This window comes from Cannabis sativa, chromosome 5 (genome assembly GCF_029168945.1).
Source record: "Cannabis sativa cultivar Pink pepper isolate KNU-18-1 chromosome 5, ASM2916894v1, whole genome shotgun sequence".
Taxonomy (NCBI): domain Eukaryota; kingdom Viridiplantae; phylum Streptophyta; class Magnoliopsida; order Rosales; family Cannabaceae; genus Cannabis; species Cannabis sativa.
The window spans coordinates 7056022-7200200 of NC_083605.1; the positions used below are offsets into that span (position 1 = coordinate 7056022).

General features: G+C 32.1%; 10 protein-coding genes, 2 long non-coding RNA genes and 1 pseudogene across 18 annotated transcripts; 9 read left to right on the plus strand and 4 right to left on the minus strand.

Moving 5' to 3' along the window:
• The first annotated feature begins 3161 nt into the window (after nt 1–3161).
• On the plus strand, nt 3162–4777 carry LOC115717353 (acidic endochitinase). The gene is made up of 2 exons (XM_030646322.2): nt 3162–3682; nt 4073–4777. The coding sequence occupies exons 1-2, from the start codon at nt 3358–3360 to the stop codon at nt 4633–4635; spliced, it is 888 nt and encodes a 295-aa protein (XP_030502182.2). The 5' UTR covers nt 3162–3357; the 3' UTR covers nt 4636–4777.
• Nucleotides 4778–14635: 9858 nt separating this feature from the next.
• Nucleotides 14636–16667, plus strand: LOC133037788 (uncharacterized). The gene is made up of 3 exons (XR_009687786.1): nt 14636–15008; nt 15890–15931; nt 16413–16667. It is a non-coding gene; the product is annotated as an uncharacterized LOC133037788 (long non-coding RNA).
• A 3098-nt stretch (nt 16668–19765) lies between these two features.
• On the plus strand, nt 19766–20750 carry LOC115717525 (hevamine-A-like). Its single transcript, XM_030646511.2, has one exon. The coding sequence runs from the start codon at nt 19794–19796 to the stop codon at nt 20718–20720; it is 927 nt and encodes a 308-aa protein (XP_030502371.2). The 5' UTR covers nt 19766–19793; the 3' UTR covers nt 20721–20750.
• A 9721-nt stretch (nt 20751–30471) lies between these two features.
• LOC115718152 (hevamine-A-like) lies at nt 30472–31623 on the plus strand. The gene has a single exon (XM_030647112.2). The coding sequence runs from the start codon at nt 30558–30560 to the stop codon at nt 31449–31451; it is 894 nt and encodes a 297-aa protein (XP_030502972.2). The 5' UTR covers nt 30472–30557; the 3' UTR covers nt 31452–31623.
• Nucleotides 31624–40288: 8665 nt separating this feature from the next.
• On the minus strand, nt 40289–44708 carry LOC115715934 (plastidial pyruvate kinase 2). Its single transcript, XM_030644615.2, has 12 exons — nt 44222–44708; nt 43821–44108; nt 43050–43215; nt 42667–42801; nt 42387–42497; nt 42156–42244; nt 41937–41999; nt 41636–41811; nt 41319–41421; nt 41042–41190; nt 40825–40933; nt 40289–40705 (listed from the first exon to the last, which is right to left on the minus strand). The coding sequence occupies exons 1-12, from the start codon at nt 44453–44455 to the stop codon at nt 40595–40597; spliced, it is 1734 nt and encodes a 577-aa protein (XP_030500475.1). The 5' UTR covers nt 44456–44708; the 3' UTR covers nt 40289–40594.
• Nucleotides 44709–55492: 10784 nt separating this feature from the next.
• On the plus strand, nt 55493–64335 carry LOC115717529 (uncharacterized). The gene is made up of 19 exons (XM_061115337.1): nt 55493–55866; nt 56014–56166; nt 56263–56422; nt 56519–56828; nt 57079–57219; nt 57288–57480; nt 57602–57732; nt 58014–58226; nt 58911–59077; nt 59704–59782; nt 59919–60506; nt 60675–61045; nt 61372–61473; nt 61609–61863; nt 62091–62159; nt 62268–62495; nt 62966–63082; nt 63278–63340; nt 63555–64335. The coding sequence occupies exons 1-19, from the start codon at nt 55764–55766 to the stop codon at nt 63841–63843; spliced, it is 3732 nt and encodes a 1243-aa protein (XP_060971320.1). The 5' UTR covers nt 55493–55763; the 3' UTR covers nt 63844–64335.
• An 11777-nt stretch (nt 64336–76112) lies between these two features.
• On the plus strand, nt 76113–78711 carry LOC115716275 (uncharacterized). 3 transcript variants are annotated; one of them, XR_004011561.2, is made up of 4 exons: nt 76113–76832; nt 77712–77817; nt 78007–78242; nt 78385–78711. It is a non-coding gene; the product is annotated as an uncharacterized LOC115716275 (long non-coding RNA). The 3 variants fall into 3 exon arrangements; XR_004011562.2 differs by having other exon boundaries at nt 76199–76832; nt 78007–78247; nt 78331–78711; XR_004011560.2 differs by having other exon boundaries at nt 76201–76832; nt 78331–78711.
• A 4855-nt stretch (nt 78712–83566) lies between these two features.
• LOC115716273 (argininosuccinate lyase, chloroplastic) lies at nt 83567–87358 on the plus strand. The gene is made up of 6 exons (XM_030645034.2): nt 83567–84093; nt 84214–84594; nt 84798–84946; nt 85407–85698; nt 86147–86311; nt 86848–87358. Exons 1-6 carry the CDS (start codon nt 83752–83754, stop codon nt 87103–87105), a joined length of 1587 nt encoding a protein of 528 aa, XP_030500894.2. The 5' UTR covers nt 83567–83751; the 3' UTR covers nt 87106–87358.
• Nucleotides 87359–92494: 5136 nt separating this feature from the next.
• Nucleotides 92495–97731, minus strand: LOC115717161 (uncharacterized). The gene is made up of 16 exons (XM_030646112.2): nt 97582–97731; nt 96816–97215; nt 96600–96722; nt 96110–96251; nt 95713–96005; nt 95435–95490; nt 95190–95284; nt 94515–94617; nt 94302–94396; nt 94148–94210; nt 93891–93966; nt 93684–93792; nt 93391–93503; nt 93210–93268; nt 93008–93116; nt 92495–92917 (listed from the first exon to the last, which is right to left on the minus strand). Exons 2-16 carry the CDS (start codon nt 97204–97206, stop codon nt 92783–92785), a joined length of 1962 nt encoding a protein of 653 aa, XP_030501972.2. The 5' UTR covers nt 97207–97215; nt 97582–97731; the 3' UTR covers nt 92495–92782.
• A 10094-nt stretch (nt 97732–107825) lies between these two features.
• On the plus strand, nt 107826–125002 carry LOC115716705 (branched-chain amino acid aminotransferase 1, mitochondrial). 4 transcript variants are annotated; one of them, XM_030645574.2, is made up of 10 exons: nt 107826–107993; nt 108203–108279; nt 120504–120675; nt 120759–120935; nt 121070–121201; nt 121460–121558; nt 121673–121789; nt 123644–123739; nt 123855–123967; nt 124713–125002. In XM_030645574.2, exons 1-10 carry the CDS (start codon nt 107910–107912, stop codon nt 124825–124827), a joined length of 1182 nt encoding a protein of 393 aa, XP_030501434.2. In that variant the 5' UTR covers nt 107826–107909; the 3' UTR covers nt 124828–125002. The 4 variants fall into 4 exon arrangements, with proteins under 4 accessions (XP_030501434.2, XP_060971325.1, XP_060971326.1 ...); XM_061115342.1 differs by having other exon boundaries at nt 107859–107993; nt 124730–125002; XM_061115343.1 differs by lacking the exon at nt 121673–121789 and having other exon boundaries at nt 107859–107993.
• A 7501-nt stretch (nt 125003–132503) lies between these two features.
• On the minus strand, nt 132504–136712 carry LOC115716704 (G-type lectin S-receptor-like serine/threonine-protein kinase At5g24080). Of its 2 annotated transcripts, none has more exons than XM_030645571.2 (5): nt 136241–136712; nt 134685–136033; nt 134430–134610; nt 133880–134333; nt 132504–133788 (listed from the first exon to the last, which is right to left on the minus strand). In XM_030645571.2, exons 1-5 carry the CDS (start codon nt 136504–136506, stop codon nt 133447–133449), a joined length of 2592 nt encoding a protein of 863 aa, XP_030501431.2. In that variant the 5' UTR covers nt 136507–136712; the 3' UTR covers nt 132504–133446. The 2 variants fall into 2 exon arrangements, with proteins under 2 accessions (XP_030501431.2, XP_030501432.2); XM_030645572.2 differs by having other exon boundaries at nt 134685–136102; nt 136241–136378.
• Nucleotides 132631–133406, plus strand: LOC115717522 (acidic endochitinase-like; annotated as a pseudogene).
• A 5131-nt stretch (nt 136713–141843) lies between the features above and the next one.
• Nucleotides 141844–142848, minus strand: LOC133038122 (uncharacterized). The gene has a single exon (XM_061116173.1). The coding sequence runs from the start codon at nt 142846–142848 to the stop codon at nt 141844–141846; it is 1005 nt and encodes a 334-aa protein (XP_060972156.1).
• Between the last annotated feature and the right edge of the window lie 1331 nt (nt 142849–144179).

Sequence of the window (144179 nt, forward strand, 5' to 3'; positions counted from 1 at the left end):
CTCCCTAGTTAGTGATGAAGAGGAAATTTAATATGCTTTCTTTAATGATATCAAGCCTGCAACAATCCGGACATAATATCGATGTATATTTAGAACCATTGATTGACGATTTAATAAAATTGTATGAGAATGGTGTTCAGGCCTCTGATGGTTTTAAAAAAGAATTCTTTAATCTAAAAGCAATGTTATTGTGGACTGTCAGTGATTTTCCAGCTTACAGTAATTTATCAGGCTTAAGCACAAAAGGTTATAAAGGTTGTCCGATTTGTTGCACTAACACATGGGCTCGTCGCTTGGAAAATGGACACAAGATGTGTTAGATGGGTCACAGACGGTACTTGCCTAAAAATCATCCTGATAGACGGAAGAAGAAAGCATTCGATGGTACTGAAGAGGGAGATATGGCTCATTTGCCACTGTCAAGGGAACAAATTCTCCAACAAGTTGAACTTGTAGATTTTAAGTATGGAAAGATGCAAAAAAAAATAAAAATAAAAATAAAAAAATAGTTGTTTTCAAAGAAAGTCAATCTTTTTTTGTCTTCCATATTGGAAAAGTTTACTTGTTCGACATTGTTTGGATGTCATGCATATTGAAAAAAATGTGTGTGAGAGTATTATCGGTACCTCACTTTTCATATTTCGAATTGAGATCATAGAACATGCAAAAGGTGATCAAGCTTTAACATGGAAATAACACAGATAAGGATAATTTCACAATCAAAATGAACAGGAATGGCAATTAACATTAACTAGGGCAAACTTTAACAAACATTCATCATCTTCCCTAAATGGAAGATTAGCTCATGTTCAAATCCATAACCATTCTAAAAACAGAATTTAACATAAAGAAATTAAAAAGGAATGAAGGAAGAAAGAAACTGTTGGTGGAATGAATCTGGATCTCCACTTGCTCCTCCAGCCGCTCTTGATTGCGTTTTAGGTCTCCAAATCGCTTCCCTTCAATTCATTTCGCAGTTTTCTTTTTATTTCTCATTTTCAGGATTCAAAAGACAAAATTGCCCTCATTTGTACGGGATCTCGTCGCGGCGAGTGATGACGTGGCCACGACGGTGGAACATCTCGCTGCAGCTACTGACCTAGCTCAAAACCGTCTTTCTGCCCAGAGTATTTAGTCGCGGTAAGGAATAGGGTCGCCGCGGCCAGAAGTGTATCGAACCTTAATTTTGCGTTTTTCTTGGCTCCACTTGTCTTTTGCTGCACTTTCGTAGCTCGGAGCTTCCATAGCTTCGAGAAACCTGAAAAACATAGAAAACAAGTGTAATTCTATCCTAAAACATCGAAAAACGAACATAATTGTGACCCAAAACATAGGCTAAAAACAGCCTAACAATGACTATTTGTTGACCGAGGTTTTCGACAACCAATAAAATAATAATAACTTAGAGAGCTGTAAGAAATTAGGAGAGAGATTTTTTACGTGGTTGGGGCGTTAATGAGCCTTAGTCCACGAATCTGTGTATTTATGATAGTATTTAATACAGAGAATGTTCTTGGTGAGTTTTTACTCTTGTAGTTCTTATGAAACCCAGAATTCTCGACCCCTCTTTAATGAGCTTTGGGGGGTATTTATAGTGTTTTTGTGGGGTGATCCCTAGAATTAAGGCACATGCCTTTCTGTGACTATCAGTAAAGTTATACATTCCCAATGAATATATCATGGGTAATGCATGGTCAAATCCCTAGGTGTTGTAGGGATTTTATGAAGGTAGTCCTTAATCCCTTTTGACTGATGTGATTCCTCACAAAGTAGCCGTCACTAGACTTTATTGATCATAGCCTAGTAGGTACAAATTGGGGATTGTGTCATCAGACTTTTTATTGCGTGTGGCAGTTCCAATACGCTTCCTCCCATGCGGCTTTAAATGCGAGATGACTGTTCAGATGGAATCTAACACCACCCGGAGGTGCTTTGTGGCCATCTTGCTCTCCGGGAGCACGTGAGGCTTACATGCCTTCTCTGGGAGGCATGTCCGAGATAATCCTTTGCTTTCAAGAAGACTTAGCTGTTTTATTTAGCTGCTAAACCCTTCCTATCCACGTGTCATCATCCGGTTGGTCCACGTATTTTGGGCAAAATCAGGGGCAACACTATTTATGTAACAAATTATTTAATTAACTAATGAATTGAAATGTTAATATAATTTTTCAAACAGAGCATACAAATATATAGGGACATCAAATGCGTATCTTAGGCCGTGGCCAGAAATTTCACTAACAACTTGTTTAAGACAACCTAAAAATCAAGAATGTGGTTTTTATGTTTTGAAAAACATGACTGACATCGTCGCACGTGGAAACGCCAACCGTTATATACAAGCTCAAAAAGCAATAAGTACTTTTAATTATTAATTATAGTATTTATTATAATAACAAATAATATATATATATATATATAAATTAATATAAATTTTTACTTCCTTTTCAGTTTGGAGACAAGCAGGAATACAATTCAAAAACTGATTTATTGCCAATTCAGCGACAGTGGATAGAACGGTTGATGACGATAATTCACAAAAACTTGGACGATTGATGCTGAAAGGCCTAAGAATTTTTCTTCCCTAACTTATTTTTTAGGTTAACTTGTAGTTAGATTTATTAACTTGTTACTACTTAGATTAGTTTTACAATATTTGTGTAATATTTAATTGTATTTTATTTAATTACTTCTATGAAATGAAATTAGGTATATTGGCCAATCATAAAATTAATTTAAATAACATTTAATTTACCTTTTAAAAAAATAAATATTTAAATTAAATAATATAATATATAATTTAAATAAATTAAATTAAATTAAATTAGCTGAAAAAAAAAATATAATCATTACAGATTTTGCGTCAGTTGTCAGGGGGTAAATGGCGTCGGTATTGAGTGTATATGGCGTCAATTATTTGTTATGAACCGACACCATAAGGCACATATGGCGTCGGTTACTAAAAAATAACCGACACCATAGGTACATATGACGTCAGTTATTTTAGACTCTACAGCGTCATCTGAATCAGTATCGATAGCAAATTTTACCATAAACGGCGTTGAAATGCTTTAAAAACCGCTTCTAAAAGATATTTTTGAAGTAGTGATTGGTGCTAAATAGGGATGCTAATATATATCCATTGGATTACAAACAAATTAAGCTTTGACTGAGCGGAGCAGCCAGTGGAAGTGTTAATTTTCTTATTATTATTAATGCCAAAACTTACTGCGCATGTACTCACAACTTCTTCCACACGCCTCCTACCTCAATTTTCTTTGTTGATACCCTAATTTTGCTATAAATATCATCCTTATTCTTCATCGAGTTAACCAAAAGAAAATTTGTACTAAACTCATTATGGCAAACCAAAACCAATCCTTTTCATTCCTACTAATTTTCCTTATAGCCATTTCCACATTCAAAACATCAAACGCAGCTGGAATAGCCATTTACTGGGGCCAAAATGGAGGGGAAGGAACCTTAGCCGATACATGTGCCTCAGGAAACTATCAATTTGTAAACATAGCTTTTCTCAACACTTTTGGCAATGGCCAAACTCCTACGCTCAACCTAGCCGGTCATTGTGACCCTGCCAACAACGGTTGCACCGGCCTAAGCTCCGATATCAATGCTTGCCAAGGCCAAGGAATCAAAGTCCTCATTTCCTTAGGCGGTGCCTCAGGTAGCGCCATGTCCCTCTTAATTTTTTTTTACCTTTTTTTCTTTCTACCGAGTATTTTGAAATGAGCATCAGTGGTGTCTAGTACTTTTAGACATGTTGCCTTGTGACAGACTAACGATACTCCCTAAAAGTTATATTAAATTATATGGGACCCGAACTTAATACTTAATTGAACCAATAACGATATTGACACAGAGTGCTAGACACCAATAATACTATAATTAAATATTTTATATTTTATTTTAGACACTATAAATTATTCAAAAATTCTGAAGAAAAAACCAAGTGAGATGTGTTATAACCATACATAATAGTTGTGTCCTTTTTTATAAAATTATGTACAGATATTTTGTACATAAATTAGTTTATATATATGTTAATGGTGGGCAGGTAGTTACTCACTTTCATCGGCTGATGATGCCAACCAAGTGGGGGATTATCTTTGGAACAACTTCCTTGGTGGTCAATCGGATTCTAGGCCGTTAGGGGATGCGATTTTGGACGGTGTAGACTTTGATATCGAATCGGGTTCAGGCGAATACTGGGACGTGTTGGCCAGTTCCCTGAATGGGCATAGCCAAGAGAGAACAGTTTACTTGGGTGCAGCCCCACAGTGTCCTTACCCTGATGCACATCTAGATGGGGCTATTAAAACTGGTCTGTTTGACTACGTTTGGGTTCAGTTTTATAACAACGCTGGGTGCCAATATGATGGGACTACCAATAATCTTTTAAACGCTTGGAACCAGTGGATTTCCAGTGAAGCTAAGCAAGTGTTTTTGGGGATTCCGGCATCTGAAGATGCAGCTCCTAGTGGTGGGTTTATTCCGGCTGATGTTTTGATTTCTCAAGTTCTTCCCACCATTAAGACGTCTGAAAAATATGGAGGAGTTATGCTGTGGAATAAACAATTTGATAATGGTTATAGTTCATCAATAAAGGGTAGTGTCTAAGAATATTAAGGAAGAATTATATATGTATGTATGTATGTATGTATGTATGTTTGAGTGTTATTGAATAAGTCACATATATATAATAATTGAAGTGACACCATATATCATTACTCAAATTAATTAATAAAGGTATAGATGTATCATGACTTAACTCTTTCTGGGTTGATAGATGCTTTAATAAGAGATTCATTTTACACTTATAAATCCAAGAATTTACACCAAACAGCAAAATAAATAAAAACGAATACACATGAAATTTATTTATGAACATGATTTACTCTTAATCAATCTATCATTTTCTCTTCTAAAACTGTATATTAAGAAATTGAAGTATATACTAGTTTGTGACAATGTGAGGGGCGTAATTTATTTATTTATTTAAAAATACAATGCCAAAAAACAATTAAAATTGAGACAAATATGGGTTTATTTAATAGAATATAAACTAATGCTATATAATATATATTGACTAACAAGGGTTTTTGTTTGAATGATTAAGTTTAGGGCTGCACATAAATTGTTTTACTCTCTCCTACTCAATCCAATCTAATCTAATTCCAACACAACTAAAGCATAGCATAAATAGCTTATAATGTTCATAGAACAAATTTATTGGGTTGGAGCCTAAATTAACCTACCTAACTAGAACCCACGCAAATCCCCACCTGCTCGCTTGGGCCCTGCGCGTGGGTGACACTTTGCTAGCACTCCCACATGAGCGGAGCTCCCCCTTACTCATTTGTGAGCTCTCGCACCACTAGAGGATATCCCCCTCGCTCCTTTGCAACTCACACCATGACCCCTTGCTTGTCTGCAACTCCCATCATGAATAAAGCTCCCCCTCGCTCATTCATATCCCCACGCGACGACTCACTACCCCTCGCTTGTCTATAGATCCTCATGACATGACGGGTCCTTCTTCTCGCACATTCATCCACATTAATAACTCTACATGGGAATCCTCCCTCAAAGTACTTGATCACACAAAAGGAATCTCAAACACATCTTCTCTTATGAGTGATCAACATAACCTAGACATCACTAAATTGCTAATAGCGATAGTAGTGGTTGTACAATGTGTATATGGACCTATGATAACTCTTGAATAGAGAGTTTTTTATCATGCTTTTGAGCTTGATTTGTTAGTTGTTTATTTTTATTTATTTTCTTTTTTTTTTGTGATAATATGTGTTTTTGTGTTCATTTGGATAATTTAGAGTTGTTAGTAGAAATTACAAAATTTATTTTGGTTTTGGTGAAGAAAAGATTCTAAAAGAGAAAATGCAAGTTTAATTTGTTGAAGTTTTACAGGAATATTGTTGCTGCAAACACTACTACAAAATATCATTTTTCTTTTGTTGGTTTAAAACTGATTGAACTTCTTTTTTTTTCGTCAGTTCAAACAACCGATGGCTATGTAGGGGCCATAAATTTAGGCGTCTTCATTAGCTGTCGGTTAAAAATTGCCACTCCCGTGTACAAAAAATATATAAAAAAAACAAAAATTTTAGATTCGCTACTCCGGATACCCAGATCTGAGACACAAAACTAATATAAACAAAAAACTCATCAAACAAAAATCTAGAACCATCATTGAACTTGAACTTGCGCAGCAAAAATAGAAATATCAAAAACTTCTTGCGCAGCTCTGGTTTGAGAGAGAGAGAGAGAGAGAGAGAGAGAGAGAGAGAGAGAGAGAGAGAGAGAGAGAGAGAGAGAGAGAGAGAGAGAGAGAGAGAGAGAGAGAGAGAGAGAGAAAGATACATGCAAAGTGGCACTACTAAAAAATTAGGGTTTTTTCTGACTATTATAAATAGTCCTGTAAAGTATTCCTATCAGTCTCTAAGTAAGACACCTAGAGTGCACATTTTTCACTCATTCTTAGTCATTTATTAGATGAATCACTATTGATTTATTAAGTTTTGTTCAAATTTGATGCGTTTTATGTAGTTGTGTAGTTTTGAGCTTTAAAAATGATAATACTATGAATTTAGTGCACAAAAATAATAATCAAGATAAATGTTAAAGTCAAGAAGCAAAACGTGCACGAAAGAAGTTAAGAATTGGCAATACTTTTTAGGGTGACATGTCGCCTAGGTGTTGGGCGACATGTCGTCTGACTTACAAAACGTGAATATTTAGGCACATGTTGATTTTTTGAAAAGAAAAAAAAGATGAACGTTGAGAAAATAAGGTTCAGGCGACATGTCGCACTTTCACGAAACAGACTAATCTTTGCACGTGTTGGATAAAAAAGATAAAGGATCCCAAAGATATGGTCTAAGCGACATATCGCCTAGCCATATATATCGCCTTATACAGTTTTCAAATTTAAATCCTGATTCGAAATGGCATCATTCCTATCTTTTTAAGCCTATATAAATAATGATGTAATTCGACTTTGGACGAAAGGAGAAATAAAAAAAACTTTGAAATTAGAACACACATTGAAGAGCAAGAGAAAAGAGATTCCAAGCAATCATCATCAACTATCATCATTAGAGCCTTCTTCTTCTTCTTCTTCTTCTTGTTCTTCTTTTTCTTCTCCTTCTCATTTTCCTTCTCCTTCTCCTCATTCTCCTTCTCCTTCTCCTTCTCCTTCTCCTTCTCCTTCTCCTTCTCCTTCTCCTTCTCCTTCTCCTTCTCCTTCTCCTTCTCCTTCTTCTTCTTCTTCTTCTTCTTCTTCTTCTTCTTCTTCTTCTTCTTCTTCTTCTTCTTCTTCTTCTTCTTCTTCTTCCTCCTCCTCCTCCTCCTCCTTTATTCTTTTATTAAGTTATTTAATTATAAACATGATTATTGTGGTTACCATATTTATGATTATGAACTGAACACTCATTTTACAGTGTTGATGGAACTATTTTAGACTATGAATTATCTTTTAGATTATTTTCATATTTTTTTATACAATTCTGTGTTAATTATCAGCTTGTTAATACTTGATTACCATTAATTATTATAAAGACTTTAGGTTTTACACTTGAGAGAGATAATTTAAAATCAGACTTAAAATTGCATGACATAGAAAAGTATGAGATTGAGAGATTCCATATGAGTTTCATTTAAAGAGAATCATATTACTTTATTATTAGTGATTGATTAATACTGAATAGAAATATTTTGTTAGTTAATTAAGTTAATTCTACCATCACTCAAGAAAAGTTAATATATTACATTAAGATTCTTGAAACTACAAATTATTAGAATAAATTGAGATAATTGGTAGACTAAGATTCATAGATTGAAAAAGGAAGTCAATATTATAAGTCTTTATTTTCTGATTAAAATTATTGTTTGTCAGTTTATTTTTTTTTCAAATATTTTATTAATCTGATCTGAATCATTATTTACTTCAAATTGTCTAATTAAAGCATAAACTAAAAAAGTATAATAATTGGTAAAATTTAATAGTCGATCCATGTTGATTCGATAACCTTTTTATAATTAAAAAAATGCTATAACAACATTGTACGCTTGCAGTAAAAATTTTGTATTAAGTTTTTCGCGTCGTTACTGGAGATTGAAAGTTCTTAAATTATTACTTACATTATTACTAAAAGTATTTGCTTTAAATTAAATTTTATTTTGTTTTTTATTTTATTCATTGCTTTGCGATTTAGTTCATGCGAAGAAATTGAAGTGCTACACCCACTCACACCGTTGAATCTCGAGTTTGAAAAGACTTTAAAGCAGTTGAAAGTAAAGAAGAAGCTAGATCTCACCATGACATCCATTAACAATAATAACAATAATGGCCTTAATAATAACCAACTGGCACCTATTGCAGCTGATGCACAATTACGGGTTGTTCGTGACTATTTCTTACAAGTGGTGAATGAAAATTTATTGGATATTGCTAATCCAGTCATTGATGCAAATAATTTTTAAGTGAAACCTGCTTTAATCAATATGGTACAACAATTTCAGTTTGGTGGATTGGCTACTCAAGATCTCAATATTTATCTAGTTATATTTCTAGAGGTATGTGCTACTGTGAAGATGAATAGAGTTACCGATGATGCCATAAGATTACGTCTTTCCTTTCTCTTTAAGGGATATAGCAAGAATTTGGTTACAATCTCCACTACTACAATCTTGGGCTTTAGAGGCAGTTTTTAAGCCCTTTCTGCGTCGATTTTGGCAAAATTCCCTATCAATGCTGATCCAGTCGACACTATTGTTGGGTTTTATGCCCTAAATAAAACTCATTTCAATATAATCAGATTTACTTATTAATATAGATCAGAAATAACATTTAATGTTGCATGGTTCACATGATTTATTTCATGATTATATGTACATAATGTATGAATTCATCCGAAACCCTTTTCACATACTTGATCCTGTTTATTGTGTCGTCAACACATTGGAAAGTAAACATGACTATGTGAATAAAGTTTCCTAGATTTATCAAACATAGGGTTTTACTGATATGATAATCTACAACAAAGTTTACTTGCATTTGGAGAAGTGTTATGTTCTTTCCAGAGCATTGGTTAAAGTAAAGCTCAGGTTGGACGCATGGAGTATGCATCGGAAGGGACCGATATTGAACTTTGACTTAGATTTATTAAACTTACCGTAATATCTATTCAAGTCAATATCGCCTAGTTGATCCTAGATCAAATGATCTTAATCCTGTTATGATTAGGCTCAATCTCAGGAGGCTATTCGTGTTCTTTGATTTGTTAGTTAAGCCTACTTTTAGGTCAGGGTGATACGTACATTTTGGGAACACGGTAGTGCAATTGAGTGGGAGCGCTAACATAAACATGGAATCTATAGCTTCTATCTGGCGAATAGTAAGTAAAGGATGATCTCCTTCGAGCTTGACCAAACAAAAATAAATGGTGGAGATCTCATTTCATATAAGCTGAAATATCATTTATACGGGGTTAAGTGTTTTAAGGATTAAATACATTGTAGGGTGTAACGGTAATCTAATCCCTTTTACAGTGTAGATCATTCATATAGAGGATCATTGATCAAATTAGGATTATAACAATGGATAACTAATGATGTGTCTATATGGTGGAACATATAGAGCATTCTATATACTGAGAGTGCAATTCTAAGTTCTATGTGTGGATTCAACGAAGAATTAATAAGTTAGTGAATTTTAGTAATAAATTCTTGATCTACTTATTGGAAGCTCGGTTATATAGACCCATGGTCCCCGCACTAGTTGAGATAATATTGCTTGTAAGACTCATATAATTGGTTTTGATTAATCAATTATAATTCTCAAATTAGACTATGTCTATTTGTGAATTTTTCACTAAGTAAGGGCGAAATTGTAAAGAAAGAGTTTTAGGGGCATATTTGTTAATTATGATACTTTGTATGGTTCAATTAATAAATATGATAAATGACAATGTTATTTAATAATTATTTATAGTTATTAAATAGTTAGAATTGGCATTTAAATGGTTGAATTTGAAAATTAGCGTTTTTGAGAAAATCAGATGCAGAAAAAGATAAAACTGCAAAATTTCAAAAAGCGAGGCCCAAATCAACTATGCATGGCCGGCCACTTTTGTAGGCAATTTAAACTGATATTTTCATTATTTTAATGCCAAATAATTCAAACCTAACCCTAGTGGAATGCTATAAATAGATAGTGAAGGCTTCAGGAAAATTACACTTCTGATTCAGAAAAAACTGAGCCTTCTTAATTTCTCCCTATCTGGCCGACCACTCCCTCTCTCTTTCTTCCCTCTTAAATTTCAAAATTCTTAGTGTATGAGTAGTGCCCACACACAGCAAGTGATACCTCAATCATAGTGAGGAAGATCGTGAAGAAACACTTTCAGCAAGAAGGAGTTTCAGCACTAAAGAATCAGAGAAAGAGATCCAGGTTCAGATATTGATAATGCTCTGCTACATAAAGGAATCAAGGGCTAGATATCTGAACGAAAGGAGTCATATTATTCTGCTGCACCCAATGTAAGGTTTCCTAAACTTTATATGTGTTTATTTCATCGTTTTAGAAAGTTCATATTTAGGGTGTTAATCAACATACTTGTGAGTAGATCTAAGATCCTGGTAAAATAATTTCCAACAATTATATGGTCAAACATAATTGACGCTTATTTTTAAATAATTGACGCCATAGTGTACCCTATGACGTCAGTTCCTATTAAATAACTGACGCCATAGGGTAAATAACTGACGCCATATGTAAAAAAACTGACACCGCATAGTGTGTAAAATTCAATTTATTTTTTCAGTTTTGAAACTTAATATAAATTCACAAATTTAATTTATTTAAATTAAATATTTATTAATTTAAATTAATTATTATTTAAATTAATTTCATGGCTAGCCAATATACTATAATTAATTTCATGGAAGCAATTAAAAAAAATTACAATTATATTACACAAATATTTTAAAATTAGTCCAAGTGTTAACAAGTTAATATATCTAATTAAACATATAAAAATTACAAGTTAACATAAAAAAAATAAGCTAGGGAAGAAAAATTCTTATACATTTTAACATCAATCCAAGTCTTCGTGAATCACTGTAAGCAATTGTTTTATTCTTTATCGTAACGGTAACAATTCAATTTTTACATGTACGTCTTCTTTAAATTCTAAATTGTAAAAAAGAATTAAATATTTATATTAGTATATATGTTATTAATTGTCAATATAATAAATAAGATAATTAATAATTAAAACTTACATTTTTTTATCATTTAAATAACAGTTAGGGTTTGTACGTGTGACGATGTCACTCATGTATTTCAATACATAAAAATTACATTCTTGGTTGTTAAGATATTTTGAACAATTTGCTAGTAAAATTTCTAGCCACGTCCCAATAAACGCATTTGATCCCCCTAAAAGTCTTGTATGCACTATTTTAAAAATTATATTGATATTTTAATTAATTAACATATATATCACTTAGTTAATTAAAATATTTGTTAATTATATTATTACCTTTTTAACATCTCATGAATTTGTTGGGAAACTTTGTGGCCATCTATAGTCTAAATGATTAATTTTCCCTGGCGTAACGACCTCTAGCATCCAATGGGCATTAAAAATATATACATGTATATAAGATAGTGTAAAAATAATTTCAAGTTATAATAAAGAAAATAATTTAAAATTATCTCATAAGTAGAGTTTACCCGATATTCCAAGCAATAAAGAATATTTGGGGGGATTAGACTTCAGGAACATTCAGCAATGGAACATTGCAGCACTTTGCAGGTATGTTTGGGATATTGCAAGCAAGAAAGATTGTCTATTTGTAAAATGGATACACTTTGTATACTTGAAAGAACAACAATGGTGGGAGCATGATGCTCCCAATTGTAGTTGGTATTGGAAGAAAATTGTTGGAGTTAAGAATCGATTCAGCAGGTTATTACCTTTTATTCTCCAACAATGAGAGGGTTCCTTGGTACATAGATGTATGGGATAGACTTATCATTCCAAAGTATAAGTTTATCATTTGGTTAGTTATGTGGGGCAGATTAAATACAACTGAAAGACTGGCCAAATTCGATATTAATGTTGATGAGACATGCCAATTATGTGGGAAGGAGAAAGAAACAATTAGGCATTTGTTCTTTGCCTCTGACTACAGTAGGAAATGCCTGCAAGAGGTCAAATCCTGGCTGCAATGGAGAACCAAAGCAGAGTCCCTACAAAGCCTGCATATATGTATTAAAATACAAAAGCAGTTTCAGCGACTCGAAGAAGTATGCTGAAAGTAGTGCTGTCTGGACTAGTGTATCATATTTGGGAGGCTAGAAATGATGTATTATGAAATCAAAAGGTGTGGCATGTCAAGGCAATGGTGAAACGCATACAATGGGAAAGCAAGCTCCGGATTATAGAAGTTATGCCTAGGAAAACTAAAGCTGTAGATAAAGATTGGATTGTGAACATATAATTCTTTGCTTTAATTGTAAGTGTAAATGTCTATCTAGTTGTAAAAAAAAAAAGGAGATCAGATGTAAACAAATGTAAGTTGTAAGATGTTGTTTAAGTAATACAAGAACCTTATTCATAAAAAAAAAAAATGGTGTTGGCTATTCATTAATGATAACCAATGAGCCAATCTTTCTGATGCAACCTTAAAAGACCCTTCCTTCTCTATATCGTTGTTATTGTGCACTGCGAGAATCTCTAATTGAAAATTCGTCTCAAATCATGTAACTCCTCCTAAATATTCCTGCATTAAATTGTTAAATATAAAACTTTTATAATAATTTCAGTAGAAATTGATATATAAGGTTAATTAGGTTAAGGAAGAGTATACATCATTTCAAAACCCATTCTTTGATTTCCAATGAAGTCACACAACATCACCTGTTGTAAATCTTCTCCAAATTTTGTGATCTGGGTACGAGGCGCTATGAATTCACGTGGTACCTGAATCGGGATTATTGCATTGTTTGCCTTTATTCTCAGAAATTCTTCAACCATCTATCTGATTGCCCTAGGAATTAGTGTCACGATCTCTCGAGTGAATAATAGATCAACTTGATCACGACCGCCTTTTCGACAAGGCATGGGACCTTTTCCCTTTGACATAGCACGTCTTGATGGTGGTTGAGCAAGTGGACCCTATACAAAACACTATAATAATATATCAAAATTTATCATAATTCTACTAAAATTTTGGAAGCATAACGACTGTAATTGAACGTCCTCAAAAATTTTAAACATGCCTAAAATAACAAACAAAATAAATAAAATAATACGAAATAAACAAAATATTATAACAATATAAAAATTATCCACCCATCTAACTGCAGTACATGTATTTGCAGAACTTACTTCACAATGGTTAAATATTTAAGATATCTAAACTCTACTAACATGCTTATTATTCCACCCATCCGATCGCAGTACAATATATGCTAGAACCTACTTTACTACCGATGAATATTTAAGATATTCAAACTCTACTAAGCATTGATAATTAATTAATAATAAAAGTTACATCGAATATTAAAATTAAGTATTTAGGCCAAAGAAAGAACATGTTCGCTACTTCCCTAACATATCTGCACCCCTCAATTGATATTAGAATTTCAACATCTTCTTGCAGTATTTTAGAAATTAGAATGTGGGCATAAGGCACTGTGTGAAGTATGATTGGACCCTCATGGTTGTACAGATAAGTTGCAGCCACTTTGTTGTCAATATTTTCTTAGCAGAGAAATATTGTTTGATTAGCTGCCCTCTATTCAGTGAAATTGTACATGACAGGCGGCTCATATAAGAGAACAAACTTCTCATCATAATTTTGTGGAACCTCATCCTCCTGAGCATGTTCTTATGGAACATACGCCTGATGAGCCACCTATCCTCAACATTTTTCTTTTTAAGGGATTTGATTTCTGCTTTTAATTTCTCAATCTCCCTTTGTTTCTGAGCCACAACATCAAAAACTTCTCTTTTCTTCCTGTCAAAAAGTTTAGATGGTTGACAAGGAACCTGCAAATTAATAAAAAGTTAACGAATATTTATTTTTTCTCACTAATGAAATGACATTTTTCAAGTACTAGCATACCCAGTAGCCTTGACACGTCCAGGATGCTCTGGTGTCCTGAGCGCCTGCATCAGAATATCATTTTGGCTATAGACCTGTAATATCCAGTACAAGTATATTATTTTTGGTATATTATTGTGTGTTTTGATATGTTATTGTTGCATTAAATAAAATATGAATATTATTGGTATTTGCTAAGTACAATTATATAGTTAATTAGATTAAGTATTTATTTAATATTAATTATATTAGAGAATAAGTTATTAGTAAATAGTTGTATGATTAAGTGATAAGATTTGTTATACATGTAATAGGAATATAGATAAAAATTAGTATACTATTTTATACGTATAGGTTTATTAAATAAATAAGACTAGTGGTATTTATAATAGGAATATATATATTTTGTATAAGCTTGATAATAAAATATATATATATATGTCTATATATATATATTTGTAAAGGCTATAGTAATAGATGAATAGAGAGAGGGACACGTGAGAGTGAGAGAAGAATGGGGAAGTTAGTTTAAGATATTTGACTTAGTTGAATTTAAATTTAAATTATGAGGAATTTTATATTAGTAATTAATCAATATTTTATTCCTTAAAAAAAAAAAAAAAAAAAAAAAAAAAAAAGGTATAGCTGAGTTTAAATTTTAAATTCTTAGATTTTTTCTAATCAGTTGAATATATACGATATGGTTTTACCATTCAATGAAACGATGAACACAAATTTCATTCTCTACTTCTTTCTCTCCACTTAGATAATTCCTAAATCTCTCATAGCCTCTATCACACCAAATTACAGCATAGCATAAATTGAAGCCTCTATCACAATATTCAATTTCTAAGGTAAAAACTTTTACTGTCTCTTAATGTTGGGGTTGGATGTAGGTTTTTCGTAAGTATGTTTTATTTTCGTTTTCAGAGAAATAAGTTTTCATAAAACTACCATATCTCTCTCATCGTATGTCCGTTTTTAGTGATCTAGGTACCGTTTTAAAGATAATTTAATGTTCTACATTTTTCATGAAGAAACTCTTTCCTAATTCTGATTATTTCGATGTCAAAAAATTCATGTTTTACACTGACTGTCGAATTATAGTTTTTTAAATTTCTTTTTGATATTGTCATAGTAAAAGTGTGATATCTCTCTCGATATCTATTATTTTCAAGCGATTCTTATACTGTTAGAAAGATAATTCAATAATCCATATTTTCTTTGAATAAACCTTTCCCTAATTCGGAGTTCTTACCAGTCAAAAGTTAGTATATTTACTCGGTTATGATATTTCGTTTTAAGTTTTATTTCAGAAAAAGTGTCTTCAGTAAAAATTCAATATCTCTCTCACTTTTGATCCATTTTAAAAGATCTTTATCTCATTTTAAAGCTTAGAAAAATAGCTATATTTTTTATGAAGAAAGTATTGTCTAGATCGGGGTGTAACTATTTTTAAAACTTTTATTTTTGGGGTGTATTCAGAAATCGGCATGATCCAGGATTTTAAAGAAACTGTTTTGAGAAAACATGCATAACTCCTAGGTTATAGCTCCGATTTTGATGATCTTTATACCGTTAGAAAGGTCTTTCAATTAACTAAAGACTTTGTGAACAGTAGGACTTCTAATTCAAACGTTTTATAAGTCAAATTCTAGGCTAAAGTTGCTGTACAGTAAGAGTAATAAATATATTGAGTTTATCGGTGGACTAAGGGTTTCGTTAAATGTTATAGGGCCTAGAAGGTATCGTAGGAGTTAATTACAGCGGAGTTGAGGTAAGGAAAATAATTATACTTTATACTTGCTTTTATATGGTTTGAGTACCTAGTATGACTGCTTGAATAAATTGTATTGAAACTGTGAAATGTGATAGTTTCGGTGAAATATTAGTGTTTTGTCGATGGATTGTATATGGCTGTTTAATCATGTTCCAGGTACTTGGAAGTGGTTGGAAACCACACATGTATGGTGATGTGGTAAGTGAGGCAGTGTACGTAAGGGTGCACTGGTTATTGGTACTGCGTTCTGGTTAAGAACGTAAGACACTCCAGATTTGTATGGAAGCTGGAGTGTGATTGTGAGTGTGAGTGTGTGGTATTTCAGTATTTGTGTGGCTGCCTCTATTTATACTTATGATTAGGTTGTTGTATGTTTGATGTATATGTTTGTGCTATGATGTGTGAATGCTGGTACATAGTATTTTATTTTTCCTTACTGGGCTTTGCAGCTCACCCCTTATTTACCCCCTATGTGCAGATAAGTAAGCCTGTAAGCTTTCGGTGACAAGTTGAGTCTGGGCAGCATGGGGTGTATCTCGTGTGATCATGTAACTGCGTGTGGTCTTGGCCATCTTCTGCTGAAAGTTTTTTTTTTAATTTATTAAACTTATCGAGGATGTTGTCGTTTAAATTTTCTATTACTTTTCCCTAAGTGGTAATACTTTATTTTCAACTGGGTACCCATGTTTTGAAAATTGTTTTTTTTTTAATAAAGGCAACATTAGTATCTTAACGCCAGTTTATTTATGGCATCTTATTTTATATAAGTAAGGGTGTTACAAGACCTTAATTTGTCCCTGACTAAGTTTCTCCTCTAGTTGAGCATAGTTTACATATTCAAGTAATTAGTATATAATTATATATATTAGCTCATTATTACTTTATCAGCGATTAATACTCACTATCTTATCGGTAATTTCCTTGTCATAATCATTGACAAATTTTGTTTTCTTGGTTCGAGATTTTATCCAAGCACAGTGGCTTGGGGAATCTTGAACCTCAAAGTCATTTTTCTGTATTATTTTACAAGACTTAAATAGTTTTGAAATTCAAGTTGAATCGCGTCAATTGGATAAAAATTTAGTGAGTTATGACCGTTTTATTGAAGGCAGTTCAAGTCCCAGCGCCCAAGTTGACATCCAGCGCCCAGGTTGACATATGACGTCAACCTGGACGTTGGATAAGTGAAAAAACAACCAAGGGATGTCCTTTACGATGCCTAAGTGATAGTTTGACGCCACTTAGTCCATTTATAGATTCTGGTGAAGCTGATCACTAGTTCTCAGAGATGTTGTTATTTTGCGGAAATAAGAGACTCAAAACTCTTCATTTTTTGAGTGTCCTAGAAATTAGAAATGAAAAGTTGTGAATTTAATTCTTCTGACTTCATATATCATTGTAACTGTGAAAAACTAGACAGACGGTCAAAACGGCATTAGATTTGGATAAATAGAACCAAGTGCACAATGCCATTTGTTGACCTGGGCGCTGGACCCTTTCTCCCGAGCTTTTGGGATTTCATTTTTGATACTTCCAACGCTTCTGAACTTGAGGAGAAGGTCCCTTCCCCCATTTTTAACCATGCTAAATTCAATGGTCGCATCGAATTTGGCATTTTAGTAATTGAATGCAGCGTCCCAGGTTGATTGTCAACCTGGGTGCTGGCCCAGCCCAAGGTCAACTTGGGCACTGGGCCCTGTTCCTATAGGGACTTGGGTTTTCGATTTTCTCCCTGAGTTTACTTGATTCTTTATTATTTTTAATGATGATGTAAAAAATGCCCAAAACACATTATGCTGAACTAGATCGAAAACAGCCCAGGTTGACATTCCCTGGGTGTCAACCTGGGCGCTGGGACCTAGTTTTCCCCTTTCAGAAATTCCATTTGGTCCACGAAAATATTTGAATTTCAATATTTTCTGAAGATGGAGAAGATGCTAGAAAGAATTCTTGAAAAACTCTATTTTAAGTGGCCCAGCAGGTTGACAAAATGTTAACCTAGGCGATGGGTCCAACTATTTTACCCAAGAATTGTTGTTTTTTCTCCAGAATGACCTATTTCCCAATTTTTTATGAAGACAAATTCAGTGCAAAAGTTGGATCTTTGATTGAACACTCGAAAGGTGCTCAGATTAACAGATTGTTAACCTAGGCGCTAGATGCTCGGGGGTCCGGAGCCTTGGGTGCCAAAAAATCAACATGCTCCAATTCTGATTCCGATGCCTCAAATATGTTCGTGGTATGTCTAGTTGATGGTCCCAATTGAAGTTTTGACCACTTTATACTAAGACAGTCCCAAAAACTGAAACCCTAGGTTAGGATGTCAACTTGGGCGCTGAGTGAAATCCTAGGTGCCCAAGTTGTCTTTCAGGTTGCAGATTCGTGTAATTTTAGCTCCTGGGGCTTGCATTAGGTCGCTCCATGTATACATGGTACAAAATACTAAAATATAGTGGGTTAGATTAAAGTTATTGAAGTCCGAACTTCCATTCTAGAGATCCTAGAGTCAACCTGGGCGCAGGACTAGGGTCCTCTGCCAAGTTGACTGCTATGACTCGGGTCTACTCAACTTTGTGACGTCATCCTCCATGGCACGTGTCAAACATTGATGTCCACATCACCAAGGAAAATTTTTGGATTGACAAACTTATTATAAATTATCAAATTAACATGATATTTCTTAATTGTCTCAAAATTCTACCAAAATTTCAGGAACATAGCAACTACATTTTAACCTATCAAAAAATTTTAAAACCAAACACTCCAAAAATTTTAAAATACATCTCAAATTCACACTTTCTACATACACACAAATTATATCTATCCACAAAAAATCAAACAAATTATTAACACATAGAAAAGAAATAAATCACATATATAATCTATTTTTATTTTTTCAAAACTACACAAAACTATATTAAATCTGTGTGAAACTAGACAAAAACTTTGTTTAATACATTTAAAAACTTAAGGGGTTTTTTCATTTTTACACTTCAAAACAGTTTTTTTTTTCTTTTTTCTTTTTTTTTTTTTTTTGCATTTTTACGAAATTCTACATAGAAATCCCTATTGCAACTAGAGCTGCAACCTAAATTGCAACAAAAAATTGTAAAAAACTCCTATTGCAACTTGCGCTGCAATCACTTTAGAAACCCAAACTGTAAATTTAAAAAAAAAATTAAAAAAACAGTATATAAAGTAATTCCCCAAAATTTAATCTATGTGAAACTAGACAAAAACTATATAGTTTTACTAACATTGAATATACTTAAGTCTCTTAATTATAAACATAATTAATATGGGACAATAAAGATGAGTATTATATTAGTATTAGACTACCATGCATGACTGGTGTGATCACTTGTGAAGAAGGCCAACTACCGTGAGTCACGACTTATTTATAACCTAAGCAACATGTATACATGGACCAATCACACAAATTTCTCCTTATTATATATCTCTTCCATAGATGTAGCCGCACCAGTAGCATTTTATAAGTCTTGTTTACTTTCAAGTCTTCTTCGATGAAACAATTATTATCCAAATTCCAAAACCCATATATTTCGACCATATTCTTAGCATATTATTAGAGCCATATATCATATAATATTAATAGATATATGCGTTGTCTTGAAGTTTGATCAGGTTGCCTGCCACCTCAATCTTCTTTTACTTCAGATTATAATGAAGGAATTAATTATTTTAATTAATGAACAGAAAACCCAAAACGTTGACTTCAAATTCATTATTGTATATGGTTCTAAAGATTATTGAGGGTTTTTAACCCTATAAATAGAGAAGCTTAAGCTTAATACCATCACACACAAAAAAAAAGTTTATTAGAAAGAAAAAAAAAACAATGGCTAGAGATAATTCTCAACAATTGATCATATTTCTTGTCCTTGGTATCATTTCAACCTTAGCTTTCTTAGTCCAAACCTCCAATGCAGGTGGCATAGCCATCTACTGGGGCCAAGCAAGTAATGAAGAAACCCTTATGGCTACTTGCAAGTCAGGAAGGTACAAATATGTCATGATATCCTTTCTCAACAAGTTTGGCAACGGCCAAAACCCGCAGCTTAACCTTGCTAGCCACTGCAACCCCGTGGGAGGTGGTTGCAGGGTCGCTAGCAAAGGTATAAAAGCTTGTCAAAAGAAAGGAATCAAAGTGTTCCTTTCCATTGGTGGCGGCATTGGAAAGTACACTCTAACTTCCAAAGCCGACGCCAAAAAAGTAGCTGACTACTTATGGCACAACTTCTTAGGTGGCAAGTCAAGCTCTCGTCCCTTGGGCGACGCGGTTTTGGATGGAATTGATTTTGACATCGAGCTCGGAAACCCTAATTACTACGACGATCTAGCTAGGTTTTTGAAAGGTCGTAGTACAAGTAAAAGGCCTGTTTTGTTAAGTGCTGCTCCTCAGTGCATATATCCTGATAGGTTTGTTGGTGAGGCTCTTAAGGCTGTGAGTTTTGACTATGTTTGGGTTCAGTTTTACAACAATGGTCCTTGCCAGTATGATTCCAAAACTGACTCTGTTAAGAAGCTTCTTAAGTCTTGGGAGGAATGGAACAAAAACTTAACTAAGGCCAAGAAGATCTTTATGGGGTTGCCGGCGGCCAGAAAGGCAGCCGGGAAAGTTGGAGGGTACATTCCGGCGAGTGAACTGAAGTCAAGGGTTCTTCCAAAGATTAAGAAGTCCAAAAAGTATGGAGGTGTGATGCTTTGGAACAAGTTTTGGGATGTTCAGAATAAATATAGTAATGCCATTGTCCGAAGTGTTTAATTTACTATAACTAAAGGTGTGAAATAATAATAATAATAATAAAAATAATAATAATAATAATAATAATAATAATAGTTATAATAATAATAAGAATAATTTGCGGATTAAATTTAATTTTAGATATAAATAAATAACTTAAGTTTAATTTTTGACGGCAATAATATTTACATAGTTTTAAAAATATAACTCAAGTATTATTACCGTCAAAAATTAAACTTAAATATTTATTTGTAACTAAAAATTAAACTTAAATAATAATAATAATACGGATAGCTTAATTATAATTTGTAACGTATTGTGTAATTATGTATTAAATTGTATTGTTTACCTTCAATTAATATATAAAGAATAATACTATTGTGTTTTTATATCGATCATTGTGTTGCGTAGATTGGACAACATTATTACTAAGTTGTCGATCTTAATAACTTGCAAGAATGACTTGTTACTTAATTAATTAAATAATTAAATTATAATGTTTAAAATAAATATATAAATCAATTTTTGAAATAGAAATAAACAAATAAAAACTATTTTGACTAAGAGTAATAACATCTTCACACATTTACATGATAAATATTTGAACCCATCATCTGATCTTTTCATTATTGTTTAAAGTATTAACTAAAATAGAGAAATTTATATGAAAAAATAGAAATTTTTTACTATTAATATATAAATTAATACAAAAATAACACCCTATTAAATTACCACATTTTTGCCTAAACTCCAAAATAGCCCCTCATAAACCTACTCTCTTTTCTCTTTCCCTTTTCCTAAATCCTACAAATTTCTCTCTTCACCATACTCAAAAACTTTGCTATTTGAGCAGTTTTCGGACTCATTCCTAGTGGAAGATGAATAAATTTTTATGAAACAAGTCTTATAGAGATAGGAGGCAAATGTCAAAATTTCAAGGTTTTAGGAATGAGCATGTGATTTTAATAAGTTAATACTTGTTCACAAGATTATTATTTTCATTAATGGAACTAAGTGTTCCATTATTGTTTCATTAGTTTTTTTTTTTTTGTTAATTACATTCTAATGTAGTGTACCTTATTTTGGAAGATGAAATATTTTGAAAGGTACACAAAAATATTTGGATAACTTTTTTATGCTACATATCGAGTATGTATCAAACAGTTATCAAAAGATATTACTGATATTGAATACTTATAGAATAACTATTTTGAGTAATTTGCGGCAAAACCCCCCCAACTATCAATTTATTTGCAAAAACTCATCCAACCTCATAATTTTATTTTATTTTTTTGGTAAATTAGTGTAATTCATTACTTCAAATATTTGATTACATCCTATTAGCATCTTCAAAGAGAAGATCTATATCTATGTATGAACATAACTCAATCACAATATAACATGATTCCCCCTCTATTTCCCTTTTTCCTATTGTTGTACAATCTCTAAAAACCATTGATTGTCATCTGTAGATACATTTTTAGGCCAAACATAAATGAATCTACTCTTTACTTCTTCCTTGATTCTCCTAACCACCTCAGTCACTCTCGGTTCCTCTAATTCCCAAAGCACCAGATTTCTGGTTTTCCAAATCTAGTATACTGTCGAAGCCGTGACAACAAACTAGAAGCTTTTCCTAAACCTGCCAGCCTTTGATCTCTCAATCCATCTCAAGATCGCATCCAGGTCAATTGTTTCAACTTTCCAATTCAGCCACCCTTTGATCTGCAGAAGACATTGTGAAGAGAAGGAACAAGAGAGAAAAAGATGGCATTTTGTCTCAGAATGTGTTCTGCAAAGAAGACAGCAGTCATCTGAAATCACATTAATTTTCTTCAGCCTTGCTCTAGTTTGAAGTCGGTCTTGCACTGCAGTCCACATAACATAGCTTTGTCTTGGGATATTTTGCCTATTCCAAACTCCATGACTCCAATTTACTTTCCTTTGAGGAGGACAAAATAAATTGTAGCCATTAGAGATTGTGTATCGTGAACTAAGAAACTGCTGCAAACTCACTTTCTCCTTGATTTGATCTTTGACATAAACCAGTTTTTTCCAATACCAACTCGCTTGTTGTGGGTCTTGGTAGCTCCACCAATCCTCCCCTTTTATATAGACACAGTGTATCCATTTGATCCACAAATTATCTTCCTTGTTTGCAATCGCCCAAACATATTTCGTCAGTGCGGCTAAGTTCCATTCTGCTATTTTTTTGAGGCCAATGCCTCCTGCTGCCTTCGGCTGACACACATTCTCCCAAGCAATTAAGCCAAGCCCTGTTGCCGTGTGATGCCCCTTCCAGAGATAGGCTCTACAAATCATTTCAATGTCTTTGATGATCTTCTTAGGTAGAATCATAATTTGACTCCAATAAGAATGAATAGACATCAAAACAGAATTCACAAGCACTGCTCTACCTGCTAAGGACAAGTTCCTTAAACTCCATGATCTTATTCTTGATGTCATTTTTTCAGCTAACACCATGCATTCTTTACCAGAAATATGTTTGGCACAAATAGGAATGCCTAAGTATTTAAATGGTACCTCTTTTTTGGAAAAACCTGATTTATCAATGTAAAGACCGCTTAGTTTAATTTGGAAATTAGCAGTTAATCATGTTTAATTATGAAATTATTTATAGCTATTTAAATAATTATTTATACTGTTATTATTGAATTCTGAGATGCATTTTATGTCAGTTAGTAGTTTTCATAATTTTGCATTTCCGGTGCCCGGTAACATGGAACTCGGTGTTTGGCTCAGTAAAATCACAACTTAGTATGTTAGTAGGTTGGGATGGTTTATTAGACATTAGGAATGTCGGGAATGGCCGGGAATTTAGAATTTCCCAAAAATACCCCTTTAGTGTTACTTATGTGATTTTGGTGTGAAGGGGCAAAATGGTCATTTTGCCCCATTATTAGTTTGTCCTTTAGTGGACTTAGTAAGTGGAATATTATGTGTTTTAGTGGGTTTTAGTTGGCTAAAATAAAAAGAGTTAAGTTGTATTTAGTCATTTATTCAAAATTTCCAAAGTTAGAAAACTTAGAAAATTCAAGGCTCTCTTTTCTTCTCTCTATTTTGGTTTGGAGCAGCTGGGTTTGGGGGGCATTCTCTTGGATTTCAAGCTGGATTTAGCATAGATTTTGACCTCAAGTTGTTGGTAAGATCCTTGTAGCTCTCCCTTTTAGTTTCTTGAAGAATTTTGATGAATTGATGATGTTTGCATGCCTAGTTTAAGTTGTTATTGTTGCTGTGATTTTATAGTTGTTTGCAGAGGTTTAAGCATGACTAATTGATGTTATTAAGCTGCTTGTAATGCTTGATGGTTAGGTTGTTAGAGTTGTGGAGTTTTTAGTGTAAAAGCTTAGGTTTTCAAAGAGAAAATTGGATTTTTAGTGGCTGTAGTTGTTGCATGAGTTAGGGTTTGATTTCTGCAGTTTTTAAATGCTTGAATATGAGATTTTAATCAGGGTTTGATGCTTGTTATGTTGTTTAGTCAAGTTTTGAGTTTTAGAACTCAATCTTTGACCTTTAATGGTGAAATGAGTTTCTGTGTGTGAAGCTCGGGTTTGTTGCTTTAGAAATGTTCTAGGGGATATATAGAACAGGTCTGGAAGGTTTGAGGTTAATTGGATTTGATTTGGTTGAGTAATGAATTTTTGAATTTCTGCCTGCGAGGAACCGGAATTCCGGTTGTGCATCCAGAATTCTGGATGGGTTTTGAAAATTCCCAGAACCAGAATTCCGGTTGGATAACCGGTCTGCCGGTTGGGTGATTTTCAGAAACCCTAGTTTACCTCGTTTTTATGTTATTTGGGGTATTGCCATGCTTTTTATCGATAGGGAAACTTTTAATTCCTAGTTTAAGTCCCCGGGAAGTGATTTAGCGTATCACTTATAGTGTTGTGATTGTTATGGTTTAGGAGCCTGTAATCTGCCGCGCAGTTCGCTCCAGTCAGGTTGACCGGCACACCTGAATTCGGAATCCAGGTAAGATTAGTATAATAGTATGCATATGTAGATTACATGTTTAGCGTGTATGTAGGAAGCCTGTTAGATTACATTAGATATGTATGTTGGCTTCGAACCATCCGACTGTGTCACGTCGGTACAGGCTGGAGTATGACCAGCAGCTGGAGTATGACCAGTTCGACCGATTAGGCTGACACTGTATCACGTCGGTACAGGCTGGAGTATGACCAGCAGCCGAAGTATGACCGGTTCGACCGATTAGGCTGATGCTTAGATTGGTGGTTCCGTACTATTTGACGTATCACGTCGGTACAGGCTGGAGTATGACCAACAGCTGGGGTATGACCAGTTCGACCGATTAGGCTGATACTGTAACACGTCGGTACAGCTGGAGTATGACCAGCAGCCGGAGTATGACCGGTTCGACCGATTAGGCTGTTACTTGTCAATAGTACCGTCCCTATGAACGTTCGGGGACTCGCACCGTGTTGGACACGGCAGTTAGGGGGACTCAGTATCGTGTTGGACACGGCAGTTAGGGTTATGGTCAGGGGTATGGGCGTCTGATCATGACCGGGATTTATGTATGAGTATTATTATGCTTTTCTTACTGAGTCTGTCGACTCACAGTGCTATGTTTATGTGTAGGTAAAGGCAAGGCTAGAGCTGATGGACCGTGAGCGAGCCGGTGAAGATTGTACATGTCGGGGCGGTTAGGCCTGGAGCGTACGATCATCGGGACAGCGAGGCTATTTTTGTAATTAGTCGCTAGGCGACAAGTATTTTGTATAGACAGTAAACTTTTGTAAATGGTTTTGTAATCGGGATCTCGAGTATTTTGTATAAATATTTTACAAGTTTAATTAAAAATCAAAAATTTTAATTAATCACGTTTTTCCATAAACCTCGTTGATTAGCAACGAGCTGCACAGTATGTTTAAAAATTACGTAATACGCCTATGCTAGTTAGGGTGTTACAATCAATGACACTTTGCACCTCGCTTTCTTCCATTCCACAGCAGTAAATGGCCGATTTAGCAGAATTCAGTTGCAACCTGGATGTGCAGGAGAAAAGTTTCAATCCTTGAAGCAAATAATGAATGCTTTTGAAGTCTCCATGGTAAAATAGGATAACATCATCAGCAAACATTAAGTGATTCATTTTAAGTTCCTTGCAGCGATCATGATAATGAAATTCTGGTTTGGTTCCAATCCGAATCATTATTCTTGAAAAGTACTCCATTCCAAGAACATCCAACCTCATATTTTGGTGGAAAAACCCTCCTAAGTACTGTTCCGTTTACATTTTTAAGGTGTCGTCTGTCCAGCCTCGTTAAGTCCTAATTTTGCCCACGTGGCAATGACGGGTCATTAAAAAATTATCCTACGTGGCAATATTTTAAAAAAATTAAAATAAAAAATTTAAGAGTAATTTGCGGCAAAACTCCCCCAACTGTCAATTTACTTACAAAAAACCATCCAACCTTAAAGTTTTTTGGATGGTTTTTTACAAGTAAATTGATAGTTGGGGGGTTTTGCCGCAAATTACTCTTAAAGTTTTTATTTTATTTTGTAAAATATGGCCACATAAGATAATTTTTTAGTGACCTGTCATTGCCACGTGGGTAAAATTAGGACTTAACGAGGCTGGACAGACGGCACCTTAAAAATGTAAACGGAACAGTACTTTGGAGGGTTTTCCCACCAAAATATGAGGTTGGATGGTTTTTTACAAGTAAATTGATAGTTGGGGGGGTTTTGCCGCAAATTACTCAACTATTTTTGTAACAATCGTATATATAATATCGAACAATATCAAATAACTATCAAATTCTATTGATAGTCAAAATTCATAGCGTCTAATAATAGTCTTCCCAACAAAAAAAATGATAATCAAGCAATAATAGAACACTTATCAATCGGTACCATTAATGAGAATAATAATCTTGTGAATGAATATTGGGTTACCAAAAACAACACTCGAACAATAATCAAACACTAATATCTAACTCTAACTTGAATATTTTAGTTTTTAAGCCATTAAAAATCTAATATCTTTCCTCGCGCTCTCAAACACTATTGTACATTTAAAACAAAATAAAATAAATACCACAAAAAAATATATACAAAATGTATAAGTCAAACACGCATCATTGAACATGTATTATGAAGCACTCGAACAAACCACACAACTTACCTGGTATCAAATGTACATCGTCTAACAATCGAACATGTAATATTACTAATCTATATATATCAAGCAACTATCGAACATTATCGAAATATCATCCCTAACCTCTGAAATTACTAATAATCGAGTATGCATCGAACATGTAGGGCCTAGTCGGCCGATGACCTCCTATGGCCGTCCAGGTATTGTTCTTGCAGCCTAGGGATGTGTCTGCCAGTTTTATATGTGCTTGCAAGCCTTTCTATGTGCCTATAAGCCTTGGTATGTGTCTGCTAGCCTTCTATGTGTCTGTTAGCCTTGGTATAAGCATGTCAGCCTTGGTATGTGCCTGCCAACTTTGGTATGTGCTTGAGAGCCTTGATATGTGTTTGTCAGCCTTGGTATGTGCCTGTTAGCCTTTAACTAGCTTCTTTGTATAGCTTTCCTTACAAAGGTCAGACTGTTGGGTTTTATGCCCTAAATAAAACTCATTTCAATATAATCAGATTTACTTATTAATATAGATCAGAAATAACATTTAATGTTGCATGGTTCACATGATTTATTTCATGATTATATGTACATAATGTATAAATTCATCTGAAACCCTTTTCACATACTTGATCCTGTTTATTGTGCCGTCAACACATTGGAAAGTAAACATGACTATGTGAATAAAGTTTCCTAGATTTATCAGACATAGGGTTTTACTGATATGATAATCTACAACAGAGTTTACTTGCATTAGGAGAAGTGCTATGTTCTTTCCAGAGCATTGGTTAAAGTAAAGCTCAGGTTGGATGCATGGAGTATGCATCGGAAGGGACCGATATTGAACTTTGACTTAGATTTATTAAACTTACCGTAATATCTATTCAAGTCAATATCGCCTAGTTGATCCTAGATCAAATGTTCTTAATCCTGTTATGATTAGGCTCAATCTTGAAAGGCTATTCGTGTTCTTTGATTTGTTAGTTAAGCCTACTTTTAGGTCAGGGTGATACGTACATTTTGGGAACACGGTAGTGCAATTGAGTGGGAGCGCTAACATAAACATGGAATCTATAGCTTTTATCTGGCGAATAGTAAGCAAAGGATGATCTCCTTCGAGCTTGACCAAACGAACATAAATGGTAGAGTACTCATTTCACATAAGCTGAAATATCATTTATACGGGGTCAAGTGTTTTAAGGATAAAATACATTGTAGGGTGTAACGGTAATCAAATCCCTTTACAGTGTAGATCATTCATATAGAGGATCATTGGTCAAATTAGGATTATAACAATGGATAACTAATGATGCGTCTATATGGTGGAACATATAGAGCATTCTATATATTGAGACTGCAATTCTAAGTTCTATGCGTGGATTCAACGAAGAATTAATAAGTTAGTAAATTTTAGTGCTAAATTCTTGATCTACTTATTGGAAGCTCGGTTATATAGACCCATGGTCCCCGCACTAGTTGAGATAATATTGTTTGTAAGACTCATATAATTGGTTTTGATTAATCAATTATAATTCTCAATTTAGACTATGTCTATTTGTGAAATTTTCACTAAGTAAGGGCGAAATTGTAAAGAAAGAGTTTTAGGGGCATATTTGTTAATTATGATACTTTGTATGGTTCAATTAATAAATATGATAAATGACAATATTATTTAATAATTATTTATAGTTATTAAATAGTTAGAATTGGCATTTAAATGGTTAAATTAGAAAATTGGCGTTTTTGAGAAAATCAGATGCAGAAAAGATAAAACTGCAAAATTGCAAAAAGTGAGGCCCAAATCCACTAAGCATGGCCGGCCACTTTTGTAGGTAATTTAAACTGATATTTTCATTATTTTAATGCCAAATAATTCAAACCTAACCCTAGTGGAATGCTATAAATAGATAGTGAAGGCTTCAGGAAAATTACACTTCTGATTCAGAAAAACCTGAGCCTTCTCTCTCCCTATCTGGCCGACCACTCCCTCTTTCTTTCTTCCCTCTTCAATTTCGAAATTCTTAGTGTATGAGTAGTGCCCACACACAACAAATGATACCTCAATCATAGTGAGGAAGATCGTGAAGAAAGACTTTCAGCAAGAAGGAGTTTCAGCATCAAAGATTCAGAGAAAGTGATCCAGGTTCAGATATTGATAATGCTCTGCTACAGAAAGGAATCAAGGGCTAGATATCTGAACGGAAGGAGTCGTTATGTTCCGCTGCACCCAATGTAAGGTTTCCTAAACTTTATATGTGTTTATTTCATCGTTTTAGAAAGTTCATATTTAGGGTGTTAATAAACATACTTGTGAGTAGATCTAAGATCCTGGTAAAATAAATTCCAACACAGACTTCTTTAGTCGAATCAGGCCTCTTTGGTCAGATAACCACCTTATTGGTCGACCAGCTTATTCTCAAGACATGGTCGACCTATAATCTTCCTTTGGTCGGCCAAATATATCATTTGGCCAGTCAAACATGGTTGGTTAGGGCCTTGACAGCTTGCTTAACTCCTCACTACAAGAAATGTCACTTTTACCAGCACAGTTCGCTACTGCACTGGTAAAAGTAACTTTTACCAGCGCATTTTACAAACTACGTTGGCAAAAAGGTCAAAGTTTCACTAGCGCACATTTGTAGTATCTAAAATCTAACTTTTACCAACGCATTTACGCGCTGGGAAGAGTCATTTTTGCCAGCTCTTTTCATTTTGTGCTGGCAAAAGTTCTAATACCAACGTTGATTTGCCAACTCCTTTTGCCAACACATCAGAAGTAAATTCCATATTACCAACGCAATACCAAACTTTTTCCAGCACAAAAATGTGCTGGCAAAAGTGACATTTCTTGTAGTGCCTTTTGCTTAATGCTTGACAGTTTTGCTCGATTGCTTTAGAACCCTTGGCAGTTGACATGCAGTGTAAGGTGACTTTGTCTTGTTATTGACAAGTTGTACGTATTCCACGTATCCTCAGTCTTGACTATGTGGACATGTCATGTCAGGTGGACAAAATTTAGAATAGCATATATTGTAATGATTGTTTTGTTTTTTTTCATCTAAGATGAGTACATATATATATAGACATATATGTATTTTAGTTTGATTTGTATGTAAATAGAGATGGAAAGAGATCATTATTGAAGATTAAGAAACGATAGTCTTTTTTACTTTATTTTTCTATTTTAATGAAATATTAAATAATTTATTATTAAAAAAAATAACCGATCTAAAATAGTTCAGGAGGTATTTTTAACGACCTTAAAAGTTCAAGGAGGCATGATTTGGTACATGTCAAAGTTTAGAGGACATAAATTCTAATTAGCCTTTAGTTAAAGAGTGTGTTTAAAGAACATAATTGGATCTATTTCAAAAAAAAAAAAGAAACATGATTGGATGGAGATGCTTTGGACAATATTCTAGAAATTATAAAAATAAAATGAATCCTCTAGTTGTAGTCCTCCCTCCCTACTCACCCAATAAGCATGCCAAAAGAAGTTAAACCCTAGTGGGACCATCAATCTTGTCTATTATATATAATGGAACAAATTAGCTTGACTTGGACTTTATAGTCAACTCTATTGTATTTTCCCCAACAAACTTTATTAATTGGTCAGTTTTTGTAGGCACTAACAACAGTTTAAATAGAAAGAAGAAGCAAGCAAACCCCATCATCACACATTCACACTCCAACTCATAAACAAAACCAAATTTCTCAAAATCATGGCTACAAAACTTGTCCTACCACTACTCCTCCTACAAATTTTAGCCTTAATCCAATTCACTCATGCTGGTGGAATAGCAATCTACTGGGGCCAAAACGTTAACGAAGGAACCTTAGCTCAAACTTGCGCCACAGGAAGATATTCCTACGTAATCATAGCATTTCTAAACAAGTTTGGCAATGGCCAAACCCCTCAGATCAACCTCTCCGGTCACTGCAACCCGACCCGATGCGCCATTGCTAGCCAAGGCATAAGAAGTTGTCAAAGCAAAGGGATCAAAGTAATGCTCTCTCTCGGAGGTGGTCTAGGAACATACTCTCTTTCATCTCCTGCTGATGCAAAGAACGTAGCTGATTACTTGTGGAACAATTTCTTGGGTGGTACGTCAACTTCTCGCCCCTTAGGCGATGCGGTTTTGGACGGTATTGATTTCGACATTGAACTCGGTTCAACCAAGTATTGGGAAGATTTAGCCACAAACTTAAAGGGTTATAGCAGAGTAGGAAGACCAGTTTACTTAAGTGCAGCTCCTCAGTGTCCATATCCTGATCATTTTCTTGGAAATGCTCTTAACACTGGGCTTTTTGACTATGTTTGGATTCAGTTTTACAATAATCCTTCTTGTCAATACTCGAGTTCTGGTAATGTTAATACTCTTTTGAGTTCGTGGAATGGATGGAGTAATTCGATTAAGGGTGGGAAGATTTTCTTGGGCTTGCCTGCATCACCTGCAGCAGCCTCCACCGGAACAGGGTACATCCCACCTAATGTTGTTACTTCTCAAATTCTTCCTGTGATAAAGAATTCGGCTAACTATGGAGGTGTAATGCTGTGGTCCAAGTATTATGATGACAAAAATGGCTACAGTTCAAGTATCTTTCAAAGTGTTTGATTTTGTGGGTCTATTTTACTCTGTAGTGTAAGTTATGTATTTCCTTATTTAACTTTGGGGTTGGTTCAAGCCATTGGGATTAAGATAATGTGATGTCATTGTTTTCAACCAAGTGGTATATATTATTATTATTAATAATAAGAACAAAATAATGTCGAACTTGATTGACGAATTATTTGTTATAGTCAAGTCGCAGCAAGAGACAATTCTGTTCAAGTGCAAAGTATGATTTAAGATCTCAATCAAATTTAAAATATCATGACATATTTTTTTTTTTTTTTTGATAATGACATATAATATAATTGAAAGCAACTTCACAGTGCAAAAAAAAAAAACACCAAAATAATATGGAAGTGGTGTTTGATTTGGTGGAATGGTAATTGTAACTGTAATAGTAATATGATTGAATAAAAATGGTAATAGGAATTTAAGGATGTTCGCGGTACGGGTGCGGTTTTTGATTATTTTTTCAAATCAATCTGCACATACGGTTTTTCTAATTTCTCGAACCGCACCCGCACCGCGAAATTAAAAAATGCAAAAACCGTACCGCAAAAAATAGTGTGGTGCGGTTTATGCGGATTCTGCAGTTTGGACTATCACTAAATAATTAAACTATCACAAACAGGGACGGAGGGAATTTAGCCCATATTTAGGCTAAAGCCCTCACTCAAATATATACATTAAATTTTTTATATGTAGATATATACATATATTAATTCACTTCACTCAATTTATTAAAGCCCAATTCACAAAAGCTCTCACTCAATATCTTAATCATGACTCATGAGCTACTCTCATTCTAATCAAGCCCATTTTGAAAGTAGTCCAATACAAATAATTAAAAAAATAATACTTTATTAAAAAAAAATAATAATATTATTAACAATATTTTATTTTCTTTTGTTGAAGATGGAAATTGGAAAAATACATTTATTAGTTATTTTTATTAGTTTTGACTTAATATTTATTCAAGCCCTCACTCAACTAAATTTTGACTTCGTCACTGATTACAAATACAACAAAACTTGAGCAACACTTGTCAAAATACCATAAGGCTTAAAAATAAAGATGAAAAAAAAAAGTTTCAAGTTTCAACAATACAATAATTAGTGGGCTTGGGTTGGGCCTTCACATATTGGACCTAAATAAATATAAAAATTGATATTTTTATAATATGCAGTGCGGTGCAGTTTAAACCGCATATTAACAATTCAAAATCGTAAACCGTACTGCACTGTGCAGTTAGGAAAAATTCAAACCGCAATCGCACCGCAAAGAATTTCAAACCGCTCTTTTTTGCTATGCAGTGGGGTGCAGGCGATTTGAGCGGTTTGATGAACACTACAAAAACTGCTACTTTTAGTGACAATTTTTTAGTCACAACATAATTTTTTTGTGACTAAATGTGACTTTTAGTCACAACAATATGTTACTTGTGACTAAAATATAATTTAGTTACAAGTTGTCACTAATTTAGTTCTAGTCACAACAAATATTGTGACTAAAAATACATTTAGTCACAACAAATTGTAATTTTTGTGACTAATACTTTTAACCACAGACTTTTTAGTCACAACATAAGAATAATAATTTATAATTAGTCACAATTTTTTGACTTACAAATTTTTTTGTGACTAAAAGTGAGATTTTTTGTAGTGACACCCTAAGAATTTATTGTTATTTTTAGTTTGATGTTAGAATAAACATTAGAATAACTAGTAAATTGATAAAATAATCTTTAATTTAGTAAGAAAAAGTATAAATAAGGGTGAGAGAATCATTTTAAGTTACGGTAGGTATATGAGTATAATCACTCTATATATAAGTGATGTAATGGTCGTTACAATGAAATGCCTGCAAGAGTTTATCACGTTTGGTTTGTTGTAATAGTAGATAGAATCATGATTACCATTGGAATGTTTGGTTTGTTTTTATAAGTGATGTAGTAGAATTACATGTAAGGATCACATTATATAAGGAATATATTATAAGGACTAAATAAATATGGTAAATATTATTTTAGACTCTGTGTTTTGTTAAAGTTGTTGATTGGACCCTTTGTTTTATTAAATGACAAAACAGACCTTGTATTTTCTAAAATAGTAAAAATAGAACCCTGAATTTAATTTTCGATAACTTTTTTCTTAATATAACCAACTTAAAAACAATTCCTAACACAAACAAATACAGAAAATGTAAATAGTTTTGTCATAACACTTTTAGATCGGATTATTATTAAATTTTATTTTGACAAAAAACAGTTCAGGATCCTTTTTGTACTATTTTAGAAAATATAAGGTACATTTTGTCATTTAACAAAACAGAGGGTTCAAATAGTAACTTTTGCAAAATACAGGATCCAAAATGGTATTTACCTATAAAATAAAATTAAAATGACTCTAATATTCATTCTAACAATAAACTAAATATTGTAATCAATAATTATTATTATTCTTACTTCATTATATTACTATTACAAATACAATTTCTATTACCATTACATTCCACCAAACTAAACATCACTTCAAGGAAAAATTAAACATTGAAATTGTAATCATAATTCCATTCTAATGTTGATTACAACAAATCAAATATGTCATAAGGGTTTAGAGTTAAGGGGTTTGAATCCTAGCATAACTTTTTTTGGGAGTAGAGGAAGTAAAAATTTATTGTGAGGGGCCTGAAGTGTAAAAAAAAAATCTAAAGAGAGCAATTAAATGAATTTGTAAAGAAAATTTAAAAAAAAAATACAAAAATATAATAAAAATAAGGAAAAAAAATATTGGGAGGGTCAAGTCCTCCCATGGAACCAGTGTACATTTGTCCTGTGAGGAATTATATAGGGATAATTACACCACATACTGAAAATTTCAACTTTTTTACTTTTATACTGTGGGGTGGAATTTTTTTCAAAAATATTGTGTAAGTTTTATACTATGTACTGTATTAAGTTTTCATTGTTGTTTCACTGTTGTTTTTTAGTTGTTCTACTGTTGTTTTTAGTTGTTCTGTTTTGTGTTCCACTGTTTTTTTTATAAAAACACAGTATTTTTAAAAGGATTTTCGTGTGACAGTATTTTTATAAAAGTTAATCTAAATTTTAATATTTTTGTAAGTTTTCCATTATATATTTAGCTTTTTAGAAAGTTAGTTTGTTTTGGTAGTATCATCAGTTTTAATAGGAAGAGATTGACATCACATGATCCCCTTATGTTAATATACATAAAAAAAATGAAAGAAAAAATTAATTACGAAGAGAAGCAAAGCAAAGTCTACGCTCATACTCATTTGTATAGACTAATAATATGAAGTCTTTAACAAGAGAAATACTAAAAACGCACGTGAGGTACACAATCGATCGCCAAACATTGGATATCCAATTGTAATCAGATCAGATTTGATGTTATTTTTAAATATCCAATTGGATCGAATCAGATGGTGGATAGGGTGTCCAAAAATCCAATACATCCAATCAAACTAATTAGTATTTTCATTTAGTTTTGATGAGTAATTAGATTTTATATACGTAAAATCTATATGTATATATAAAAATTAGCATTAAAATTTTACTTTTTTTTCTTAGATTCCAATACATACTGGACCTAAAATATTGGATGGATCCGATCCGATCGAAAAAATACTAGAGAAAATTACACTCTATATCCTTTTTATATTGTCCTCTTTTATTTTTACCCTCTTTTTTAAAGTCTATCATTTTTACCTCTTTTTTTAAACATTGTACCAATTTTGTCCCTACCACTTCAAGATACTCTCCATGTGACTCTCTTATGTCAGGGTATTTTGGGTACAATACATATAAAAAGATGTATGTTTCAATTAAATATAAAATTATTGGTAAATTTGATTAATTGATTAATAAAAATGGTATTTTTCAACATACCCCAAAATACTAAGTCTAAAATATTGGATAAACTCAAATTAATCCAATAAATATTAATGAAATACATCCAATGGACCGATCCAATCCAACATGGATTGATTGGATGACTAAATTAATTGGATCGGATCGGATGGTAAAATCTAACATCAAATATATAACTGGATCGAATTTAAATAGGCCTAAAAACATTGAATATGGTTCAATAAACCCCATTAAATATGGAATCTCACATGAGTGAGCTTAAGAATGCCAAATAGCAATAAAATAGCCAGCCACGTGGTTAATAGCAATAGAATAGGCCATTAAATTAATCACTGGTAAAGTCAAAGTAAACAATTGAGGAGTCAAACCTATAATAGCCAAACCTAGTAAACTATAATAGCCAAACCTATATTTATCAAGCTAAAAAACAAAACCAGTTTTGAACACACAATGCATAACAAAATATTAATCACAAATATAATCTAAACCAGTTTTGAACCTAGAAACAAAATAATAATAAAAAAAGAAACTTAAAATAAAAAATATACAATAACATCATAAAATGGAGCAGACCCATGACAAAACCCTTAAAACCTATGAAACCAATTTTGAACCTGTGAAACCAGTATCGAACCTGTGAAACCAGTTCTGAACTTGTAAACCCTGTAAAACAAGTTCAAACCTATAAAACCTATTAAACTTGTTTCGACCATATGAAAAATCATAAAAAAATAATAACAAAATTTGTGAAATCATAACAAAACTTGTAGAACTCATACAAAATTATAACAAAACTTTTAAAAATCTAATTAAAAATCAGTTGCATAAAAACAACACACAATGCATAACAAAATATTAATCACAAATATAATCTAAACCAGTTTTGAACCTAGAAACAAAATAATAATAAAAAAAGAAACTTAAAATAAAAAATATACAATAACATCATAAAATGGAGCAGACCCATGACAAAACCCTTAAAACCTATGAAACCAATTTTGAACCTGTGAAACCAGTATCGAACCTGTGAAACCAGTTCTGAACTTGTAAACCCTGTAAAACAAGTTCAAACCTATAAAACCTATTAAACTTGTTTCGACCATATGAAAAATCATAAAAAAATAATAACAAAATTTGTGAAATCATAACAAAACTTGTAGAACTCATACAAAATTATAACAAAACTTTTAAAAATCTAATTAAAAATCAGTTGCATAAAAATAAATTGTAAAAACTAGTTACATTAAACAACTAATTAAAAATCTAAAATAAAGAAATCAGTTTCATTAAATAAACAAATTAAGAACTAACACATGATAACCAATTACTTGAAACAATATAAAGCTCTTTTTCTTACATAAAGATTCAAAATTTAACATAAAGAAACCGGTAACAAAAATCAACCAAATAAAAACTAATTACTTGAAAAACTAAATCAAAAGCTGAAATTTAGAATTCAATTACGTAAAACATCATAACTAATAATTAACCATAGAAACCAATTTACTATTATAACTAACTAAAAAAAATAAAACAAATACATGAAATAGCTAAAACAATCAAAAAATCGATTGGAACACAAAAAACAATTACAATAAAACAATTGAGCAAAAATCTAATATAACAAAACTGGTTACAAAAAACAAATAAATTAAAAATTAATTGACGAAAATCAATTACCTAAATAATTAAAACAAAAATTTAAACTTTGAACCCAAAACAACAAAACCAACTATAAGATACAGAAACCAAAACCAGTTAACAAACAATATTTCTAACACCCTTTAAATATTAACTTATCAAATGAAAGTTCTCAATAATTAGGTAAAATAAAAAATTTACATAAGAAACCGGTTTCTTAGAAATCGGTTTCTTGAAGAAGAAACCGGTCTTCAAGAAACCGGTTTCTTGGTGATTTTTCCGGCAACAATGCCAATTTCGACGAATTTTCTGATGCCGGCAGCAACTCCGACGACTTTTCCGTCACCGGCAAAATAATAAACATTAAAACAAATTTCCAACTCAAGCTAAAAAATAAAAACCATAAATATGGGCAAAACAAAGATTCTAAGAATATATTCTACAAATAAAACTTGAATGAAAAATTAAAAAAAAATAACACATAATGAAAATGCCTAAAAATAAACAAACAAAGAACACAAAAAAGCCCTAAAAACCAAAACTACCTAAAGCAACAATGAAAACACAACTTAAAAACCAGTTTCTACCATTTACTAAAAGTTTCTACCTAAAACCAACACAAATCATAACCAAAACAAAAAAGTAAAAAAAAAAATATATACAACAACAACAACCTGATGCTTACCAAATATTAAAAAATTAAGACCAAAAACCAAAATACTAAAACATACAACCAAACCTAAAACAAAAACTACATATAAAATACATTATGAACAAAACAAAAACACACAAATCACTTTAGATGAATCATTTTTTCTTAGAAAAAAAACAACAACAAACTCAACACATTGAAATGCTTATCACTTAAACGACATACAATAAAGAACTTGGAAAAATTGTATAACAACAATGATAACTTCCAAAAACTAAAAAATGGAGATGAAAAAAGAAACCCTAAAATCAGTCAATAGAAAAAGAGAAAAAAAGGATAAATACCTTGAACAACACACGAGAAATGTCACTCTTACTCAAAGCACATTGCCACCATTATTGACCAAAAACCGAGAGCAGAAAAAAAAAAAGAGGATAAAACGAAGAATGGAGGAAGAAAGGAGAAAAAAAGAAAAACAATGAAGTGAAATAGAGAGGGAGAGAGAGAAGTATATAGGCAGTTGATTAGAAAATGAAAAGTGAAAAAGGAAGAGTGGAAGGATAAGCAACCATCAAATCATCATCATTACATGGAAAAACAAAAAAAAAATACTGTAAACAATAAAAAAACTGATACAAAAATTTAAAAATATATAAAATTACAAAAATAACCTTCAGAAACTACAAACAACAACATATGGGCTTTTTAAACATACATTATACACGTATGGGCTTTAAAAACCCATAAAACATGGCTAAAGTTAAAAAAAAGCCATAAAAAGTGTCCAAACTAAACTATGCCATATTTATCATAAAACATTCTAAAAAACCATACTGGACGTAATTTCCACAATATATAACTGGATCGAATTTAAATAGGCCTAAAAACATTGAATATGGTTCAATAAACCCCATTAAATATGGAATCTCACATGAGTGAGCTTAAGAATGCCAAATAGCAATAAAATAGCCAGCCACGTGGTTAATAGCAATAGAATAGGCCATTAAATTAATCACTGGTAAAGTCAAAGTAAACAATTGAGGAGTCAAACCTATAATAGCCAAACCTAGTAAACTATAATAGCCAAACCTATATTTATCAAATTTAAATCATAAGAAAGAAAAAGAAAAAAAAAAGCACATGAATAGCCAAAAAAAAAGACTAATACCTAACAATGAGTTTAGATTTAGAGTATAACATAACTCTTATGCGTATGACTTGTATTATGCTGCAATATCTTATCAATGAAGCTATATTAATCGGTGAGATTTGTAATCACTGACTAACTAGAAAACAACCTGCCTCTCTTCTTAAATACGGGTGAGTAACATCTAATCCAATCTAATTGAATTGAATCGATTCAATCTAATTCAATTACTAAAATTTAGATATTCAATTATAATTGAATTGAATTAAATGCTAAAAGTTAAACTCTAATTGAATTTGATCGATTGTTGAATATTAATTTCAAAATCACTGATCCAATCAAATTATATTTATATATATATATATATTAAAAAATTATTTATATAATAAAAAAAAATACAATATATGTTATTGGATTTTTTTGTGTGTTTGTAATACTTGCTTGTTTTATAATGTTTTGTTTTATTTTATTACTTAGCAATGTTATTTTTTTAATTATTTTAAACTTTTAGTTACATAACACTTATAACAATAGTATGTTTATGGAGTATTAAACTTAAATAAATAGTAAAATTTAGTTTTACTTATTTTTCTTTATATTTTGAAGTTATTATTAAAATTTAAGTATTAGATATCTAATTAAAAAACTAATCCAATCCAATTAATAATTAGATTGGATTGGATTTTGAGGTTTAATTGAATTGGATAAATTGATAATTTTCTAAATACAATTACTAATTAAATTAGATCAAATAAGGAAAAAAAAATTAGATGGGATGCCCAATCTTACTCTCAAGTTCAACTCATAAAGAAGCCAAACAAAAGAAATTTCTCATTAGTAACATTGGTAGAGTAGTTTCATGTACATTTCTTCTACTACTCATCTAAATTGGGGCCAAAACGGCAACCAGGGAACCTCAGCACAGACATTCGTGAACATAGCTTATCTCAACAAGTTTGGCAATGGCCAAACGCTGGAGATCAACCTCTCACTGGCCACCCCTACAGAGGGACCAAAGCAATGCTCACGAGCAGATGCAAAGAGTGCAGCATATTATTTGTGTATTTCATTTCATAATATTAATAAAAAAAAATCAGAAAAATAATAAAAGAAAAAGTTGCTATGTATTTCTATTTCGCTTTGGGCTTTGATCACCAACGACATTGGTTTCAGAGTCGTGGGAATCAAAGATAATGTTGTCTTGTCATTATTTTAATCAAGCAATAAAAAGATAATGCCAAACGAAATCAATCATGTGGATGTTATTAATGTCGAAAACACAGCACTGTCCATTACATGTGCAATGCAAGTATGATTTAAGAATTCAGCAGTATTATTTAAGATGAAAATAAGGTTAATTAAAATTCTGTGACAATTACAATTGAAAGCGACTTCACATAGCAAATAGAAAACAAAGTCAGAAAATTTGAAGTATAAAGGGTGAAAAGTGGATTCTCATCACGGGCTTACAAAGTCAGATGAACACTAAATAGTATATTCGACACAGGATATACTAAACAATACTTAACTAAAATTGTTTTGATTCAAAATGCCAAACAAAAACAGCACCAATCCTGCTATATTCTTAATTTAAAATAAACATACAATTTTCTTTAAATAAAAATAAATAAAATAAATAAAAACAAAAAGAAAGAGTAATGGAGCGGATCAAGGATAAAGGACTCTTAGAGCAGGTAAACGAGCAGAGACAAACAAGACAATACTCGAAACCACTCGCACTAAAGGAAAACAGAGTTCTCTAACTTTAGTAGACGCTTTCAACTTGCGTCGATTCTCTCTCACCTTCAGAGCAGTGATCACAAGACTTTCCTCACCTGAATGTTGTGAGTAGATTGAAACCGCCAGATGGGTTGTCTGCCACTTTGAACAAGTGCCACCTCTTCTCCTTCCTTAACCATTCCTTGGTCCTGAGCAATCCAGAAAATCAACATATGAGCGATACACGGCATAAATTACTAGAAGATTCAGTGGATTGTCTGTCACATTATAAGTTCTATATGGTTATATTATTCCTTCAAATTCTTACCCGAAGTAAGGACAAGGCTTTCCCAAATGTCTCTTCAGCATCATCCGAGAACTCCAAGTGTATCGGACACACACCCTGGTACAAAGCCAATCTTTGTTGTATTCTCTTACTGCATGGCAATCAAAATTAAGTAGAGGGTCAGTCAAATTGTAAGATCCAATAGATTAAGGAGAATGTCTCGTTGAGAGAATTTATGCTTATGGCGTAGAAAACTTACTCATTTGTAAAGGCAAATATGGTGCCAGTAGGTCTATAATGGCTCAATAGAATAGCCATGAAACCACTTCTTGTAAAGACAACAATTGAGGTGCCGAGAGTGTTAGACATCATAGTTGCATGGTAAGCAAACATCTCACTCATATGGTTCTGCAGAATAAAACAGGTCCAGTTTGTTATCAGACTCAACAATCAAATGGAACTCAGAAATAAATTGAACAGGGGAGAAAGGAAGACTTAGACGAAAGCATTAAAGGTTAAAGCATATTATGATTGACCTTGAAAGCTTGACCAAGATTAGCTGGCATTGTACCACCTGGTATGGTTGCTTCAGTCCTTAATGCAACTGTGTGCATAACTTTTGCAGCTTTCAACGGGAACCTACATGGAAGTGAGATTACGATGCATGAGGTATAATTATTTTTACCTTAAAGAATCAAAACATAAACCCAAGAAAAAAAAAGATGCCTGCAAGCTTTGAGCAACTCCAAGATGACATGCATCTGTGCAATTGTTGCTTGCTAACAATCTTCACCGATCAAATATTGGCAGTATCAAGCAAAATGTAAACATTATAGTAAAAGTAGGAGCATACTTTCCATGAGCAGTTTCCCCGGAAAGCATGACTGCATCAGCACCCTCTCGAACAGCAATAGCAATGTCTGACACCTCTGCCCTGGTTGGTGTTGGGTGAACAATCATGCTTTCAAGCATATTTGTTGCGACAATGACAGCTTTCCCCATGCTACGGCAGATCCTGATTATCTCTTCCTAAAACAGGAGAGAAGGAAAAATCTTAAGAACGATCAAAGCAACTCAAAAAGATGTTACCACCAGACATGTTCACTAATCAGAACTGATTTCCTTTTTACTTCTATTAAAAACTAGGAAAATACCTGTAAAAGAGGAACCTCCTCAATAGGAAGCTCTGCACCCAGATCTCCTCTAGCAACCATTGCCTAAAAAAAGAGCAGTACGTGATGCCATTTAGTGGAAAGTCATACAAGTAACCCGAATGTTGAGATTACAATCACTATTCTAGACAGACTGATTATTACCATGCAGATAAGAGAAAATTATTGATCATATTACTTATAAAAAATTCAAAAGCTCACCCCATCGGATGCGGTGATGATAGAATGCAAATTTGGGATAGAGTCTGCACTTTCAATTTTTACAATAACATGTATATCTGCATTGCAGCCTGTGATATAAAAAAGAAAAGAGTAAAATAAAAATCTAGTGTCTGATCAACAAGCATTCTACATAAATATTTAGAGCACACAATATTCATGTAACCAAAGGATTCTAGCAAAATAAATAAAAAAGGTAACCAGACTATTTACTTTTCAGATAACTCTTCAATTCATGAACAACTTCTTCAGATTTCACAAAGGAGACAGCATAAAAATCAACTTGGTTGTCAACTCCAAATTTGATATCTTCCCAGTCCTTTTCTGCAATAGACAAGCTTAAACACTTAGCTCATTTTACAAGCATGAAGACATGATCTCCTTGATTTAAATATAAAGTAATTAATAAAGATAATCATCAGTAAAAGAACAATAATGAAGAAAATATGAAAATATAGAATAAAAGGACATTGAAAATAATTTAGGATCCAACCTGTGATGGAAGGCAATGTTGCACTCTTCCCTCTAACATTCAAATGTCTTCTAGACTTAAGTTCTCCTCCATCAATAACCTCACATTTTACTGAATCTTTTGTTTTGGACCTCACCAAAAATGACATCATACCACCTATAACACAGAGCCGAAGTCAATGATGAAACTTAATGAGATCATAGCACGAATAGGTATGGTGATATCTCTCAAGAGCGTAAAAGATCAAATGACACCAGAGTGACAAGAATGTTTCAGGTGAAGAGCGTAAATTGAAAGTACACAATGTTCACTCCAATATTATTATGAAGCACAGTACAGAGATGATAAGAGCTTAGAATATCAAAAATAAATAAAATTAAAAAAAGGCAAGGTACAGGACTTACCATCAACTAGAAGCATGTCGCCCACTGCTATATCGTTAACAAAATCATCATAATTCACACTAACACAGTCTGCTGTTCCAACTCCTCTCTGAATTGTGAAAGTAAATTCTTGCCCAGGTTCTAAGTTAATAGGCTGTGGCAAGTCCCCACTCCTAACCTCTGGACCCTGTTATTAATGACAAGAAAACTAAATAAATACATAAACCAGCAAATTGTATTAATGTGAGGGTCCACATAATTATTCTTGATTGGTTGAGAGTTTTTAAAAACTAAATCTGAATAAAACCTTGAGTTTTTATGTTTTCTATGTTTTCAAATCAATCTAAAAATTCTCAAACTGCTCTCTTACTTTTTTGTTTGGAGATTCCCAACCATTCACAGATTCAACTATTTAAAACCCCAAAACATTAAATAATACTATACAACCAATCACATTTTCAAAGATTAATTTTTACATACAAAATTCAAAATTTTGATTCAAAATCACTCTTTTAAAAAAAATTCAATTTTTCAATCACAAACCAATCAACCCCTAAAAATACATGGACAAGAAATTTATACAGGCATGACAGACATGCATATTAAACTATTTCTAATATGCATTCACCAAAAGCATCACACAATTTGACCCGTAAAATTTAAAGAACCAATACAAGGAATACAAGTGAAAATTAAACTAGTACTCTGCAATTTTTTTAATAAAATCCGAGATAAACAAAATTCACCATAAATAATGTGATGTGGTGCAATAAAAAGTAAAGAAAATCTTGCCTTTGTATCAAGCATGATTGCAATGACATTGTCCTTGTTTTGCTCATTATATTCCTTAACCAAATCAATAACTTTCTTATGAGAAGCATGGTCTCCATGAGACATATTCATTCGAGCAACGTTCATTCCTGACTCAGCCAACTTCCAAATCATCTCTTTCGTATTCGTTGAAGGTCCAATTGTACAAACAATCTTAGTCTTGCGTGAAACTGTTGGCTTAGACCACAAAGCCACTGATGTATCACCAAGCTGTTGTAACTCATGCAATTTTCCAATTCCCTCCTCTACCTAATACACATTACAAAAACAAACAAAAAAAAAGACAAAAACCTCATATTTTCCCAAATTTTCTCAGCAACCAAACAGAACCCAAAAAAAAAAAAAATCAAAATTCAAAAAACCTTAGACACGTCCACAGGAGAAACGGGAACAACTTGAGCTTGTGCAGATCTCTTGGCACTGATCTGGAATCTCCTGCCATAAACGACATCACCGGACCTCTTCTTCTGAAGATTGAAGAACAATTTAGATGCGAAACTGGAAGGCTTTAGCTTGTCAAACAGATCTTGTCCCGATCCAGTGCTAGGGCATGCAAAGGCGCTCTGAATCGACCGCGTGGCCACCACCTGAGCCATAATCTAGAGAGAGAGAGAGAGAGAGTAATGTAGGTGAGAAGAGTAATGAAGGAAATGAGAGAGTGAGTAGTTATAGAAATGGGAGGCGTTGCAGGTTATGTAAGTTTTGGTATTCTTTTCTTTTGTTTGAGGTTGAACAAATCGCCCTACTCACTCACTCTTCTCTACACTTCTTTTTTGGGCGGAGGTTTTAAGGAGGGCTTTGCTTTGGTTGTATCGAATAACCAAAGTACTAACTTACCCCTCTTCTCTCCTCTAAGTAACAATTAATCATTAGTTAATTAAGAAACCATTACTCCTCTCTAGCACAATTTTTTTTTTGTCATATTACTATTAGTGTAATTGAATTATTATTAGTGTAATTAAATATTTAATTCTATTAAAAATAATTTTTAAAAAATATCGCTAATCAATCATACAGAAATACTTATAAAAAATATTCGATATTATTAGTGTCCAATAACAATCTCCTTAATTAAATAAATAAAACTTCACCTGTTTTGTCAAAGTAGTTGGGACAAAATTTGATTTACCATACTTTTAATTTTGATCACGAAATATGAGGTTTTTTTTTTTTGTTTTGGAAAGATCTTGATTTCAATGAGAACAAGAATGTAATCCTTTATCAATAAAATAAAGAGACATGTTACTTTAAGTATCTTTTTTACGTGTTAATATCGTTATTGGTGCAATTAAGTATGAAGTCTTATATAGTTTAATATAATAAATTTTATGAAGTATCGTTAACCAATTGCAATGCGACACATCTAGAATATGCTAAGCACTACTAATGTTTAAGAGAAATGTTAAAGGGTACCAGTGGTGCTTAGTACCCACCTATGTGTCAATATCGCTATTGGTCAAACTAAGTATCGGGTCCTATATAATTTAATATAATAGCTTTTAGGGAGTATCGCTAGCCAATCGCAACGCGACATGTCGAGAATGTGTAAGACACTACTGGTGCCTAATAACAATGATCAGTGTTTAATAACAATGCCTTAAAATAAATTAGTAAATCATTCTTGAAAAAAGTGAAAACAAGTGACAATAAGTTATGATATAGTACTATGTCCCAAGTCCCAACTATCATTAGTAGTTATAACTATTAACAAGTGTCGTACTATCATAAATAATAAGTAGAGAAGACAAATTAAGAAAGTTTATTTGTAAATCTCCAACAAGAAAAAATCTTGGAAGGATAAGATGTGGAATTAGGAGTTTTTGTAGTGCGAGTGGTGTAGGTTATAGTTTTTTTTAAAACCAAACTGTTTATACAGATTTTGTAAATTTTTAAATTACAATCGCACCGCGAAAATACGGTGTGGTACAGTTTATATTATCACTATTATCAAACATTTTTATGAAAAATTTAAAATCAAACTAATAAAACTTTAACAATACAAAACAAAAAATCTTATGAAAGTTTTAACATTATAAAATGCATAATAATCATCAAGTTATTATATTAAATTGTCTCTAAAAATAAAATAATATACACTTATTATATATATTTGTTTTTATATGAAAAAAAAAAGAAATAAAAATCATATTTTAAAAATTGATAACTTTGTAATATATAGTGTGGTGCGATTTGAACTGCAATTATTAAATTAAAACTTGCACACTGTACCGCACCACAAAAAATTTTAAACTGCATTTTTTATGTAGTGTGGTGCGATAAAGGTGATTTGTGCAATATGAACAATTTGATGAACACCCCTATGTAGAACTGTTAGACATCCCAAACAAAGAGGCCAACGCAACCTCCATGAAACCATCTCTCTTGCACCCAAGCACAAGAAGCCCCACACCCAAAGTAAGAAGTTACATGCATGAGATAGTGTTAGAATTTAGTGAGGTGTAATTAGGGTACATGAGTTCTATCACAAATAAAAAGAATAACATCTTTATCTTATATAGATATTATATTTTATATATGGTATATTATTTTCACACTATAACATAATGTTGTTGGAGTAGAAGAGGAGGCAAGGGAATAGAAACACAACCTACAAACATAAAGACCCTCTTGATCAAAGCCTTACAGAGCCTAGAGAGTAGAGACAAGCAAACAAAGCCTCAGCTCAGCCGCCAAGAAGGATTAAAACCAAAAAAAGTTGTACGATGTAAACGCAATTACATATTTGAGAGAGGACAATTTCTTGTTTTATTATTGAGTAAAATACTTAAGTTTAATTTTCAGTTGCAAATAAATACCTAAATTTAATTTTTATCGTTAATAATACTTAAGTTATATTTCTAAAATTATATAATTACCTAGCCGTAAAATGTTAAGTCATATCCACATGTCATTTTCTTATTGGTATATTTAAACTAATTTTTTTAAATAATAAAAATTTAATGACTTGGACCAATCAGGGATTGCTACGTGACAATTTATTTAATCAGTACCTATAGAAGTTCTAAAATTATAACTTAAGTATTATTAGCGCCAAAAATTAAACTTAAGTATATTTGTAATTGGGAGTTAAACTTAAGTATTTATGGTACAAATTACTGTTAATTATTTATTTGGTTTATATCTATATATTACGTAAGCGTTAATGCGTTATTATGAGTTCGAATTGGCCAAAAGCATTTATTATTTTATATAACGAAATATATATTCTTATAACTATTAAAATAATAAGTGAGTTGATCAATCGGTTTTTAATTATTAGAAACTAAATTACATCAAACTTAATTTATTGTATTAGATATTGCTTAGGCCTATTACTTAAGCCCACCTGGTTATTGGGCTGCCTACTACATGTTATTTGTACAGATAATACCTAATAACTAAAAAGTCATTTTCAGACTTTAGATTAATTTTTGAATAGAGAGTTTCCCTCTTTAATACTCTAATATGGTATCAGAGCATCAGTTTCTGTGTCCATGGCTTTTTGCCATTTTGGGTCTTTAGTTGCCATTTTATAGCTGGTGGGTTTAGCAATGGAGTGGGCAGCAAGAATTGTTGTACGAAAGTGTTGTGTTAACCTATTATAAGACAGATATTTATTAATGGGGTAAGCAGTGGACATAGTAGCAGTGGTATTGCAAATGTAATCTGAAAGACGTTTAGGTTTAGATAAGGTTCTTCCTGTTTTTGAAGTGACAGGAGAAGTAATTATTGATTCCCTGGGTGTGGATGGAACTTCATCAGGAGGCGGGACATGTGTGTTGATGTCATGCACACTTTGAGGAATGTCCATTGTATGAGATAGAGTGACATCATGGTCGGGAACAGATTCATGCTCCTCAGAAGGGTGTTGAGATGGTCCTGTAGAGGACAGTAAAGAATGTGAGAGTAATTGATTTGTAGAATTAGGAGAGTTAGTGTCAGATAGTGGAAAGATATCTTAAAGCTAATACATGTCACTACCAAAAACAACGTAGCAGATATTTTTACAAAACCCATTTTTCCCTCTTATTTTCATACACTTGTAACCAAGATGAACTTAAGAAACTTATACAGTTCATCTTGAAGGGGGGTATTAGATATTGCTTAGGCCCATTACTTAAGGCCACTTGGTTATTGGGCTGCCTACTGTATATATATCCTTATTTGTACAGATAATACCTAATAAATAAAAAGTCATTTTCAGACTTCAGATTCATTTTCGAATAGAGAGTTTTCCTCTCTAATACTTTAATATATTGAAACTTAAGTTTTGATTAAAGTACACAAGGAGAATATTTAATGTGTTTTTTTTTTTTTGTTTGCAAAAAGGTGACAAAATTTAGTACCAATATATATAGAACTCGATTTGGCATAATTTCTAAAAAAGCTAAATGATATTTTCTGGAAAAAAAAGTTGTACAACAAATGTATTTGGCAAATCATTAAAAAATAGTTTATTTCTAAAAAAAAAATATTATTATTATAGATAAAATAATATTTAAACCTTTATTTTTTTTTTTTACAAAAATATATATTTTATATTTTTCATAATTTTGTGTTAACAAACCATAACAACTTAAAGATTTTTTTTTCTCTTTTTCTTAATAATCTATAGTCTCTTATATATTCGTTTTTTTTAAAAAAAAAAATAGATATGATAAAATATAATTTGAAAATACTATGAATTGAATTTTCAACGTACTTGAAAGTCCATTGATAATTTAGGTGTGGTAGATACTCGCACAACATCTCCTATTTATAAATTTGCACATGCCTTTATACAATAAGATACAAAATTATGGATTCTTGAAATAAGAATTAAAGTAGTGGAGGAAAAATAAGACTCTTTGGGTAAGCAGAAGTAGGTAAAATAATACTCATTATGAATGATCGATATTGTCAAAGCTCATAGAGGCATACCCGTATTTGGCAGAGTAGGTGAACATAATCGTGAAGGAAATAATCTTTACATGGAAATGAAAAAATCTATCGTAACAAATGAATAAAATATTGCTGAATTAAAAATAGCTATAGTGTATGGTCAGGTGAATGAACCACTAGCTGGGGCTCGTATGAGAATTTGTTAGAATTTAAGATAAGATGAATGAGGTTTTATCTCAAAACCAATTGGCAATAGGAGGAGTAGTTCATTCATCTTATATATGGTAATTTATTTTCACACATTAACAATGTGAGACTGACTCTAATACACCCTCCTCGCGTTTAGCTTGAAAAGTGTGGGTATAATGAAATGAACGACCTTTAAGAGACTACAGGGTCAAACGTAACATTTGAAGGAATCTCTCAAGGCGAAATATCGAGAACTTGCAGGTGTGTACGTGTCAGGAAATTTGTAGATTTTTAAACAGGTGAAAGACTCTAATACTGTAAATTGGGACACATTGGCTGAAAAGTCTCAAATGGAGGTTAAAGGGGAGACAACAAAAATTTTTAAGTTTGGCTTGTTTTTTAGACTGACGACATTTTAGGCTCACAATGGATCACAAATGACTCTTTTATGGCTCGTCTTTTTAGACCAGCAGACATTTGGACTCACAACAGATCACAAGCGGCTCTGATACCATGTTAGAATTTGGAATAAAAGTGGCTAAGGTACATGTGATTCCATCTCAAAACTAATTGGCAATGAGAGGAGTAGCTCATTTATCTTATATATGACAATTTACATATTAGCAATGTGAGACTAACTCTAATACACCATTCTCACGTTCAGGTTTAAAAAGTGTGAGAAATTTATGGATTTTGAAATAGGTCAAAGATCGTAACACTTGAAACTGGCACATTGGCCGAAAGGTTCCAAATAGAAGTTTAAAGGGAAAGCGGGAAAGTTCTTAAGTTTTCCTCGTCTTTATGGACGAGCGATACTTTGGGCTAACAACAGATCATAAACGGCTCTTTTATGGCTTGTCTTTTTAGACCATAGACATTTTTGGCTCACAACGGATCACAAGCGATTCTAATACCATATTAGAATTTGGAATAAGATGTATGAGATTCCATCTCAAAACCAATTAGCATTTAGCAATGAGAGGAGTAACACATTCATCTTATATGTGATAATTTATTTCTACACATTAGCAATGTGAGACTAACTCTAATAGACTTGATTTAACTTTTGTAACTATCAAATGCATAAAATATATATTTTTTTTTATTTGAATAAACTAAAATTATAATATTATTTTTATTATAATTAGAATCTTAATCATTTATAATACTTTAAAATCTATAATTTATTAAACATTATCAATATTTTTTTTTCTAACTTAGTTACATTTGTTTTTTCTCATTTCTATAATTATTTTTTCTCAAAATACAATTGTACCAAACTAGCTCATAATGTGATTTATACTTGTAACAAGTCATTGCTCGTGGTGATTGATTGTCAAGATGTTATTGGCTCCTTGTGGTAAGATTAGAAATTAGATATATGAAGTTAAGGGATTAATATGTGTTGTAATTGTATATCAAAAAAAAAATAGACATGTTCTAATTGTATCATACAATACATGCATGCAAGAAGAAAAAAAATGATCACAATATTATTATCATTATTAGTTTAACATTAATTAAGGGTTAAATATTGTTCATAGTTTTTTTTTTTAAATAATAATTTGGACTTTTTTCAATTTTAACTAAAAAAAGTAACAATATTACAAAAATACTTCCACTTGATCAAATAAACAAATATACAGCCCAAATAAAAAAAAAATACACAAATACTACTTACACACACCTTCATCCTAGGATCCATGCTTCCTCGGCAACTATCGCGCAACCATCGCACAACTATGCAGCAACCCAACATAATTGAAATAAAAATTCAAACAGATTGAAAACCACCATTACTTCTGGCGACTTTACTTGAGAAGACCACCATAATCAATCAAAGCAGAGGCTGCTTCAAATTCATAAAAAAAAGTGTAGAAAAACTACTACGAAACTAAAATTCAACTGGAAATAAAGTTTAATTTGCATAAAACTAATGTCGTGAAACTTCAATTTTTTGATCCATGAAAGGCAGATCTCAAAAAGTTAAACTGGAGTTCCCAAACAATCCAACTCAAGTATAATCCAAAAAAAAATTACATTAATACTATATTAAAATGTTTATCCTGGTGTATTTTTGTTATTTTTTTAAATTTCTAATGGTGAATTTATTCATATTAAATCATTAAGAGACATGTAGATAGAGTTATGTACATGGAAACACTGTTCTGATTTTAATGTTTCACAACAATTGCATTACAGTTGTTTAAATATTTTGTTACAGTTATTTCGTCTGATTGAAACCCTCGTCTGATGCAACATTCAGCCAACCACCCAGCAACCACCCAGAAACTTTCGTCTGATGCAACCTTCGGCCAACCGCCTAGCAACCACCCTGCAACCATCGTGTGATTGAAACATTCGTCTGATGCAACTACCGCGCAACCACGCAGCAACCACCTTCCAACCATCGTCTGATTGTGTAAGTGGTATTTTGGTAATTCAAATCACATAAAAGGTATAAATGTTGTTTTTACCTTATGGAGGTATTTTTGTAAATAAAATATCAATTTATATTTTCTATGTAGTAATTCCTAATAATTTTGATCCTATATTTTTTTAAAATAATACAAAATAATACCTTAAACTCAATTTTTATCAAAATAAAATATAATAATATAATTTGGAGGTATTATGACCCATGTGGTTAAATTTTTTACATTTGTTCGTACTAAAAATTGACTTTTAAGTTCATTATTTTAAAGAAATGAATAAAAATTTGTTGCCCTTAATTTTGCCCAAAATACGTGGACCAATGCGACTGCGACACGTGGATTTGAGGAATATGGTTCTGAAATAATTTGACTAAGTCTTTTTGGATCAAGAGTATCAGCAAGAAAATACCTCCCGAAGAAGATGCGAGGGGTCCACGTACTCCCGGAGGACAGAGCTATGGCAAAGCACCTCCGGGAGGCACCAGACCCCATTTGAACGGTCACCTCGCATTTAATGCCGTATGGGAGAAGGCGTATTGAAACTGCCATAAGCATTAAGTCTGACGTCGTAACCCCTCTTTTGCAGCTATTACGCTATGATTAATAAGCCTAGTGACGGCTACTTTATGAGAGATCACATCAGTCAAGAAGGGATAAAGGATTACATCTACCTAACGCCTAAGATACCTAGGGTATAGGTCATGTATTTCCCATTTTATATCTGCTGGGAATGTGTGCCCCTACTGAAAATAGAGAGAAAGACATGTAGTTCGGTTCTAGGGATCACCTCAGAAAAACACTATAAATACCCCCCAAACACATTAAGACAGGAGTCGAGAATTCTAAGGTTCATAAGAACCAAAGAGAGAAAAACTACCAAGAACATTCTCTGTAATAAATACTCTCATAAATACAAAAGGCTCGTAGACTAAGGCTCATTAATGCCCTAACCACGTAAAAATCTCATGCATTAAACTTTCTACAGCTTTCTTATATATTATTAAAGGGAATTTTGATTTTATATACTTAAAAAATTAAAAAATTTTATTATTAAACCAAAAACCTAAACCCTAAAAAAACTATGCCTTTTTTTTCAAAACCCCAAAAATACCCCCTCACATTTCAAATCCTAATCTCAGCCTCTCTCTTCCTCTCTCTCGGTGAGCCTCCTCAACCCACAAAAACCCGAAGTTGTGCTCATGGTGACGGCGCACGGCGCAGGCAACTTCGACCCAGCCCATTGACGACGAGCACACCCATGGTGACCCAGCCAATCGATGATGAGCCCACCCACGCCGAACCGAAACCATGTTCTTCATTTTTTTTTTGTTTTGTTAAAAAGGTTAGTTAGATTTATTGTGTTTGTGATTTTGTTTTGGATTGTTTGTGAAACCTATTATTTGTTAGATCTAAGAAATTTTGGGTGGAATGGGTGGATTCGAATCTGCAAATTTTTTTGGGGAAGAAGACAGTCCGATGGGGTCGGTCTGATGGTCCCGATGGGTCCGGTCCGATGGTCCGATTGTCCGATGGGTCCAGTCCGATGGTCTTGGCTGGATGTTTTTTTTTTTTTTTTTTTTTTTAAATTTTTGGCTCGGGTCCGATGGTCTTGGGCCGGATTTTTTTTTTTTTTTTTTTTTTTTTAATTTTTGGCTCTCGGGTCCGATGGGCCCGATGGGTCCGATGGTCTTGGCCGGATGCTTTTTTTTTTTTTTTTTTTTTTTTTTAAATTTTTGGCTCTGGGTCCGATGGACCCGATGGGACCCCCGATGGGACCCCCGATGGGACCCCCGATGGGTCCAATGCTCATTCGGCTGGGATTTTTTTTTGGGTTTTGGTCCGATACACGATGGTGGGGGGTGACGGGAGAGGGTCCTAGCTACGAGGTGGAGAGGGGGGTTGGGTCGGGTCGTAGGCGGTGGTGAGGGGGTGACGGCGCGGTGGTGTGTTGGGGTTTGAATGGTGTGGGGTGTTAGGTTGAGAGAAAAGCTAGAGAGATAGAGGAAGAGAGAGAGTTGGGGTGTTAGTTATGTGAGGGTTATTTTTGGGTTTTTCATAAAAGTGTCATATTTTTTTTTTTATTTTAAAATGTATTGGTTTAGGTATAAAATATTAGAGTTTTTAAAGTATAATTTTTCAAATTTCCCTTATTAAATTGGTTGCCGAAAATTTCGGTCAACAAAATTGAATCCATAATACTATTTTATATTATTTTAAAAAATATAAGATTAAATTTATTATTTAATAAAATAAATAATTAAATCAATAATTTTTTTTAAAAAATCCAAAATAATATTTATTAAAAAAAAATGACATATAGCCATAAAATTCAATCTAACATCGAATTAAAGGACATAAAAACTAGTTCTAGCCCAACGACTAATAAAAAAAAAGTTGACTCAAAATTTTAGAAAAAAAAAACATACTAAATTGCTATTTTGTACCAAAAGAAAAAAAAAAAGAGTAAATCAAAGGCAACGAAATAATTAGTTTAATTGATGATAGTGGTAGGACAAACCAATCAATACAAATATTAATTGGTTTGGTTTTGGTCGATGTATTGTGGATTGAAAGACTTAAAAAGATGGAAAAATTTCACGTTAGTTCATATAATATAATTTTATTACATTAATCTTTTAATAATTATTTTCTTTCATTTTTAACTTATATTTTTTTTGTTGTTATTATTATTTATGTACCAATTTTTATATTTTTATTTTGTTTATAAATTAATTGTGTTATAAATTATAATAAATGCAGAAGTAAGAACACATGCCAACAACTACACTCTATTATTTACTACTGCATCTTGCATGTTAATCTCTATTTATAATATCTTATATTTTTACATTTTTTTTTTCACTATGTGCAATAAATTGCAATTTGAAGGGATTTTTTTTTTTTTTTTTTTTATCAAATGCTAATACTAATAATAATATTAAAGATGGCTTTGGAGAAAAAATTTAGCGTTCTTTTCTATACATGGAAACATATTTTTATATAATACCAAGATGAATAATAATATATACCATAATGGAATATTTTAATTTATGATTGCATACTAGGAGTCAACATCATATTTTTATTGTTATACTAAATATGTATATACTTTTTAGTACATAAATAAATGTATATAATGCATTCAAAAATATTATTACTTAACTACTTCTTGGTATATATGTCACCCAAAATTTTATATACTTTTTGTATCTATACTACTACAAATATAAGAATTCGCGACGGCCCCTATACCCTGTCATAGGCGACGATATTAAACCGCCGAAAAGTCCACATTAGCGACGGTTTTAAACCGTCGCTTATTTTGCCCGTTTTACGACGGTCGTATAGGCGACAGTTATAGAAACCGATAAGAATACTTTAAACGACTGTTTAAAAATATCGAGAAAAACCATTTTTGTAGTAGTGTTAGTATATAAATTTAATTTTATAACTACTTGTTGGTATATAATTATTATATTAGTATATAAATTCAACTATATACTATCTACTCGTTGGTATTTAATTTTTTCTAAAATAACTACTAGTTAGTATGTATTTCACCCAATTTAATATATGAACAAAATAAGTAATAATTACATATATTTTCAATAAAAAATGCTTAATATTTGGTCAATTTTATATATTTTTTTTTTGAGTGCAATTTATGCTAATCATGAATTGAATGAGTTACATGTTCCTACCAAATTAAAGGTAATAGCTTATCTTGATAATACATTTTATACTTTATGGTATTCACTTGACATGTTTCCTAATAAGCATCCTTGTGATTTAGATATTTGGTTTGTTTTGACCAATTAAATTTGATCTTTGTTCTACTATTTTTAATTACGAGACCTATTTATAAAGCCACAAGATGTGATTGAGACGAGTAAGTATAAATTTGATGAGAATGTCAGTTACAAATTTAAAAGATTAGGTATATACATAATAAAGTTTATCATTATATTATAATATTTTTTTAAAGATATTTTTAAAATTAAGTACATATTGTTGTATAATTGTGTTAAATTCCCATTTTTAAAAGATTTACATTTGTGTTTTTTCTCAAAAAAAAAAAAAAGATTTACATTTGTGATAGTATTGGATCGGAGGTCCAAAACTAAATGGGCTCAAGCCCTGAGGATGTGGGCAATGAAATTGTGCCACGTCATTAGTCCTGAAAGTTTTCGGTACTCCCTGCCGTAGTAGATTTTACGCTGCTACATACATCTGAAACTTAAAACGCGCGGGAAATTCTAGCTCTAAATTGGCGCCACAAAGCCCTAGACTAGACACAAGTATTTTTTCCCTTTCGTATTCGCTTTTGGTTTTCTTATTCAATTTTTCCTTTTGTTGGGGCGAAAATCCCTAATTCTCAATCTCCAAAGTGTCAGTAAATATGGATATGGAAGGGTTATCGGTGATCTGCGCTGGACTCGGAACGGTGGAAGAGGACCGAAATGGTAATCGGATCGGTTACACAAAGGGGGAGTACTGCTTAGGTAATTAATTACCTCTTTCTCTATATAAATTTTATCGATATATATGTATACATATGCTTGTTTCACTTTGATTTTTGAGAGATTACTGGTCTATTTTTTTGCGGTATTAGTTTATGCGGAAATGGCTCGGTTAATTTTTTGGAGCAGATAACTTGAAGGATTTGATGAGGTTTTTAAGGCGTGATGACCCACAGAATCGAGATGTGTTTAAGCAAGTCTGTAAATGGAATATTGTATCTAAAGACTTGATACCTATAATCGAAAATTTTCAAGACGATCGTAATTTGGTTCTAAATGCAGGTAAATTGAAAAAGAAATGTTTTTTTTTTCTTCTTTTTAAATTGTAAACAGCACTGGTTCTAAAATCTAATACTTTTTTATTTTGCAATATTTCAGTTAAAATTTTGGTGTTCTTAACTATGCCAATTGAGCCATCATCAAATGATATAGCTCAACAGATAGAGTATTTGTGGGGGTTGAAGTCTTCAGTTATGTTTGGTGATATTATCGCAGTTATAGTATCACTTCTGGAAAATCCTTTGGTAAATCTGGAAGGGTGAGTTAAATTTCATGTATTAATATTTTTCCTTTTGGGGTTGTTGGAAGAACTCAGAAAAGATATTTACATTTATGTGTTACATTTTTTGCTCAGTGATGCGTTCACAGAGGATGACTGGAAATTGGTGCAGCTGATACTAACGTTATTCCGAAATCTTTTGGCTATTCAAGAAATTTCACTGCAGCAGAAGGTTGTCGGAACTGCTACTCACTACCTATCATTAAGAGATAAATTTCTAGAACTTTTGTTCCGCGAGAATGTTATGGACTTGATTATAGTAATAACCCAGCATTTTGGTGGTTATCTTCGTCAAGATAACTTGCTTTTGTTGGAGATTTTTCATTACATTTTCTTGGGTCAAGACCCAGAATTGGTTTCCAAAGCACATCTAAAAGGTTCTAAGGTACTAATAATATCATTTCTTGCTGCAAATTATATTATTTCCAAGCTCACTGCAAGTTGTTAACGAGCATTAATAGATAGGTATATTAAAAATAAAATCATAGTCCTCTTGGGGTGTAATTGTAAAATTAAAGAAGTTACTAGACATGACATAGTTTTCATTGCTAACTTAATCACCTTTCTTGGTTAATTTGTTGATTATAAAATTTATCCACTTTGTAATTTGAAGTTAACAAGTTTCATTTACATAGACCGATGAAGAGGCCAACAAAGCTTCTCTAGACAGTCTCAAGTCAATTATGGAGAAGGAAGAGGAGAAAAGAAAACTTACTAGAGCCCGAAACTTGGTCCGACATTCACATTTTATCGGAACATTCACTCGTCTTTCCATGGTATGTAGTTTTCATTCTACAGGTATTTTAATTGAAGTTTTAGCAGTACTAATGGTTTTGTTTGGCAGGATGGCTCCAAATCAGTTTTTAATGGGAAACCTGCTTCTGTTTCTAGTGATGCCATGATTAAACCACATAAAGTTCATCGGGGTCCTACTAAAACAATTGCATGGAATCATGGTAGATTACCGTCATCAAAGGATAAAATTTTGGAACTACTTCATGACTTTGTAAACCAGTTTTTAACAGGGGGATACAATGGTATGAATGATTTTGAATGAATGTTTTGATAGTTTACTATGTTTTTTATTATTATTAATACATTTTTTTTCTGTTGTAACATGCTGAAACTAAAATCTCATTGTCATCCATATGTGATCAGCTTTAATGCAGTCAATCCGCGAGGATATTGAAAAGGAACATCACATGATACAGAAGAGTGATATCATAGTCTTCTTTCAGGTTGCTCAGTTTGTTACATCTTTTCAATATCACAAGGTTTTGACCCGTAAGGTGAGACATAGAATCTGATATGAAACATTTTCGTTTTGTCATTTAAATGGATGCTACAAACGGATAAAGTAATTGTTCTTTTGTAAGACCACAATGCAATTACAATTTTGTTTTTCTTCTAAATACGACACCAAAAAAAAAAAAAAAAAAAAGAAGAAGAAGAGAAGAAAAACTTGTGAGATGACTGTTCTCTCATGCATATGTTTGTTTTTCTGCTTGCAAATCTCAAATATACGTTTCTTGTTGGGGAATATTAATGTAGATTTTCTGTGCTTAAATAGCCAAACATGGGAGCAGATTCGTCTGAAATTCACGCTGATGCTCAAACTGACGATACACTTTATGGAGGGACTATTTGTGGACCTATTGCAGAATCAATGAATGACTCAATGTTTCAGTTAGTGTTTTCTCACTGGCGTAATAGATTTGAGAGCTTGAAGGAAACACATGAATTTAAGTTCATGTCTGCAGCTGGTTCTCTTATGAAAACTATGGTATTTTAATTCTCTTGAAACTATTTTTTTAACTTTTCTTTTTTCAGCCAGCTCGTTCATTTTAAAGCTTTGTTTTTTTTTGGATTACTAACAGTAGTTTTGCCTTGTTTCTGTGAGTGCCCATAACACATGTTTACACATCCTGGGCTATTTTATTTCACATGAACTGAAATGCTTGTTCCTTAGCCTGCCAGTACTCTAGCATGCACATTTTGAAAGTTTATTCTTGAAGTTTTTACCCCTTAAATAATTGTTAGTTGGAATATGAATTTTAGATACCGCTCTATTTTCTTCTTGAAAAGACTTCATCTTCACCTTCCATAGCACATGTACACACATATGCTACTTGATTTTCACAAAATTACATCATCAAATCATCTTGCTGAATGCTTGTTTCTTAATCCGTGAGTACTCCAGCATGCACATTTTGAAAGTATGTCCTCTGTATTTTTTTCTTGATTATTGTTTGCAGGAATATGAATTTAGTTACTATCATCTCTTTTCTTCTTAAAAGTTCTTCATCTTCCACTTGTAATCTGTAACCCTCAATAGCTTATAGCTGATAGCAAAAGAAATATATGGCCTCATTTTGAAAGCTTAAATCTGAATTATTGGAGTCTGAATAACAACCTTGTCTATGATAGCATTTTACAACCTCATAGTTTTTGCCTTTCCTTTTTGCAGATTTGCATGCTGGACTTGACACTTGAGGTGTTGCCAGAGGATTCTAAAGAGTCTCAAACAGCTCGGATTCTTCTTTACAAGTTATTTTATGATCAAACTGATCAAGGGTTGACTCAGTTCCTTCTGAATTTGCTCAAATCGTTTGACACTCATAAACAAGCCAAAAGGTTTTTTCCCCCTCTCTCCAACTCTTTTAGATTTTGTTTGGAATTTGAGTTTTTCTGAGGGAAAAGAGTAGGAAGAAAAAAAAGAAAAATGTTTTTCTACAGTTTCATATAATTTTATTTTGAAACTTTAAACCTTTACCTTTTTTATTTATTAATTTTTATTTTTTTGTAAGTGTTCTCAATAGTAAAAAATTACTTGCATCCTTCCAAATAGGAACTTGCTAATTAACCACTTGAGGCTAGCTCAAGTGGCCATATAGAAGGTAATGTATTGGGGTGGGGGTTCATGGGATCGAATCCCAGCTATGTAACTCAACATGTAATTTAAAGAAGCTTCTATAAAAAAAAGGGAACTTGCTAATCCATGGGACTAAATTGAATTCTCATTTTTCCTAATAAAGATATGATCTCATTTTTTCAACCCAGACGAGATAGTAGTATACCTGGGGGTTTGAGTTATATCTCAAGTTCATAGACGTAATGTCAACCCTATATTTATTTGCTATAGTTTTCTTTCATATGTTTACATGTAACCAAGGATATGTATTGTGTTCCTTGAATCTTGATATTTAAGAGTTTCTTCTCATACATATTTTTATGAGTATTATTTATTGACTTTTTTTCAGTGATCTCGAAGATTTGGTAGAAATGATTAATAAGATTTTACACTTAATGGAGAATCTGCAAGCACGTGGTACATTGAGGGTATGCATTTCTTTCTCCCTTCTTTAGGCCGAATTCATACTGCTACTGAAAATAATGTGTCTAAGAATTCTTTTGAAGTTGAAACATTTTCGTCATTGAATTACTCTAAGAGCGTTCCCCTTTTCTCATGGTGAAGGTTTCTAAAAAATCCAGGAAAGGGAGAAAGAAGAAAGCACTGAATGATAAGGAAACCAAAGCTGAACTCCCAGAAGAACATTCTACATTTGAGAAAGCTGAACTCCCAGGAGAACATTCTACATTTGAGAAAGCTGAACTCCCTGGAGAACATTCTACATTTGAGAATGAAATTGGTGTTTCTAATATTGAGCAGCCAGCAGAAAAGGGTGATGCGCACACCGGTGTTGAAAATAAAAGTTCTGATGATAAACAAGAAACAACCACCCCTGATCATACTGATGAATGTGAAGGATCTGCATTGGAGACAGATACTAATGGTGGCAACCTGCCACAGACGGAGCACAAGAATTCTGAGGATCCCTATGGCACAGGTGATTCTTCATCTGATGAACAGGCACCTGAGACGAATGAAGTCGATTTCCAGGTTTCAACTTTGGTTTCTTCATTTGCCAACAACCATATCATTCAGAAGCTGTGTTGGTTGCTTAAGTTTTATAAGAGTAACTCCACCAGTACAAATGACTACATAATAAGAATGCTGCGAAAAATCAGTGATGACTTGGAGCTTTCGCCAATGTTGTATCAGGTCAGACTTTTAAGAAACATAAATCTTCATAATGTTTCATGGTCATCCTTGATATACATTAGTTCTTAAAAATCATTTTCTTTTTTTGACAGCCTCGTTCCTTACTACATTTTATGATTTCCTGGCTGAGAAGATTAGTCCTTTAATATCATTTTCTTTTTCTGACAGTTATCGCTCCTTATTACATTTCATGATATCCTGGCTGAGCAGAAGTCATGTCCGTGTCAAGAATATGCCGATATTGTTGATTTTTTGACAAGTTTGGTTAGAAAAATGCTTAAGAAAATGAAAAAGCAACCCCTTCTTTTTGTGGAAATTCTTTTTTGGAAGACTCGCAAAGAATGCCATTATATTAATGCTGAATATATGCTACATGAACTTGGCCACTGGAGGAAAGAAAGTAAGAGCCGAGAAAAAAATTTGGGTGATGTAGATGCTGGCTCATCGCAGGGAAAGGGATGGACACATGTAAGCATAGCAGATGCGCTTGGTGAAGATGAAGCTGACGTTCTGATCAGTCATGACCCGGAAAATGATGAGTAAGACAGTTCTTTGAAACTTACAAGAAATGCACCTTTATGATTTTCACTTTTTTTTTCTTTCTTTCGTGTGTCACTAGCTTGCTGAATTCATATTGAATATAAGAGATTGTGAAATTGAATATTAAATACTGACAATGGAAAGAGCTATAAATTGAATTCTTCACCATCATTGTACTGTAGTGAAGAAAACATTGGCAAAGTGAAAGGAACCAGTGGGTCTGATGGACAAGAAAATAATCACAAGTCTGCTCTCTGGAATGTATCTTTTGTTGATATTGTAATTAAAAAATTTCTGTCTATCCTCAAACCTATTTCTCTTGCAGTGGGGAAAATTCTATGGAGCATAAATCTCAAAGAGTTGCTGAGAAGAAAAGGAAAGTTCTTGGGGATGAATTTGATGAGAAAATCAGAAATCTTTATGAGAAGTATGCATGCTCTGAGCAAAAGTTTTATGCCTTTTCTTTGTTACTATTTTATCTTAAAGTGCGTAAAGCATATCATGTGTATAATTAAGGTTTTGTTATTTTAAATACACTTTTTGACAAATCTGGAAATTGCAGGTTCAACAATAGCCAAAATTGCAGTGGCCTTATAGCAGAAGAACTTGACCCTGATGGCAAAATTTCATCATTTCAAGTTTCCAAGAAGCTTAAACAGCTTGGACTTAAATGTGCATCAAGAAAAAGGATACGCAAATCTGGCGAACGTAATTCTTTTGAGGCTAATAAACTTGATGGAGAAGAAAGGGTAGTGGAAACTAGTGGCACTATTCATAACTCAAATGATTCGGAGCAAACATTGTTGAGTCAACCTACGTAAGTGTTTAAAAGAAAATCCTAGTATACGAATATGCTTTAGATTTATTAATCGTTTATTTGGAATCTGTCATTTATAAGAGTATACATTTCTAAGGTTTCAAAGCGTATGAAAGATTGGTTATAAGATTTGTATGAATTTCTTAATTGAGAGAGCGCCTGATTTGTCATTGTATAGATTCATGATTTTGTTTATTTCTGTTAATCTGTTATGATGAATTTTATAGGCGTGCAAGAAAGAGAGTTCGGGCTTTTAGTGAAGAGGAGGAGAGTACCATTAGATCATTATACGAGCAGTAAGTGTCTTACTTCACTTTGTTGCTTGTTACAATGATATAGTTGATTTCTTTCCACTTGGACTGTAAGAAATTAACCAACTTCTTGGCTTTCCTCGATTCATTCAGATTCAAAGACCATAAGAGATGCAGCTACATGATTGCAAATGCACTGGATGCGGATATTAAATTGACAGCTAACCAAGTTTCTCGTAAGCTTAAGCAGCTTGGCTTGTATATTCCTCGGCAGAGGAAATCTCGTGCCAGTGTCCATTTGAGTGATGGCGATAACAATGACTCCTCTAATGACAAAGAGAATGAATCCGATGATGAAACATTGCTATCATTAATGAAAAGGTAAAATTGCCATCTTTTAGACTTCAACAGTCCTCTCTTCTACCTCTGTGCTTTTAACCCAATGTCACCCATTTACTTCACATATTTTGTCTGATTTAGACGCATAACATGAACTCTAGACTCTTCATTCATCTTTTTTTGCTGTATATTGCTGAAACTGACGCATAACATGAACTCTAGACTCTTCATTCATCTTTTTTTGCTGTATTTTGCTGAAACTATCTCACATAGTTTCCATTTTTGCTATGAGCTCCAGTTCCATATCTTTTTTGTCGCTCATTCCTACAGCAATTATCTGCAGAGTTAGACAAATTTATACTTTCCATTTCTCCAATCTATAATAAGTACAAAATTCTCCAGAGATACATTTCTCATTAAATATGTGTTAATTATGGCTTCATCAGTACATACAGGTGAATGTTGTGTAACACTGGGTAGTTTGTTTGTTGTTTCTTTTTTTATTATTTCAGGAGCAAAACAGAGAAGAGTAGAGTATTAACTGAGGACGTAGCAGTAGCAGAGCCTATTGATGCAGAGAAATTAATAGATGATGACTCTGATGATGAAATCCTAACATCCATTATAAAGTAAATATTTCTCTCTTATCTCCAAAAAATAAATAATCATTAAAAGTGCATGAGTCAAGCTCTGTCCACTGAATTTATGTTTTGAAGACTTTCCTTATACAAACTTAAATATAATATTCATTTTGTCTCATTTCATTAATTTATAATTTTGTACCGCGTTCCTTATATATAACATATCTGGTCTACTGGATATAGGAAATCAAGGGAAGCCCCGGTTAAGTCGAAGGAAGTAAAACGGACTCCCACCCCAATTAAAATGTAAGTAATGTTATTGAAATTTCTTGCATTTTGGAGCTAACTAGCAGACTTCAAATTTATCAGTTTCTCTTAAATTTCAATAACAAAGTGATTACTGGATAAATGCAGAATCAAGCAGAGTAGTTTCCAATCTGCATAATGTTTTCCACTATATCTTTGATTCTCTTTCTTTTTCATTGAAGTTCTCATCATTACTTGTGCATCTTCTGATTAGGAATGTCGACGAAGACTCTCCGATATTGGAGCCTGCAGAACCGGATAAGGGTGTATCTAGCAACATTTTCAGTATGGACAACACGAGAGAAACTGAAGAGATCACCAATGATATTAACAATCCAGTAGATGCTGTGCTTGCAGCAGACAGTTCGTACGATTTGCCACATGAAGGGAATGGTGTTGATGATGATTTAGAAGATTCAGATGATGAAATTGAGCATACTGAGTTTTCAAGAAGTGCTGTAAGTAGAAGAAGGGTGGTGTTTGATATGGAGGATGATGACTGAGATGTTAGCTGCTGTGGTTTGGCCAGTTTCTGATTAACTATAGTGCTTTAAACGGCGGCTCATAAATTGTATATGTGAATATTAGATGATATTGGTCTGAGGCTGACCTCCCAAGTTATGTTTCACAACTGCTATCAACAGTCATATGATTGGTTTGTATGACTGAACTGCGCGGCAAACAACGTTCTCGGAAATAGGCGAGGAAAGGGTTGTGGTTTTGGAGAGTATCTGGAGAGAGCAATGTCAGTTCAAAATGACTGGTTGGCGCAAACGGCACAATTATTGTCGTTCATATGTCGACAATTCAGTTTAGAGAAATTGTAAGTAGGAAAAGTAATTGAGAAAATGAAAAGAATACAATCTGCTGCAATGCCTTTCTGCATTTTAACGTTTGTTATTTATTGCCTGCTCCGCAAAGTTTAGAAATATTGATTTATTTTCCTTTTAATTTTTCGGAAAAAATATAACAATGAAGAATAGAAACTTACCCGTTAAAAAGGAAGCTATTTACCTTAATTTTTCAGAAAAGAAAATTAAAAAAAAAAGTTGCTTTCATTTGTTTTTGAAGCAATAGCATCATCGATGCATACTATAGTTCAATATAACAATGTGATGTTTACTTGTCATAAAGAACAAAATAAATTAATACTTTCACTTAAATAAAGAACCGTCTAGTATTACAAGCAGCTTGTGAAGCAAAACAAAAATCACTCAATCTAATTCCGTTATCTATAACAAAGCCAACACAACAAAGCCAACACAAAAAGCCAAGAATGTACTATACCTTGTTACCAAACGTCAATAATAATAACAATAAAATATTATCAAGCATCTCTAATTATGCTCTCTTCATTGCGATTCCATATTAGGCGGGATTACTCGCTGAATTTAACCATATCAATAAGCGGAGGGAAAGAAACTTACAAGGATTCTCCTAGTAATGGCGAGCGAATCGGGAACAACCCAAGTTGAGAATTAAACGCCTACGATGTTCGAATTGTAGTTTGAAGAAGCATCCTCAGCAGCGGACCGGGCCCAAGTCTACTGGAAAGGGACATCGGACAGGGTGAGAGCCCCGTCGTGCCCAAACCCTGTCGCACCACGACGCACTGTCGGCGAGGAGTTGTTTGGGAATGCAGCCCCAAGGCCACACATCCCTTAATTAAAATGGGGAGTAGGTTTTTAGAAAATAAGCTCCAACTATACAAAAAGTGGCTCTCTATAATAGAGAATGGTTATGGACCTCTCTAAATATAGGGAGCTTTTTTACTTTTTGCTAATTTTTTTTAATAGTATTTTAATAAAAAATATTATTATTTTTTCATTATTTTATATTTAACAAATTTAAATTATAAAATATTATTAAAATAATCAAACACTAAGAGGATGATTGAAGCAAAAATAAAAAATGGCTTTCTATTCTAACTTTTTAGCTATTTTAACTAAAACTTAATAAAAAAAAAATAAAAAGTGTGGTTTGAGATTTTCTAAGACTAGTTTACTCACTACAACAAAAGTCCATATTTTGGAGAAGAATAATCTAAATATGACACGATAAAATGTTGATGATTAGTCATTTTGTTGTTTAGCATTTGTTAAATGTAACTGAATAAGTTTAGAGTTAGTTGCTAATAATAGACTTTAGTTAGTTGAGTCAGTTGAGCTTCATTCTTACTCGAACTGCTTCATTTTCTTTTCTTCAATCATTCCATTCTTTTTCTTTTTTTCATTCTTAGAATCTTTGTTGGTCTTGTCGATCGCGATGGTGCGAACTTGTAGTAGTGGTGCTCTCGAGACAAATTCTTCAGCTAATATCGATCATCCTGTTCGGCTTTCTTGTGATGAAGTTCAGAACCCTTACTTTCTCTCACATGCCGATCATCCAGGAGCAAAGCTTGTTCCTAAGATTCTCACAAGTGGTGAAAATTACAGTACCTGGCGTCGATTGATGTCTATTGCTTTACTTGCTAAAAACAAGATCGAGTTTGTTGATGGCCGACTTCCACGACCAACTCCTGATCATGACGATTACAATGCGTGGTGTAGCTGTAATAGTATGGTAATTTCTTGGCTCTTAAATTCTGTTTCCACTGAAATTGCAGATAGTGTTATGTATCTTGATGATGCTGCTGCGATCTGGAGCAAACTCAATGATCGATTTCATCAGAACAATGCCCTACGCGTGTTCGAAGTCAAGCTTCTGTTGCAAGCCCTTACTCAAGGAGAAAACAGTGTGAGCGCATATTTCACTAGGCTTAAATCTCTCTGGGGCATGGTGAGTGAATATCGCCCTCTACCTGTTTGTACATGTGGTGCAGTGAAGACTTTACTTGATTATCAAGAACAGGACAAGGTTCTTGAATTTCTAATTGGTTTGAATGAGTCCTACAGTGGAGCTCGATCACATATTCTTATGCAAGATCCTATGCCAAACATCAATGAAGTCTACTCTACTATCATTCAACAGGAATGTTTTCAAAGACTGTTTTCAGGGAATGCTCAATCTGGGCGCCCCAAGGTTTTCTGTCATCATTGTGGTATTTCCGGCCATACAATCGCTAAGTGTTACAAATTACATGGCTATCCCCCTGGCCATAAAATTCATGGAAAAGGTCGTTTCGCAAATCGTCCATCACTGAAACCAGGTGCTAATTTTACTGAACCAAATTCTTCTGCTGATTTAGTTTCCACACTTTTCCCTGCTCAATGCCAGAAAATCCAAGATATTTCTTCTCAAACTGTAGATCAACCATTGGTCTTAAGCTTCACTGATAACAACTCTAATGTTCCCAATCATATTTGGATTATAGACACTAGTGCTACACACCATATCTGCCATGACTTGTCATTGTTTACTCAAACTTTCACTAGTAAATCTTTATCTTCTGTTGCTTTAGCAAATGGAAAATATGCTGATGTATCATGTGTTGGCACTGTTGTTCTTTCTCCTACTATTACTCTATCTGTTAGTGCCTTAACTGTCTCAGCTGATTGTTTCTTCACTTTCTTTGATGATCATTGTGTCATTCAGGACACCACTCGGACACATCAGATTGGGAAGGGTGAACTAGTTGGAAATCTCTATTACTTAGTTAATTCTTTTCCCTTTGAATAAATGTGCTACTACTTTTTCTTTTTCTGATACAAAAATTTATCCTGAGATTGGGATTTGGGGCATCCAGCTTGTATAAAAACTCATTCATTGAATAAAGATTTGCATTTTACTCAAAATTCTTCTCCTTTTCACCTTTTCATTGCTCTATTTTTCATTTATGCCAAACGAAAGAGGCTTCCCTTCATTTCTAATCATAATTTCTTGCTCATTGTTTTGACTTAATTCACATAGACATCTGGGGCCAATTTAACATCATGCATGATTTTAAATACTTTATCACTATTGTGGATGATTGCTCTAGATACACCTAGGTTCATTTTATTAAACATAAGTCCGAGGCTCAACAAGCTATTCCAGCTTTCCTCAATATTATCAAAACCAGTTCAATGTTCAGGTCAAGTCTGTTAGTTCATATAGTGCACGTGGACTTAAATTTCCTACTCTCTTTGCTTCTCTAGAGATCAATCGTTATATTTCTTGCGTCTGAAGACCTCAACAAAATTCAGTTGTTGAGAGGAAGCACCCACATTTACTTGTTTCAATCCCTTTATCTTACTAGTTTGAATGTATCTATACTGCTACTTACCTAACCTGTAGCATAAGTCCCTATAAGTTTTATATCTTAAGTCTTCCTCATATTCTCACTTTAAGGCCTTTGGGTGCCTGGCCTATGCTCATCCCATGTCAAAGTTATCTCCCAGAGCAGTATCTTGTGTTTTCCTAGACTATCCTATTTATATCAAAGCTTATAGGTTATTTGATTTGATTACTAATTGCATCTATTCCAGGGGTGTTCAGTTCCATGAACATATTTTCCATTTGTCACTCAAGATCCACTTCCTACCACTTATCAAAGTTTTTTTCTTTCCACCAGCCTTTAAAATTAAAAACAATAATAAAAAAAATTGTGCTTGACTTTGTTGAACCCAAAATTATGTATTCTACATTTTGTGGTGTTGCTTAGTTGTCTTATATGCTTAGTGATTTGACCAATTAAGGAATACGATACAAAGTTCAATACTAAACTATTGTGGCTACAAAGACAAATAATTAATCCTTGTAGAATAAACAAAGCTTCAAGATAATTACAAGTTGATTAAGAAATAAAAAAATAGGATTAAGGTATAAACAGATCATGAGGTGGATCTTTAACTTGGAATATAAGTAATAGCTAAAGTTGATTTGGACTTCTAAATTTTATAATTTCCTTGACACGTGTCACATATTCTATAAGAACTTGTTTAGAGGTGTATTTATATTTGTATTTTATACACAAAATGTATATTTTTTTGCTGCAACAAAGACTTTTGGAGCTGAACCAAAATTTAATAAATATTAAAAGGAACAAACACACAAAATGGTCAAAGATAAAGCATTTAGTCAAGACTTGTATAAGTTTGTAGATTTTGGCTTCATATCTCCAAATAAACATTCATCAACAATGATTTCTCTAAGCTCCCTTCACTCAGTTCAATTAAGGTTTATGTGTTGTTTCATTATTTCTATAGCTATTTGTTTAGGTGCTGAGACTTCCAAGATTTTGTGCACAGAGAAGGAAAGACAATCTCTTCTCAAGTTTAAACAAGGCCTACTTGATGAGTCTAATGTTCTTTCCTCTTGGGAAAGCCAAAAAGATTGTTGTAAATGGAAAGGAATCAAATGCAACAATCAAACTGGTCATGTGATAATGGTTGATCTGAGTCATAACATTTCTGATGTCTTCTCTGTTGAGCAACCCCTAGCAGGTGAGATCAGTTCTTCACTACTTGAACTGACAGAACTGAATTATTTGGACCTCAGTTTCAACACCTTTGATGGACTCAAAATTCCAAGCTTTATGGGATCTTTTCAACAATTGAAACACCTTAAACTTGCAAGTGTTGGTTTTGTTGGTCCCATTCCTCACCAGCTTAGGAATCTCACAGGTTTGCATACTCTTGACCTTTCAATGAACTACCTTCTAACAGTCAATGATCTTGATTGGTTGACTCATTTTTCTTCTTTGAGATATCTTAACCTCACTCGTTTAAACCTTTCTGAAATTGTCAATTGGCCACTATCTATGGCCAAGCTTCCTTCTCTTATAGAGCTTCAATTATCTTCAACTACTCTTCCTGATCCTATTCTCAGTTCACTTCCACTAAATAATTTTTTAAACTCACTCGAAATTCTCAATCTTTCTGATAACCATTTCAGTCCTTCAATATTTTACTGGATTTCCAATATCAGCAGTAAACTTATTCATCTTGGACTGATGGCATGCCAGATACAAGGTCCAATCCCAGATGTTTTCACAAATATGGCTTCTCTAGTGTCTTTGGACCTCTCACATAATCAACTCAAAGGCGGGTTACCAAAATCTTTTAAAAACATGTGTAGTTTGGAATCATTGAATCTTGAGTCAAATAAATTTTCTGATAGACTTTATGATTCCATTAAAAACTTGTCATGTGCTGAGGAGACCATGAAGTACCTGCACCTTAGTGGCAATCCCTTTTGGGGTCCATTTCCTGATCTCACAAATTTTTCATCTTTGATAGAATTGTTCATAGATGGTACCAATATGAGTGGCCCTCTTCCCAAAAACCTTAGCCAGTTTTCAAAGCTAAATATTTTGAGCTTAGCTTATAATCAGTTGAATGGGTCATTGCCAGATTTTACAGGACTTTCTTCTTTAAGATTGCTATTTCTTGCAAATAATCAGTTGAGTGGATATGTACCTGAGAGTATTGGGAAGCTTTATAGCCTTGAAGTGTTGTTTCTTTCTTCAAATTCCTTGAATGGAGTCCTAACTGAAGCTCATTTCTTGAACCTCTCTCATTTGAACAATTTGGATATTTCTCATAATCCTATGTCTTTGAACTTTAGTTCAGATTGGATTCCACCTTTCCAACTTGAATTTTTAAACATGGAGTCTTGCAATGTGGGCCCTGAATTTCCAAAATGGCTTCAAACACAGAAGAAACTTCGTTCACTTTATATGCCAAATGCCACAATTTCAGATTCCATACCTATTTGGTTTTGGAATCTTTCAACTACCTTAACTGAGTTGAACTTCTCTTACAACCAAATTCATGGGCAATTACCAAATCTATCCCCAAAGCAAAAGAACTATTTTTCATTGGATTTGAGCTACAACAATTTGAGTGGTCCAATTCCATTACTTTCTGGTGCAACCAACTTGATTCTCTCCAACAACATCTTCTCAGGACCTCTTTCTTCCTTATGTGAAGCCCCAGCTCTACAGCTGTTTCGTCTCGACCTTTCAAATAATCGACTATCAGGGGAGCTTCCCAGTTGTTGGATACATTATGAAACACTGTTGTTCTTGAATCTAGCAAAGAATAATTTCTCAGGAAACATACCAATCTCTTTAAGTCATCTAAAAAACTTAGTGTTACTACGTTTACACGATAACAACTTATCAGGAGAAGTGCCATCTTTGGAAGTCTGTAAAGAGTTAAGAGTTGTTGACCTTGGAAGGAATAAGTTAACTGGTATGTTACCAACATTTCAAGGACAAAGCTTACCAAATCTACTGGTTCTAAGATTAAGGCACAATGAGATTCATGGAAGCTTGCCCTTGAGTCTATGTAGTCTACCAGCTCTTCATGTTTTGGACCTCTCTGAGAATAACATATCTGGGTCCTTGCCAGAGTGCCTTAACAATATAACAGCCATGTCTTATGATGTGAATGATAACATCATCATTGGCCTTGTACAAGTGGTCTGGAAAGGCATAGAGATTGAGTTTGGACAGAATCTCAAACACCTTAGAAGCATTGATATCTCAAGCAACAACCTGGGTGGTAAAATTCCTGAAACATTTACTAGTCTCTTGAAAATGATTTCTTTGAACCTATCAAGAAATCACTTGACAGGAACCATTCCAGAAAAGTTTGACAAATTGAGCTCTAATTTAGAGTCTGTAGACTTGTCAAGAAACTGGCTAACTGGTTCTATTCCAACAAGCTTTTCAAGTTTGAATTTTCTTAGCTACTTGGACTTGTCCTACAACAACCTGAGTGGTAGAATTCCAAAAGGCACCCAACTTCAGAGCTTTGATGCTTCTTCATATGTGGGAAATCTCCAACTTTGTGGCCAACCTCTCACAGAAGATTGCCCAGGAGATGAAATGAACCAAGATCCTGGTGCCCATAATGGGGATGGAGATGACAAAGATAAAGGTGAGGATAATGAGATTTTAAGCTTTGGGTTTTTTGTTAGTATAGGGATAGGTTATTTCATAGGATTTTGGGGAGTGTGTGGCACTTTTCTACTCAAGAGTTCTTGGAGAAATGCTTATTTTCGTTTCTTTGATGATACAAAAGATTTGGTATACAAAAGAATCATAGTAGTGTTCAAGACAAGATTACATAGAGCTTAGACACTAATAAATGGTGAAGTTGTGTATTATACAAACATTGCTTTTACTATACTAGTTTTTAGAGTTTTTGTGATCGGTTTCCATGATTATATTGGCGCATATATTTTTGTTGGCATAAATATTTCTAAATAATTATAACTAGAAATTCCATTTATTATTTTTCAAAAAATCCATTTTATATAAAGTGTGTCTATATAACAGAATTATTAGTTTATGAGAAATTCATGGGTGACTTTTTATTTATATTAAAAATAAAATGGTTTATTATTAAAAATAAAATAGTTTATGAGAAATTCATGAGTCACTTTTTATTTATATATAATAAAATAAATAAAATAAATCCCATTACATCCAAAAAAAATACTTTGTACATATTAGGTTTTCTAAATATACTTATGTTATTTAGTTGGATTTTATTCTAAATAAGAATTTACTACTATTTATATCTTTATATATTAAAAGTGCCTATTTAACGGCATTTCTTGGTTTAACAGAATATATTTAAAAATAAAAAAGAATATTCTGTTAAATTTAACGATTAGGTTTGATCTCCCGTTAACAAATAAACCCAATAATTAAACCCAAAAAATTAAACAATCTTTTAAATATTAATAATCTCTTTTTAAATTAAAAAAATCATCTTAGCCACATATCTCTCTAACAAATCTATCTTGGGAGAATATTAATAATTTTTTTATTTATTTTTTAAAAAAGAAAAATATAGATAAAATGTCTAGAATATTCCTAATTAATTTATATTATTTTTTTAATAAAAATTTATATTATTAAATATCTGTGATCAAGCCTTTTCCTATAATTAATCTCGAACACTCTACTTGAAAAATATCTGTGATCAAGCCTTTTCCTATAATTTTCGCTTTCATTTGCATTTACAGAATAGTAAGGAGAAATCTATGGAAAACTTATCTTTGCATATTTGCATCAAGAGGAATTAAAACTTATCTTTCCAGCTCTTACGTTGTTTTCTGCTATTGCAAAATGCATTCAGAGATCGTTACCTTGTCTTTAGTATATTTGACTTGCTGTTTCCTTTTGTATTCACAAATTTTTCAGGTTGAGATTTGTTTGACATCCAACATAATACAATTTCTTCACTGGACGTTCACCATTTTGGTTGGGTCTTTTGCTTCTTTTTATCTTACAAAATCTAATTTAGGAATAAAATTATTACTTTTCCATAACTAAATTTCCTAATAAACTCTAAAATGTTTTGTTTATTCCCTTTTTGTTGCAGTTAGTAATGTTTCTTCCATTTATGTCTATATTTTGCAAGTCATATACTCCAAAATTCATAGCTAATCCTGTATGTTGATGCAGCTGAACTGTATGAAGAAAAACATCCCTTATCCCTCTGCACTGATGATAGGTTTCTTAACTAGCCACCCAAACAATTTTGATTCAAAAATCAAATGCTCAATCGCAACATCCTAATCGTAGAACACGAGAACAATTTCAATCATAGCTTTATATACACAATTATGGCATTCTTAACAAATTTACCTTTACAAAACAAATCGTTTAACAAAATAATTTACAATTAATTATCGAATTCTTAAATAAAAACCACTAGAACTTAAATAAAACTAATATTTACGTGGCTCGCCACGTAACTTTCATCTAGTATTATATATATATTGCTAAAGAATTATTTGTTTTTTTTGGCTCGATTAGATTATAATTGTTTGGCTCCACATTTATTCTATATAAAATATGGCTATTTAACAGAATTTTTGGTTTATGAGAAATTATTGGGTGACTTTTTTTTTTTATTATTATTTTATTTAAATCACTATTATGCTTTCAAATTTCAATGATTATCACTACATTGAATATTATTAATTTTAAAATTATGATATTAAAAAAAAGTAAAAACTAATATAAAATTAACATACGTGATTTGACACGTAACATCTACCTAGTATAAAAGATATTTCTGTAAAAATTGTGCTACATTTAGTAGGGGCGTACATTGGGTGGGGTTTTCAAGTTTTTGGGTTCGGGTTTTGGAATCTTGGGATTGAACCCGCCCGTATGGAGACCAAATTTTTTGAGTTTCGGATCCGGTTTGGTCGAGTTCTGGGTGGGTTGGGGTCAAGTTTCGGGTTAGGCTGGACTTTCTTTCTTTTTATTTATTTATTTATTTTTATCGAAAAATATCACTTTCTTTTTAACAGTATTGCAGAAAAGTACATAAAATTTCAGCGACTTTTTTCATTCTAATATTTCTATTTTTTTGTCATCTTACAGTATAATTTTTGTAGTTTTTAATTTCCTCATTATAAAAAAAATTACTCTACTTACAAACTTATCAATTATATAAGAAAAGTTCGTAATCTAAAATCTAAACTCCAAAATTCAAATGGAATAATTACATAAGGCACCATTTTTTGTAAAATATTTGTATTTTTACGTTCAAAGAATGTTTTTTTTTGTATTTTTACGGTTTTTTAAAAAATAACACGAAAACAACATAAAATCAACAAGAAAACAACATAAAAGTAACATGAAAATAACATCAAAATAACAACAAAAAAACAACAAAAAATAACATACATATAACAAAAAATTAACAACAAATGAACAAAATTTCAACATAAAAGACCGTATTTTATGTAAATAAAATAAAAAAAATCGTAAAAATATTTAAAATTCTGTGAAACTGTATTTTTGTTGTTTTTTTTGTTGTTTTTGTGCATTTGTGAAATTAACCCAATTCAAATTCCATAAAACAAAATCCATTCATATTACATAGGTTAAAGTCCAAACAAAACAAAATCCATACCATAGTCTAAGGGTACACATCGGGTAGGTTTTTTGGGTTTTCAAGTTTTGGAATCTTTGGAGTTTGGACCGAATCTGCCCGTATGGAGACCAAATTATTTAAGTTTCGGGTCTAGGTGGGTCGGGTCCGAGTTGGTCGGGCTTCGGGTTGGGCTGGGCTTTCTTTTTTCTTTTTCTTTTTTTTTTTTGAAAAATATTACTTTTTTCTAAACATTTTTGCATGAAAGTACATAAAATTTCAACAACTTTTTTTACTCTAAAATTTCTATTTTTTTATCATCTTACAATATATTCTTTGCATTTTTAATTTTCATATATCTGTTCAATATAAAATGTGTCTGAATTATTGAGTATATAGCTGAAAAAGACCGTCTACCTCGAAATCTTGACATTCATGCATTTTTAATTTCCATATATCTGTTCTATATATTCTTAGCATCTAAAAATACCTTAAAATTAAAAAATCTTAAAAATTATTAAAACATATTTCAATGGCCTCGATTGTGAAGGAGGCTTAAAATTTTGGGAAACTTACAAAAATACTGGATTTTGACTCAATTCTTACAAAAATACTGCCACACGGTAAAAATAACTTTTATACTGTTTTGGAACTTTTTTTTTTTCTTTTATACTGTAAACACCGAAAATATAAAACGAGGGTCCATCTTCTACACCCACACACAGAACCACCACAATAACACCAGAACAACCGAAAAACAACCATTAAATTCCGGTGAGATGAAGCAGAAACATTAAAACCATTAATATTAGGGCTGTCATGATTTTTCTAATGTTGTTTTTGGGCTGTTCCACTATTGTTTCGTATGTTTAACAAATATTGGTTTTAAATTGCACATGTTAAACCAACTACTAAATATTTATATGAGGTAACCAGAATGAAAAAATTATGGACAGTAAAAGACTTACCTTCCATTAAAGTGGTGAAACCTAGAAGACCAAAAAAAAAGAGGATGGAAGCTGGTTGGGAAAAAAAACAACAACATAACAAATGCAGTAAATGTGGGAAGTTGGAGCACAACAAGAGAGCATACAGGAGGAGACATCAAGAATGAAAAGAATGAGAATAGCTAAAAAAAACAGTGGAACAACAAAAGAAAATTGGCCATATATTGAAGTATATGATACTGAAGAAATAACTTACATGCAAATTTTATTGTTCCCTATTGCTAGTAAAAATAGAGCAGTACAATAATATTTAAAAAAAATGAGATAAAAAAATAAAAGAAAACAACAGTAAAACAACATTGAAACAATAATAAAACAATAACAAAATAAACCATCAGAGCCATCAAAAGATACAAACTACTTACAAAAACCAGAGCTAACTATAACCCCAAAAAAGGAAAAAAAAAACATAATTAGTAAAAACAACAAAAATTCATTAAAGTTTATGTTGTTCTAGAAAAAATAAATAAAGAAAAAAAGAGATTTTTTTTACTTAGAAAGCTTGAGTTGTCTACTGTTCTTCTTCTTCATCTGTATTGTTCTTCTTGAAGATATTCTCAAGGATAGGCTCTTTGTCTACTGGTCTCTCTCTCGCTCTCTCTCTCTCTCTTCAAACACATCTTGAGGGCTAAAGTTCAAGCACAATTGTATGGATTTGTAAACAAAAAAAATAAAATAAAGAAGAACATGAAGAAGCAGATGAACATGTGAGGGATATGAATAGCTTAAGATGATGAAAAAAATTGAAATGATGAAATGTGAGATAAGTGTAATTATAAAACAAATATAATATATAATTTTTTTTATTTGTCACTTTTTTTTTTAAAATGTGAGCTACCCTGATTTGACCATGAGCATCACATCAACAATTTTCTTTAAATTAATTAAAAAAAAATAGAAAAATGTATGCAAAGTGACCAGTGATAGTATGGCAATATAAAAGATGGTATAAATGTACAATATTTTTGTAATTTCTACCGTATGACAGTATAAAAGTAATAAAATGCTAAAATACAATATACCTTGTAAATTTTTTTTTATTGAAATTTTAGCATCTAGAAATAACTTAAAATTAAAATATCCTAAAAATTGTTAAGAATATTTCAATGGCCTCTATTGAGAGAGAAGGAGGCTTAAAAGGTTTCTATTGAAATTTTCAATCCCCGATTGAGAGCTGGTGAAAGAGCTTTTCCACGATTGAGGGTGTAAGCTTAAAAGAATTCGACTGAAACTTTCAATCGCCGCTTCTTTGCGACTGAGGGTTGGTTTCGCAGTTTGCTAATGCCGATGATGATGATGATGATGACGATCTGGGGTTTGATACCCGCAAATCTTCGAGACTTTAGAGTCAACGCTCTGAGTTTCACCGTTCAAAACACAATGAGTTTGAAGTAGTCGATACGATTGATCAGTTGATTGGTTCGATTCTTGATTCAAAATCGATCTGTTGTTGATTGGTCCTATTGAGCATCATAATGGTCTCCATGCTTAGAGCTTCACCGTTCTAGGTGAAACAGGATTAGTTTGAAGTCGATACGATTGAACAATCAATTGGTCTGATTCTTGATCTAAAATTGGATTGTTGTCGATTAGATTTTCGATTGGTCCTATTGAGCATCGGAGTCTGCAACTTGGGAGGGAGTTTCGTTTACAACTGCTGGACTTGTCTGCAACTGGAATGGCTGATTTGTAGAGGAATCAACATAAGATACCTCACAGGTAACAACATAAGATATTTTGCCCCTTTTGACTTTCTAATGTAAGTTAAATTTCAATTTTATTTAACACATTTGAATTTGGCTTTTGTTAAGGAAATAAAACCAGTCTAATGAAGTCCTTTTGAAAACACAAATATTAGATGTTAGGCAAACTTATGATTTTTTTTTTTGGCTATAATAAAAACATACTTTTGTTAATCTTGGAATTGAAAATTCCTTTGTGAAAATGTTCTCAATGTGATTAGAAGAAAAGGTTTAAAAAGCAGAAAGTGGTCGACAAGACTTGGCACAAAATTGCATTGGCTTAATTTTGCTAAGTTTTATAGTTGACAGGACTGGGCTAACATTTTAGAAGCTAAGCATGTTTGGTATTGTTTTCTGTTTTTTGTTTTAAAAAATTGTTTTTAGAAATGAGAACAAAAAATAGTTTTTGAAGTTTTTAAAACACAAGTCATGTTTGGTTAGTGATTTTTAAAAACAATATTAACCAAAGGTAAATTGGTTTTTAGAACAGAAAACAACATTTTGTTGTTTTCAAAATTCTTGTTTTTTGTAACTTTGTTTTCTGAAAGCTGTTTTTAAAAAATAAGGCCAAACAAGCCAAATTGTTTTTAAAAACAATTTTCTGTTTTTAAAAACAAAAAACTGTTTTTTAGTTATGATGCCAAACATGCACTAAATTATCGACTTTTGCAAACTTTGACTCTAACTCTATCTTTTATTCCTCAAAAGCTTTGTATTGTATATCCTCTTATTCGATATCTTCTGATAATTGGTACACGCCAAATCTTATGTCTCAGTAATGTTATGCTATACTATCAATGCATATCCATTTATATGTAATGTGTGTTAAATCTTTTTCTATGCTCTTCTTTCTTAGTAAATACTTCCCAAAACATAAGCTTCTGGAAAATCTAATTGCAACGACTGATGCTAAAGTTGCTTTGCTTGGTGCTGACTATTGCCTCCATGTTGTGCCTGTACAGGTTTCTTACTTCCCTAATACTAATGATTTCAATTAATTTCTGCTTCAAATTTTTGAATAAGTTTATAGCAAGCCCTCAATTCAAGCTAAGATAAAATTAAAATTTAGTTTACTTAAGGTAGTGCTGTTTCAGTCACTGCAAAAGTACTCATAGTGTGTTTTTCATATTACAACATCTTGCATAATATAGGGGCAGATACCGGAATCTGTCTATGGTTAGTGCAGTTCAGCTTGTCTTTTCTAGCCGGAATTGCTGATTATGTCGATCCAGGCTTGCCGTTCATATCCCTCACAAGGGCTTAGAGCTCAATACACTAATGATGATGTCTCAAATTATTCCCTACGCACTGAATAATCAAGGTCAACCTTTCATTGCATTGTTAGGACCTTCTTTCTCTTTGGAACTTATGAATACATTACCAACAGGTGAGGTGGGGCATTAAGATTTATTGATTAAGCTTATCATCTTGAGGATTAATAGATTGCCTAAAGATTTGTTGAACAAACGTTGCAGTTGCTTAGGCCATGTTTAAAGATGTTCATCCTATTCTTGTGTAATTCTTTTCAGCAATGGTGGTGGCATCAAAAGACAAAAAATTGGCAAATGCCGTTCAGCAGCTACTAGCTTCCGATCATCTAAGAATCAACACTTCAAGGTATTACCTCACATGAGATACCTTATGTTGTGTATCGTTTCCTATTAACTAAATTGGTTGTGATAAGCCAAGTTAGCTAGCACAATTGCATACTCAAATTCCTCCATATTTCATGACTCCCGTGTTAAATAATGCTAGAGAATTATGTATGCATTTGAGTGGACGACCCAGCTCATAACCTTTGATATTATGTTTTAAAATCATTTGATTCCACAATATAAAGTGTTTGAGCTTCTTTATGCCAGTGTTATTATATTTTCTTTTAAATTTAATTTCTACCGAAGGTTATTCTTTTATTGATAATGGATTGTTGAATTCCCAATTTAATTTAATCATATCTGATCTCCATAACAATGCTGAAGAGATGGTTTAACTATCTTGCTGAATTTGACGGTTGGCTTGTTGACTTCCTATATTAATAACTATCTAATTATTTCACAAGCCATTCGAATAGTAGGATATAATTATGTCATATTCTATATATTAGATATATATCTCCTAATAGCAATTATAATTTTATTTATGACCACTCCCATCAGTGTCTTTATAATAGCTAAAAGTTAAAATTTTTAGCTCAAAACTTATTTTAACTCTTCCAACAACATCTTTATATAGTTTAGCTATAATAAATTTGCACAAACTCCAATAAAATGCATCTCTACATGTAGCTATAGAGAGAGAGAATGAGCTAATTTTTTTTATTTATTTTATTACTACTTTATTTAAGTTTACTAACTTTTTATAATTACTGTATATATAATGTATAATATAATATTTTTTTATTAATTTATATATTATTAATGTATTAAAAATATATAATTTTAATGATTTTGATAAAAATATAAAGAAGGTGATGTATGGTGTAATGTGTAATGTAAAAGTGTGAGGTAAAATAAAGAAAGTAAGATTTTAGCGAGTTATTTTAAAGAATAGAATAGAGAAACTATTGTGAGTGCTCTTAAACTTTCATCCAATAATTGTTGTTCTCATTCTTTGATAGAAAACTCATTTTAGTTTTATATAATTTTACAATCTTATTTTATAAGAGTAAATAATAAATCACCTTAATATATAACACTCATTTTTGTTTGTATAATTTTACAATCTTATTTTATAAGATAAGAGTATGCAATAAATCACCTTAAATATATTAAATTCAAATAGAAAATTAATATGAAAGATCATGTTTGGGAAATATTTAGACCTCTAAAGGAGTATATGAAAATATTAAATTTTTACAGTTTCATATGAATTTTCATTTGTGGTGAACATTCACACCACTCTTAATATATTATTCATAAATTTTTGGTGCTGTCATATGTATAACAAATTACTGTGGAGAAGTTATCAACTAAGAAATGGACAATGAAGTTATACGTGGATCCAAAGAAAATAAAAAAGTGTGAAATACAAATATTTTAACATTCTGATCTCCAATAGAAAGTTGAAAAATTCTTCATAAATGTTTCCTTTAAATTTCCTTTAAGTATATCCTTAGAATTCACTATATTCTTCCAATTTATTTTTTAAAACATCATATACAATCATTTCTATTAACTTTTAAATTTAAAATAGTAATATCTCTTATTTAATAATATATAAGGTTTCATTTTGTTTTTTTGGACCAATTATCAAAACTTTATACATCATTATGTTTTTAATATAATAACATTATTGTTATTGTTTTTACTAACATTAGTGAACATAATAATTTAATTTAATTTTTTTAAAAAAAGCACTTTACATAAAATATCATTTATTTTAATTCATCTTTTTCACTTATAAAGTTATTAAATTTTCTAAGAAAAGTTGTTATGCCAAACTCCAAAGTCTAAAAAATAAAATTTATACATATTACATAGTCTAAAGTACAAATAAAACAAAATTCATACCATTGGGGTAATATATATATATATATATATATATATATATACTAGTAAAAAGTTACGTGCGAGGCACGTATATTAAATTTTATGCTAGATATTTTTTATTATATTAAAAGGTAATACACTTAAAAATGTTTATCTCATCTTGGTTCAACCCAATTTTATATTGTTCCCATAGGATTGTGTGTTAGATATGAGCTTAGAAGAATAGTATTCGTTAGAATGGGTGCCAGCAATGGCGGTGCTGATGTGAGTTTTATCTTCTGGGAAAAATCTAGCTACTCCGACATTACAATTACACCTAGCCTTTCAAAATGAGCATCATCAAAAATTCAAGGATTATAAATTGAAAAGGATATCTTGTTACTTTTGGTGTGCCCAACAAACTCTCTAACGGATGACATTATATTTCGCATATCCCAAAACTGTTTAAAAGTAAAGCAATATAGCAAGGGAATAGAAGACTTACTCAAATAAATAATTACTTGAGCAACAAAGGATAACTCGCTAATAGAACACTGAATATTACACCCAAATAAACAAAAAGTGAGGAATCGCAGCAGAGAGGCCATGAATCACGGCATAGAAGATGAGGCAATAATTCAATAGCAATATAGGGTTTGAGGGTTTGAGATTTAGAAAAAGAAATTATAAATGATTATCCTAAATAATCACGATTGGTTGCTCATCCTTTTGTGGTTAGTTATTTTATTGAGAATTTTCAGAGATTGTGTTTCCGGTTAAGTTTATACGATTAAAATTTAAAAGTAATATTAATGTATTTAAAAATTAATATTAAAATACATCTTCATAAAAAAAAATTATTATTTTTGAATAGAAAATTATTTTAAAAAAAAGTTACCCATAAATTTCTCATAAATTCGATTAAAATTTAAAAGTAATATTAATTTATTTAAAAATTAATATTAAAATACATCTTAATAAAAAAAATATATTATTTATGAATAGAAAATTATTTTAAAAAAAAGTTATCCATGAATTTCTCATAAACGCAAGAATTCAGTTATATAGACATACTTTATATAGAATAGATATATAATGGTAATCGAGTTGGATTTTGAATTTTCAAAATTCTTAAACCCGAACCCAGTCTGGTGCCGATTTGGGTTACACCGGAATCCAACCCCCTATTCTTGAAACTCGTTTTTTTGGGTTTTGAGTCGGGTAGGTTGGTTTTTAGGTGTAAATGTGACACCCAAATGTTTGACACAAAAAATAACTTTTCGATAAATTTACATTAAATTTTAAGATTGTGTTTCAATATATAATTACAAAACTTAATGTAAAAATTAACATCTAATTAATATTTTTATTAATTTTATTATTATTTTAATATGTAAGATAATAAAAAAGAATATAAATACTTTATAATTTAATGTATACTTAAATATACTAATAAAATAATACAAATGATATAAATATAAATAAAAAATAGTATATTCATTATGATGTAAATTTTGCATCATAGTTTACTATTGTGTCAAATTCGGCACAAAATTTGTTAGATCATCTCTAATAGAGTACTATAAAAATGATGTATATGCATTTTTTAGCATATGTATTTCGTGAGGCTTTAAGCTAGATCAAAGAGCGTCAATGATAGCATGTGATTATAAAAACCAATTGTTTGACCGTTGTGTAAGCTTTACGAAGTTTCGTTCAAATGATTTTGACGTTTGGACGAGTGATTAACAATTGTAAAAGTTTACTTTCTGTTTTGCAAAATATTTCTATTGTCTTTGTTAAACGATTAGCTAATATGGTGACTCATAACTTGCTAGAGCTTTTATATTATATACTGGTCGTCGTTTCAGTTTAGAGGATGTTCCAACTGACTTGCTACCTTGTTTGGTAGTAGAATTTAATGGTTAATTTCAATGCAAGAATTTCCATTAAAAAAAAAATCTCCAATGGTGGTGTATAATGTAGTCTAAATTTGGTACATGCTTAAAGTTGTGCCAAATTTGACACAAAATATAGCATAAGCCAAATTTTACACCATAATAAAATGTTATTTTTTTATTTACTCTTTTGTCACTCAATAGTATTTTTAATGACTTTTACATTTTATTTATATATTTTGTTAGATTTTTATACACTTTCAATCAAATTTAATGTATTTGTTGACTTTTTTGCACATATTTATCAACAATAAAATTAATTTACCTATAATGCATTGGGGTAAAATTGTAATATTTGGACTAAATGGAATATTGACTAATTTTTTAGCCAAATTTAGCCCCAAAATTACACAATTCATTGGAGATAGTGGTGCCAAATTCGCATTACTTTTAAACACACTATTAATGTATATTTTTTGTTAAATGAATTATATTTTAACTTTGAGTATTGTTATTGGATGCTAATGGTGTCTAAAACCTTCTAAAGGTAACACCTTATAATTAATTAGCGATATTTTATAAAAAATATTATATTAAATTAATGAGATTAAATATTTAATTGCACAAATAATAATATAACAAAAAAAAAAAAAAGATACTAGCTAGGCACCAACAATACTTTGTAGCATTTTTCTTTAACTTTCCACCACTTATTATCTTACTATATTTGAAAGTTCCATTTTAGTGTGAAAGAAAATGTAAAGAAATAGAAGGAAAAATAAAAAAAATTGTAAATCATATATGGGAAGAACAATACACTCAATTCAACATAAATTTTCGTGAAAAATTATTTTTTTAAAATCATTTTCTTTACTTTTTTTCATTATTTCCAAAATCCAACTTGCACATAGCATTAAAGTAAGTTAGATTACCATTTTTTTTAAAGGAACCTCTTCAAGTCGAGCATTGTTATTGAATATTAGTGGTGTCTAATACTCTTTATAGGTGACACCTCACGATTAATTAGCAATATTTTTTAAAAATTATTTTCTTTAGTTATATGTGACTCGATACTTTATTACACAGAGTGCTAGATACTAGTACCTTTTAGTAAAAGGTAAATGAGTGGAGTAGCCCTTAAACCGTAGATATAATTACTTGCCCACAAGGGATATGACTTTGATACCATGTTGAGAATTATGGGGTTCCATCTCAAAATTAATTGGTAATGAATGGAGTAGCCCATGTTCTTATATATGACTCACTTCTCTACCATTTATTCGATGTGGCATAATGTCCACAATAAAATTATTAGATTAAACTAATTAACAATATTAGTAGAATTACTCTTTCTCTTTTAGTAGTTCTCTTTTTCAAGTACGTGGACAAATAAAATAGTGAGCCCGAAAAGAATACACAAAAACTCAAAAGGTGATCCCTCACGCGCCATATACAGTGTATCAGTTATAACTTAGTGAGTGAGACAGAGAGACAAGAGAGAGGGTTTGGCCGCCATTGTCGATAATCGAGCATGGACTCCATTATTGCCTATTATTCCTTAACTGCCTCACCCTACTCACGTCCCTCACTTCCCACTCTCTCCTCCTCCTCCTCCATCACCACCAACCTCTCTGCTCCCACTCTCTCTTTCGCTCATCCTAAACCAACAATGTCCAGGAGAGATGTCATCGCTTCCGCTTCACAAACCCTAGCCACGCCTGAGCCCAAGGAGAACAAGCTCTGGGGAGGTCGATTCGAGGAGAGCGTTACTGACGCTGTTGAGAGGTTCACTGAGTCCATTTCATTTGACAAGCTCTTGTATAAGCATGATATCATGGGGAGTAGAGCTCACGCTTCTATGCTCGCTAAACAGGTTTTGCTTTTTCTTTTTCTCTGTTTTCGCACTTAGTTTTGGTGTTTGAATGCTGAGAAAATGTCGGATTGATCAAGTTCTATGAAATGTTTAATCTTTTTATCACTATCTATAATGTAGGGATTGATCAGTAACAGTGATAGGGATATCATTATTGAAGGTCTTAATAAGATAGAGAAGCTCATTGAGGATGGTAAATTCGAATGGAGAACTGATAGGGAAGATGTGCATATGAATATTGAAGCAGCGCTTATTGATATGATTGGAGAACCTGGAAAGAAGCTTCACACAGCTCGGAGCCGAAACGATCAAGTGCTAACTGACTTCCGTCTATGGTGCCGTGATGCTATAGATTTGATTGTTCAGCGGGTTAAATATCTTCAGGTTGCATTGCTGAAATTGGCAATCAAGAATGAGGGTCTTATTGTACCTGGTTATACCCATTTGCAAAGGGCACAGCCTGTTCTTCTGCAGCATCTTCTTTTAGCATTTGTTGAGCAGGTTTGAATTTTTTTCTTTATTAAATTAATGTGTAGCAGAAGAGTAGACTGATAGGAAAGCATGTGGTTCTGTGGATTTCATAACAATGAGTTTATGTTTTAGAGTTCAGCTCATCCAGATACTTTTATGATAGCTCTTTTTGTTAAATAGAATGAGCCATGATTTAGTATTAATTCTGGGCAATTCTGTTGTTTGACTTGTAGCTTGAACGTGATGCTGGTCGTTTACTAGATTGTAGAGCTAGGCTGAATTTCTGCCCTTTAGGTGCTTGTGCATTGGCTGGTACCGGCCTTCCTATTGATCGGTTCATGACTGCTGATGAATTAGGATTCACTGGTCCATTGAGTAACAGGTAACCCATTAGCTGTTTGAGATTCTAATTGTGTGTATAGTACATTTATGCCTCTGAGAAGTTTTTATAATTGCTGCCTTTGGGTTACATTGTAATATTGTATTGTTGATGGTTAATAAATAGTTCTTCATAACCGTCTGCTGTGTTGTCTATCTCACTTATTAATCAAGGTTGTCCAGGCTAAGCTTCACATAATACATGGTCCTCTTATTGGGTCTCATTTCTTTCTCTCTTTTTGTGGTCTGAGGTGTTATTCTCTGTTTTTTTTTTTGGTTTGATTAAACTTAGTGAAAAGCTCTTTATGAAGAGCGAAGAAGTTATCTGAGATTTTGTTGGTTTTGTTGATAACTTTTGATGTAAAAGATCATCCATACAGCATTCCTAATTTAGAACCTAGCTTTTTGTGTCACTTGTGACTTATGGCTTCCCTGGATAGCTCGTTAACTTCATTTATTGACAGTATTGATGCAGTGTCAGACAGAGATTTCATCTTGGAGTTTCTTTCTGCTAATTCCATCATAGCCATTCATTTGTCCCGACTTGGGGAAGAATGGGTATTGTGGGCGTCAGAAGAATTTGGATTTATTACTCCAAGTGATGCTGTTTCAACTGGAAGTAGTATCATGCCTCAGAAGAAAAACCCAGATCCCATGGAACTGGTTCGTGGAAAGTCTGCTAGAGTAGTGGGAGACCTGGTTACTCTTCTCACACTGTGCAAAGGACTTCCTCTCGCTTACAATCGTGATTTACAAGTAATAATGTCAACACTTAACTTATTTGGTGATGGTTTTCACTTTTGAGAATGATAATATTACGAGACAATTTACTATGATTGTTTAAGGGATTACAAAAATAACAATCGGTTCTAAGCAAGTATGGCATATGTCCTCTATTTGCAAGAGAAGGCCAAAAAGTGTATTTCATTTATTCCTGGCATATGTCCTTTCTTTTCAAGAGAAGGCCGAAAAGTGTATCTCATTTATGCTATTGAACCTGGCGCCAATTATATCTTGGGTTTGAGCTTTGCACTTGCTTCCTTGCTTCTCCATATGTTCATACAACTACACACACAAAATTCTGTTTCGCTTCCATTTGCATAGTTTATACAGGTGTATAGGAAACATGTGTAGTAACCTGCATTCTCTTCACAACATTTGTGCTTGACTAACAATATTTTTTTTGTCTTTTGTTTCGTGACAGGAGGATAAGGAACCTTCATTTGACAGTGTCAAGACAATTTTGGGGATGCTTGAAGTGTCAGCAGAGTTTGCGCAGAACATTACTTTCAATGAGGAAAGAATAAAAAAGGCCTTACCAGCAGGTCATCTTGATGCTACAACCTTGGCTGATTATCTTGTGAAGAAGGTAAGATCACTAACCTTTGCTCCCCAACCGGCGTAGCTAAAATTTGATTAGCTTTTAGAATGCCATCATCATTAGCAGTTCCAAATTCATTAAAACTTCACGCTACTGGAGAAACTGATCTCAAGTCACAGCGACAGATTGATGCACCTCTTTGGGGTTGCATAAATCTCGCCATATCATTTAACAGCCCACCTTTCCTTATTGCTGAAGGAACTTACCTTACCTGTATGAAGTGTCTTTTTGGCTACTTATGAAATCATATTTTTTTATTCCTTGGATGTAAATATATTGGAAAGAATTATATGATGTGAAGATTAAGATAGGAATATATATTCCCAAGATCTTAAAATGTTATCAAGAAAGACAAGCATTAACGGAGTTAAATAATTTCTGACGTTAGAATCTGAATCTTTTTGTACTTTACATATATGTCTTGATGGAGAAAGCGATTGTTAATTTTCAAGTGATGTTTTATATTCGGGAAAAATCTAGTTAGTTGGATAGATGTTTATTGGATTCTCATCTGATTTCTGCAGGGAGTTCCGTTCCGAACTTCTCATGACATAGTTGGAAGGGCAGTTGCACTGTGTGTCTCAAAGAACTGCCAGCTGAAGGAGTTGAGTCTTGATGAGCTGAGAAGTTTAAATCCAGTGTTCGACAAGGATGTATACGAGTATCTTGGAGTTGAAAATGCAGTTGAGAAATTTAGCTCATATGGTTCAACGGGGTCATCATCGGTTGCTTATCAAGTTGATTACTGGGTCACTAAACTTGGAATCACAAAAGAGACCTAACTAATGCTCGGTTCTGGAAATCTCATTAATATCGGGATCTGGCGTCGAAGCTAGTGTTTCTCATCCAGAGCCTTAGGAGGAGCTTTATAGAACTCCTCATCAAGTTTTTGCTTTGTCTGAGGTTCCTAGTAAGGGTAGACTTTAGGATATTACTTGTATTTGTCCTCCATTTGCTGGAAAAGGTTCTGATTTGTGAAAGGATTTGGGGCAATAAAATTAAGCACAAGAAAGAAATATAATATTTGTTTTTTTTTAATAATATATATGTATGCTATCTTGAAATAAATTTGTTTATGTAAAAGTAGAAGGTAACTAAAGAAACAAAGTTGAAGGCAGAAGAAATAGAGTAGTATTCTTCAAGCCATGGAGTCAAGAAGATACAAATTGGTGATGCATTGCTAAAATATAACCACTTTGTAAAAAATATGCTTGGATAGTGTGCTAAATTTGCCACATAATCACAATACATTATGATGCAAAATTTGTATCATAATAAATTTATTATTTTTATTATTTTATAATTATATTTAGGTCTAGCATTAAATAATAGGTCTATCAATGCTCTCAATGGGAAGGAGTCTCATTGGACGCTTGAGAAGTATGTTTCATTTTGTATTAAGTATTCTCCATCTTTTATTAGTTGTAATTTTATGAATGTTAGCAGATCTTGTAACTTTATGGCCCATAATGTGGCTAAGTGGACTTTTACCCACCGAATGTACGACTATATTCCGACCTCCTCTGTTCTGGAGAACTTGCTTTGTAATGATCGAGAGGTCTAATTTTGTGGTGTTTAATGAATGAATACGCTTATTTTTTTTTTAAAAAAGAAAAATTTAATTAAATATTAAATTTCGTATATAGTTTCACAATAGGATATATACGGCGAGATCGTCTTAACATTTATAATTGTTACACATATGATACTAATAAAAAAATGACGGCAAAAGTACCTTATCTTACGATTTTGTTGCAATTGTACATTTTTTTGGCTGTTAAGTGTCAACTTAGAAACGTGTGGCGACATATTATTGGACCACATATTAAATAAACTAAGAAAATATGTCGCCATGTGTTTATGAGTTGACACTTAACGAGTTTAATTGGCACTTAACAGCCAAAAAAGAGTACGACTGCAACAAAATTGTAAAATAAAGTACTTTTGCCGCTATTTTTTTGATTAATGTTATATGTGTAACAATTACAAATGTTAAAGAAGTTTTACCGCAAATATTCCTTTCACAATTTTGTATTAGAGTACAATATTAAAAATTGATGCAAATATATTAAAGTTATTCATTTTTCTAAATATAGTACAATTTTTATTTCTTCCACTAGAAATAACCTAATAAATAGTAATGTTATATATTTGCTTTTGTATTACAATTTGTTTTCATGAAACAATAAATCGAGCTCTTGTTCCATTCCTTTACACACATCGTGACTATGTAAATTCTCACACTTACGTATTGTGATCAAAATGTACAAAGCACAAATAGAAGTTGCAGATTACTTTTTAAGTTTTTTAAATCATTTTGAATCATTTGGAGTTCGTACAAAAAAAGTTATAGAAATTTTACTGTAAAGGGTTAAATCAAGACAAATAGGTTAGATAACAAACGTTACATGTCAGCGTAGTAAAACGAATTAAACCTATATAAGTGATTTTTTAAAGCTTATTAAATATTCATTACTTTCACTTAAAGATTCATATTAAAACAATTCTAAATGTGGAGAACACCTTCTTGGAGTGAAAAACACGAAACTTGGAAATTGAATATTGAAGATGAATTATTATACTAGTTTCATCTTTTTTCTTTCACTTTCTATTTCACCTTTAGTTCGTGAATTTAATGGAACCCTATATTTAAAAATAAGTATTCTTTCTAATTCTTTATTTTGATGCTGATATTGATTGTTTATATTGATTTATGTTTGTTAGTTTTTAAATAGTAATTAATTTTAAAATTGCATTAGTAATTTAGGTGAAACTTGGAAAAGAAAACATAAACTAAAACTATTGTCCATCATAAATTCTCTTAGCACCACATGGATTTTTGATGGTATATGAAAAAGAAGTTGTGAGGCACACTCCCGATGAGTAGTCATCGAAAATACCGCAATAAATATAGTTTATTTAGTTTGATTAATTAATTAGTTCTTAATTTAATTAATTAAATTAGCAAATCAATTAAACTATTAAAGTTATAAGCTACTCATTCCAAGGTCCAAGCACTCATGTAGGTTCAGGTCTTGATCACACTTTATAACAAAAAATGATCAAGAGTGAGAAAACTGAATGGAAGGAGTCAATTAATTCAGTTACAATCGCTGTAAGCACTACTACAAATATCAGAATTCGCGACGGTCCTAAAAACGATTTTTTTCGGGGACCGTCACTTAAAAATTAAGTAACTATTTAAAACCGTCGGCAAAAATTTAGTATTCCCGATGGTTTAAAATCGTAGTAAACAAAATAGGCGACGTTTTTTTTAATAAAATGCGATTTTTTAATGGACTCTTATAGGCGACGGTTTTAAACCGTCACCTATAAGGGTCTATTAAAAATCATCACCTACTTCTTGCCACATTTCTCACGTGCCCACCTATTTTTTTTTTCTATTTCCCACATGCCCACCTATATCTTCTCACATATTTCTTCTCCATTTCCCACACCCTAAAACGAAAATCTTAACTCTCAAAAATCCCACCCACGCCTCCGCACCATTGCCCTCCTCTCTCGCCGTCTTCCTCCCTCCTTCGATCTCCCTTTTTTCTTGTCTCTCTCGTCCATCGATCTCCACCCACCCCTCCTCCCGTCGGTCTCCCTCTACTCTTCGTCGCATACGTCGGACCACCACCACCTCCCGTCGGTGTCCCTCTCATCTTCGTCTCATACGTCGGACGACCACCACCTCCCGTCCATCTCTTTCTTTCTCTCCGAGCTCGGTATAAATACATTTATTTATTTATATACTTTTTTATTTATTATGTATATTTATTTTGTTATTGTATAAATTTAATGTGTTTTATAGTTAGTTGTTATTGTAACAAAATTAATTAGTTGTTTTATTTTAATTTAAGCTAATGGAGGAAAAAAAATGGGCGAAAATATAGATTTTTCTGCAATTAACAGAAAAATCTGTATTTTTTTTTACATTCCCGACGGTTTAAAACTGTCGCCTATAACAGGGTATAGGCGACGATTTTAAACCGTGCCCTATACTATAAAGATCTGGGTTTTTTTTTTTTTTTAACGATTTTTAGTATTTAGAGAGACTTGTCTTATTGATGAAGATCTGGGCTGTAAAAATATTTATTGAATATGAAAATAAATAATCAGTTTTGAATTTTTCTCAAATTAAGTGTGAAAACTAAAATTTTAATTAAAGTAATAATTTATGAAAATTGAGAGTATTTTATAGATAATGACCAAAAAAATAATATTTTTAGCCAAGTTACAATATAATATTATGAATTTATGTTCATGTTTATGAGAGTAGAAGACAATCTCCAATGAATGGTGCAAAATAAACTAATGTTATTATGAATTTATGTTCATGTTTATGAGAGTAGAAGACTCGAAAATAAACTAATGTTATATTTGGTTCAAACTTTACAATTGAGCTTCAATGCATTGGGTTTAAAAATTACGAAAAAGTCAATAAAAATATTAAATTTTATTGAAAGTATCTATAAACTATTAAACATATAAATAAAATGTAAAAATTTATCAGTTACATTGAGTGACAAAAGTAAATAAAAATTGTGATATTTATTTGTTCGTGGTAAAAATTTGATGGAAGAATACTTGCTAAATTTAGAAAGTAAATATTCTCTAATCCACCATGGATCCCTCCGAATCTTCTCCAAGCTCTTCCTATACTTTTTTCTTTGGTGATCCTTTGTTTGGATTACTGGAGCCTTGGGGTTTTTCGACAAAAACTCTTCGATATCTAAATTAGAAGAGATTCTAGCTTAGAGAGAGAAAACACAGGAAAACTAAAATTTGAATTTAGAGAGAGAATCCAACCCCTTTCGTTACACTTTCATGCTCTTTATAGTAGAGCTCTTTAGCTAGCTCAATGTAACCAACTTAATGGTTATTTGAATTTTGGGTTCCACACTTTCCATCTGCCCTAACTAATTTGGTTGTGAAAATTTCTCGTTCAAAGAATTGATGGCATCAACAAAAATAGTTTCATGCCTTCGTCATGATCAGCGAAACCTCAAGTGAGTCGAGTCCCTCATTTTTTATGCAGTTGGATTGGGCTGTTCCCTTCTTGGGCCTCGAGCCCTCAACCGAAATATTTGGGATCAACATTATTATAGTGTAAATTTAGCCTATGTTATATTTTAAGCCAAATTTAACAAAACTTTTAGCATCTATCAAATTTTACCCACGTATACACCACCATTAAAGTTGAATTTATAAAAATAAACTAAACAATACATATACACATATGCACTATCTTTATTGCACTCCATTAAAAATGTTCTTATGGCCTATTATGCTTAATACAGAATGTTCTTCCTTGCATTTTGCTCAGTGTCTTTGCTCATGGAATTCTGGCGACCATGAGATTTCATAAATATTACTTCAGATCAAATTCATTTTTCACTTAACAAAACTATAAAATTTTATAATGTCCTAGAAGAATCATTCCTTCCAAATTTACCACACCATGATCTTTATTTTGTTTGTCACCATCAAAATTCATTATTTTTAGTACCCTATGTTTGGTAAGATGAAAAAATGGGAGGAAAGAAAAGTTAACATAGAAAAAGTAGAAAGAAAAGTAAAGAGAAGGGTAAAAATGAGTGTTTGATATGAGAAAAAAGGATGGAACACAAAAATGTAAATAAAAATTTGGGATGAAGTCTACCATAATTTATCCACCCAAAAATGGAGAGAATGAAAGACAAATACAAATATAGGACATTTTACAATTTTGTATTTATTATTTTAATTAATTATAAAATATGTGGAAAAAAAACTTATTACCATTTTCTCATATATTTTTATATACTATTACAATTTTTTTTTCAATTTTTTTTATAATTTATATTTGGTAATAATTATTGATTATTTTATATTTTTTTTTTAGATTTCATTATTCTTGTTAAATTTAAACATAAATACATAATTTAAATATGAATGTATTCATACTATTGTATGTATATATGTGTTTATTCTATTTTCTATTAATTAAACATACTAATTTAATAAAAAAAAATAATAATTATCCTCACCATTCACTAATAATTATTAGAATTAAAATTATATAAACAAAATAGTCATTTTCATGTAAGAAAATTTTCTCTCCTTGGTTACCAAACAACATAAAAGAAAATTTCTTTCTTTCCTTCAAAATTTTATCCCTCCAAATTAACAGTCCTTAACCAAGGGTCAGATGCATTTGTTATGTTTATTTACAAGAAACTTTTTCATATATTGTTAATTTCAAATAAAGTCCCACTCTAGTGGTTTACAAAAACCAATCAACCCACCCACCCCAAACCGTTTCATATCATATAATACTATTATATTAGATCAAATACAATAAAACCCAAAACACATGCATGCCAAAAGCTAAAATTTGTGCTGCACCACAACCTCAAATCTACCACATCTTACCTCTTCGATATAAAGATCGATGTATGAAATTGACTAGCCTCAAAGAATAGATGTTACCCGTACAGAGTTATCGGCTGATCCAGTCAAGAAAATGGGCAAGGTCGGGTGCCAATCTACTGTGGTTATAGCAGAAGTGTGGGCAAGAGTTCTTAACCCATTTGTGTAATCTCGAACCTGATTCAATTTTATAGAACATAAACAACAACAATAATACTAATAACAGTAACAGTATTAAAAAGGAACCACAAGGGTAAAGAGATTGACCTGATAAATGGGCGCTCTTACTAAACCAGATGTTGTCAATAGTCTTCTCCCATTAGCATCTAATGCCATTTCATGTCTACACTGTTTTGAGATCTCAGGATCACAGAACCTACACAAGGAAAGCACACAAAATTTACTAAGCAAATCTTGTAAAATAAGCAAGGTAGTCGATAGGGTTATGTTGTGCCAAGAAATGGAGGACCTGCTACAATTTTTTGACCAAAGGACTTGACCTTGATTGTGCAAGCTCCATTCTAAAATCTGGCATGAAAAAGCCAAAACTACAAGGTTAAAACTTTTTTTTTTAAAAAAAGGAAAATTTTAACTACATATTTGGATTCACCGACATCATTATTTTTCAACACAGTTACGATGATACTTACCTTTCCTTCCGCTCCCAAACTGAAAATGCTGGTTTCATCGGGTCCAAAGAGAATAGAGCTTATGGCAGAATCATGTGCAGGCCACCCAGTAATTTGAAGACCCGCAGACATGTCTTTCTTTAGTTAAGGTTTATGTAACTATCCAGAATAAAGCAAACAACCTCAAACACATAACTACAAGTTACAACTCACTAAAGTGCCTATTCAGAATGTCCCGGACATTAAAATACTAATTAGAAAAAAAAAAGTTTTACGATTTATATAAAGATACAAAACAAAAGCAATAAGGATACCAAACATGTGAATCATTCCGTCAGTTGCTGCAGCTGCTAAAATCTTCCCGTTGTGATTGAAACTTAGGGATGTAATGGCAGGTGGATCTTTACCAAGAGGAAGAACTGTCTTCATGACAACCAATGATTATAAGGCATGCATTACAAAAATGAAAGTTAAATGTATTCGTTATTTATTACAAGGGTCTCGGTCAATCCAACACATACCATAGCCTTCCATGTCTTCATGTTCCATACAGTTAACGAAGCAAAACCCAAATTATCTACATAGCTTGAACCGTATCTACAAAAAGACAATGTCCCTTATTTCATCACACCACTTGAATACAAAATATAAAACAATTAGATTTCAACCTTTCCAATTTTAGGATGAAAAAAATGTCATCAAAACTACTAACCCAAATAAATATCTAGTTCAATATAATGTCATTTATTAAAGTGTTGTACTTAAAGAAAATACATACCCTCTTGATGCTGCTGCAGAAACAAAAATTGGTTCTACAGGACTACACTTTATATCCAAGACACTGCAACAGACAACAGAGTGGGAGTAAGCAGAGCCGACATATTAGAAGCATTGGTAATAGTTAGATACATAAGTTTGATTTCGGAGAGGACCTTGGAAATGCTTCAGTTGTCTTGAGGTCACAAACAACTCTCTTTGCATCAACATTCCATGCTTTAATGCCTCCATCAGCAGTGCCTATGAGAAGCTTTTGTCAAGAAGAACCACAACACTTAATAAAGGTATTTTCAATTTAAAATAGTTACATCATCTTTCTGCTGTTTAAACATAGATAGACTTTAGTTAAAAATTCCAATTTTACATACCAATCGGTCAGATTTACATTCCCAGTCAAGTGACATAATCTCTGCTCCGCAATAAATTGTTGCATTTCTTGATGCTGGGGTAGATGAGTCATAAGTCCAAATCCTATGTTTGACATGGGACAGCAATCATTAAAAATGTATTTACTAAGAAAATAAATTCAGAGGAGTTAAAATAGAATGACAAGTTACGCCTTCTCTAGACCTCTATAATAATAAGTAATAACCTAGTCAAAAGTCAAAAGTGTGGGACAGTTGCATGAGTTCAATCCAGAACCATCAATTGAACCATCTACAAATATTTTACATGCCTATACAGAATATTGATTATAATTCTAAGAATAATGTTCAAACTTTACAAAAAATAGCTCATCAATAATGTTTGAATACCCATTAAAGCATTGTGAGCTTTTATATCATTTTATTACTGATATGGGTATTTAAATTTTAATGGTATTTTTAGTAGATTGAGTTTTCTAATTTATTGTTTGAATTATATTCAACATACTGTACATACTTGTAAAAAAACCCTTTAGATTTAAGATTTTCGTACATGATAAAGACTAGAAAACAATAGATATTGGTGAACTTAGCTAATATTTATTTTTTTCACGGTGATCTTAGTTAATAATGCCATCATTTTTTTTTCTCTCACGATTAGAACTTTACAAAATGTACCTGACTGTCCCATCCGTAGAAGCACTGGCTATGTTGTTCCCAGAAGCAGAAAAGCGGCAGCGACTAATAGGACTAGTGTGACCCAAAAATGTCTCCTACATATCATTATCTCCAAAAAGTTAAGTAAACACAGAAAAACTAGCAAAGTAAATAATATTTCAATCTAAAAATAATCTGCAAATGCAAAGGACGGAAAGTACGAGATAAACTTGTGTAGATGCAAATGCCTTTATAAGCCATTTTACCTGAAAATCAACTTTCACTTCTGGTAATTCTTCTCCATGGCTATCCCCACCCTTTTCTGCCACAACAAGACTCAATTATTACTCATCGAAGAAACATAAAAGGTTAACAGCCTATTGGCTTCTCAAACTATCCTACTGCATTTAAAGTACATTATTAACAAAACAAATAGTCAGCACTCAGTGCAACTGTGGATAACTTTTAGCTGTGTAGTTGAAAATAGCTACAACAACATTCTCAACACACAAGTGAATGAAATTAATGAAGAAAGGTAATATACCAACATGGGAACCATCTAACAATGGATTGCTATCACTAGTCCCACTATCCCTTGCATGAAAATTTGATGAAGAGCTTAGGTTGTAGCCAGATTTTGAAGGGGAAACCTCGTGTTGATTTCCTACTGGTGCAGCAGCAACCACCTCTTGATGTAAGTCTGCTTCATCAATTTGTGGAGTGGCGGGAAAATAGGCTTCTAAAGTGTCTTTCGACAAAAGAACATTTTCCTCATGCACAAAACTTGATGAGCTTTTGGCTACATCGGAGTTTGCATCAGTAAACGGCGAAACATTACTGAACTCCAGAAGGCAAACACAAGATCATTACATCATACATATAATACATATTATAGTCTGTAAGGGAAAACACAAAAACTAAAAAACAGAATATATATACACCTCCTTCGATGGCTTAGCTGAGCCTCCTTTTCCTCTAATAAAGCCTGAAGTTCTGACAACTTAAGATTAAGTTGCTTGATGTCTTTCTTTAGACGGTTAACAGTATTCTTCTCTGAACTGATTTTCAATAAGGCAGGGATGTGTGGCTTAGTCAAGGAAACATTTTTCAAATCTCATTTAGTACTAAACTGTCATAAATGGGAACAAATATTTTTTAATATTGACTATTATCAATAGTAAATTATAATATAATGAGTCTAGTAGTAACTTCAATGAAAACAATATTAGAGCAAAAAATACATGTACCGTACTCATTTTTAAAGGTTGATTTCCACCAAGAAACATATCAAATGTTCATCTGACTAGAATAGACTATGTTTTCATGCGTCAAAAATTTAATTGTGTGGTGAACAGTGCTTAAATCACTAATAATATAAAACATTTTCCTTCATAAGGAAAGTTCCTGCGAAAAACTTTTCTGAAAGGATATGAGTACCATTGAAGATCACACTAAAGAAGTTCCTCACAGAAAGATGCAAGGCTTCAAACCACTCTCTAGAGAAATAGGTGCGAAACTCAGGATCCAAGCTTGGATTCTTTATATATGGAATAGCTGCATCACATTCGACCAATCATATAAATGAAACAGAGAATAAAACATTACAATGCATCATAAAAAAAACAACAAAGAGACAAAAAAACCCACCAAACCAGGGAGTCCAATCCTGCCCCCTTTGGAGCAAGTCATTTCCATTCATGCCATAAAACTCCACAACTTTATCCTTCCTTCCCGATTGTACAGCGTAAACAATGTAATAGCGTAAAATAGAGACCTCCAACTTACTCAGAGTATCAATATACACTCTATCAGTAGATGAAGAGAGACAGTTCTTGAAAAAACTTAACAGACCAACCAATTTCTCGGCTTGAAAAGTAGGAACATAAACTGAAAATATTAAATCCAGAATCCTATCCACTTGAAACCCTTTACCGATATCAGTCGATAGTTCAGAATCATAAGCTTGCAAAGTGTTGGTAAATCCTCTAAAAACTAGGAACTCCCTCACAAGCTCCTCAGCATACAGCATATTCTCCATCCTCTTTTGCTATACCAATAGCAAAAGTAAAATTCATTATGTTCATTGCTTGTAATTTTGACACAAACAAATATTGCACAACACATTGAACCCTAGTAAAATTGTGACAAAGTAGAAAAAAACTAAATTTGTTCACATACATCATAATTCAAATACTGATGGTGTTCTCGTAATAAATGTACAATAATAACTGAAATTGTAAATGAAAATATGCAATGTGCAAGTAAAAGGAGGAGAGAAAATGAATAAAATATAACAATTTGAAAAGGAAAGGAAATTGAAGAGACCTAATCTAGGGTTTAATGAATTCAAAATTTCAACAGACCTTTACAATATGGTCTGGTGTAAAAGAAGGAAAGAGAAAGAGAGCTGTACCTTTGGGAGCTGCAAAAGGGTTGGTCGATCTATGGTTGCAGAGACTTCGAATTGAGCTTTTCCAGAAACCAAACATCTAGCAACGAAACCAGTCCCTTAACCACGGTACCCGACCCGAACAACGCTGCGAAAATAACTCGGGTCTAAGCTAACCCAAACCCTTTTGATAATTACACTACATACTTGAAATTTCCAACTTTTTTACTTTTACATTGTGGAGTAAATTTTTTTTTTTTTAAATACTGTGTACTGTGTTAAGTTTTCAGTGTTGTTCCACTATTGTTTTCAGTTATTCTGTTTTGTGTTCCATTGTTGTTTTATAAAAATATAGTATTTTTGAAAAGATTTCCTTGCGACAGTATTTTTGTAAAAATTAACCCAAATTTCGGTATTTTTGTAAATTTCCCTTTATTTTATTGAGAAATCAGCCCATATACTATTCTTTAACCTTTTGTTTTTATATATTTTTACTATATGGGTTATTCTGCTAGTTTTTATGTAGGTTAATATATGAATTTCAGTTATAATTTAAGTTGTTCCGTTAGTTTCTACGTAGATTCTTATGTGAATTTCGATAAAAAGGCAAAAAAAAAAATATTTTAAAATATAAAAATGAAAAAAATCTTATTTTATTTTATTCTAAAAAAAATTAAATGAACAAAAAATTTATTAGTACTGTCGATTAATCATTTAATATTTTCAATATTAAATATTTGTTTATTCGAGCGTGTGATGCTCTCTCCTTGCTCCCATAGCGAAGAGGAAGAAGGTTGCATTGAAGCTTGTTTCAGTTGCTGCGAGTGTTGTGAAAGAGAAGATTGAGCTGCCTTTAATCCAAGAAAAAGATGCCTCTGCTCATATGAAGGTCTTCTTGGACCTTTGCGACGAACTGGAGACTGATTTGAAGGAGGCAGAGGATGGTCCCAGCGGTGTGAAATTGACCCCTAGGTCTGCTAGTTGGGCTGATGAAATGGAGAAGACGAATTATCAAGCTTCGGTAAAGGTTGTGTGGAGTAAATTTAATGTGAATCAGGTGAGAACTCCTTCTTCCCAGTCAAATTTTATCGAAGCTTTGAAAATTGGTGACCAGGTGGTTGCCATATTGGATTTAGAGAAAGTTAAAATAGAGGCTTCGTACTGGAGGTCTTCAATTGTTTATATAGTTTTGGGGGCGAATCCTCCGTTTAGGGTTTTTGAAGGGTTCATTAAGAGAATTTGGGATAATTTTGGTGTAGAAATAATTGAGAGGATGCATTCTGGATTTACTTTGGTCATCTTTAGAGATGAAGTAACTAGGGATGTCATTCTTGAAACTGGAGTCATCCATTTTGATAAAAAAAAAAAAAAAACAGTGGTTCTTAGACCATGGTCTAATGATATGGACACATCTCATATAGTTAGATCAGTTTCAGTGTGGGTAAGGTTGAATAGATTGGGTCTTCAATATTGGGGAAAGAAGAATTTGAGTGTGTTGGAACTATTTTACCAGGAACTTAGATCTACTCACAAGTATGTTGATTAACAACCTAAATATGAACTTCTAAAACGAATATAAATAAACACATATAAAGTATGATAAACCTTACATTGAGTGCAGCGGAATAATATGTCTCCATCCACTCAGATCTCTAACCCTTGATTCCTTTCTGTTGCAGAGTATAATCAAGATCTAAGCCTGAATGTCCTTCTTTGTTGACTCTGAATTCTTCACAGTCTTCCTCACTATGATTGATGTACTACTTGCTGTGTGTGGGCACTACTCTATCACTTAGAGGAATTTCGAAACAGAGAAGAAGAAAGAAAGAGAGAGTGGCGGCTCAGGAAATTTTCTGTGAAAGGAAAAGAATGCAATTGTGTAGTCTGTGTTTCCTGAAGCCTTTACCTTCTATTTATAGAATACCACACAGGGTTAGGGTTGAATTACTTGGCATTAAAAAATGAAAAATTAAATGATAAAGGGCAACTATAGTGGCCGGCCATGGCATTATGGAAACAAGCCTTCAGTTTTGCAACTTTCCTATTTTATCATTTATGTTTCTCATTTTCTCAAAAACTGTCAATTTTCACATTCACACATTCAACCATATAAATGTCAATTCTAACTATTTAATAACTATAATTAATTATTAAATAATATTGTCATTTATTATATTTATTAATTAAGCTAATCAAAGTTTCTTAATCAATAAATATACCCTATAAATTCTCTATTACAGTTTCGCCCTTAATAAGTGATAAATTCACAAATAGACATAGTCTAACTTGAGAATTATAATTGATTAATTAAAACCAATTAAATAAGTCTTACAAGTAATATTGTCTCAACTAGTGTGGGGACCATGGGTCTATATATCCGAGCTTCCAATAAGCAGATCAAGAATTTACATCAAATTCACTAACTTATTAATTCTTCGTTGAATCACGCATAGAACTTAGAATTGCACTCTCAGCTATACAATTCTATATGTTCCACCATATAGATACGTCATTAATTATCCATTGTTATAATCCTAATTTGATCAATGATCCTCTATATAGATGATCTACACTGTAAAGGGATTAAATTACCGTAACACCCTACAATGTATTTTATCCCATCGGTACGGCTAGAGTATGACTAGCGTACCGAGTATAGGCTGATATTATGGTCGATGGTAATGTACTGTTTGACTGTATCACATCAGGCTAGAGTATGACTAGCAGCTAGAGTATGACTAGCGTACCGAGTATAGACTGATATTGTAACACATCGGTAAGGCTAGAGTATGACTAGCAGCTGGAGTATGACCAGCATACCGAGTATAGGCTGTTACTCTGTCAAAAGTACCGTCGTACGAACATTCGAGACTCAGTACCGTGTGGGACCCAGGGATTAGGGTTGTGGTCAGGGGTATGGGCGTCTGATCATAACCCGGGATATATGTATGTTTTATGATTTATGCTTTTCTTACTGAGTCTGTCGACTCACAGTGCTATGTTTATGTGTAGGTAAGGGCAAGGCCATGTTGAAATTTATTTTACCAGGATCTTAGATCTACTCACAAGTATGTTTATTAACACCCTAAATATGAACTTTCTAAAACGATGAAATAAACACGTATAAAGTTTAAGAAACCTTACATTGGGTGCAGTGGAATTAAATGACTCCTTCCGTTCAGATATCTAGCCCTTGATTCCTTTCTGTAGCAGAGCATTATCAATATCTGAACCTGGATCTCTTTCTCTGAGTCTTTTATGCTGAAACTCCTTCTTGCTGAAAGCCTTTCTTCACGATCTTCCTCACTATTATTGAGGTATCACTTGCTGTGTGTGGGCACTATTCTCACACTAAGATTTTCGAAATTGAAAGGGAAGAAAGAGAGAGGGAGTGGTCGGCCAAATAGGGAGAGAGAAGGCTCAGGTTTTTCTGAATCAGAAGTGTAATTTTCCTGAAGCCTTCACTATCTATTTATAGCATTCCACTAGGGTTAGGTTTGAATTATTTGGCATTAAAATAATGAAAATATCAGTTTAAAATGCCTACAAAAGTGGCCGGCCATGCTTAGTGGATTTGGGCCTCACTTTTTGCAATTTTGCAGTTTTATCTTTTCTGCATCTGATTTTCTCAAAAACGCCAATTTTCAAATTCAACCATTTAAATGCCAATTCTAACTATTTAATAACTATAAATAATTATTAAATAATATTGTCATTTATCATATTTATTAATTGAACCATACAAAGTATCATAATTAACAAATATGCCCCTAAAACTCTTTCTTTACAATTTCGCCCTTACTTAGTGAAAATTTCACAAATAGACATAGTCTAATTTGAGAATTATAATTGATTAATCAAAACTAATTATATGAGTCTTACAAGCAATATTATCTCAACTAGTGCGGGGACCATGGGTCTATATAACCGAGCTTCCAATAAGTAGATCAAGAATTTATTACTAAAATTCACTAACTTATTAATTCTTCGTTGAATCCACGCATAGAACTTAGAATTGCACTCTCAGTTATATAGAATGCTCTATATGTTCCACCATATAGACACATCATTAGTTATCCATTGTTATAATCCTAATGTGATCAATGATCCTTTATATGAATGATCTACACTGTAAAGGGATTAGATTACCGTAACACCCTACTATGTATTTTATCCTTAAAACACTTGACCCCGCATAAATGATATTTCAGCTTATGTGAAATGAGTACTCCACCATTTATGTTCGTTTGGTCAAGCTCGAAGGAGATCAACCTTTGCTTACTATTCGCCAGATAGAAGCTATAGATTCCATGTTTATGTTAGCGCTCCCACTCAATTGCACTACCGTGTTCCCAAAATGCACGTATCACCCTGACCTAAAAGTAGGCTTAACTAACAAATCAAAGAACATGAATAGCCTTTCAAGATTGAGCCTAATCATAACAGGATTAAAAACATTTGATCTAGGATCAACTAGGCGATATTGACTTGAATAGATATTACGGTAAGTTTAATAAATCTAAGTCAAAGTTCAATATCGGTCCCTTCCGATGCATACTCCATGCATCCAACCTGAGCTTTACTTTAACCAATGCTCTGGAAAGAACATAGCACTTCTCCAAATGCAAGTAAACTCTGTTGTAGATTATCATATCAGTAAAACCCTATGTCTGATAAATCTAGGAAACTTTATTCACATAGTCATGTTTACTTTCCAATGTGTTGACGGCATAATAAACAGGATCAAGTATGTGAAAAGGGTTTCAGATGAATTCATACATTATGTACATATAATCATGAAATAAATCATGTGAACCATGCAACATTAAATGTTATTTCTGATCTATATTAATAAGCAAATCTGATTATATTGAAATGAGTTTTATTTAGGGCATAAAACCCAACAGGCCAAAGCTGAGGAACCGTGAGGACGAGCCGATGAAGATTGTACATGTCGAGGCGGTTAGGCCTGGAGCGTACGATCCTCGAGACATCAGGGCTTCTGTAATTAGTCGCTGAGCGACAAGTATTTTGTAATAGACAGTGAACTTTTTGTAAAGTATTTTGTAAATGGGATCCCAAAGTATTTTGTATGAAATGTTATAAGTATTTAATTAAATAAGCAAAATTTTAATTAATCACGATTTCCATAAACCTCGTTGATTAACAACGAGCTGCACAATACGTTTAAAAATCACGTAAACACGCCTATGCTAGTTAGGGTGTTACAGGAGTAGACCATTGTGATACTTTTTCTCCTGTTGCTAAACTCGCATCTATTCGACTGTTCCTTTCCATGGCAGCTACTCATCATTGGCCTTTGCATCAGCTTGATATTAAAAATACTTTTCTTCATGGAGATCTTGAGGAAGAAGTCTATATGGAGCAACCTCCTGGGTTCGTTGCTCAGGGGGAGTTATGTAATAACCAAAATATTAAGTTATTATTTTCTATTACGTTAGTCTAGATAACTCGATGTGGAAATAGTGATTTAAATAAAATATGTTATTAACTCATTAAAAAAATAATAATAATAGTATTCTTTAAAATTTGTAAGAATAATTATGTCATTTTTCTAATTTAGACTTATCTAATTGATTATGGGCTTAAAGATTTAGTCCATGTTTGGACTTATAAAGTTAGGATGTGATATATTATTATTGTTACTATTATTATTATTATCATTATAAAGTTACTAGAATTCTTTATGATGTACCATTCTTGATATAATAAATATGTAATAGTAATAATATCTATAGAATTTATATGAGAGATAAGTCTTATTTTAAATTAGTGATAGTAATAATAGGTGGCAAGGCTTTGAGTTAGTCTTGGTCATTATGAGAGACATGTATATAGTTTTAGTTGAGAGATAATGGAGCTAAAATTTTGCTAATTAAGTTTTAGTCTTTGCATGAAATGTGTATCTCAAATTCAAAATTTATCATTAGTTAGAATACATAATTGTGCACGTGGGGCCATGGAAGTTGAGAATCACTCACATATATTATGCAGTTAATACAATTCAAAACCTAAGCTAACTAGTCTACACGTGGGAGCCAATGGAGTGGAGGAGGTTGATAACTTGAATGAATTCAAATTTGAAAGCATTTTATATACCCGACTAATATGAGATTGATTCACTTGACCGAGTATGGTGGGAAGTTAGGAGGTTTAGTTATTTATTAATTCATTTTAAATCTTAACTTAGGTTAGCTAGAGACCTATATATAGAGCTTTGGGTATTCATTCTTCACTCATTACTTAAGCTATCACCTATCAAAGATTACTCTCTCTTTCTCATCTCTTGCTACTACTCACTATTTCGTCTTTTATGCCATAATATTCATTGCTTATTACCTCACCCCACCATCAATACCATCATCCTTCATCATTTTCTCTATCATCCTTTTTACAATTTCTTTTTTTATCATTTCACCATCCTCTCAAACACTATTCCTAACCAATTATTTCATCTCCATCATTCTTGTCATACTCACATATCACCACCACCAACCTCTTACTTATTTATATATAGATACTCCACTATTATTTACTTATATATATCAACATCATCATCACCATTATTTTCCTGCCAGATTTCCTTTTTAATCTAAGGTATCATTCTATAATTTTAAATTTGTAGATTCAATGTTAAGGTCTCGTATATATATATATATATTTATATATACCATTGTAATATGTTCTAATTAATAAATATGAAATTTAGGTTTTTCATAAGATACTTTTTGGTTCTCAAGGATCACTTTTGCAATCAAGCTAGGATCTCCACAATCGAGGTAAGGAAATTAAGTAGAAAAATATACGTTTTCTGTATGTAATAACATTCATAGAAAGAGTGGGAATAGTAAAAGAGAAGTTAACTAAGGTCTTCTGCCTGACTCTTTATTGTTTGTTATTTAATGTACTGTATAATATATATTTAAATAATATGTTTATAAGATTCATGTTATTTATGTATGTTTACAGTATTAGAGCATGACCATTGCTAAAGATATATATTTAAATAATATGTTTATAAGATTCATGTTATTTAGGTATGTATGTAAATAGTGTGTTTATAAGATTCACATTATTTAGTTATGATTGTTTTGTTATTTAAATAATGTATAGTAGTTTGACATTATTTAAATTAGGCAGATTATAGTTTGTATGACATGGTTTGACTGAGAAGATAATGGTTAAATACTTGACTGTCGGGTCTATGTGGTAGATAGGGGGCCATTTAGTAGTGGATACGATTTTACTGAACCCAACCCTCCGCCATGTAGTCCAATAGCTCGAGTTTATTTGCCAAAGTCGGACTTGGGCATAATCATTATTATGTGATCTAGCTTAGAATCTAGTTATTAGTTACTAGTGATAAAATTAAGTTTATGTATTGCTACTTGTCTAAATATGTGCATGTATGTTTAGTTGTGTTTTATTTTTATTTATGTGACTACCTGACACACATTTCCTTACTAAGTTTAGTAGCTCACCCTTATTAAATTACCATGTGCAGACCAAAGTAACTGAAAGTTTAGAATGCCGGTGGCGAGTGGAACTTTGGACGCTTGTGTGTGTGAACTCGCTGAGGGCCATATAACTGCAGGCGGTCTAGGGCGCTCTATTTATTTATTTACGTTATTAAATTAATGTCGCAATTATTTTAGTTATTATTTATTATGTCTTTTGTACGAAAACTGGCCAGCTGTGAATATTTTCAAGTATTAAATAAGAATGCGACATTATGATTTTCCGCGTTTAACGCTTGTAAATAAAATTAATATTTTTATAAAAGTACGGGCGTTACAAGTTAGGGAAAGTTTATCGTCTTCGCAAGTCTTTATATGGATTGAAACAAAGCCCTCGTGCTTGGTTTGGTAAATTTAGTCAGACTGTTGAGAAATTTGGTTTGTTGAAAAGTAAGTCAGATCATTCTGTTTTCTATAAAAGATCAACTGCTAGCATCATTTTGTTAATAGTGTATGTTGATGACATCGTTATTACTGGAAATGATACTAAAGGCATCTCATCCCTTAAGTCTTTCATTCATACCCAGTTTCACACGAAGGATTTAGGAGCGCTCAAGTATTTCTTGGGTATTGAAGTTACTCGAAGTAAACAAGGTATTTTTTCTGTCTCAAAGGAAGTATGTACTTGATTTGTTAACTGACATAGGAAAATTAGGAGCAAAACCTTGTAATGCTCCAATGAATCCAGTTGTGCATCTTACACGTGACGGGGAACCATTTGAAGATCCTGAGAAATATCGCAGATTGGTTGGAAAGTTAAATTATCTAACTGTGACTCGTCCAGATATTGCATTCCCAGTTAGTGTCATTAGTCAGTTTATGTCTTCTCCAACAATTCATCATTGGGCGGCACTAGAGCAAATTTTATGTTATTTGACAGGAGCACCAGGACGAGGTATTATTTATAAGGATCATGGACATACCCAGATTGAGTGTTTCTCTGATGCAGATTAGGCAGGCTCCAAGGCAGACATACGATACACTTAGGGATATTGTGTATTTGTTGGGGGCAATCTGATCTCTTGGAAGAGTAAGAAACAAAATGTTGTGTCTAGATCTAGTGCTGAATCAGAATATAGGGCTATGGCGCAATCTGTGTGTGAGGTAATATGAATTTATCAACTTTTGACTGAATTCGCATTTATGACTTCTATTCCAGCAAAATTGTGGTGTGATAATCAAGCTGCACTTCATATTGCAACGAATCCCGTGTTCCACGAGCGAACTAAGCACATTGAGATTGATTGTCATTTTGTTCGTGAGAAAATTCAACAAGGTCTGATCTCCACAGGTTATGTGAAGACCGGAGAACAGATAGGAGATATTTTTACAAAGGCTTTGAATGGGGTGCGGGTTGATTATCTTTGTAACAAGCTGGGCATGATTAACATCTATGCTTACCTTGAGGGGGAGTGTTAGAATATTAGTTGTATATCAGTTGTAAAAATTAGGGTAACTTGTATTTAGTAGTTTCCTATTTTGTAATTAGTAGTTTCCCATTTAGTCTCATAGCTTTGTATATAAATATATATTATTTTATGGAATACAACACATAATTCTATTCACCATTCTCTACAATGATTATATGTTTAATATATAAATTCTATTAAAACCTGAACATATAGTTATTTACAATTATAGTGATATCATCACAGTGAAAAATAATTATGATTATATGCTTTAAATTTATTTAGTCTCGAGATTTATCAGTACACCGAATTTATATAGTCGTGATAATCGATTATGTAGTCTACTTACACTAAGACAAAGTGGTATGTCTAAAGTTGACTTATATCGAATGTATATGATTTACATTAGACTAGAACGATATAATAAATATTAATTTTTTGTTTTAAAAATCTTAAAGTAAATTAGTATATAGTTTTAGTTTTATATTTTTTTTAATTATAAAATATAAATATTTCATGTTATGTTTGAGTTTTATTATTATTTTAATTATATATAGTTAGACAAATATTATTATTATTATTATTATTATTATTATTATTATTATTATTATTATCGAGTTTTTTAATGTGTTGTATTTTTGAATTAGTAATTTGTTTCTAGTTATAGTTTATGTTTGTGTTATGTATAGAGGCTTATCGTACCGTTTAATGTTTAAGCTTATATTTTCTCTTGTCGTGTCTTATTTTTTAAATTTAGGCTAATTAGGATATTTGCTTCATAAACTTTGACATATACCAAATCATGTCCTCTAAACTTTTAAAGTTGTTAAAAATGCCCCCTAAACTATTGAGATTATTGACTTTTTTTTTTCTATATTTAATGAAAAAGTCTAACATGGATGAAAGTCCAGAGGGCATGATTTAGTACATGTCAAAGTTCGAGGGGCATAATTTAGTAGAAATCAAAGTCTGGGGAGCATGATTTAGTATATATCACTGAAATAGTAATTAAAATTAAATGAAATTAGACAAAAATCCTTAAATCCAACAATCTCAATAGTTTAGGGGGTATTTTTAACAATCTTAAAAGTTCAGAGCACATAATTTAGTACACGTCAAAGTTCAAGGTCAAAAATCCTAATTAGCCTTAAATTTATATCCGTTTCAATGTTAAAAAGCTCCATCTATATTCATATTCAATGAATGGACTAATTGGTGGCTACTATTCATAGTCTACCACTATAAGTAGTTAGCCCCCTCCTTTCTATACTCACTCTTTTTAACTTTAAATACTTTTCTATTCTTGTCTATTGTCCGAAATAGATTTTTGCATTACCTCATTTTGTTCAGTTTACCCAAATCAATTTTTTCCTTATATTTACAAATATATTAGCTAGCTATCAACATGATCCGCAGGGGGCTTTGGTTACACAATTTGGTTCCATCTTTTAGAGTTGGTGCTTCTTCCTCTTCCTCCACTTTATTCAAGGTTATAAATTTTTGCTCATCTTTCTCTTACTTTTTACTTTCTATTACTTGGTTTGGTTCTCAAGATCTTTTTGTACTTATAATAATAATAATCATTATTTAAAAAATGATAATAAAATAGTCAAAGACTATGTGATAGTTTGTTTCTTGTTTTACTTAAGAGAGAATGCTAATTAGAACTACTCTTTCTTTGTTGTAATTGTTTTGCAGCTGGGATATCCTTACAATAACTCAGCACCTTATTATGTGGAATCCTCAAAACAATCATGTGAATTATCCAGTAAGAGGTATACAATATTATGTATATATTGTATTATATAATATTATATCAAATAATATTATATGTCATATTTTGTCATAGTAATATATTTGGTATTATTAAGTTATTAACTTACATGTCTATACATAATACCTATTTATATTAATATAAAGGAAGTACAAAATATTGGTGATATGCTAATCTTCTTCCATTTTCAATTATCTTTAATTTAGCTCTCAAAAGATCACTATTCCTATTAATATGGTAATATATAAAAAATATGATATACAACTCTATTTAATATAATATTATAAAATGTAATACAATTTAATAAAGTGTATCAAATAAACTAATAAATATATATATATATACATATCTTAAAAAATATGAGATAATTAATTAGAAAGAAGGATTAATATAATTTAATAGTTTGACAAATCTCCTCACAAAAAGAGGTCCCAAATTATATATAGGGTAAATATTATTTTGGACCCTGTGTTTTGCAAAAATTATTAATTAGACCATTTGTTTTGTTAAATGACAAAATGAACCCTGTATTTTCTAAAATGGTACAAATAGGACCCTAAACTAATTTTTGTCAAAATAAAATTTAATAATAATCTGATCTAAAGGTGTTATGACAAACATGTTTACATTTTCTGTATCTGTTCGTGTTAGGAATTGTCTTCAAGTTGGTTATATTAAAAAAAAAGTTGTCAAAAATTAAGTTCAGGATCTTATTTTTACCATTTTGGAAAATACAGGGTTTATTTTGTCATTTAACAAAACAGAGGGTCCAATTAATAATTTTTATAAAATACATAGTCCAAAAAGGTATATAAAATTTTTGCTAAAACTGTTCCTAAGAAAAATTATAAAAATTGTATGTATATAAAAATTGTACTTAAAGATTTATTGTTTTTTTAAAAGATATATAAGAGTAAATTGGACTAAAATATCTCAGAAAAATTATACAATGTACTCTTTAAAATAAGTCTAGCGATGCATCTCTATCTGTTTTGGTATTTGGGAGAATTTTTTAGTGCAATTTTTTCATAGTAGGTTATTTAGAACATCTTGTAAACTTTTGAAAAATTCAGAAAAATTTAACATGCTGAAATATGGCTCAAATAGTCTATTTCAGACGCGTACAAAATAAAAAAGTCTCGCGTGCAACAGAATATTTGAATTGTGTTCTCAGCGTGTTAATTTTTTTTTTTTTTGAATCTCTCAAAATTTTATAAAATATCTTAAATAACTACAATATAGATGACCATAAAAAAATTAGACTAAAAAATTCTTTCGAATGTTAAAACAGATAGAGGGTGCATTGATAGACCCCTTTTAAGAGGTGCATTGTAGAAGTATCTAGTATCTAATATTTTCAAAATGTTACATTATATACTTTTTTATTTTTGGTAATTTGTGGCAAAATCTTTAACCTTCTTTTTTTTTTGTTGGCAACACCCCATAAATTCACGTTTAAAAATAAATTTGAAGTGTCAGTTAAATTTTACCATAAATGTCAACTATTTAAAATAAATTTTACAATATTTGAATAATTAAAATTATTTAGACTTATAAATATATCACATATATACAGATAGAGTAGCCGTTCTAGTGACATTTAATGGTAAAATTTAGAGAAATTATAATAAATGACCCTAAATTATAACACTATGTAAGTAAATATCCTTATTATAAAATTTATAGAGAAATAACCCTTTTACACTATTTATTATTTATGTAGTCTTTTGCCACATAAAAATTTCATATTTTTAATGTTCAAAATATATTTTTATCTATTTTGTTTAGAATTATAGAAGCATGCCACATAAATATCATGATATATCTATATTAATTTTGTTAAATCTTTTTTATTTTAAAGTTATGTCGAGTTTTTTGATTTTTTTATGATTGTTGTGGATTGTTGGTGTTAGAGATTTTATTATAATGGAAGATAATCAATATATATTATAACTCTATTGTAAAATAATATAATAATTAAAATAAGAGATTGATTAAATATATGTTACAATACATATATGCACTATATATATTATATATATATATGAAAGGTAGAAGAAATGAATAGATTAATATAAGAGTTTTTTGAGGCAAAACCTCCTTAAGTGACCAGGTTTTTGCAACTAATCTCCAATTCTAAAATTTTGGTGGTAAAACATCTTAAATCCAAGAACTGTTAGCACTTAGCCCTTCCTATCTATTTTTGGGTGTTAAGTGCCAGGTTGGAATGTCTACGTGTACACAGTGTACACGTGGCACAATTTTATTGGTCCACGTAAATAAATATTTTTAAAAAATAAAAAAATTAATCATGCCCCCTGAACTTTTAAGGTCGCTAAAAATGCCCCCTAAACTATTAAGATTGTTGGATTTAAGGACTTTTGTCTAATTTCATTTAATTTTACTATTTCAGTAATTGTTTATATACTAAATCACGTCCCTTAAACTTTGACATGTACTAATTTATGGCCCATGGACTTTCATTCATATTAGACTTTTTATTAAAATTAAAAAAAAAATCCTTAAATCCAATAATCTCAATAGTTCAAGGGGTATTTTTGGCGACCTTAAAAGTTTACAGGGCATGATTTAATTTATGTCAAAGTTTAAAATATAAAAATCTTAATTAATCTTAAAAAATTTAAACTAAAAATTTCTCCTTCGTACCGAACTAGGAATCGAAAAACCCCTTCAAAGGGGTGTACAACTTTCTCAAAATTATATACCTCAAAAGTCTATTTTCCCAAGGCTCCTATAAATTATTAAATTATGGAAATAATTAGTATACCTAATAAATAATGATATAGCATGTTTCTCCATTGCATTCTTCACCCTTCTAAAAACTCCCCAATCTCCTTTATTATTCTTACCAAACATTATTATTAATATTGAAAGTCTTACCGAACATTATTTAAGAGTTAGTTAAAGAAGAGATTTTTTTTTTTCTTTTAATTAAAAACATTAAAAATGAAGAAAGACAAACTTTGGAGTTTAGAATTACAAGAAAAAAAAATGTTTGTCAAAAGAAAAGGCAAACACTGCAAACTCTAATATAATCTGGCGCGGACCCAGCTAAGGCTAAGGGTGGGCAGCTGCCCCTAAATTTTTGCATTTTAGTCAATCTTTTACAAATTTAACAAACATATCCTTGTAAAGTTATTTCAAATTAAGTTTTCTATGTAATATTTTTTATTTTGACTCTCATTTATGTATTCATAGTAAGTGTGTTTATTCGATAAAGTTTGTATTAATTTACTCATAGTGCATTTGGTTTGCATTAAGTGTACATTTCATATTTTAGATCCGATCGAATTCGCATAGTAATTCAAATCCAATTCAATTTTCAAAAATTTAAATTAGATCTGTTATTTTCAATTGATTACTTTTAATATTGACTTATTTAATATTTATTAATTTTTTTTTACATAATTAACAACAGAATAAAACACTCCAACAACAAATTAAAATAAATAAAGCAAAAATTAAATTCAAAGTAAGAAGAAAAAAATTGTATGTATAAAAAAATATTTAATTTTATTTTAAATTATCCATTCCTTATAAATAAGAATCAAATATACATTTAATCTACTATGTATTGAAATATATTTGAATCATATTTATTAGACTTTTAAATTACTCTTTTTTACATTAACATATTTATTGTATATATATTTGAAATATATATAATATATGGATTGGATTGAATTAATTACTTTTACATGTCAATAAATATTCAATCCGCACAAGTACAAATTTTTGATTTTTTAATCCAATCCAATCTGCAAAAGTGTAGATATCCGCACTTTGTGGATTTGATTGTGCAGATTATATTGGATTTAGTATTTTATAAACATCCCTAATCCATAGTAATAACTTTTTAACTCTCGATATTTACAATTAATGCAATTATTCTTACATTTTAGTTCTTTTTAGGAGTGTTCATAAAATATTCAATCAAATCCGCACGATCCAATCCAATTCAATCCACAAAGTGCAGAAATACGAACTTGTGTGGATTGAATTGGATTAGAAAATTTAAAATCCGCACTTATGCTGATAGGATGTTGACAAATATATAAAATCAACCGATCCAATCCAATCCACACATATATTTATATATATATTAAAAAAATACATGTACAATTAATATATTAATATAAAAAAAATAATTTAACAATCCAATACATATTTAATCAAAAATTAAAAATTCAATATATATATCATATAAATATATTTTAACATTTAGTAGGTCAAATGTATATTCCAATCCTATTTATAAGGAAAATATAATGGAAAATTTAACTTTATATGCATTTATTAGGCCAATATTTATCCCTTAATTATTAGTGTACTAATATTGTTAGATTAGGTTAATTTTTCATTAAACTCAAGATTATCCCTCCTATTTTTCAACTCACTCCTATCTCTCTCTGCCTCAATTCTCGTTCTCTCTCTTCAACAGTATCGAACCGCCACCATCCAACACCACCACCATCATCTGAGACCACTCGATCCACTGAAAAATCAATTGGACTAACCCTCTCGACTCCATTTCAATCCATCCGAGTCCACACCAATTTCATTCCTCAACCGCGAATGGAGAGACCACCGCCACGAATAGAGACCACAAACGCAAACCACAAATACAGACCACGAACAGAGAGAACAAATTTTCTAGTTTTATTTTTCATTTTTTTGAGTCGATATGATAGTGTTCGATATAGTCCCAATATAAGTTCAATAGGAGGTTCTAAAATTTAAGTTTATGAGGTTGATGGAGAAGGTCCGATAGTGGTCCGATATAGATTTGATGGTGGTCTGGACCCCATTGGACCCCATTCGGATTGGACCCCCTTCGAACACAAAATACGTCCACCAATTAGTTACTATGCATCAGACCACCATTGAATCAATATCGGGCCACTATCAGACCTTCTCCACCAACCTCAAAAACTTAAATTTTGAACCTCCTATCGAACCTATATCGGGCTTATATCGGACATTATTAGACCAACTCAAAAAAACAAAAAAACCAGAAAATTACAGAGAACGTCTTCATTCGTGTTCTCTCCATTCGTGCTCTTCATTTGTGGTCCCCATTAGTGGCGGTGGTCTCTCCGTTCGCAGTTGAGGAAGGAATTGGCGAGGTCTCAGTCGAATTGAAATGGAGCCCTCTCGATTGTTCAGATTGTATGGTGGCGATGGTCGCGGTGGTCGCGGTCTTAGATCTTTTAGTGGGGTTTCAATTGGTATTTCAGTGAGAACTAGTCAGTGAGAGGAAAAGAGAGAGAACGAGCAAGAGGGAAATAGAGAGATGCTAGAAAGTTTTGAAATGAGGGGGTATTTTGGGGTATACATAAAAATTGGCCTATTCCACTAATATTGAGTAGCTTAAGTTTTGGTTATTAATTTTAACATACAATATGCATATAAAGTCAAATTTCCTAATATAATCTAAAATAAAATTAAATACTTTTTTATACACACAATTTTTTTTTTTTTGAATTTGTTATTTTTTTTTATTTTAATTTGTTGCTAGCTTGAGACATAAAACAATAATAATTTATTTTATTTTGTTGTTAGCTATGTGATTTTTTTTTAATAAATAGTAAATAATTTAATATTAAAAAGTGACCAATTCGAAATAATCGATCCAATCCGTATTTTTGAGAATTGATTTGGATTAGATTTCAAGTTTAATGCGGATTGAATTGGATCTAAAATACGAAATTCACACTTAGGTACACTTGGTTGAGAATAATAAAAATATAAGAATATGAATAGAAATGAAATGAAATTAAATTTAAAATGCATAAAAGAAATTGATTAAACAATTATAAATTTTTTTCTCTTTTTTTATTGGAATGGTCATTCCTTCAATCTCAAAATAGAATAATCAATCCACCAAAATGATAGAAAAATCATTCGAGTAAAATAACATTCCAATACTTTAAAATGCAACCAAACAAATTAAGGAATGTGTTGTAATTTCAGCGGAAATAACCTTGAGGATTCAATCATAAAATCTGCAATGAACTCACAACTTTGACAGTAAAATGAACATAAACCAATTAATCTCCACAATGAATCAAATCCGAAATCAAACAAAGAACAACACACGATTTTATCCTGGTTCCGGTCCTAGAGATCAATATGATCCCTGGCCATACTCCAGCTGAGAAACATCACCAATCTTCATTAATATGTGAATAAGAGAGCAACATTACAATTACAATAACCAGAGCAATCACAGCTCAGATTGTACTCGATACACACCAGAGAAAACAGTCACAGTTTTCTCTCTAACACCCGAGTACACCCCTTGTTCTCGACCCTCTTCAAGAACAGAACTCTCAGCTTAGAACCCTAAGCAAATCCCTCTAATCTTCTCTCTTATTCTCTCTCTGTCTTACTTATGTTCTCACTTTTCAGAAGTGAAAAGACTAGACTTATATATAGTCCCAACTCAAACAAGGATAGCACCAACTAACTAACTAACATAACCGAAAGTTAGTTAAGTTAGTTGGTTTAAATGAGTTGGATGATAATGTTGGTTTAGAGGATCAATTTCCACAAATTTCCACCTTGATTCTCTAAAGCAATTTATCAGAGTCTTTTCACTGAAGCCTTGATGATGTGATATCTCGAAATGTTCAGCAAGAACCAATGTTCAGCAAACTGAGACAATGCATCGCCATCGAATGTAAGAACCTTTGTTCCCATGTCGACGGGGTTGTCACTTGTGTGCACCTTTTCCGGCCTTAACCCTGTCCTCAATCTTCTCTCGAATCCAATACAATCTAATGTCAATGTGCTTGCTTTTCTCATGGTATACGAGATTCTTGCACAAGTGAATAGATGACAGACTATCCGAATAGACTGTCCCTTTGTCTTTGAGTAGTAGCAGCTCTTGCAGTATTCCTTGTAACCATATAGCTTCCTTGAAAGCTTCAGTGGTGGCCATGAATTCTGATTCAGTAGTGGACAGTGCCACCACTGGTTGTTGTTGTGATTTCCAACATATGCAGCTTTTGTTAACCATGAATACATAAGCAGTGGTAGATCTTCGATTGTCCCTGTTTGATGCATAATCTGCATCAACACAGCCTTCTAACCTCACATCAGATGTGTCTTTCTGATAGATCAGACCATACTTGATTGTCCCTTTCAAGTATCTAATCAGCCACTTTACAGCATTCCAATGCTCTAACCCAGGGTTTGCCATAAACCTACTCAAAACACTTAGAGCATGTGCTATATCAGGTCTCGTACTGACCATGATATACATTAGACATCCAACAGCCATAGGATATGGTACACCTCTCATATTTTCCCTTTCAGTTTCAGTTTTAGGGCAGTACTCATTAGACAACTTGAAGTGCCCTGCAAGTGGAACTGCAGTGGCCTTAGATGAATCTAAGTTAAACTTCTTGATCACCTTCTCAATGTAGCTTCTTTGAGTTAGCACCATCTTTCCTTCTTTCTTATTCCTTATGACCTCAATCCCCAAAATTTTCTTGATTGCTCCCAAGTCCTTCATTTCAAATTCAGAGTAGAGTTTGTTCTTAATGACTTGTATTTCAGCCTTGTCTTTGCTGATGATCATCATATCATCAACATATAGTAATAGGTACACAGCCTTAGGTGTTCCTAGTTCCTTGTAGTAAAGACAAGAGTCAAATTTTGACCTTGAAAAACCAATACTCTGAACAAATTGATTAAACCTTTGATTCCATTGTCTAGGTGACTGTTTCAACCCATACAATGACCTTTTAAGCAGGCAAACCAGATCAGTTTTTCCATTTTCCACCTGAAAACCAGGTGGTTGCTCCATGAATATCTCTTCATCCAGAACACCATTTAAGAAGGCAGTTTTGACATCCAACTGCTCAACTTCCAAGTCATTGTGTGCAGCAATGGCTAACATCATTCTAATGGTCTTGTATTTCACAACTGGTGAGAAGATATCTGTGTAATCAACTCCCTCAACCTGTGTGAATCCCTTAGCTACCAATCTAGCTTTATATCTAGGTGGTTCACCCTCTGACATTCCTTCTTTCTCTTTGAACAACCATCTGCAAGAGACAACTTTCTTGTCTTTTGGTCTTGGTACCAGAACCCAAGTTCTATTCTTCTTCAAGGAATGCATTTCTTCTCCCATTGCAGCAAGCCATTTCTTCTTTGATTTGCATGCAATTGCTTCTTCATAGGTAGTTGGTTCAGGTTCACTCTCAGATTGTATCACAGCCAGGGCATAGGCTATCAAATTAGCTTCAAAGATACCTGCGGGAGGTCTAATATCTCTCCTTGATCTGTCTCTAGCCAATTGATAGTTGGTCAAATCTGGTTGATCATCTTGACTGGTTTCCACCTCAGCTGTATCTATACCAGCCTCAGTTGTGTCTGCACCCTGTGTTTCCACCTCAAGAGATATCCTTGCTTCTGGTGTGTGGGGTAAATCAATGGAGACTTCAATCTTGTCAGTGTTGATCTCCAACTCAGCAAGGTCATCCCTGTTAGTACCTGCAACATCAGGACCTTTGCCTTCCTTGGCTATCAAGTGCATGAAATCATGCTCATTAAAGACTACATCCCTAGATATGATAATCTTAGGTTTTCCATTTTCAACATGACATAGTCTATATCCTTTAACACCCTTAGGATATCCAAGAAAGAAACATTTAATTGCCCTAGGTTCCAATTTGTCAAGTTTCTGGCGTGCATATGCAGTGCAGCCAAATATTTTCAAGTGATTCAGTTTAGGTGCAGTGCCATGCAATTTTCCATAGGGAGTTTTTAAATCAATCACTCTACTGGGACTCCTATTAATCAAATAACATGCAGTGATCAAAGCCTCTCCCCAGTATATTTTCCCTAAACCAGAACTAATCAACAAGCACCTAACCTTGTTCAACAAGGTTCTATTCATCCTCTCAGCAACACCATTTTGCTGAGGGGTGTGCTTAACAGTTCTATGCCTAACAATTCCAAATTCAGAACATAACAAGCCAAATTCAGTATTAATGAACTCTAAACCGTTATCTGTCCTAAGCACCTTCAATTTCCTTTCATACTGATTTTCCACTTCGATTTTCCATTCTCTGAATTTCTCTAGACATTCATTTTTGGTTTTAAGTAAATAAACCCATACATGCCTACTGAAATCATCTACAATGGATAAGAAATAGTGTTTACCTGAGTGAGTTCCAACCTTGTGAGAACCCCACAAATCAGCATGAACATATTCTAGTGGTCTTTTAGAACAATGGTGGCCAGCCGTGAATTTCAATCTGTGATGCTTTCCCAACACACATGCTTCACAGAAGGGTAGTGAGTTCGGTTTGAAATTGCCTAAGAGCCCTTGCTTGGTCAGTTCTTTGATCCCTTGCTCACTCATGTGACCCATCCTTTTATGCCACAGTTCCATCTCAGTTTCTTGGTGTTGCACAACACTAGCTTCACAAGCCATTACTGTATCTCCTTGCAGAATGTACAAACCATTCTTCTTTTCACCTTTCATGATAGTAAGAGACCCCTTTGCAATTCTCATATGACCATTGTTAGACTTGTAACTGAAGCCTTCATCCTCAAGAGTACCAAGTGATATCAAGTTCCTTCTAAGTTCTGGTATATGCCTTACTTCATGTAGCATTCGAATAGTACCATCAAAGTGCCTAAGAGCAACCTTTCCAATGCCAATTACCCTACAAGAATTGTCATTTCCCATTAGTACAGTACCACAATTTACTTTCCTATAGTCAATAAAATTTTCAAGAATAGGACACATATGGTATGTGCATCCAGAATCAAGAATCCATTCATTTGTGATTCTTTGATCTGAGACCATATACAAGTCACCATCAGATGAGCAACGATCTGATTCTTCAACATTAGAAGCTGAATCATGCTTCTTTTCTCTATCTTCTTTGAGTTTGTTCTTGAACTCAATGCAAAACCTCTTGATGTGACCTACTTTCCCACAGAAATAACATTTTCTGTCCTTATGGTATTTTCCTCTTGATTTCGATCTTGATTGGGATCTATGGTTGCCTTTGAAATGATCCTTTCTGTAGTGATCTCTGCCCCTATTGTTGTCTCTTCCTCTGGCCAAGTAAGCTTCATCTTTGACATTGTCTTTCTCCTTGGACATTTCTTGTTCTTTGGACTTCAAGGCTCCAAGAACATCATCAAGGGTGAGAGTATCTCTTCCATACTTGATCACAGCCTTTAATTCTTGGTATGCAGGTGGCAAAGATCTGAGAAGAATGACAGCTTGGCTTTCTTCATCAACAGTGTGCTTCAAGTTAGCCAACCCTATAATGATTTGGTTAAATACATCAAGGTTATCATCTAAAGACAAATGAGAAGACATTTTAAAACCATATAAAGATTCTAACAAATTAATCTTGTTAGTTAGAGAGGGTTTCATGTAAATCTCTTCAAGCTTGCTCCATAGTTCTCGAGCTGTCTTCATATTCTGAACCTTTCTTCTCACTGTATTGGACAAGTACATTATGATAGTGTAATATGCCAATTCCTCCATATCTTCAAGTTCTTCCTTCTGCAACTTGTCAGTGAGTTCTTCCTTGGGTTTCAATGCCTTGGCCACTTTTTGATGAACAAGAATTCCCTTCAAACTTTCCCTCCATAGGCCAAAGTCCCCTGTCCCATTGAACTTCTCAAGTTCAAATCTTGCTGATCCTGTCATAACTGGTTGCAGATGAGTCTTGATTGAATCTTGATTCTTGAATTCCTCAAATGGATCTTGAACCAAAGCTCTGATTTTGTTGTAATTTCAGCGGAAATAACCTTGAGGATTCAATCATAAAATCTGCAATGAACTCACAACTTTGACAGTAAAATGAACATAAACCAATTAATCTCCACAATGAATCAAATCCGAAATCAAACAAAGAACAACACACGATTTTATCCTGGTTCCGGTCCTAGAGATCAATATGATCCCTGGCCATACTCCAGCTGAGAAACATCACCAATCTTCATTAATATGTGAATAAGAGAGCAACATTACAATTACAATAACCAGCGCAATCACAGCTCAGATTGTACTCGATACACACCAGAGAAAACAGTCACAGTTTTCTCTCTAACACCCGAGTACACCCCTTGTTCTCGACCCTCTTCAAGAACAGAACTCTCAGCTTAGAACCCTAAGCAAATCCCTCTAATCTTCTCTCTTATTCTCTCTCTGTCTTACTTATGTTCTCACTTTTCAGAAGTGAAAAGACTAGACTTATATATAGTCCCAACTCAAACAAGGATAGCACCAACTAACTAACTAACATAACCGAAAGTTAGTTAAGTTAGTTGGTTTAAATGAGTTGGATGATAATGTTGGTTTAGAGGATCAATTTCCACAGAATGAAATAAAAATTGTTTCATTTACATTTCATTTTGACAAGAATCATGGGTTCCATCTCAAAACCAATTAGTGATGAGTGGAATAACCCATATTCTTATATATGGCTCAATACTTTTACATTTAATCCATGTGAGATAATGTTCTCCAATATCCCCTTCAAGATGGTGGCTATTTTTGCTCATCAATCTTGAATCACCTTATCACAAGCCATGCTATTTGCTCACTTATTTTTTGTTCGGATCTCAAGCGTCTTTGCACCATCTGGATCTTGTGCGGCTGGCTAACCAATTTGGATAGGTGTGGATCGAAAGTCCGCTAGAGATATAACTCTGATATCATGACAAGAATCATGGGGTTCCATCTCAAAACTAATTGGTGATTAGTGAAGTAGCCCATATTCTTATATATATATATATGCATGACTCAATATTTTTACATTGAATCTATTTGGAACAATATTTTCCAATACATTTTATTACCTCCAATCAAACGCTACTTTAGTACAAATCAAATGCACTATAATAAAATAGTATGAATTAGATTGGATGAACACCCTTATTCTTTTCTTACCAACCTTATTCTTTTCTTACCAACTTACAATCATATCCATAAATTGTGTCTAAGTAAATTTACATATTTTTTATATTTAACTCTTACATTTATTGTAGTAAGATTTACATAAATTTTATATTTTAGTCATTCTATTACAATTATGCCGGTTAAATTATTTTGAAGTAAGTTTTACAGGTCTATTATCAATAATTTGTTATGGGATTAATTTTATTTATATTAATTATTTTTGTTCTTGATATGTCTGCATAATTAATTGGACAATTATTCAGTGATAAGGATACAAACGAAATGGATTGGGATAATCTGGGATTTAAGCTAATAACAACTGATTACATATATTCCATGAAATGCACCGAAGAAGGAAATTTTGAACAAGGACGATTAAGTTTACATGCCAATATTGAGTTGAGTCCTGCTGCAGCAATTTTAAATTATGCACAGGTATTTTTTTTTTATTATATCTTAACACTTAATTCTTTACAACTTTGCTGTGAAAATATTAATTAATTAATTTAAATTAACAGGGAGTATTTGAAGGGACAAAAGCACATAAAAAAGAAGATGGAGGTTTGCTTCTTTTTCGTCCTGACCAAAATGGAGTTCGAATGAAGATTGGAGCTGAAAGGATGTGCATGCCCTCGCCTTCGGTTGATCAATTTGTTGACGCCGTCAAGCAAACCGCTATCGCTAATAGGAGTTGGGTAATAACATACAAAATTTTTAACAATAATTATTAAATTAAAATATGTGAAATTCGATATTTTTTTTTGGTTAGAATAATATGTACAAAGTTGTTTAGGTTAGAATAAATAAAAGGTTTGAAAACAATTTGCAGGTGCCACCAAGTGGAAAAGGGTCCCTTTATATTAGACCTTTGTTGATGGGAACGGGTGGTGCGTTAGGGGTGGCCCCAGCTCCTGATTACACTTTCCTTGTATATGCTTCTCCAGTTGCCAACTATTTCAAGGTCATAATTATTTTCTTATAAATTCTAATTAGTTTCTCAATCAATAATTATATAAATATTTCAGAAAAAATATTAATATATTCTAACTTCAATATGTTTTAAGTTATAATTAATTCTATGTTTTTATACATGATGACAATCTCCAATTGTATTAAATTAAAACATTTAGCAATTTTTATATAATGAATTCCTTTTTCCTGGAGACCACTTATTAATTTTTACATATATATTGTTTGTAATGAGAAAATTAATTAACAGGAAGGTTTGGCTCCATTAAACATATATGTTGAGGATGAGTTTCATAGAGCATCTCCTGGTGGAACTGGACATGTGAAAGCCATATCAAACTATTCCCCAGTAAGTTGGAATTAATAAAACAATAATAATAAAATTATAACTAATTATGATCACTTCACTACAAAATAATTTGGTTTGGTTGGTTATATATTGTTGTGTTTTCACATGAGACAGTGTTTGAAAGCACTTACCAGAGCAAAGAAAAGAGGATTTTCTGATGTGTTGTTTCTGGATTCGATTCATAACAAATATGTAGAAGAACTCTCAACCTGTAATATATTTATTCTCAAGGTATTTATATATTGCTCATTTATTATGGGAACCATATATGATATAAATATGATCTTATGAGTAATGATGTGCGACAGTGTTTTTTTTTCTAATATTTATTGAAAATTCATAATTTTAAAACATAATGTTACATTATATGTATAATATTTTTGTGCATAATTTAAGTTTTAAGTGAACATTTCAATTTCATTATTTTTGTTTACTCAATGAGCTTACTTCAATATCGTAACTTTTCCCAATTCTTGTGTCTTTTCTTCGTTAGGATTTGTTGAAAGACTCATGTGATTTCTTACGATTAGACACTCTGGGGCTCGAGTCAGTCTTAAATTTTGAGAAATACCATTTATTTGGTATTGTTTTCTGTTTTTTGTTTTAAAAAAAAATTATTTTTAGAAATGAGAACAAAAAATAGTTTTTTAAGTTTTTAAAAACAAATCATGTTTGATTAGTGTTTTTTAAAAACAATATTGACTAAAAGTGAATTGGTTTTTAAAACAAAAAACAACATTTTGTTGTTTTCAAAATTCTTGTTTTTTGTAACTTTGTGCATGTTGGCATTATAACTAAAAAACTGTTTTTTGTTTTTGAAAACAGAAAATTGTTTTTTGAAAACAATTTGGCTTGTTTGGCTTTGTTTTTTTTTAAACAATTTTCAGAAAACAAAGTTACAAAAAACAAGAATTTTGAAAACAACAAAATGTTGTTTTCTGTTTTAAAAACCAATTCACTTTTAGCCAATATTGTTTTTAAAAAACACTAACCAAATATGACTTGTTTTTAAAAACTTCAAAAACTATTTTTTGTTTTCATTTCTAAAAATAATTTTTTAAAAATAAAAAACAGAAAACAATATCAAACATGCTCTTTGTTTTCTGAAAACTGTTTTAAAAAAACAAGGCCAAACAAGACAAATTGTTTTCAAAAAGATAATTTTCTGTTTTGAAAAATAAAAAACAGTTTTTTAGTTATGATGCTAAACATGCACTTACCATTTGTTTGGTAAAAAGGAACGAAAAATTTAAAGAGAAAAGTGGGAAATTAGGATAAAAGGGTAATTATTTCATATATTATTTTTAAAATTTTTTATTTAAATTTATAGTTTAGGTTGCTCCGATAGTTATTTATGTGGATTGCTATATAAATTTTAATTGCAATTTAGTTTGCTGTTAGTTGCTATATAAGTTTATATGTGGATTTCTATAATATTATATAAAAAAAACTATTTTGAGGTGTAAAAATGAAAAAAAAAATTCCTAAAATAAAATATGTATGGAAATGAAAAGTAAGTGAAAAAAATATGGATACTAAAAAGACTTTCTCCGAAATTAGAGTGAAAAACTTTTTAAAACTATTAACAAAATTTCATTACTAATTAAATATAACCATTAATAATTTTATATTACAATAATAATATAAAAGTGTAATTCTAAAATAAAATAACTTTCTAATTTTATTTTTGTCCACTCTACCAAACAATTCTAATTTTCCATCTCAAAATATTTCTTTCTAATAGATAAATAAATATTGAGTCATATATAAGAATTTGAACTACTTCATTAATCACCAATTAATTTTAAAATGAATATCACATATTTTTTTAACACAGTATATTTTTCATTTGAATTATGATGTAGTACTACTACTTAGTTTATAGATTAAGTGCTGAATAGTTATTAAGTCAAAGTGTTCCAATTCATTCTTAACAAATTAATAGTTGCAATTTGTGAGGGTCATTCTAATTTTATACGATTAATAATTATTATTTTATTTTCTATTTTTTTTTCTGAAAGAGTTATTTTCTTATGTTCCATATCCATATAATTTACTTTTTTTGTTATAATTTATTTTCACAAGGGAAATCAAATTTCAACGCCTGCTACAAATGGTACCATACTTCCAGGAGTTACTCGAAGTAGTATCATTGAGATTGCACGTGACTATGGTTACAAGGTCATTAATAATTACTACAATACCAACTTTTTTTTTTTAACTAGATAAATATGTTATTCTTTCAAAAATAAATAAATAAATAAGGACCATGATTATATATGTATATTTATTTTAGATTGAGGAGCGTGAGATTGAAGTGGATGAAGTGATGGAAGCAGAAGAGGTATTTTGTACAGGAACTGCTGTTGGTGTTGCTTCTGTTGGTTCCATTACATATCACACCAAAAGGTATCTCATATTTCTTCTCAATAATTCTTATAACTTCAATATACTAACATAAATATACTTTTTTTGAATTATGTGTTTTTGTAAAAATTACTGATTAAATTATTTATTTTGTCAAATGATATAAATTAGACCTTTATATCTTTTGACATTATACAAATAAGAGTATGAAATCAATTTTTATTAAAATAAACATAATAGTAATTTGACTTATAAGATTATAACTATCAAGTTATATTTTTTTTTTCATCAGGTTTCAAATTGGTTATATTAGAAAAAATAACAAAAATTGAATTCAGAATATTATTTTGTATCATTTTGAAAAATATATACGTTTTGATTTGTTCAAAGTATTATTATTTGTACATTTTATTTAACTAGCTAATATAAACTACTTTGTAGTATGCACACCATATATATAGTATTATATTAAATTTTATTATATGTAATGTTTTTATTTAGTACTATATATATATATTTAATAATGACATATTTGTGCATGTAAATGTACAAAATTTTAATATAGATCAAAATTATATACAATTATACAATACAATCTTTTATTACGTACCAAATAAACTCTTGGATAAATATGATAGAATATCCTCTCTTTCTTTTTCATTAGTGATTATGATGCCTCTATGATTTCTACATCCTCTCCACTTGTAGACAATATCAAATTTGAAAATATATAAAAGAACGTTTACATCTTTTTGTTTTTGTGATTTTGTTGATAATTGATATGCAGAGTCGAATTTAAAACAGGTGATCAGACAGTGTCCCAAAAACTCTACTCAACTCTTATTGGGATTCAAAGAGGTGTTATTGAGGATAAGAAGGGGTGGATCGTTGAAATTGATTAGAGCAAAATATTTATATATTGAAATAACCACATGAAAGTGTGTACACCCTAAGAATAATTTAAAGAGGAGTGCTAATCACACTTTATTTTTATTTTTTTTTACTTTTTTTTTTTAATATTTTAATGTCAAGTATTATATATCTTTTATAATTAATGTTTATTTATACTTAATATTAGTTATAATTGTTTATACTTAATACTTTTATATTAGTTATAATTGTTGGGCTTCGTTCTTCTATCTTATCGGGTCGTTATCTCATCTTGACTCTTACATTAGTATAATATTATTCATTTTGGGCCTAAGCCCTCACAATTTTATTTTTGGATACCTTTTCAAAAAGTCTCATACTAATGGAGTAGGTGGAACACTTATATCAAAGACAACTCTACTTATTCTTCCAATATGGGACTTGGATTGATACCCTAACAATCCTCCCCTCAAACACATACTCGTGGCCTCCCCTCCAACGAAACCACCTTATGCCGTCACTATCACCAACGGAAGTCACCGTCTGACCATCTTGTACCGCCGATTGCCATCTTGTACCACCGTAATCATCAACGAGACACGCCACCTAACTACTACAATATCAGGTAGACTTTCAATACAAGGCACCATATAAATCATCAATCGCGAGGTCATCACACTAATGGCTTCTCTCACACATCACAAACGCAGCCTACAATCCCAACTCTCCTAAACCTTTGGCTCTGATACCACTTGTCGGGTCCCATTCTTCCACCTTGTCGCTACCTCACATTGACTCCCACATTAGTATAATCACTACTACAAACAAAGGCCTTTAATCCCGATTTTTAAGGCCTTTTATCCTGGTTTTCGCTAAAATGAAAATTAAGATATATGCTAGTGGAATAAAAAGTCTTTGAAAAACCAAGATAAAAGGGGGACTTTTTATCTTGGTTATTTCATAAAAACCGGGATAAAAGGGGGACTTTTCATCCCGATTTTTATGAAATAACCGGGATTAAAAGTAAAAAATATAATAAAAAAATTAACCCAAAAAAATTATATCAGTTCATTGAAATAATTTTTACAATTAGATTCCAAAAATTTATATCAAAATATACAAATTAATACACCATGAAGGGTTCATAGCACAAAAAAAAATCATCAAGGACCACCAATGACGAAGCTTCGTGTGTTGGAAATATTTTACCAGGATCTAGATTTACTACCATGTATGTTTCATTAACATCCTAATATGAATTCTAAAACAATGAAATAAACACATATAAAGTTTAGGAAACCTTACATTGGGTGCATCGGAATATAATGACTCTTTCCGTTCAGATCTCTAGCCCTTGATTCCTTTCAGTAGCAGAACATAATCAAGATCTGAACCTGGATCTCTTTCTCTCCTTCCTTTGATGCTGATTCTCCTTCTTGATTGGATTCTACACAATCTTCCACACTATGATTGAGATACCACTTGATGTGTGTGGGCACTACTCTATCACTAAGTATTTCGAAATTGAAGAGAAGAAAAGAGAAGAAGAGGGTGGCGGCTTGGAGGCTCAGGTTTTTCTCTGAGAGAAAATAAGATGCAAGTCTTAGTTTCGTGAAGCCATCACTTTCTATTTATAGAATGCCATCTAGGTTTAGGTTAGAATTGTATGACATTAAAATAATGAAAAATATAAATGGTGAACCCTATACAAAGTGGATAATGGGCCTCACTTTGCAATTTTGCCATTTTGTCATTTCTCAATCCCATTTTCTCAAAAATGTCACTTTTCCAATTCAACCATTTAAATGCCAATTCTAATTATTTAATAACTACAAATTAATTATTAAATAATATTGTCATTTAATATATTTATTAATTAGACATATAAACTTAATTAACAAATAAAACCTAGAATCTCTTTTCTTTACAATTTCGCCCTTGCTTAGTGAAAATTCATAAACTAGACATAGTCTAACTTTAGAATTATAATTGATTAATTAAAATCAATTAACTGAGTCTTACAAGTAGTATGGTCTCAACTAGTTTGGGGACCATGGGCCTATATAACCGAGCTTCCAATAAGTTAAACCGAATTTACCAAGTAAATTCCCTAACTTATTAATTCCTTATTGAATCCACACTTAGAACTTAGAATTGCACTCTCAGTCATATAGAACGCTCTATATGTTCCACGATATAGATACGCTATTAATTATCCATTGTTATAATCCTAATTTGATCAATGACCCTTTAATAGATGATCTACATTGAATAGGAACTAAATTACCGTTACACCTTCAATGTATTTTATCCTTAAAACACTTAGCTCCGTATAAATGATATTTCAACGAAGTGAAATGAGATCTCCACCATTTATCTCTGTTTAGCCAAGCTCGAAAGATATCATCGTTTCACTTCTAAATTTCTATAGAAGTTATAGACTCCATATTTATGTTAGCGCTCCGACTCAATTATACTATCATGTTCCCAAAATGTACGTATCACCCTGACCCAAAAGTAGGCTTAATTAACAAATCAAAGAACATGTATAATACTCTTGAGATCGAACCTAACCATATCAGGATTAAGATCATTTGATCTAGGATCAACGGGTGATATTGAATTGAATAGATATTACGGTAAATTTTAATATATCTAATCAAAGTTCAATATCGGTCCCTTCCGATGTATACTCCATGCATCCGATACTGGTAAACTTTGCCAATGCCCTAGAAAGGACATAACACTTATCCAAGGTGTAAGAATACCTATTGCTGATTATCATGTCAGTCTAAATCCAGTGAACTGACAAATCAGGAAATAAACTTTCGAACATATAATTAAGATTATATTCCACTGTGCTGACAACACTATAATCTTTAACAAATTCATATGTTCTGGACTTAAATAGAATTCATACATTATATATATAATCATGAAATAAATCATGTGAACCATGCAACATAAAATATTATTTATGATCTTTATTAATGAGTTAATCTGATTATATTGAAATGAGTTTTATTTAGGGTACAAAACCTAACATCCTGCACCACGAAACGCCATGAACCTCGAAGCACTGTGACCGGCGAATGGCCACAGATCAGCTGTGTTAACCTAAGAAAAGAAAGAAGGAGAGAGATCTAGAATGATACCGAGAATCAGAGTTTTGGAAAATAATAATAATAATAATAAGAACAAGATAAAATATTACCTGAATGTTTTGGAGGGTATGAGGCTCAGATTTTCCCTTCGTTGGGTCGTTCGTGGTTGGAGAAAGGTGGCTGGACGAGCTGGTCCTTCATGTATCATTATATATTCTTGTTCAATATGAGCAAATTATTATTTTTATAGAGTTTGAATGTTATTTTAAGGGAAATCTACGACACAAGAACATACAATATATATATATATTTTAATGTTTTATCATTGTTATTTTATACCAACATCCTTTTCAATTTGAAGTAGCGTATATACTGTGGTACTATTATATATTATTACAGTAAAATTTTTATCAAAGAATACTCTATTTAAAAATAACTATGGCATGTTTACTGATAAGTAATGGGAATTAATGGAAATGGAATCATTTCCTTACATTTGTTTATTTAATTTATTAAATTTAGGAAAGAGAGAACTTAATTAAATAAGGGAGAAAAAGAGGGGAGAACTTCCTCCACCAATTTTCTAAGAATGCCATTAAGGGTAATGGATTTTATTTATTTTTATTTTATTTTTTAATATTATTTTTTTATAAGTTTTTTAATATTAAATTTATAATGACAATTTTATCCTTTAAAATATGTCTTAATTAAAAATAACTACCATATACTATAGTTTAAGCTCATACTTCGCTATCTTTTATTTTTTTTTTTTGACAAAGTGATTTAAATCACTCATGAATTTACGACGCCCACGTCCGCCACTGGCGCTGGAACCTCCTCGAACCAGGATAGCTCATCGTCTAACCGCAGAGCATGCTTTGCCAACCATGGGCCGCTAAAATCTTAGAGCGAGCCCCATGGGACAAAACTGTCCCCGAAAATTTAGACAATAAAGCTATAACATCTTCAAACAACGCTCCTAACTCAATAAAATACTGAAGTTCCACTGATAAAAGATTGCGATGTTCTAATAATTGTGGGTCACAACTCATTGGCTACGCAAATGCAGAATATTTTTTTGATCCATATAAGACTAGATCTCAAATGAGCTATGTATTCACTTATGGTGACACTGCTATATCTTGGAGGTCAACAAAGCAAACTCTGGTGGTTACTTCCTCAAATCATGCTGGGATACTTGCAATTCACGAGGCAAGTTAAGAATGTGTATGGTTAAGATCAATGACATAACATATTCGAGGAACATGTGAATTAACATCCAATAAAGAAGTACCAACAGTTCTCCATGAAAATAATATTGCCTGCATCGCTTAACAAAAAGGACATTAAAAGAGATTATAACTAAACACATTTGACCAAAATTCTTCTTTATACATAACCTTCAAGAAAATGGTGATATTGATCTTTAACAAATTCGATCAAGTGATAGTTTTGCAGACTTATTCATGAAGACATTACGAACATCAACATTTGAGAAGATTGTTCACAAGATTGGAATGTGTCGATTAAAAGATCTCTAAAAATTCCAAAATGAACTATTTTCCCTTAACTGAGTTTTGTCCCACTTAGTTTCTTCGGTAAGATTTTTAACGAGTCAGTTATTATGGATATCCAAGGGGAGTGTTATAAATAATAGATATTTATGGATGTCCAAATCTTTTCAAATCAATTGCCTTTAACTATATTACTGTTCCCTTTCGTTAGTTTTCTAATCTATGACTCACATATTTGTATAAGTAGAGGATCACCCCAACGAAACAAAATGCTCAAAAATTTTTAATGTCTTCGTTGTGGTATTCATAACACGCAAGTATACGTATCATTAACAAGTTATAGACTCACAAAGAGTGAGGTCGATCCCACGAGGATTGTAGTTAAGTATTTTAAAATTAAATCTTTACTTCTATTTGGCTATATAGAATATTTAAGAGGAGATTAAAACTAGAAAATAATAAAAATAGTGAAAGAAGAAGCAATTAAATTAATAAAGGAAATTAACAGTGAATAAAAGTTAGGGCTTTCGATTTTAATTGTTTCTATTGATTATGACTTAATATGATTATCTTTCTATTACCAATTTCTATGCAATAGCAGGTTTACTAAGATAATTTATAGTCTTCTCTGGTATATAAATCTCAATTACATACAAATTTTCTACTCTCGTGATAAATTAAACATCCAACAGACATTAAACACAAAAATCCTATAAGCTATCTAAACCATATAGGTACTCTCATCCTATATCAAAATTCAGTTATATTTCACTATAACATAACTGACACTCACTTCTCAGATCTCACATCAAAATCATACAGTTAATTGGTGATCAGGTAATTTAAAACAATTAAGTACGAATGAAATAGAATACATTGAAACTGAGGGAAAATAAATCATATTAAAACCATAAAATAATGTCAATAGTATCCATCTAAACCCTAATTAAGTGTCTAGCTACTCATGTTCATGGAAGCGAAATCACACATATTAACTTAAGAAAAGAGAAGAAAATAAAGAAGAAGAGAATGTTGAAAACCCTCTGAAGAATGCCTCCAGTATTGACTTCGGTCTCTAAATTTCGTACTCCTTTTTCTGCTGTTTATTTCCTTCCAAACCGCCTCCCCAAATCAACTGAAGTTCACTCCTTATATAGTCATTGAGGGACTAAAAAGATAGAAAAACGCACATGCTCAAAATCCTATTCAGCTTCGAATTAGGAAGCCACCAACCCCACGTGCGCGAAAGATAGAATTTTTTGCTTCAGCATAGGGGCAGGCCGCGACGCCCTCCTTCTTGGGTTGCGACCCGCAGTGACGGATGCACGTGTATGAATGTGGAGGCTATAGCCCCCACTAACAAAAATATTATCTTTTAAAATATTAAATATAATTTTTTTTAATTTAATAATTATAGGTTAAAATAGTAGAAAAGCTCCCATAAAATTAAATAAATATAATAAGAATGATTATAATATAGGTATAAATATTTTTCATTGATAATTAAGCCCCCACAAAATAAAAATTCTGGGTCCGTCACTGGCGACCCGTGTGTGGTTTTCACATGTGGGGACTTGATTTTCCATATGCGGGTCGTGGCATGCCCATTCCTGGCCGCGGCCCGTGTCTCCCTTGCTCACGTTTTCAACGTGTATAATTTTTTTTTTTATTTCTAAGCAGGATTCCAATTTTTTTCACATATATATTTTTGCAATCTTTTATCTTTTTTCATTGATATTTTACTAATATTCTGCTATTTTTAAGTCTGCAAAATAGAAAATAATAAGCGTAAAATTGCTCCTAATACGAGTAAAATTAAATTAAAAATATACTAAATTTAATCTAACATTAATACTAAAAATAACCTAACAGTCTTCTCTATTTTCATTCTTTAAATTATATTATTCTATAATTCTTGCAATTTTATTTTTCCCTATGTGATGTACCTATACTAGATACTACCTTCATGACTTGCCATGGGCCAATTTTCTAGTAAGATATATATTCAAATAATTATTGATCATAAATATGACTATTGTCTTATAAGAATAAAAATAATAATTAAAAAAATGCTTGTGCATGCAAAATTAAAATGTAAATCACTTAATAAAAAATTTGTTCAATAGTGTGTTAAAATATGATAAATTTGACACATAGTAAAATTTATATTACCATAAATATATAATTTTATTATTTTATTAGTATATTTAATTATAGTATTATTTTTTTATTGTTTTATTAATAAAAATTTATAATAAAGTTATTATTATTATTATTATATTTTTTATAAAAATATTAAATTTTACATCAAATTTTGTAATTATGTATTGGAACAGAATACCAAAAATTAATACAAATATATTATAAATTTATTTTTTTGCCAAATATAATATTTACATCTCTAATTAGAGATGATCACACCATATGAATAACATTAAGTGGTTGTTAACTTATGTCAATGCCACGACGAACGACCAGATCAACACCATATCGTAACTAAATGAACATTGTTAGGTGTGCAACTAAAGTCTCACATTAGGTACAAATGGAAAATATTATACGTGTCCATTGTTATAAGACCTTTTGGGAAGGTACCCAAGATCAAATTTGTGAGGGCTTAAGCTCAAAGTGGACAATATCATACCAGCGTGGAGATAGATGGTGTCCAACGTCCTAACAAGTGGTATCAAAGCCGAATTCCAAAGTTAGCCATGTGAATGAATTCTCAAATGCCAAACAAAGAAGATGAACCTCAATAATCTCACAATGTGATTTGTGGGTGTGCTCTAAATAGAGGAGTTGGCCTGAGAAAGAGCAAGAACTCTCGAGGTAGTGATAATGCTCCATGTAAGGTGTGTGCTCTAACGTATTGGAGGGAAGTATACACTATTTGATGGAGAGTGGACGGATAGAAGATTATTTGAGGAGAGACAATGTGGTCCTTTCTTTAAGGAGAGAGGATTGTTGCCTTGTTGGATGTACAATTAAAGTCCCACATTGATTAGAAATAGAAAAAATTGGGTTCAATGGTATGAGACCTTTTAAGAAGATGCCCAAAAATAAATCCGTAAAGATTGATGTTCTCCAACGTCCTAGTAAACACAACTAAATATTATTAATTTGGTTGGTAATCAAATATTCCTTTTCTCTATTTTCTTCTCAATATAAATGACAAAAACAGAGACAATTTTCTAAGTAATAATTAACAACACAAACACATGATGACCTCCCATTCGGCCATGAGTTGACTACAACACAAAGACCAATCTTCCTTTCTCTAATGGTTATTTTGGTTTTGTCTGTGAGATCTAATGCTAGTGGAATTGCCATTTACTGGAGCCAAACGACAAAGAAGGCACACCAGCAGAAACTTGTGCCACAAGCAACTACGATTTCTTAAACATAGCTTTCCACTCTTCATTTGGCAATGGCAAAACCCCAACCTTAAACCTTGCACTAAATTAAGCTCACAAATCAAGCCTTGTCAAGCTAAAGTCATCAAGGTAAGGCTCTTAATTGGCAGAGGCGCGGCCGCGCGGGAAGCTACTCGCTCTCGTCTTCTGATGACACCAAATAAATAGCAGATCCCTTTGGAACAATTTCTTAGGAGGGCAATCCTCTTCAAGATCATTTGGAGATGCAATTCAGGATGGAATCGATTTTGATTTGGCTAAGGACCTTGCATGGTAGAGCCTTCAAGGCAAGAATGTGTACTTAATTGCAGCACCACAGTGTCCATTCCCTGATGGCTTGGTAGCAATGACACCCTCAATCAAAGGTGTCATTCTTTGGTCAAAGTTCTACTATCAAGAATAGTGTCTAAACTAGTAAAAAAAGAACTCAATGATTGCTATGACAAAAAAAAAAAAAAAGAATTATTGTGTTGACTATATGGTTTAAAAATTTGATCTTGCCACATCTGAATAAATTGATTGATATAGTATAGATTAGGTTGACAAAAATTTTGGGTGATCATTGAAAGTCAAAAAGTTTGACTTTTGGTGTGGGGTCCAACTTTGAATAATATGTATTTTTATCTAGGGGACATTGTGGAGTAACTACAAGTGGCACGAGAAGAAGGGTGGCTTGTTATGGTGAAAGAGCTAAAGTGGTTAACTTCTCTTTTCATGGCTTTGTATACATCATCTAAACCTTCTTCAATTAACTCCAACACCGTTTGTGGCATTGGTGGCATGTTAACATCCATTGATCCTTCAAGCATTCTCACTACATCTCCCATTGTAGGTCTCATGATAACCTCATCTTGAATACACCAAAAAGCTACTTTCAAAGCTCTATTGAGTTCTTCTTCCTCTAATACTGCTCCTTCAAGTCTTTTATCCGCAGCTTTCAATGGGGTACCTTTTGTCATTTCCTACAAACAACCATTATAATTATTATTCATTTTCATTAGATTACAACAAGTAAAGGATAACAAAAAAACAGAGGACTCTGTCTTTACTAACCTTAAAAGCCAAACCAGGATAAAAGAAGTCATCTGCATCAAAAGACATGTCAAGGTTCCTCCGGCCACCAATAATCTCTAAAAGAAGCATACCATAACTGTAAACATCGGCTTTCACGGTTATAGGCCGATTACTAACCCATTCAGGAGCCAAATAGCCTCTTGTTCCTCTAACCATTGTCACAACATGAGAATGCTCTCTTGCCATCAACTTAGCTAGTCCAAAATCAGAAACTTTAGGCGAAAATTTCTCATCCAAAAGAATGTTTTCGGGTTTTATATCGCAGTGTATAATCCTATCACGGCATTGCTCATGGAAGTAAGCAATTCCCTGAGCAGTAGCCACTGCAATGTTGAAACGAGTTGGCCAATCTAGCATCTTACTTTGGGAATTGTATGAGGGAAATATCCACTTGTCCAAGGAGCCATTTTTCATGAACTCATAAACTAGAAGCCTGTAAAAAAGGATCATCATCATCAAAATAATCATCCATTGAGTCTTTTACATTTGCTATGAATGAAATCAACCATTAAAATCAACTATTTCTTACCGATGTTGTCCTTCTGAACAATATCCACAAAGACGAACTAAGTTCATGTGATGCATTGAGCCAATTGTAGTGACTTCAGTTATGAACTCCTTTTCTCCTTGTGGCAAAACCTTGTCAAGTTTCTTTACAGCTATCAAAGTACCATCTGCAAGGCTTCCCTTGTAAACAGTCCCAAATCCACCTGAAAACAAAACCATACCATATAAGTTCATCACTAAAGAACAAATCTTGACTAAATAAAACATATGTACTAACCAGTTCCAAGGATCTGTGAGAAATTCCAAGTACGAATATTCAAATCCCGGTAGCTAAAATTGATTGGAGTACCAGCCAAAATCAAAGAGCTTTCCATAGCTCTTTTCAAAGCTCTTTTTCTATGCACATTGTAGTATAATAACAAACAAAGGAGAGCAATAAGAACAATCATACTAAGAACAATAGGAATAACCAAAACCTTTTCTTTCTTATTCAAACCACCATCTGAAGAATCCTCAGATCCTTCTCCACCCCAACCGTTGGATCTAACCTTAACAAACAGAGTAGAACCAGTATCTTCATACCCTCCATAATCCAAACTCCTCAAAATCCAACAATAAGGCTTCTCATCATCTAAACCATAAACAGAAGCAATACATTCACAATCAGATAAACAAGCATCACCACACTTGGACACATTTCTTACGTCACTGTAATTTGCTATGACAGAAAAATCTGAGTAATAATAGTTAGTTTGCTGAACCATTGAAATCCTAAACTGGGATTTCTGATACGACTGTTTATGATCACACTTCCCAATCAAAGAAGAATTCTCCGAACAATGATTATCATTTCCAACCTTGGAAGTACCAGGTAAACAAGTACAAGAAGCATTAGTTTGACTTTTGTCAAGATTACATATCCCATTACCGCAAACCCCAGCAATGTCACAAGGTTTAGAAACCGCAGCCCATTCTGGCACCCATTGACGTGACCCATTAACGTCGTCGTCCCAACGATAAAGACGAAGATTCCCATTATTCTCAAGCGTTAACCGCCGGAGAACTGATAAGCCGGTCGACCGGTTAGTAGCAGAAGATAAACCACCGTAATCTTCGTCGTTTTTATACACGTAAACGGCACCGTCTGATGATTCACCATAGACAATTCCGAAACTACCCTTTTCGTCCAAAACAGCAATGACATCCCCTGTTACGTTTGATATATCGGGTCCTTGCCAATATGAGTAATTGGCATAAGAATCCGGTGAAGAGTCAAACGTTTCGGGGAGATTATAAGTCAAAGCTAGGCTTAATGAAGTTGGTTGTTGAAGCATTTTGAGAGCGTAGTAGCTTCCACTTGAGTCTGATTTTGATGTTGTTAATTCTAACTTTACTGATAAAGGTTGGTTTGGGAGCAGAGTGTCTGATGGGTGTGAAAAGCTCTGCCAAACAGGGCGGTTTACGTCGTTATATAGGATGAAGTTACCGGATTCTGACATGGTGGCAGCTTCAACTCCGGCACCGGATGTGTTTGAGGCCCATATGGTGGTGGCTCTGCCGTCGGAGAGAATGAGGTTCCCGGCGGTATTTAGCTCCAAGATTGCATTTTTTGTGACCGGAGAGTCTCTATATTTAGACAATATAAGATTGAGAGAAAATGAAATTTTGTTTGATCATTTGGTCATAACTTTTCACCTGCAAAAGCTTTAGTATAAAAACTACGTATTCTAGAGATGATGGTGCAATTTTTGTTGTGTAGTTTTTGATTCATAATGTATGCTAAAAACTACCATTATATCATATATATATACATATGAAAGTTTCAGTACTTACTTGTTAGGTGACCAGACTACTGTACGGTCACCGGGAAGCTTTGCGAACCAAATTGCCAATTGAAGTTTGTTGTAATCTCCATTCTCCATTGGAGTGAAACCAAAGGCAAAAGTACCATTGTCAGAGACCCAAGCTTTGTTGTCCCGAGCCAACAACCTCGAACCTAGACCAATTTGGCTAGCTACTGAGCCATACTCAAAACCAACCAAGACTCCCAACAAGGCCAAATGGTACAAAAACTTTAATAAAGTGCAAGAATAGGCCATGTGGACTAGTGTGTGTGTTTTGTTTATTTATTTTTTTGAGAAAGAGTGAACCGAGCTTGGAAAATGGTTCATTTTGGTGTATATTTATGGGGAAGAAATAAAAAGAGTAGACACAGATCAGTAGTAGTAAAGTCTACTAAATATTACTATAAAGAGAAGTTTGTGTTAAATGAGAATTAAAATAAAAATGTGACACGTATTAATGGTGGGTGAACTACACGTTGAAAAAGAGTAGCTGAAACAAATGGTCGGCTAGCAGGGACATGGTAGAGATATTATTATATATATTTTGCATATATAAATGGGATATGTATATGGGTGTACGTGTTGACTAGACAGTGGCTTGTAAAGGGCTTAAGTGAGTTTATGACCAACCGAAAGTCCCATGCTAATATTTGACACGTACTCACAATTATTTTTGCATGAGAATTATTAACAAAATATTCTTCTTTTCACACTTGGGAATTCCGTAGTGAATTTGCACTTTTTTTGTACATTCCTTGTTTGAGATCATAGACTATGATGATTGTGGCTAAGTGTATAATCTTAAAGTGCATTATAGATTTTGTTACACACAAGCATATTTAGAGCAATACATGTACAAATTGGCAATATCCTCATGCATGGCAGAAAACAGTATAAACTTTTATATATAGTCATATGTACAAACTTTTATTACTGTTGTATGTAATTGTAAAGGTTATATAGTGTGAAAAGAGCAAGAGAGATTTATGGATGGTGATATTACAATAATTATTGTTGTCACGATTTAATTTATCCTTAAATAAAAATGGATAAGTACATTGTATCATTTTCTTATCCACCAATTAAATCAACCTCTGTTGAAGAAAATATATATAGGATGATGAATATGAATGTGGGGGACCTTATATTTAAGAGATGTATTATTTTGCTTTGACAATTTTGCCGCATGCACACCCCTTTTAAATTGTTGTTCATTTCAAAAAATAAAATAAATAAGTCGTCTCATTTAATATGCTTGAGTACGTACGTGACGATCGATATGGCTCAATTATTCTTATTATTATTGTGTTGTCCAGCTTCAGTTATATATATAAATATATATATATAGGGCCCGTTTGGTACGCAGGATTGGACTGGATTGGACTGAAAATGATTGGACTGGACTGGACAAGATTGGATTGTGCTGAAAGTAATCCTGTGTTTGGTTTAAGAATGGACTGGACTATTTTATTTATTTACTTTTAGAAAAAAAAAACTTAAATTAAATAAAAGTATATAATAATAGATTAAAATTAAAATATATAATAATAAATAAATAATTCGTAGCAAAAAAAAAAAAATAATATATCATATATAATTAAGAATATACATAAATATATAATAAAATATTTTGTCATATTTTTTATTTAATAAATAATTAAAATAGTAAAATAAAAATACTTGAATAATATAAAATTGTTTATCTTAAACACTAATTTAATCACTAATTTAATATAAATATTAATTTTTTAAAATATTTATATAAATTTTTTAGTAATTTAAAAATAATATATAATTTTATTGTCATATTTTTTTTCTTAGAATTTATTTAAGTAACTATTATTTAATTAATAATATTCTAAATTTTAAAAACTTATGTATAATATTTCAAAATTATACATTTTCATTAATTTTAATAAATAAATTTTTGATAAAAAAAATGTATAAATATATGTGTGATAATTATTTCCTTTAAATTCTTATTAAATTTAAAATATATTAATAAAAATTAAAATTAAAAAAACGATAAAAAAAATATCACCTGCATAGGATTATTTATCCCACCCTGCTAGATGGGATAAATACTCTCAGACAGATGAGGTCAACTGGATTAGTTATCCAGACTTCTAACATGCCCAAACACTGGATTGGACAAATTAGCCTGTCTAATCCAATCCAGTCCTGCGTACCAAACGGGCCCATATAGAATACTTTTTAACGGGTATTACTCATGAATAATTACTAGATAAATTAAACTATAAATATTAATTTTAAAAATATCAAACCATCAAATTTTGATCTAATACCGAATAATGAAATCACAAATTTGAATTTCTATACTTAATTTAACTCTTAATTAAAAAAATATCAAAAAATATCTCTTTTTACACTATATCAAAAATATGTTCATACAAAAATATTTAACTCAAACTCAACCTTTTCTTTTCAAATTTTTCTCGCTATTTTTCATTTTAATTTTTTTTACTGATAGAACAATTTCAGCCCATATGATATAAAAATGAGAGATTTTTTTAATTAGATAGAAAAATTAAGCATAAAAACTCAAAATTTTCTAATTTTATCCATTCATGGGTAATACCCATTAAGAGTGCACCCATATATATATATATATATATATATATATAAATTGATATAATATTGTGATTAAAAAATAATGGAAGAGGTTTCAATGGTTACATTTTTATTGTAACCATCATGGTTACATTTTTTTAAGTCATTGGATTACTATTAAATGGTTGTGATTAATTTGTAAATTAAATAAAAATAAATAATAAATAACTTGTAACCTGAAAGTAACCTAATCATTTATTTTCTTATAAAACTTTAATTAAGATTAATTATATTTTAAAATTAAATTAATTATAATTATTAATTAATTTTTTTTTAATTTATTACTATATAAGGATCTTTTATTAATTTATTTTTTTATACTTAAATTATTTAAAATTTTATAGCAAAACTTTTTATAATTTAAAATTATACACATATAATTTCATAATTTAAATTTTATTATACTTGTAATCTTAATTTTAAATTATTACACTTAATTATTTAATTTTTTTATTTAAATATTTAAAAAGTAAAAAATGAAATAAGTTGAAGGATTTTTTAGAAAAAAAATGGCTGCACTTGTTATCGATTGATTAGCTTGAGGTCTCATACTTAGTTCATATAATTGTAACAAAATAATTAAATATCATTTAAAAATAATTAATTATTTAAAAATTTATTATAAGAAGAGAATTTTAATTTGTGTCAAAAGAAATTTAATTTTTGTAGAAAAAATAAATTTTATTGTAAATATTATAATTTAATGGCTTAATTATTAAAATAATTCAAGTAAGGATTTAAATATAAATATTAATTGCTAAAAGAGGTCTTGTTAAATATTTAATTAATTATTTCAAGAAAATAGTTAATTACAATTAAATAATTCTAAAAAAGTAATGTCTACTATTTAATTAATTATTTTAAGAAAATAGTTAATTATAATTAATTAAATATAAAAAAAGAAAATCTACCTATTAGTAACTTGCTATTACGTTAATGAAAAATGTAACCATATAGTTACAATAAAAATATAACCAGTCACCCAAAAAACAATATATCTAATAAAAGAGTAAAAAAGAACATATATATATAGGACAAGACTATGGTAGGACTTAACAAAAGTTCCCTACCGGTAGGGAACTTTTTTTGACCATTGATTTTAGATCATGTGGTTATTATGATGTAAGGTGTACACTCTTACGATAGGACTGCTTCTACACAATTAAAACTTTATACATGATATTTATTTTTTTAAAAAAAATAATATTAATAATTAAAAATTTTATTAATTTTTTTTGAACTATTATTTTTTTTTAAAATTTACTTTGAATTATTTTTATATTGGTATTTATTTTTAGAAAAAAGTTATTTTTTCTAAACTCATTTTTTTTGCTTCTCATTTTTTGGCTTTTCATAATTTACTGATGTTTTTTTTTTTTTTTTTTTTTTTTTTTTATGTTTACACCTAGTTTTTTATTTGTTTTGCTTTTAGGCTGTGCGTAGTTTTAGTGTTATTAACTGTTTTTTTCAATAGTTTTTATCTTATTGCTTGGCTGCTCTTTTGAGACGCCATTTATCAAAAAAAAAAATTAATTAATTTGGTTAGATTTTATTTTTTCTGCCAAAAAAATTGAGTTTAGGAGAAGCAAGTTGGTACGGTTCCAATTAAAGAGCATCTTAAATCATTCAAGTAAACCTACATCAGAAGAACTTTTGAAAATAAATATCTATATAAAAATTATTAAAATTAATTTTAGAAAATAATAATAATTAAAAAATTAAATTTAATAAAAATTTTAATTATTAATATTATTTTATTTTTTAAAATAAATATATTATTAAATATTATTATAATATGTATAAAGTTTTAATTATATACAAGCAGTCCTATAATAGGAGTATGTACCTTACAATAATAACCACAAGATCTAAAATCAACAGTAAGAAAAAAAGTTCTCTACCGGTAGGGAACTTTTACTAGGTCCTACCATAGTATTACCCTATATATATAGCATGTGTGACGAATCCATGACCAGCTTCATTAATAAGGATATATTGGATTCAGAAATATGAATTTTTTTGTTGGGTTTTTGTTCTTTTCATATTATTTGGCTAGCCATATATATATATATATATTATTATGACAAGAGGTTGCTATATATTAAATTGTGTGAATTAGTTAATACAGTGTGTTCGTAGATCTTTCAGTAGTTGTACCGAATGCTAGCTGCGAACCATAAAAATATTGATTACTATTATTAATTAATGCTAAAACATTTAATTATGAAAGGCAATATAATAAATATATATATGGAAGAGTTATATCGAAATACACCTACAACAACATGACAACATCTGAGAACTTTTCACAAATTTTGGTAAGTAAATCTAGTATGTCATCATCTGTAAAACACACTAACACGATTACTTAATTTTTTAGAAGAGTAATTAGACCAAGACTTACAATAGTAGACTACTAATCACTCACTTATGATTTTACTACTAATTAACACTTTTACAACACACTATTATAATAAATAGGGTAAATAGTGGCATAAGTACCCAAAGTTTTAGATTTGTAAGCGGCATAAACCCAATGATTTTTATTAGTGGCATAAGTACCCAATGTTTATAAAACTGTAATTTTCTTACAGTTTCATCAGTACAGACTCTGTTATTGTCTTAAACAGGACACATATAAGACCCAAATTTTAAATTATTTGGTCTGTACGAAAAATATGTAGTATCAATTACTTCCAAATCTTTTTTTAATAAATTTAAAACGGAGTCTGTACTGACGAAAATAGAAAAAAATTACAGTTTTATAAACATTGGGTACTTATGCCACTAAAAAAAATCATTGAGTTTATGCCGCTTACAAACATAAAACTTTGGGTACTTATGCCGCTATTTACCCTAATAAATATGATCTCACACTTAACTTTTGGTTGTACACCTTGTTTATACTCACTTTTTGAGACTTTTTTTTTTTTTTTTTTTTGAAGAAAGTAATCAACTTTATTAATTGCAATCATTCATGATTACATGAAGCAAATCAGTAGAAACGTCATTGCTTAAGAGAGTACGATCAGCAACAAAATAGGAAGCCCTCGCAAAGGAGTGAGCAACGCTATTAGCAGACCGCTTAATAAAATAAATAGAAACATCACCAATTTGTTCCAATAACAATTTGCAATCAGATATAACACTTCCAAAATAAGATAATAAAGGAAGGTTACTACGAATTGCTTGAATCACCGAAAGACAATCCGACTCCACAACTACCCCGTGCCAAGCCTTCTTCTTAATCCAGCTGAGAGCTTCACGAACCCCCATGGCCTCAGCCATCTCCGGTTGAACAACACCAGCCCTACAACATGTGATAGCCTCCACCAAATGGCCACTTGCATCCCGAGCAACACACACAAAGCTATATGTGCCATTGCTGTCAAAAATTGCAGCATCAACATTGATTTTTATCGATGTAGCAGCTGGTTTCTGCCATGTATCCGAGCCATCAGCAGCAGAGAGATAAGCAGGAAGAGGGACGAGTGATCTGTCTTGAGCTTGAGACCAATTCGAGAGAGTAACTTGAGCAAGAACAGCTACACTCTCGGCTGTAGACACCTTCTCAGACCATACCAGATCATTTATGGTTTTCCAAATCGCCCAGCAGGTCACGGCAATTTGTTCTCTAGTGGCTGCAGCAATTCGATCAAATACAGCTTCCAACCAACCAGCAAAAGAAACATAGCCCTGAATATTTAGCGTGATACCACTGCAGTTCCAACATTGTGCAGCAAAAGGACAGTCAACCAAGCAGTGAAACGGAGTCTCGGGTTGATTAACACACCTGGGACAATTGCTTTGTATCGGTACATGTCTTGATTGGAGCCTTGTTTTCGTGGGAAGACAATCTGAAGCCGCTCGCCATAACAAATCCTTAGCTTTAGGAGGAACACGTAATTTCCAAATCAGTTTCCACACCCCTGAGCTATATAAATTAACACCTGCTTCCTTATTCATTTGCAAATATCTGTATGTTGATTTAACTGTAAAGTGCCCAGTCTTTTCCAAGTTCCAAAACCAGGAATCACATATCCGACTTGAAGATAAGGGAATGCTAAGAATTAAATTAGAATCCCTGTTGTTAAACAAATCTCGCACCAAGTCTCCATCCCAAGCTAACTCTCCAGGAACCATCAACACACTAACATTTTTATCCAATAAGGCCGGATGAGAGGAAGTAACAATTGGATTTGCAGGGTCGGGAAGCCACGGATCCCGAATAATGTTCACCTTAGTCCCATTACCAATGCGACATCTTACCCCATTGCGCACCAAATCTTGAGTTTCATGAATACTGCGCCAAACAAAACTCGGGTTACCACCTAGCTCCGCCGAGAGAAAATTCCCATTCTTGTAATACCGGGCTCTAAAAATTCTACTTACCAAAGATTCCGGAAAAGATAAGAGACGCCAACCTTGCTTACTCAATAAACTAAGATTGAAATCTCTAAAGTTTCTAAAGCCCATACCCCCGTTAGATTTGTGAATGGTAAGTTTGTCCCAACTCTTCCAATGTATGCCTTTATTGTTCTTAGTAGAAGATTGCCACCAAAACTTACACATTAGTTGTTCCATCTCCTGGCAAGTCTCCACAGGTAACAAAAAGACATTCATTGCGTAACTAGGAAGGGATTGGGCCACTGTTTTGATAAGCAATTCTTTCCCAGCTTTTGATAAAAACTTCCCTTCCCAACTTTGAATTTTCTTCCTCATTCTATCTTTCAAGAACCCCAACATTGCAGTCTTATTACGACCCAGTGTATTCGGAAGGCCCAAGTATAGGCTATTTTCATTTGCTTCCTGAATCCCCATCATTGTACAAATTCGGACTTTCTCATCATGACTAGTATTCGGACTGAAGAAAAGGGAAGACTTCTGACAATTGATTTGTTGACCAGAAGCTGCTTGAAAGAGTTCCAGTAAACTAACCACATTTCTTGCTCCATCCTCTGAGGCCTGACAGTAAATGTAACTATCATCCGCAAACAGCATGTGTGAGATTAAAGGAGCTCCCCTAGCCACTTTACAACCTCGAATTTTACCCCGTCTCTCAAAGTCATGCAGCAGAGCAGAAAATCCTTCAGCACACAAAAGGAACAAGTAAGGCGATAGTGGATCACCTTGTCTTAAGCCTCGTGAAGGGACAATAGGACCGACCTCATGCTCTCCTACTACAAACTTATAGGCTACCGAACTCACACACTTCAGAATTAAGCGAATACACTGATCATGGAATCCCAATTTTTCCATCATAGCTTCCAAAAAACCCCATTCAACTCTATCATACG

What these genes read in the sequence shown, in the direction of transcription:
- LOC115718152 (XM_030647112.2), top strand. Translation starts at nt 30,558, where the DNA reads ATGGCTACAAAACTTGTCCTACCACTACTCCTCCTACAAATTTTAGCC.
- LOC115717529 (XM_061115337.1), top strand. Translation starts at nt 55,764, where the DNA reads ATGGATATGGAAGGGTTATCGGTGATCTGCGCTGGACTCGGAACGGTG. An exon ending in TTGCTATCATTAATGAAAAG is followed by an intron (nt 62,496 to 62,965) that starts GTAAAATTGCCA and finishes TTATTATTTCAG; the next exon opens with GAGCAAAACAGAGAAGAGTA. An exon ending in ACTCCCACCCCAATTAAAAT is followed by an intron (nt 63,341 to 63,554) that starts GTAAGTAATGTT and finishes TCTTCTGATTAG; the next exon opens with GAATGTCGACGAAGACTCTC.
- LOC115717353 (XM_030646322.2), top strand. Translation starts at nt 3,358, where the DNA reads ATGGCAAACCAAAACCAATCCTTTTCATTCCTACTAATTTTCCTTATA. An exon ending in TTCCTTAGGCGGTGCCTCAG is followed by an intron (nt 3,683 to 4,072) that starts GTAGCGCCATGT and finishes AATGGTGGGCAG; the next exon opens with GTAGTTACTCACTTTCATCG.
- LOC115716705 (XM_030645574.2), top strand. Translation starts at nt 107,910, where the DNA reads ATGATCCGCAGGGGGCTTTGGTTACACAATTTGGTTCCATCTTTTAGA. An exon ending in CAGTTGCCAACTATTTCAAG is followed by an intron (nt 121,202 to 121,459) that starts GTCATAATTATT and finishes ATTAATTAACAG; the next exon opens with GAAGGTTTGGCTCCATTAAA. An exon ending in CCATATCAAACTATTCCCCA is followed by an intron (nt 121,559 to 121,672) that starts GTAAGTTGGAAT and finishes CACATGAGACAG; the next exon opens with TGTTTGAAAGCACTTACCAG.
- LOC133038122 (XM_061116173.1), bottom strand. Translation starts at nt 142,848, where the DNA reads ATGAATAAGGAAGCAGGTGTTAATTTATATAGCTCAGGGGTGTGGAAA.
- LOC115716704 (XM_030645571.2), bottom strand. Translation starts at nt 136,506, where the DNA reads ATGGCCTATTCTTGCACTTTATTAAAGTTTTTGTACCATTTGGCCTTG. An exon ending in CTCACAGATCCTTGGAACTG is followed by an intron (nt 134,611 to 134,684) that starts GTTAGTACATAT and finishes TTTTGTTTTCAG; the next exon opens with GTGGATTTGGGACTGTTTAC. An exon ending in ATCCTGGTTTGGCTTTTAAG is followed by an intron (nt 133,789 to 133,879) that starts GTTAGTAAAGAC and finishes GGTTGTTTGTAG; the next exon opens with GAAATGACAAAAGGTACCCC.
- LOC115717161 (XM_030646112.2), bottom strand. Translation starts at nt 97,206, where the DNA reads ATGGAGAATATGCTGTATGCTGAGGAGCTTGTGAGGGAGTTCCTAGTT. An exon ending in TCTGCAGCAGCATCAAGAGG is followed by an intron (nt 93,967 to 94,147) that starts GTATGTATTTTC and finishes GTCTTTTTGTAG; the next exon opens with ATACGGTTCAAGCTATGTAG. An exon ending in GTTTGGGAGCGGAAGGAAAG is followed by an intron (nt 93,269 to 93,390) that starts GTAAGTATCATC and finishes TTTTCATGCCAG; the next exon opens with ATTTTAGAATGGAGCTTGCA.
- LOC115715934 (XM_030644615.2), bottom strand. Translation starts at nt 44,455, where the DNA reads ATGGCTCAGGTGGTGGCCACGCGGTCGATTCAGAGCGCCTTTGCATGC. An exon ending in CAATCATGCTTGATACAAAG is followed by an intron (nt 43,216 to 43,820) that starts GCAAGATTTTCT and finishes CATTAATAACAG; the next exon opens with GGTCCAGAGGTTAGGAGTGG. An exon ending in AGGAGGTTCCTCTTTTACAG is followed by an intron (nt 41,812 to 41,936) that starts GTATTTTCCTAG and finishes CTCCTGTTTTAG; the next exon opens with GAAGAGATAATCAGGATCTG.
- LOC115717525 (XM_030646511.2), top strand. Translation starts at nt 19,794, where the DNA reads ATGGCTAGAGATAATTCTCAACAATTGATCATATTTCTTGTCCTTGGT.
- LOC115716273 (XM_030645034.2), top strand. Translation starts at nt 83,752, where the DNA reads ATGGACTCCATTATTGCCTATTATTCCTTAACTGCCTCACCCTACTCA. An exon ending in CTTCTATGCTCGCTAAACAG is followed by an intron (nt 84,094 to 84,213) that starts GTTTTGCTTTTT and finishes TCTATAATGTAG; the next exon opens with GGATTGATCAGTAACAGTGA. An exon ending in CTTACAATCGTGATTTACAA is followed by an intron (nt 85,699 to 86,146) that starts GTAATAATGTCA and finishes GTTTCGTGACAG; the next exon opens with GAGGATAAGGAACCTTCATT.